Source organism: Pinus tabuliformis, chromosome 2_2 (assembly GCF_031772625.1).
Source record: "Pinus tabuliformis cultivar Carrire ecotype Pingquan chromosome 2_2, CPIR1, whole genome shotgun sequence".
Taxonomy (NCBI): Eukaryota; Viridiplantae; Streptophyta; class Pinopsida; order Pinales; family Pinaceae; genus Pinus; species Pinus tabuliformis.
This window is the reverse complement of record NC_142300.1, coordinates 1,162,992,996-1,163,137,174: the sequence shown is the minus strand read 5'-3', so window position 1 is coordinate 1,163,137,174 and position 144,179 is coordinate 1,162,992,996. Positions and strand designations below refer to the sequence as shown.

General features: G+C 39.6%; 1 protein-coding gene across 2 annotated transcripts; it reads left to right on the top strand.

The window, feature by feature from the left end:
* The first annotated feature begins 39,132 nt into the window (after positions 1-39,132).
* On the top strand, positions 39,133-112,576 carry LOC149197561 (methylthioribose kinase-like). 2 transcript variants are annotated; one of them, XM_089405894.1, is made up of 7 exons: positions 39,133-39,464; positions 39,625-39,906; positions 46,383-46,692; positions 46,884-47,058; positions 47,219-47,420; positions 110,576-110,790; positions 112,080-112,576. In XM_089405894.1, exons 2-7 carry the CDS (start codon positions 39,718-39,720, stop codon positions 112,246-112,248), a joined length of 1,260 nt encoding a protein of 419 aa, XP_089262020.1. In that variant the 5' UTR covers positions 39,133-39,464; positions 39,625-39,717; the 3' UTR covers positions 112,249-112,576. The 2 variants fall into 2 exon arrangements, with proteins under 2 accessions (XP_089262020.1, XP_089262019.1); XM_089405893.1 differs by having other exon boundaries at positions 39,605-39,906.
* Positions 112,577-144,179: the final 31,603 nt, after the last annotated feature.

Here is a 144,179-nt window from a genome sequence, read left to right as displayed (position 1 = left end):
GAAGTTTTGCCCTAGTTTCCAATTTTAACACTCCCGCTCAACTAGGGAGAACTTCATCTGCAATCTGTCTATCGGTCGTTACTATTCATCCATCAAATGCACTGCCCTGTACAGCCTGACCCTTGCCCTGCTCTGCTCTATTCTACCTGTTTTGCTTTGTCTTGTTCTGCCCTGTACTGTTTTGTTCTGTTCTGCTATGCTTTTGTTCGAATTATGAAGAAGAAGAAATGATCGAGGATGTATCATACTAACTCAAAGTCAGTCTCAGAGTATGTACCACTGGTCGCAGACCAGTCTCAACCAACCTGAAGTCAGCGTCAGAGTGAGTACAACTCCATTAGTCCCAAACCAGTATCATCCTCCACTAACTCAAAGTCAGTCTCAGAGTGTGTACCACTGGTCCCAAACCAGTCTCAACCGACCTGAAGTCAGCTTCATAGTAAGTACCACTCCTACCACTGGTCCCAGACCAGTATCGCAGTCTTAGAGAGTGTACCACTGGTCCCAGACCAGTTTCAACCGACCCGAAGTCAGCGTCATAGTATGTACCACTCTCACTGGTCCCAGACCAGTACTGCACTGACACCAAGTCAGTCTCAGAGTATGTACCACTGATCCCAGACCAGTATCGCAGTCTCAGAGAGTGTACCACTAGTCCCAGACCAGTCTCAACCGACCCGAAGTCAGCGTCATAGTATGTACCACTCTCACTGGTCCCAGACCAGTATTGCACTGACACGAAGTCAGCCTCAGAGTATGTACCACTGGTCCCAGACCAGTCTCAACCGACCCGAAGTCAATGTCATAGTATGGTACAACTCCTACCACTGGTCCCAGACCAGTATCATTGATCCCAGATCAATGGAGGTCATCCTAGCATAGGGAGTACGGTAGATACAACGATGCATCCATCGGTACTACTATGGTCCCTAACTTCATTTCCCTACTCATTGATCAGATGAGAGGTACTTCCCATGAGTCCCAGACTGCATGGGTAGGATGCCTCGACAGGAGAACTAATCAATCCTGTCCTCACAGGAGAACACATCAATCCTGCTACAATATCCATGGAGAACACATCAATCCAGGCCGTCATGGAGAACACATCAATCCAGGCCTCACAAAAGAACACATCAATCCTGCTACAATCGCCATGGAGAACACATCAATCCTGCTACAATTGCCATGGAGAGCACATCAATCCAGGCCTCACAGGGGAACACATCAATCCTGCTACAATCGCCATGGAGAACACATCAATCCAGGCCTCACAGGAGAACACATCATCCTGCTACACAGGAGAGCGAATCATCCTGTTTCACAAGAGAGCGAATCATCTTGTCCCATAAGAGAGCGAATCATCTTGTTCCAGTGCGCACCACCAGGAGAGGGTGAGTCACCCTGTGGTCGTATGTTGCTCCAGTAAGAACCGCAAGCCCTTAGAGCTCCCAAAGCTCAATGTATGCAACATGCAAGACCCTTGTACAAGGGTTTCTTGACGACTCTAAGTCGTTTGGGAAAATCACAGATTAGATCTTTCCTCGAGGCTTTGACAAGGTGTATCAGCCTGTACATCATCTTAATGCGATGGAGCCTCATTGCTCATCAACTTACGATATCCCAAATGATGTCTATCTGCTGGAGCAATCGACGAATACGGGATTCCTCAATAATCGAATCCCACCTCTAGTTGTTACAGAGAATCACAGTGGTATGTGTTCAAACAGCTCACTGAAGAGCTTCCCCAACCAGGCAACTTCATATGAGTTCATACTCGTATATATGTATTCGGTCTCGGTGGTGCTTATGGCAACCGACTTCTGCTTCCTACTCATCCATTATATCGAAGCAGAATCCAAAGAGAAACAAAACTAGAAGTGCTCCAGTGATCCTCCATACTACCTGCCTAATCAGCATTTGAATAATCATGCAATTTCATTTTTTGGTAGTGTATCTCAAACCATGAGAGATTGTGTCCTGAAGACATCTCAGAAGATTCTTGGCACCAATCTAGTGAGGCTCAACCAAATATGAGCTCACAATGCTAACTGCAAAACATATGTTCGGACGGAGGTTCACCAAGAACATCAACGCAAATGAGTTTTTGAAACTTAGAGGCATTTCCCAAATTTGGTCCGACATCACTACCATATAACTTCTGAAAGTTAAGATCCTCGAGGTAGTCACAGGCTTGCAATCCACCATACCAAATCTTTTCAGAATCCTCACCACATATTTGCCTTGAGATAGGAAAATTTCCCTTGGCTTCTGCCACATTTCAAGTCCTTGGTTTTTCATTTCAAATTCAGAAGCCAACTCCCTCTTACATTTGTGAATGAGAGGGTATACACTTGTTAGAAAGAGGTCATCCACATACAACACTAGTATGAGAGGCTTGTCATCTTCAACCTTAATGTAAAGGTTAGGATCGGCTTCACTCCTAGTGAATCCCAACTTCATCAAGTAGCTATCGATCCTCTCATACCATGCTCGGGGTGCTTGCTTCAGTCCATAGAGAGCCTTCTTCAACCTGCATACATGATATTTTCAATCATAAATCTCAAATCCTTCAGGTTGCTCCACACAGACCTCTTCTTTGTTCGAACTGTGCAAGAACGCGATCTTGACATCCATTTGATGTAGGTTCCATCCTTGTCAAGCCACAAGGGCTATGATCAAGCGGATGGTCGTATATCTGGAAACAGGTGCAAATATTACATCATAGCCTATACCTTCCTTTTGGGAGAAACCACGAGCCACAAAACGAGCCTTATACTTTTCCGTATTTCCATCTGCTGCATGCTTTATCTTGTAAAGCCATTTAGAAGTGACAATTGTCTTGTCTTGGGTTCTGGGAACTACTTCCCAAACATCATTCTCCATAATATACTCATATTCTTCGGTCATAGCATCCTTCCAGACTTGATGCTTGACGACATCTGAGAATGATGAAGGCTCATTTTGTATGATTGTGCTCATACTGGTCCATGATACCTGTTAGGTTTCTTACTTTGACGGAAGGTTCCTCAGGGTGCAGCATGTCCTTCAGCATCATCAAGTATGCCCCTAAGCCATGAAAGCCTCTTTGTAGAAGAGGAAGGCTCATGTGGATGAGGATCAATCAGATCAATGGGTTCTTCTACATCAGGCATTGATTCATCATCCTTTTCTTTCGGTTCCCTAGTGTCGGCTTCTTGAGAGCTCCTCAAAGTCAGAAGATTGTCCACCTTGCTGAGAGCCATATCTTCAAAAGTGACATCATGACTAATCATGACTTCCCTTTGACCGGCGGTGAACATTTCTTCAGGACTCTTGGAACCCAATGCTTGATGAGGGCATCGATTTTGTACATATACAGTGACGTTTGTAGTTTCAGCCCATAGAAACTTTGGAAGTCTTTGATCATGTAGCATGGCCCGAACAGCTTCCACAATCGTACAGTTCTTCCTTCCTGCCACACCATTCTACTCAGGAGTATGTGGTGAACAGTCTCCCTCTTAATGCCAGCCTCAGATGTGCCTGAGTGAACCAACTGTAATATATAGGAGGTCTTGATTTGGCCTGAGGGGAATGGTCCCCTTTTGAGCTTTCCTTCGGCACATCCTGGACATACACCTTCTTTTTCTACTCGAAATTCGGGCATCCCTGTCACCAGTTGTCTTACACCAAGTATAGCTTTATAATGAAGGGGGGCAAACCTCCGATGCCAAAGTTTGGACTGAAGAGATGTGTCATAAGACATGACACCTAGTGGACTTCCATCGACCTGATATAATGAATCAACATTAAACCCAAGAGTAAAGGCATCTTTAACATTATTTTTCCATATACGTACCTTGCCATCGCTGAAGATTACCTTGTAGCCTTTGTCTTCCATTGCCGAGATGGACACTAGGTTCTTTTTGAGGTCAGGTGCATTTAATACATCCTGGAATTTCTAGCCTTCTTGAATGGTTGTCCTCTTCCTTGATTCCCAGCTCTTATCTTACCTTTGCTATTGAATTTGTCATTCCTTGATTGCCATCAAAGGGATTTTGATCATCATCCTGGTGTGAGTCCTTTCTATCAGGGCACTCCCTTACATAGTGACCTGCTTTATCGCAGATGTAACATCGTCATTTTCTTCCACTCTTAGGTCTAGCCTTTCCTTTTGATTTAGTCCCAGAATTATTTCATGAGAAGAAAAGGCAACAGGAGGACCTTTAGGCATGGGCATTTCTTGCCCTTCTTTCCTTGTTTCTTCTTGAATGCATCTAGCCATTGATTCCTCGAAAACAGGAATTACATTATTGTTAAGAAGAGTAGTCCTGAACATGTACCATTCAGATGGTAATCCTCCAAGAGTCGTGAGTGCCATTTCCCTGTCAGTAATAACCTCCCCAATAGATAGGAGATCGTTCTTGATCTCGTTATTCTTAAGAAGTATGCTTGCATACTCTCATCTTTACCCTTCTTGATTTCCCTCAGCTTATTTCTAAGGCATCATTAACTTTAAATAAACTCACCAATCTATCATAGATTTCCTTGGAGGTGTTCAGGTCAGAGATGTAGACCACCAAGTGCTTGTCGATAAAGTCCCGGATGATCTTCTGTTTTGACTTCTCCGGTTTTCCATTTGTTCCATGCAGCAGCAGATGCATTTGATGGAGGCTCAACAATATTGCCTCTTACATAGTCCAACACTCCTTGATCTTCTTGATTTAGATCGATAGACATCTTCCATCCGTGATAGTCAGCTTTCTCACGAAGCTTGCCTTTGGCAGAGTGTTGAGAACCCCATAGTTCTTTTAGGATAGCCTCGCCAATCTTCTCTTCGGTGATTGCTCTTGCTCTTGCTCGGGCTTTGTCTTCACCTTAGCTCTGACACCATGTTAATTTATGGTATGTTCTATGCTTATAATAGTTTCCTTCTTTTTCTTATTATATTCCATAGATTAGCAATCACATGTACATAAAGTAAAGTGCAGATAGAACATTAAACGATCGACAGAAAACAAGCCAAGACAAGAGACACAAGATGTGGCGGCTAGCCAGGGACAAACCCCACAATGTGTGGGGAAACCCTTTGATCAAATCTTCTTTCATATTCAATAATTCAACAGAGAGAAATAGTTCAATAAATCTGATTTATATCAGCAGTAGCAAATCCTAGATCAACAACATCAGTATTAGCGGCTTCATCATCAAACTAGGGCAGACGTTATCTCACAAATCAACCGTCAGATCGGCTTGATTCCACCACTAAAAGTTGCGGCTTCCAGAGGAGGTTCAGATGAACCTACAATGCAGTTCAGATGAGGAGATCTTCTAGTCCACGCAGGTCAAACTTTACTTCTGCAGTTGCAGTTTCAGTTTCGGCAGCTTCCGGCTTCAAACTAGGGTAGTCGATATCTTGCAAACCATTCGTCGGATTGACTTGATTCCACCACCAAAAGTTGCAGCTTTCAGAGGAGATCCAGATGGACCTACAACATAGTTCTAAGGAGGAGATCTAATGGTCAACACTGGTCAAACTTTGGATCTGCAGTTGCAGCTTCGGGTCCAACAGCTTCCGGCTTTACATGTGTGAGAGAGAGACCCTTTTCTGCGCAGTAGATAAGAGACTCTTTTTCTGCGCAGTAGAGAGAGAGAGATGTGATGAGATGAGTGAGTCCAAATGAGGAAAAGTCCTCTTGTATTTATACACAACGTTGGTGTTTGAATAGATGCGGTTGTTGGGCTTCTGATCCTATATGAGTTGTAGGTCGACTTAATAATAATTCCATAATCAAAATAAATTTATATCTCCATGTATACTTATCGGAATCGGATGATCTTTATATCAATCCTACACCTCTCGATGAGAGGAATCTATTAAAATATTATCAGCCATGAATAAGATGACCCACATGAAGTTTTGCCATGGTTGCCAATTTTAACAAGAGTACTCCTTAGTTTGCTAAAATATCTGCTAACCTGTTGGTTGTTCGACGCACATGAACAAAACTGAGGGTTCTCATGGTTCACAGGTGGGATTGAATACGTTGATAGACCTGTAGTAACCTCTAGTGTTTCGACACTTTCTCTAGTGCAAAGACATTGCATATTTTCTTGACCGAATTAATTATCAATTCAGAATCAGCTTCTATGATGGTATTATGTAAATTTGATTCCATCAAGATTTCTAGGCATTGCTCAAGGGCCATGAGCTCTGCCATATTATTAGTGGCCTTCCCCAAATGACTATGAAAGATGACTTTTATGAAACCCTTTTCATCTCTTATTACTCCGCCATATCTAACCATACCAGGGTTGCCTTTAGAGGTGCCATCTATATTGCATTTCATAAAACCAAGAGGGGGAGGTTGCCAGAAGTCCTTTTCAGCTGTTATATAACTTACAGTCTTGTTTGTGCCCTGGGGGAAAAGCCCCTGTAGGCCCAAATGAAGAAGAATCTGCTCATCCTGGTGTTGAGGTTGGTTCTCAGGGGGTTTCTTTAGATAGGTTCCTACAGTCTCTTTGAGCTGTCTTATGATCTGAGCCATGATGCTCTGGGATGAACCCATTCTATTCTTGAAGATCCTATTGTTGCATTCTTTCCAGACATTCCAGATTAGAAAGTCTAGAACCATAGCCCAAGCTTTGTTGATTATTTCATTTTCAGAGAAATTTCTCCTCCAATTCCTCAAAGTGTTGGTGATGCTACAAATGTCCCTGTCTGTTTATCTGAAGATTGAAGCCACCCAATTCCACAAGGTGGAGGTGAATGGGCAGAGGTGTTCCATTGTTTCTTCTTGTAATTAACATAGTTGGCATCTAGATGGACCAGCTACACCTCTTTTCTGAAGGTTTTCCCAAGTCATAATTTTTTATGTTGTACCAACCACATGAACAGTTTGATTTTCATCCAGTTTCGGTTCTGCCATAGGTTCTTCCATACCTTATCAGAGTTTCGAAATTCAAGCCCTAGGGCTATTCTTTTGGCTTCTCTGAGGTTAAAGTTGCCTTCATTGTTTTTTCCCCATCTCAGCTGGTCTGAAGATGTTGATGTCAGAATCTTTCTCTGTTCCAAGAAAACTACTAGAGCTGTTGCCTGGGGCTTCAAGGGGGAGTCATCACTGTACACCAGGTTCTTCCATATTCTCCATTTTCCATCACTTCTATCCTGATCCCAGAAGTCCTTTACCCTGAGTAAACCTTTGTTGTCAGTATCATTCTTGAGATTGGCAAATTCTTCTCTTAATAGGTTAGGTTCCTATTGCCAATTGTCCTCCCAAAACTGAGCTAGGTTTCCATCTCTAATTTCCCAAAAACTGTGTTTCTGTACAATGGCTCTATTCTCCCAAGCTTTGTTCCAAATGTGGGAGCCTTTGATGAGCCCAGACATTCGAATGTGCTCCCTTTCTTGCCAATTATTTGCATATTTCTGTTTCCATACCGTGGCCTAAGGGGTAAACGATTCCTTTAGCCATCTCCACCATAGTTTTGCCCCTAAAACCTTGCTTAGGGTTTCAGGGTCATCAAGTCCCAAACCTCCATGTGTCTTAGGTTTACAGATATTTTCCCAAGCAACCAAAGCCCATTTCTTTTTCTCTTCCCCTTTGCCCCAAAGAAAATCTCTTTGGATATTCATGATGTGTTGCACAACTCCTTTAGGGGCTGGAAGGGCTAAAAACATGAAGATGGGGACAATTTGTAGGACAACTTTTGTAAGCACTAGCCGTCTTGCTAAATTCAAAGACTTGTTTGTCCATTTCCGGATTTTTTCCTAGAGTTTATTAATAACAGGCTCCCAAACTACCTTTCTTAGAGGTTTATCTGTTAGAGGTATTCCCAAATATTTGGAGGGTACTTGAACTCTTTGAAAACCTAGAATTCTGGTGAGGTTTCTCTAAATAGCAATGTTAGTATTAAAAAAGAAAATCTTTGATTTGGAAAGGCTTACCTCTGTACCCGCAGCCATAGCAAAGTCATTCAGGATTTGCTTGAAGGCAAGAGCTTCCTTGACCGTGGGCGTACCCTGCAGCATGGTGTCGTCCACAAATTGTTGATAAGTCAAGGCATCCCCATTCAGGGTGAGTTTTAGACCCTAGATTTTGCCTTCTGCTTTGGCAGAATTGATCGCCTTCCCTAAACCTTCCATCATGAGAATAAAGAGGAAGGGTGAGAGCGGATCTCCTTGTCTGAGTCCTCTCAAAGGCTTAAAGGTTTTGGATGGAGAGACATTTAGGAGGATTGAGAAACTTGAGGTGGTAACAAGGGCCATTACCCATCTTATCCAGTTATGGTCAAAGCCATATGTTATTAGTACTTCCCTGATGTATGGCTAGCTTAGCTTATCATAAGCCTTCTCTAGGTCAAGTTGTATGATCATACATGCCTGCTTATTTCTCTTGAGTGAGTGAACCACCTCGTGAGCTTGAATGAGGTTATTTAGAATTTGTCTTCCTTCCACATATCCAGTTTGCTCCTCAGACACAAGAGTTGGAACAAGGGGCTTGAGCCTGTTTGCAATTATTTTGGAAATAATTTTGTATACCACATTGCATAATGCTATGGGTCTAAATCTATCTGGTGTCATAGCATTTTCTTGCTTTGGAATCAAAGATATGAAAGAGGTATTGAGTGCCTTCAAAACAATTTTGTTTTTCCTCGAGTCCTCCACCACATCGAGGATATCTTGCTTGACTATTTCCCAACATGGTTTGAACAAGTCGACATTGAAACCATTCAGACCTGGAGCTTTCCCATTTTGCATCTCTTTGATGACTTCGTTGACCTCCTCTTTTGTCACTGATATGTTAAGATTATAATTGTCTTCTCTTGTCACAAGCTTAGGAATGTGCTTTGTGAAGTCATTGATGAATTGTGATCTGTCTATGAGAGGCTCCTTTGCTATTCTTTGGAAATGTTGAACCAGAGCAGATTATATTTCTTTGTGGGTGTTGAGCTAATTTCCTTGAGTATCTTTGAGTTTTGAAATCTCGTTATGAGACCTATGATCCATGGTAGACTTATGAAAAAACCTTGTATTTCTTTCTCCTTCTTTTATCCATTGTACCCTCAATTTTTGTCTCCAGAAGATCTCCTCTTGCTTGCATAAGCCTTCCCATTCCTGTTGAAGAGAGTCAGCCTGTATTTTACTTTCCTCGGTGAAGCCATCTGAGATGTGGACCTGGTTAATTCCCTGTAGTTTATGTTCAACTACTTTTTTGGCTTCGAATATATTTCCAACCTCATTCTTATTCCAATCTTTCAGCCTAAGTTTGATGTGTTTCAATCTCTGATGCAGAAGGAACATGTTAGTTCCCTAAACGTGCATATCTTCTATCCACAATTTTTCAATATTGTTGATGAAGTCAAGATGAGTAAGCCTGAACGGTCTATTTCTCAGAGTGCCTATAAAGGAAGCTTCTAGTTGAATAGGCCAGTGCTCCGAGCCTCCAAAAGGGAGGATAATAGCGGACATGTCAAGCTTGTGAGGATGAGGTCCTCAGAGATAATGAATCTATCTAGTTTAGAGGCAACTTGAGTAGCCCCTCCCCTCTTATTATTCCAGGTGAAGGTTCCATTTCTAGTCTCTGTATCCACTAGCCTCATGTTGTTTATGAGGTCTGAAATGCTATGGAATCTCTGCCTAGTGATTTGGTCCCACCTTTTTTTTTTATAGAGATATGATCATATTAAAGTCCCCTCCCAGAATCCAGGGGATAACCGGATATCTTTATCTTAGCTCCTCCAGTGAGGTCAGAAGCCTGAGTTTGTCTTCAAGTTTTTGTGGACCATAGACATTTGTGATCAAATAAACTTCCTTATCACCCAAAGGTTGGATAACCATTGAAAGGTAGTTCCTAGATGCTTCAGCACGTAGGATTCCAAGTTTATGGGGGTTCCAAAGTGTGAGAATTCCTCTTGCTGTGTTATCTGCTTTCACTTCTAGATATTCATACTTAATAAGCCATTTGTTATGTATCTCTCTTATTTTATCTATTGAACATTTTGTTTCCTAGATAAACACCATATCTGGTTTTTCTTATTTCATTCTATTGCTGAGATTTCTTTGTTTCCTTTTACTTCCTAGACCCCTAATATTCCATGTTGTAAGCTTCATTAAGAAAGATTTGTAAATGAGTAACTGGTAAGGTCTTTCATCTTACCTGAGTTAATCATGAGTTTTCCACACTTATCAAAAGCTCATTCTCTCTTTTTCGTCCTCTTTTTCTACATGGGTTCTTGGGAGCTTGTCCCCTTGTTGCCTCCATCGTTTTTACCCCTCCGTTGTTCTGACTATCATGGTTTCTTTTGACCCCAGAACCCTTAGCCTGAGATCTCTAGAGGAAGAGCTGTTGTACTCTGTTAAACTCCTCTTGAGGTAGCGAATCCACCCCTTTGGCAGTTCCTTGCTCCAGGAACTTTTCTAGATCGAGATGCTCCCTTTCAAGAATTTCCTGTAGCTCATGATCCTCTGTTCCCACTTCGCTTGGGGTCATCTCATGGTCCCTGTCAAGTTCCATAGTGCTTGGCAGATCCTCCTTTTGTTGGCTGTTTTCCAGTCTATCCTCCATGCTGTCATCCTTTTCCTTCTCTGTAGGACTGTCCTCCAGTATCTGGTTTGCTCCCTTGTTCCCCTCTTCCTCTTCTAATATCTTGAATCTATTCTGACTAGGCTACTTTTCCTCGTTGCTTTTCTTCTGGTTCTTTCTCCCTCCTTTCCCTCTACCTCCCACTTTTGTAAAACCTTCAGTATCTTTCCCTGAGGTGGCTTTAATACTGCTCTCCATTTTGTTTAAAGGGCAGTCTCTGAAGAGGTGCCCGTGTTCATGGCATTTGCGACATCTGAAAGGGACACGCTCGTAATCCATCGCCTGTACCTATTCTTCATCATAAACTTCTAGAATGATTTCATTCGGAAGAGCTCTAGAAAGGTTCATTTCTATGCATATTCGAGCAAAGGAGGTGTATTTTCCGCGCATTGTGTCTTCTGATATCTTTAAGAAATGCTCTAGTTTATTGCCTATGGCTTTTAAGGATTCCGACAGCCAGTAATCTAAAGGTAGGGAGTAGATTCTTATCCATACCGGCACTGATGTGAATGTCTCTCGCTCCGGGACAAAATTCATCACCCATGGCCGCATATAGAGGCTTGCAGCAGCATAGAAGTAAGGTCCTCCTTTGAACACTCTGTCTTTATCTTCTAAGTTTGCGAACACTACAGTGAAAAACCCTTGGATCCAAGGTGCAGAGTTATTTATCCCTTAGGTTTCCAATGGTTATTTATCCATGCATGCAAGGCCTTATTCGTTGGCCATAACCCCATAAATTTACATATTACAGCATAAGCTGCCATGTGATCCCTAAGTCTTCCCCCTGCTTATCTGCTTGCCCCTGTGATCTATTGTTTCCCTGTTTTTCTCTGTCTATACTCTCGGTTTCTGCTTCCATTGGTTTCTTAAAGCGGTTTGAGACTGCATGACTGTAGGAGGGAGTGGAACTCCCCCCCTCTCACCCTTCCATGGTGCCCAACACTGATACCCTGCTTCAAACCCTAGTCCTGCGCATTTCCCAGTCTTCGTCACCCCGACCGCACACACACACACACATATAATCCATAAGAAAAGTTAACATTACAAATTCATAAATGATTAAAATTAATGAAAAATCAATGTTGCATATTTATCAATAATTAGAAGAATTAGAAGAATTACAAAATAATTGGAAGAAGCTTGGACATGATGTCAAATTATTGTGTAAAGTGAATTGGAAAGATGAAAGTTGATGTTGCAAGGTGACAAGGACACTAACTTGTCACATGATAAGTTTAAAATAGGTCAAGTCATTAGTTCATTTTTTCAAAATAAATTTGAATAATTTTATCATTGATCTTTTAAATTATACTTTCGGATTACAATTAGCCCTTAAAATAAAATTAAAATATTATAAACAATGATTAATCGATGATTAAAATAATAGTAGTAGGTAAATCAATTTTCTCATGTTGTGGATGATTGAGACTTTAAATTTATGTAATAATTTAAGAAAAACTAGATGCAAATGCAATGTCAAGTGTTTTTATTTTTAATTTATAGTTATTTTTAGAAAAAAATTAATTTAGTTGTATATTTCATTTAGCCATTTTGTTTTATTTTATTTTATGTTCAATTTATTTAAAAAATATATATAAATTTTATTATTTTTATCTTTTCAATATAATAATATAAATAAATATGCAATAAAATTATTTCTCTTATAAATGTTCTACTTGGAAGCATAGAGAAATGTGTAGGGGTGTACTAAATCTTAGACATTTTGAAATGCGTACTCAATATGTTGAATTCTTTTAATTTTTTCAAACATTTTAAACCAAAATAATCACTAACCATACTTTTTGTATTATTAGATTATTTTTTTATTTTTATTTTGATAGAAACGGTTATGCTGTATATATATTCATCCTGGCTTGAAAGCCGTAAATCTGGTTACATTGAAGACTTCTATGTCTTGATACATCTCTCTGGTAACCATGAGAGTGTTGTTGAATCTTGAAGTTTTTCCTTTTGATAGGGATTCTAGTTTATCAATTTCAGAGATATTCCCCAACTTGAAGATACAAACAAATTTATTTAGAAGCAGACAGAAAAACATGGCAAAAGCTAGCTTATGGAATGGGTTCCCATGTTTCTTCTTCGTCTTTTATCTTGACCCCGGCAGAAAGAAGGACTGCTTTGTTGGCTTCCTTGTCCGCCTGTTTGTTGTGCGTTCTCAGTACATGGAAATAATTCAGCTTCTGGAAAGCTTTTCCCAGGCCTTTGATTCTAGAAACCAGTCTAGCTAGATTAAGATCCAGCGCTGGAGAGTTGGAGATCATTGCATTTATGAGGACCTGCGAGTCGCCTATCACAGTAGCTTCCCTTATGTTTAGCTCTTTGAGTATCTTTAGGCCTTGGAAGAGGGCCAATGCCTCAGCTTGTATGCTGGAAGCTTGGCCAAGTCCCCAGGAGAAGGAATGAATTTTTTCCCCCAGAGGATTTACAACAACACCTCCTGCTCCTGCTATGCCCGGATTACCCTTTGCTGCTCCATCAAAGAAGAGTGAGTGTCTTGAGTGCGATTTAAGCCAGTCATGGAATTCAGATTCAGGTCTCCTTATTTGCCAGTCTTTAAGGATGGGGGCAGTTCTGACTGCTGGTTGAAATTGCAGGCCTAGGGATGAGCCCCAGTCAATGTCTTGTTGGCTGAGATTGGAGTCATCGTTTATATCTGTCAAGCACTCCTTTATGAGGCATTTGATTTTGATTTCTAAAACCTTATGGTTCAGGCTGGCATTTCTGAAGATTCTTCTGTTCCTTTCAAGCCATATTTGCCAACAAATGATCTTTGGAAGAATGGCCCATGCAGTTTTGATAACTTGATTTTTGGGTGGCTGTCCGGGGTACCTGTTTGTCCAATTTGAGAAGAGGTCTACCATAGATCTAGGCAGAGGGAAGTTGGGATCAAAATTGCTGGTAAAGGAGGCCCAGATCTGTATGGAAAAATTGCACTCAAGCATTAAGTGTAATGTTGTTTCTGCGTTTTCTGTGCACAACGGGCATCTGGAGGGGCCATGAAATCCTTTCCTCTGCAGAGTGTCATAAGTTAGAATTCTTCCATGGCAGAGAGTCCAAGCGAAGAAGTCGATCTTGGGCCAAGAAGGGACGTGCCAGACTCCCTGCCAAGGTGCTGGGTCAGGGGGGACGTGTGGCTTCTCGATCAGCTTGGAGTAGCCTTTAGAAACAGCGTATCCGCCTTCCTTCAGCCCCCATCCTTTCGTGTCTTTTTTCTTCATATGCGTGGGAGCCAGGCCGTGTAGAAGATCCAGCAGAGCGATCCATTCATTTATCAACTGATCCGGAATTTCAATTCTTTTCCAGCCTGCCCATATGAAGTCGCTCCATTGGGAAATGTCCCACAACGAGTTCAATCCTTCTCTGTTCATCCAGCAGCGCAAATCGTTTAGGGAGGCTCTGTCTGTAACTGGATCCTTGTTCATAATTCTATCAGTCCATATGTTGATTTTTTTCCCATTTCCTGGGATCCAAAAGGAGTGCTCTTTAATCAAGGAAGCCGCTTTAGCATACAATTTAAGGAAGGATGAATTTGGAAGCTGAATCGCGTTTTCTAAGCAGCAAGTGCGTGGGCCTCTGAAATACTTTTTCCAGAGAGCCAGTTGGGCCCAACCTGGCTTGGGCGCGATGATTCGCCAGATCACCTTGGCTGCCATAGCCACATTTTGCTGACTGAGATTCTTGAAGTTTAGCCCACCCTCTCGCAAAGGCTTGGAAATGGTTTCCCAACTGATGAGGGGAATTTTTTTTCCATTCTGTTTTCCTCCCTTCCAGAAGAATCTGCGCATGAATTCTTCCATCTTTTTTAATATGGATGCCGGAGCGAGAAGCCCTGTGAATTGAAACAGTGGAAGACTGAAGAGCACGGATTTTATTAAGACCGCTTTGCCAGCAGCGTTGAGCCAGGTAAAGCCCCAGGCTTGAATTTTGGATTTGAATTTCTCAAGCTGGGGAAGCCAATCTTTGGTTGAGTGTTTCTTATGGAAAACAGGAAGGCCCAAATATTTAAATGAAGTCCATGAAGAGGAGGCTGCGAAGCCCAAGCATCTTGAGATGGCGGATAGAGTTCTGGGCGTAGTGTTCCAACTGAAAATATGACATTTATTCTTATTTACCATGCTGCCTGAGGCCTCACTGAATTTGTCCAGCACATCTTTAAATTTGGAGGCAGAGGAAAGAGAGGCAGTGTCTAATAGGAGGGTATCATCCGCGAATAAGGCGTGGTTTAAGTTCTTAACCCTTCTAGCTATACACAGCCCATTAATTTCTTGGTCTTGCATCTTTTTATCTAGCAGGAAGCTGAGTACTGAGGCTTGGATGACGAAAAGCAGGGGGGAGAGGGGACACCCCTGCCTAAGTCCTCTCGAGGCTTTGAAAAATTCAGTGGCTCTTCCATTAACCAGTGGGGCAATCCATGGCTCTGAGATGCATGCCCGGATCCATTTTATGAAGTTTGCTCCAAAACCAAATTTGCACATGACTTTTAACAGAAAACTATGATTTACTCGATCAAAGGCATTTGCTAAATCGAGTTTGATCACCATACCTTGTTCCTTTCGGAGAAGACTTGAATGTATTGCCTCTTGAACGAGCGTGTAGTTGTCCACGATCTGCCTACCCTAGATGAAGCCTCCTTGATTTTCCGGGATTATTCTGGGCAGAATGGGCTTCAGTCTATTAGCAATGACTTTGGTGATTAATTTGTACCCTGTGTTGCATAATGAAATCGGACGGAATCTGCTGAAGTTATTGGCGCCTTTTTCCTTTGGAATGAGGGCTAAGAAGGCGGAATTTGTGCTGCCTCCTATTTTCTGAGTATTTTGTGACTTTTGTATCATTTTGAGAAGGTCCTTTTCGATAATCGGCCAGCAGATTTGGAGAAACCGGGCAGAGAAGCCATCTGGCCCCGGGGCCTTATCCGGGTCCATATCAAAGAGAGCCTTTTTAACTTCCTCTTTAGTAATTTTGGCCTCTAGAATCCCGTTCATGCGAGGAGAGATAACCTGAGGGATGATGTCAAGCAGCTCTTGATGATGAAATGGCCCCTGATCATCACTGTACAAGTTTTGGAAATGAGAGAAGGCTGCTTTCTTAATGTCTGCGAATTCCTTGTGCGTGTCATTATCTTCCTTGATCTCAGAAATGGTGTTGAAGCATTTCCTGGCCTGGGCCTGCTTATGAAAGAATCCCGTGTTCCTGTCCCCTGCTTTAAGCCATAGGTTTCGTGACTTTAATCTCCAATATTCTTCTTCAGCTAAGCAGGCCTTATGGTATCTCTGTTGCAGCTGAGTTTCTTGATCTATCATATCCTCTGTAACAATAGCACTCTCCATATGGGTTTGATGAGAGACAAGAGAGTCTTTGATGGCTTTCCTTTCCGTTGAGGGATTGGACAAGGTTTTGGCCCAGCTTTTCAGAGCTCTTTTTACCCTTCTGAGCTTTTCCTCCCAGATGAAAAAGGGCGAGCCTTTGACAGGCTGGCTCCAACAATCTTTGACTGTTTGCATGAAGAGAGGCTCCTTAACCCAAAGGGGACTAAACCGGAAGGGAATAGGTCCCAGATCTAGATGGGCAAGGAGCTCTAATTTTACAGGCTTATGGTCCGAGACGCTGCTAGCGAGGATATGCATTCTGGGTTCTAATCCAAGTAACAGGAAAGAGCTTTGAATGAAAAATCTATCAAGCCTGGCAGCAATATGACCAGGACCTACTCTTTTATTAGACCAAGAAAACTTACCGGATGAGGGCTTGATGTCCAGTAAGTCCCAGTCTTGCAAAAGATCCTCCGCCCATTCTCTTGCCGGGTCTCGGACTGCACTTCCTCCCCTTTTTTCAGTCGAATGAAGAGTGAGGTTGAGATCTCCAGCAATGATTGTGTTTTCCAGGTTTGTCAAGTCTGCCTGTCGTCTTATAGAGTCCCAACAATCCTTTTTCTCCCGGATGTTGACTGGAGAATAAACATTAAAAAGGCTGAAGGTTTCCTTTGTGTCCAGATTCTGCAGTTTTAGCAACAACCAGTGAGTGTTGCTCGCTTCAAAGATGACTGCATATTTATTGGAGTTCCATAGTGTACCAATCCCTCCCGAGGCACCCCTGGCAGAGATTGCTCTTGCTTCACTTTTGAACCATAGATTTTTGCTTGCTTGCAGGAAGGTTTTGTCTTCCAGCTTGGTCTCCTAAACTTCTTATTGCTTCTTCCTTAACTTTACTCCCCATACCTCTGCAATTCCAGGAGATAACCTTCATTATTTATGTTTCTGATGGGCTCCCTTGGAGCCTTGGGGCTGATTTTTCAGCATCTTGGGCTTTGAGGCTAGCAATTTTTCCAGAGTTGGCTGGCTGCCCTGAAGCTTGTCTTTGTAGGTCTGCTGCTCTCTTTTTTCTTTGTCTATTTTACGGCCTCTTGTAGATCTTCTTACCGAAGTTTGGGACTCTCCTATTTCTCCTTCTTCTTCTGACTCTTCAGTTTCCTGCTCATCTTCCTCATCCTCTAAGGCCATGCCTTTGGGGTTTTCAGCTTCTTTGGGGGAAGCTGATGGAGTACCTTTATTTGGAGAGACTGATTTTTGGGTTTCTTCCTCCAGAATGTCTTCTTCCGGCTGACTTAGAGGAACGAATTTATTTTCTTGCATCTTTTTGGGAGGGGGACGCTGGACATTAACCTGGGGATTGCCTTTGCCAGAGTATCCACCCTGCTTCTGCCCCTTGTGATTGGCTCTTGCTCGCTTGACCTGGTTCCAACCCTCTTCGTTCCCTTTCTCTGGCTCTGCATTTGTCGGACAGTTTCTGGCAAAATGCCCATAAACGTGACATTTCCTGCATTTGAATGGCAGCTGTTCATAATCCAGGATCTGCACATGAGACCAGCTGCCGACTTTGATTTTGATTGCCTCTGGTAGACCCACCTCTAGATCTACCTCTACACAGATCCTGGCGCAGTCGTACTGATCCTTGTTGCTTGCCCGATCTATGAATTTTCCGAGGGAATTGCCAATGTGCTTCAAGGAATCCCAGTTCCAGCAATGGACTGGCAGATTTGGGAGACGAACCCATACTGGAACAGCTTTGGGAACATCGACCGCCGGATCGAAGTCTGGGGTCCATTTGTTCAGATAGAGACCCTGAGGGCCCATGAAGTATGGCCCATTTCGGAAGATCAGGTCTTTGTCCTCTTTGGAGGTAAATTCAAAGAGAAAATACCCTCGCCCTAGGAAGTATGAGGTTACACTTTGATTAATCAGGGGCGCCCAGTTCCTATTAACCCATTGCTCAGTGGTTTTCGGCGAGGGCCAAAGTCCCGTGAATTGGCCAATGAGCCCACGTTCCGCCAGAGACAGTGCTACTTGAATGGGGGTCTCCGGAGGCAAAGAGATCTCAGGAATTTCATCGAGTTTCTTTACGAATTTTGCTGCATCACTTCTTTTCTTCGGAGGTAAGCCAGCCAGGAGCTGATTGAAAGCATCCAAGGACGGATCAGGGGGCGGATCCGTATGATGGCCCAGAGACTCCATGGGATCTGGTTAGATGCCGGCCGCCACAGGGGCAGCCCCGCAGCAAAGACCAAACCCTAGCCAGAGAGATGCTGGCTGTCTCGAATCTGGAACTGATCTTCTGCAGACAGGCCCGCAGTGGAGAGGAGCCGCAAAGCGCGGGCAGGGCCGCAGGCTTCAGAGCCCGCAGGATGCGGATCGCGTGGAAGGAGCCGAGGCTCTCAGGTTGCAGAGCAGCGCTTGCTTCTCAGGAGAATACTCCTGTATTATTAGATTATTAATAAGTACTTATCATTTAAAAAATATGTCAGCTTAAGAGGTATAGCGTGGAGCTTATTATAACTTCAATATAGTTACAAAGTTTTTATGTTTGTGTGAAACTTATGATAACTTGATAAATTGCAAACTTAGGCTTTCACAAATATGAATTTATCGTTAATGTCCGTTTTAATATTATATTGAAAAAGTTTTGCATCATGTGCTCATCTAAATCATTTTTTGATTATGGGGGATTTGTCCTTCTTAATATTGAAATATTGAACTTTTGTGTATATATATATATATATATATATATATATATCATAATAATTGAATTAACAATGAGGATAATTATCATCTATTTAACTTGCCCATCTTTGAGAAAAATGTTTCAAAAAAACGTTCTTGCGTAGTGGTTATAAAGTTCAATAAATTTGGATTTTTAAGTTGCATTATTTTATTTAGTTTAATATTCAAGTATATAGAAAGCAAGTAAAGATGAAAATGGATTGTTTTCCTAATCCATTTTCAAATTAAAATAATCAATGAATGTAGTTCCTATTGTCATTTAACGTTTTTCTTCTTTTCTTTGAGTTACAGAAGGCAACTTTCCTTTGTTGCCAGCAAAGGCTGTTGCTTTTGGTATGGATACTGCTATTTAGAAATTTCTCCCCTTTGACATTATTGAGCTTCTCTTTCATTGACTTCCTTTGTCACTATTAATGAAATTTAAGTTGGTTTGTAGACAATGGTGTCTTGTTTTGGAAAACCCGCTTTTTCTTGCGGCTTGTGATTGATGTCTTGAGAAAGAGTTAGGATTTATTTCTTTATCCACTCGTTTTCGCAATGATTGCTTCCTAGCATCGTACCTTAACAGAAGTGGTCGGTTGTCGACTATGGCGTTTATTTTTCTTCATTCTGCATACAGAATTGAATGTACAGTGGGATCAATGATTCTATTCAGCACGCCTGCAAGTTATTTGCATACAAAAAACTATTTCATTGTCAACCCTTTTACGAAGACGTTTAGAAATGTTGGAGTTCTTAGTGTTGGGGAGCAAGGATTCTTCTCTTTATTTCAAAAATGCAGTCCAGGAAATTATGAATGGGTGTTTTTGAAACATGTTCGTGAAAACATGGACTCACATTTTCTCATTTGCAGTAGTGTTGACAATGTTTGGAAGAGGATGAAGCTTCCATATGGTGGTGTAACTCCACCAAAGGAGGCTATCTTCTTTAAAGAAAAGTTTTATTGGGTATATCTAGACAAAGATTATGAAGATTACCCTACTTATGGTTACACTATCTACTAGTTATAATTGAACAAAAATAATTGGGGTTATTCGTTTATTCCTATCATTGACATACAATGTATGTTATTAGGGTTATATAAGAATCAACTTGTTTGTGTTGTTAATAATGGTGGATTTTGAATTTTGTCGACTATCGAAAGAGCAAAGTTTGGAATATTTTGCAGATGATTGGGGACACAAATGGTCATTGCTTCAATCTTTAGATATAAATACTAAATGTGCAGGTTACGTACCTTTGCACATAGTTGGATAAAAAATTGTTATGCTTGATTGGTTTAGAGTGCAATTAAAGTTGTATGATTTATTGAGTGGAATATGCAAGACAACAATTCTTGATGGATTGTCTGTGCTGGAAGCATCATGCTTCTATCTAGAAATAGTTGAATAATTTGATGATGTCATTGAAAATGGGAATACTTTTTTATTGATTCCTAATGCAGATTCTATTGTTGACATACCTCCACTACTTGTGGATGTATTCAATTAGCGTTTGAGGCATGAATATGTTCTTTTTTTGTGTATCACTGAACACCATATCTATGTTTAATGTTCTTAAATATCTTTTTGAACATCATTGTAATTCACATTTTGAAGTTATATTAAGGAGATAGCCTCATGGTTCTATCTACAAATGGTAGATGGTTTTGATGATGTCATTGAAAATGGAAATGTATTTTCAGTTATTCATAATGGAGATTGTATTCTTGACATATGTGCAGTATGTGTGGATGTATTGATTTAGTGTTTGAGGCTTCAACATGTTTGTTTTTTGATAATGCAGAAGACCTTTTGTATGTTTTGATTTTATTTTTAAATCATTGTAATTCAGATTTTAAAGTTATATTGACAACATACGTATGGAAAATTTTGAATGTGGTTCGTATTTCTTAGTTTTTTATTTCTTCAACTTGTTGTTCTATCGATTATGTGTAAGGGGAACATTTTTGTATGTGTTTCAACTTTGTCGCGGGAAACATAATTTCTCAAATATTTATTCTCTGCACTTTTCTTAGTTTTTAGTTTTTTCAAGATTGTAGAGTATGTATTAGCATGAAACGGAATTGCGAAACGACTTATCAACTAACTTTAACTTTATCATAGATATCTCGAGTGAAATAAGAAGCAAGAGTGGTGCAAAAAAGCCTCCCTATGCTGCTACACGACAACGATTAAATGAATACCAACGACAGTGGTATCAACAGAATAAGGAAGTCATTAAAGCACATAGAAGAGTTACGTATGAACAAAAGAAAAGAGCTTTAGTGAATGATGAAAAAGGAGGACCTGTAAACCATAAGTATGAAAAGAGTGATGAAAATTTTGTTTTGATTGTCTTTTCATTGCATGTTTATCATCTGAAAGAACTTATATTTTTTGAAGGTTTACTAACTTTTCTCTTTTTTTCGGAATATTGGGTTTCGAAAAAGAGTCTTCAAATGAAAAACTATAGTATTTCCTGTGAAAACAATGAAAGAAATGCAGTTTTTGGAGTTGATGACAACTGTAGGAATCAGGAATTTCCGGAAATGGTTGAAAATTTGGGAGACTGTGTTGGTGAAGAGGGTAAGGCGTTTCTTGGTAGCAACTATATTGTTAATATAGCTACCCCTCCTGAATCTATATGTAATGTGTTTGTTGGAACAATGTAGGGAGTTCAATCTCTTCTTTTTTTTTCGTTTTCTTTTCTTTTGGATCTGAACTTTTTACTATTCTTTTTTTGCTCGTATTTTTTTTAGAACAATGTCAAAATCATTAGTAACCGGCAAATAGATTCGGAAGTAGTGAAACCTTTATTTCTTCCTGAATGCGAGGGTCGATGACCAACTTGTCAAACTTCAAGAAATGATGAAATGTACAATAACAATAATTGTAAGTTAAGAAACTTTCATTTGTACATAGCAAAACATTTTGTTTGCATTTTTGTTTGCTTTGTTATTGATTCTCTCGAAATTTTGGTCTTCTTCCATATATCTTCTCAAATGTTCTATGTTTTTGAATATTGTGTTTACACAGGGACCCTTCATAGAGATGAGAACCTTGGGGGTGGTGGAAACGGTGCAACATATGTTATAATGGAAGATAAGGAATCTAATTCCAGAGAATAAGTTGTTGTGTATGATGTTTTTGGTGATAGTAATATGCTTGCTAGAATGGATGATGATTTGGGAAATTTTGGAACCAATATTTGTCGATGTAGCTCCATAGAGAATATTGTTAAAGCTCAACAATGTGAGAATAAGTTTCCTCTTCATGGAGCACATGTGCTTAATGCATAGTTATTTTCAAAGGTTTAATGGTTGTCAATGTTAAATTTATATCGTTTTACGAATGTCTTTGTTCATGTTTTTTCACAGAATTCAGTTTAGTTGAATAGTGGCTCACAAAGAAATTTGCAAGCAACACAAGCAATATCAGTTCGACCACTTACACAAGGACGATACAACAATGAAGAAAATGTAATTTTTTGTTGTTATTGTTATATTAGTATAAATTTGATTTGTTTTGTAGATATTTCGTTCTTACAAACACTATTTTCTTTGTTCGAACTAGAATTTGGTCAATTGTAATGAATATAAAAGAATGATTTCCCATTCTGTTATAAAAAGAAATGATATAACTTATACTCCAGTTCCGCGAGTTGTTTCGCATGATCGCCGAAGAATGATTTCTCATTCTGTTATAGAAAGAAATGATATAACCAATACTCCAGTTCCACAAGTTGTTTCACATGATTGCCAAGCTAGGATGGTGTTTCGTAGAGAAAATGAAAGTGTTTGGTATCATTTTAGTGAACAAATGGTTGATGTGCATAAAAAATTTCGATCGAGGATTGATAGTTTGGCTTCTGTGCATATGTGCCATGTATGTAATGAATGTTATCCTGGTATACAAGTTGTTAGATTGCATGAGGGGCCGATTTGTAAAAGATGTAAGTTTGAGAAAGGTGCTCATCGCTTTTCTCACTTTAACAACATGGATCCAGGTGAGTAGCCTGAGGTTCTAACAATTTTGACACAAGTTGAAGAGATGCTAATAGCGCGGGTAAATCCAATATTGAAAGTAACGCATGCTCGTGGTGGTCAATATAAATATAGCGGCCACACGATATGTTTTCCACAAGATATTTCTTCGATTGCAAAGAAGCTTCCACGACGTGTTGAAGAACTAGATTTTTTTATTGTAAGAAGGCGAGGTGTACAATCTGAATACTATGAATGCTATGTGAAGAGACAATGTGTGATGGATGTGTTGCGTTATAAAATTGAAATGGACAAGTACTACAGGGATGTCGAAATTGACATGGATTCAGTTGCTTCTCTCCTGGAAAGACCTACTGATGTTTCTAGCAGGTTACAATATGTTGATAGTCATGTTGATGATATACCTAGGATGGATGCAGAGATTGAAACAAATGGGGCTAAATGTTTGTAGTGTCACCTGTCATCCTTTATTTCTTGCTTGCCTAATGAATCTCGGGAAGTTGATCGGATCAACGTATTTATTGAAAATGGGAATAACATATCCGTTGAACCAATAGATTGATCAAATATTGGTACATCTCCCATTAATGAATATATTACTAAAGGACTGCTAGATATGGCATTCCCACTTTATTCCCTAAAGGTGATGTTGATTGGTTGCATCCTCGAATTTGGAATGTTGAAATGCATGAATATGGTTTGCATCTATTGAGATTTTATGATCAGAGATTTGGAAGCCATCCTCGCTTTCAATATTTTTTGTTGAATATGATTATGCAACATTGTAGTTAGGGAACGACTTCATTTTTTTAAGAAAAATATTCATGGAAATGTGCCTGCAGCTGTTTACGAGTTGCGTCAACAACTTTATGATTTGCCAAATAATAAGTTGGCTGAGAAATTAATACATTTTGGATCTTGTCTTAGGGGTACAAGAGCTTATTGGACAAAGTGTCATTATGAATTAACTGATATGATCAACCAGTTAGGTTTCCTTACTTTGTTTTTTACATTGAGTGTCGGTGACACAAAATGGCCTGATTTGCATAGTGTTATGTCTTCAAGCAAAGATTCTGATCGACGAAGTGAGCTTGCCAGAAAGATTCAAAATGTTATTTGGTACCCGCATATAGTTGCTATGTACATGCACCGAAAATTCAATATCTTTCGTGACATAGTCTTGCAGAGATATCTTGGTGCTACAAACTTTTAGTATAGGTTTGTTGTTCTTCCTTTTCGAAAATTTTATAACAATTTGAAGGAAAATGTATGTTGTTGTGTTTGCTTATTATATTTTAACTGCATGTTTTCAATCCTTTCAGGTACGAGTGGCAACATAGAGGTTCCGCTCATATCCATGGTTTTTTTTGTGTTTGCCTGAAGCACCAGATATGGAAACATTGGATTAGTCTAATGTGACTGTTGTTGGTGTAGTAAAACGATATTTTGACAAATATGTTACAACATGGAATTTGCGTGACATACATCGTTGAAATGTCATGATCCCTTGAACATTAAATGATGATCCATGTGTTTTGAACACATAACAAAATTTTTCTTGTAATGCCAAAGAAGATTATGAGCATTTAGTTAATTGTGTGTAAAGGCATACAAAATGCAGTGTTGATTCTTATTTACGTAAAAAATGGTTTGTTCTTTCATGTCGCTATCATGCTCCATGGGAGGTTTGTTCGGAGTCAACATTGTCGATAGATGAAAAAGGGAGAAAGAACTATGAACCAACACAAAATGATGACCGTTTAAATGTTCACAATGTTAATGTTTGAACAATGTGCCGAGCAAATGTTGATTGTTAGCCAGTTCTTTCTCGACATCAGATTTTAAAGTATATTGTAAAATATGCTTCAAAGGCAGAGAGAAGATATAAAAGTCATCACGAAATGTTGACCAAAGTTGCTGGTGGGAGTGCGTCTGAGCCTCCTGTATTATCTGTGTATAGAATGTTCCTTGCTGAGACACTTGTTGAGCGTGACATTGGAGCTCAAGAGACATGCCATTTGTTGCTAAAGCTGCCTCTTGTTGTCTGTGGTCGGAAATTCTTCTCCTTGAATTTTGGGAAGAAAGTGTACCAAAGGGCTTCGTAGCATTCTAATGAATTTTTGTGTGGGAACAATTTCATTTAGATTTATCAAAGTTGACCTGTTTTTTTGGAACATTTATGCTTGATAGAAACAACAAGATCATGGAGTTTTGAGGAGAAGCGTAGGCAGGACAAATGGAGGCCACGTGATAAGCAGGCTATCATTCGTGTTTGGCCACAATTTTATGTTGTTCCTGATGAGGGGTCAGAAGAGTTTGAAACGTTTTGTTGGAGTGAGTTGCTTTTATACAAGCCATTTCGTGATGTTGATTTAGATATTGGGTTGTCTACTGAAAGTATTGTTGAGAGTTGGAGAAATTGGAGATATCATGCGTGACATGTTGATCGAGGCCCTTTGCCAAATGAAGGTGATGAAGAGGATGTGGAGCCACTTTTACATGAAGAAAATGTTGATCGAGATTTTGAAGAGTGGCAAGTTTTTTCGCGATTAGTTCCTCCGAGCTGTGTAAACATTTCAAACCTTGATAATCTTGGTAGAAGGGACTTTGATGTCGATTATAATTGTCAGGAAATGATGGTGTCAAATGATTTCTTGGAAGAAGTGGTCAATTTTTTAAAACATGTGCAATCTGTAGGTGTTTTGAATTATCGGGTGTTATAGACACATATTTGTCACCTTCGTCTCTATCAGAAAAATAACTAGCTGCTCTTGAAATTATTTTTCGACACTTTGCTAATGGTGAAAATGATGGTGCTTTAAAAATGATTATTCCAGGTACTGTTGGAACAAGGAAGTCTTCTCTCATTAGGTGTATTTCCCATGCTATTTCTAGTGCAACAACGAATAGAAAAAATTCCATTGTTATTGCTTGCTCCAACTGGTATTGCTGCTTTTAACATACGTGGGAAAACAATACATTCTGCTTTAAAATTCCTATAAAAGATATGAAGCCACTGTGTGGGCAGGGTTTGGCAGTGTTCCAAGAGGAGATGAGACATGTTCGATATATATTGATTGATGAGATGAGATTTATAGGTCCAAGGCTATTCATACAAATAGATTATCATTTGTGAGAAGCCTTTCCTGAAAATAAGGACTGTCCTTTTGGTGGTAGGTCCATCATTCTTGTGGGTGACCTTGTTCAGTTTCCTCCTCTTAAGGATAAATCGTTGTATGCAGGTAGAGCAATTGGGAAAGTTTTGTGGGAAAGTTTCAACATTGTAGTCACTTTTGACAAAATTTATAGGCAACAAGGAGATGATCCCATACGAGCATCTTTTCACAATCTTTTAACCAATATTAGAAATGCAAAGCCTTCTCTTGCTAATTGGGATTTTCTTATGACTTGTCTTCATACTTTCTTGGATCGATAAAAAAGGATTTTGTTTGATTCTTCTATTCACTTATTTGCGGCGAATAATCTCGTCAATTTGCACAATCGAAAAATGCTTAAAGGTTTAAATTCTCCTATTGCGAGATGTGTTTGCAGAAAGTAGTAGAAGAACATAAATAAGTGATAATGATGATGATATATTGGAGCACGAAGCACTGCTATGTCATGGACAACGCGTGATGTTAACGTATAATTTGTGGGTTGAAGTTGGTCTCGTTAATGGTGCACTTGGATATATTGAAAATATTTTCTTTGCGCGTGGTTCAAAGCTGCCACAAATTCCCTCAATTTGTTACAGTTATGTTTTAAAAGTATTGTGGTGTTCCATTTGATAAGGATTTTCCAATTCTTGTATTGATTTCGCCTGTTCTTAGGGGGAATATGAGGCAAATTCCTTTGAAAATGGCATGGGCGTTGACAATACACAAATTGCAGGGAATGAATTTGCAACGAGCCACTATAGATACTGGAGACAGAGAAAGGCATGGTCTAACATTTACAACTATATCGAGAGTGAAATTAATAGATGGTTTGCGGATTTCACTACCTTTCTCTTTTCAACGTTATACAAAAATGAAAGATAGTGCATATGTTACACTTAGAAAGAAAGAGGAGGAGCGATTAAAGTCAATATCATTTTTGGGGTATTTATCTTCAATACAATTTAGTGTTTATGAATTATTTTTTAAGTAAATAGACTGTTTTACAACAATTGTTGTTTGATTTCTTGAATTGTAGTTGTTTGCGTTTTTTTCTCCTTTTTTTGAATCCTTTTATATTTATGTTTCAATATGAAACAAGCAAAATCCTAAATGTATAGTTTTGTTTCTGTTAATTTGTTTTCTTCAAATATACTGATTTTAATTGTATGTTTTTGTCAATAATTCATACATATGGAGAACATTGATGGTAATTATTACATCAGAGCGATTAGTTCAATTACAAAAACTATTAGTTTTGTTACTTTTATTCGTGCAATGTTTGATAGAAGACATGGATTCCATCCTAATTTTGTCGATGAGTTTTGGGTGGAATGAAATCAGATGTTCAAACTTTATATCATTTGCACCAAAGAGAATCAAGGAGGAAGACGAGAAGAGACTGGCTTGAAAGCGTGACGTATCGTGATCATTATCATGTTGATTTGAATTGGTGTTGTTTTTGCCACCGCTTTGGGTTTGTTCTAGAAGAGGCTACTATGAAATAATTGTGTTGTGGTCGAGTGTTGAGAGTTCAATTTTGTTGTCGAATGTGGCGCTATTGTTATTATCATTTCTTTCAATGTTACTAAACGTTGGATTGTTGTCATTGGTCCTGTAATGTTTAAAATCTCTTCTCATTTCTTTGTTGCATTGTGAGTAACATCGTCATAATCGTCCTTTCTTAACTATCATGAATGTTTGTTAGGGATTGACAACAATTGTTGTTGATGTTGAAATTTATGTTCTCTTCAATGTATTTAGTTTTTCCTATACTTATACTTAATTAGTAACATTATTTTATATTTTTAATTACCAACATTGTTTTATTAATATGTTTTATTTCATTTCATCCTTTGTTTTATTAAATTGTGTTCAATTATTTTTTATAGTATTTGCTTATATGTACTATTATTAATTTCTAAAGTTATTTTAACTTTTTTATTATTATTAATATAATGTTAATATTATTAATAATGTTAATATTAATAGTAATATAAATGAAACAAAATCTTTCAGTAGAAATCACATGGGAGAATTTTTTGGCCTACGCATTCCGAAACACGTCGGCCAAAAAAATTCTCTCATGTGATTTCTACCGAAATTTTTTGTTTAATTCATTATGGATCACAGAAGCTTGAATGCAGAAAGTGATATAAATTATTATATTATATGCCTATGGGTGTTTATCAACCACATTTATATTAATATAAATGTAGTTGTGATAGATTATTTATAAAGTGAATAGATTTATCTTTATAGGTTTTTGTTTATTCTATTTTTTTAAATATTAAATTAATGAATATATGTTATTATGGTTAAATTAAATTTTATATTTTTAAATTTTAACAATTTTCAAGAAGAATGAAATATTTAAATATTAATAAAAAATTCTATAATATTAATAATAAATAAGAGAATAAATGTAATTATTATTATTTTAAAATTATAAATTTTTTTTGTTATATATTTTGATGGTAATGTTATACATATATATATATATATATTTGATCAAATTTGCTTAAAATTTAGTAAAAATTGGTTGAATTGTATATTTGAGTTGAATGAAATGTTTAAATATCAATAAAAAAGAGAATACATGTAATAATAATTATCATTATTATTATTTTAAAATTGTAATAAAATATTTTATTTTTTGTTATATATAAATATATTTTTTGTTAAGCTTGGTAGATCTTTCTTTTTCATTAATATAAAGCAAATTAACACCACATAGAACCGACTAGGTGCCTCAACTTGCCCAGTGGGAAACTAAGTATGTTGGCCACCTATCCGCATTATATGCCATCTAGTAGCAAAAAATCTTAAGTCTCTTTATCCAAGCAATATAAGTTTCAGTTTCCTGTCCACTTCCGTACTCTAAAGTTCTACATACATATGTAAATGCATATACAAATTTAAAAGCTAGTCGCATATATAAACAAAATTATCAGTAAGTAGGCATGCTAATCATGCCATTCAACTGATGCTGATTCAACTGGTGATAGATAATTGGCATTCAATCTGGGCAGCTCTATCTAAACTAGAATGCATGGCAGGTGTTGCTCAATTCAACCAAGGCATATGTCTTCTTTGTGCAGTTGGAATTGCACTTTCTGAAATTCCTGCTTGTAGTTTGGCATTCCCTGGACCGTGACTGCGATGCCTACCGAGATCTACTCCATCGCCTTTCCCAACAAACTTTTCATCAACCAGTATAAGTAGAGGGTCTGTTTGAACAGGGTGATTCTCCCTCTTATGTTCCCAGGATCCGAGATGAGGACTCTCCAGTCCTCCAGCTTCATATCCGTCTCACTCTCCTACTTCACTTCTGCCTCCCATTCTTCTAACAATTTTCTAATTTCTTCATTGTTTCCCTCCCGGTAGGTAGTTGTCGCTTCATTGATTAAATGCTCAACAGACTTCTGACCGGGTCGGCCACCCGAGGAGCCAGGTTCCGTGTTGTGCTTGGCCTCCCATGGCCTCTTATGTCGGTCTCAAGTCTTTGCTGGTCGAGCCACAATCTCACCGACCCAACCTGTCACGCCCCCAATTCTTTTTTCGTTAAATTGGCCGGGTGCGGCACCGCCTAAGTTATTAAGATGTTCCATCGTTAATAAACTTTACGAACTACGCCTTAACAATTCATAATCAACATGAATTCATATTATTAATGTGCGGAAACCATTAACAATATACAATAATAAAATCAACTCGACAATATAATAATAATCAATCTTTTATTATATATGCGAAGTTACATGACCGGGAGCCGCGCTCAACCGACGTTCCATAAACGGGAGGGCGCCCGCCCGTGCAAGAGCGCACGGCGGTCTGCCAAGACTCCACCAAAATACAACTTACAACATATACATTCACCTCTCGTGTCGTTGGGCGGGTGGGTGCACCCGTGCACGAACCCACCGCCAACACACAACAAGATATAACACAAGACCACACAACTCGGCGTTGGGCGGGCGGGCGCACCCGTGCACGACCTTCGCCCACGCCACAACCCAAACCAAGTGCGATACAAGAGTGGGCGCCCGTGCGCACCACCGAAACTTCAACTCGACTCTCAACTCGTCCTTCGCCCGGCTCGGCGGGCTCATCCACCGAACTGCGGTAAACCTGCGCCTCTCTCCAAGTGTGCACTACCCTTTGTGCGATGTGAGAGCGATGTGAGATGATGCTCCAAATGAACCGCAGGTCACCCATGTTTATACGCACACTAGCTTGTGCGTTGTCTCCTGGCCGACGCTACAAACATAACGATGAACGCCCCTTACTTAGTTTCTCCACCGTCAGCTCGCTCTAAGTTTGGTTACGCTCATTGCTCACCCATCCATCGCATATAAACATGGCTCGCTCGCCCATAACTCGCGCGCCTCTATGCGATGGTGACCAACACTTAGTCAATTTCGTGAATCGGAGGAGCGCGCGCCCGGTATGAACCGCAGGGCGTTACACAACCCTTTGTAATGTGAGGTGAATAATCTGGATTACGAAGTGTAACCGGGTCAGTCTTGGAATTTCCTTGTGCTGGGGTGGGTTTGCCATGCGACGAACCTGATTTCCTTCACTTGCAGACAATGGGTTCTTTGCTATTCGTGGAGCCGTTGCACCAGCCCGCCGCTCCAGTCTCCTTGCACTCGGTCGTTCTAGTGCTCACTACACTTCTCACCAGGGTGATTACAGACCAAAATTCTTCCCCTCCTCTCGTTGCCACCTTTCCTTGATACTCTGTCCATCATCATGCAAAGGGCCACTGCACCCATTGCCTCGAGCATGTGGGGGGCAGTGGTTCTGTACCTCACAGTACCTTCCATTAACATTGCCTTAATGAGGTGATCTGCCGACTTGCACCCCGATGAGGGGTTTATTTTTTTGTTATATATTTTGATAGTAATGTTTAATTATTTTAATTTTATATTTTTGTTTTTTTTTTTGTATTTTAAATTAAATTTGCTTAAAATTTAGTAAAAAATTGTTGAATTGTACGTTTGAGTTGCATAGTTTATACAATTTTAATGTTTTATAGTTTTTTTAGGTTGCTAGACTTATTTATAAATTTAAAAATACAATTTAAATAACAAGAAATTATAATTTTATGAAAATAAATTTTATTGGAAAACCATAAAATAAAACAATTAAACTAAATATTTTTTTAATTAATTTTCTTAAAAGTTAATTCAAAAATTAAAATAATCATTAGCAATTATAAATATTAACCAAAATTATAAATATCAATTATTGAAATTGTTTCGGGGATAATAGATGGAGTAACTATTAGAAACATTGGACAGATTAAATCATTACATAATTGTCTTCCAAAAACTTCCAACAATATAAATAACTATAAAAACCTCGCAGAAAATTGAGAGCGCTCTGCAACCTGCGAGATCTGCATTCTGCGCGATCTGAGCCTGCGAGCGCGCCCGCTCTACGCGCGTTTTGAGCCTGCGAGCACCCCGCACTTCGCGCATTCTGAGCCTGCGAGGGAGTCCGCGGAGGGACCTGCTGTAGACTGCGGCCGCCCTGGCTGGATCTGTAGGCTCCCCATGGAGGAGTTGACTCCCTCTCCTCCTTCATCTTCCGCTGCTGAGGCCTTCAAAACCCTTCTGGCCTCTTTGCCCAAGAAGAAATGCATGGAAGCAGCAAAATTTGTGAAAAAGCTTGAAGATATCCCTGAGATCGCCCTTCCGCCAGAAGGACCGATCCAAGTAGCTTTGTCATTGGCAGATCGGGCTCTGGTTGGTCAGTTTACAGGACTTTGGCCTTCCCCGAAATCAACCGAGAACTAGTTCGCCAGGAACTAGGCACCTTTGATAAAAAACAAGGTAACCTCTTACTTCCTCGGGAGAGGATATTTTTTGTTTGAATTTACTGCAAAAGAGGACAAAGGTCTCATTTTCAGGAATGGCCCCTACTTCATGGGCCCCCAAGGGTTGTACTTAAATAAATGGACGCCAGACTTCGATCCGGCGGTGGATGTGCCTACAGTGGTCCCCGTGTGGGTGAGACTCCCCAACCTTCCAGTTCATTGCTGGAACTGGGATTCTTTGAAGCACATAGGAAACACCCTTGGAAAATTTATAGACAAGGCTAACAGCAAGGACCAGTATCATTGTGCCAGAATCTATGTGGAGGTAGATCTGGAGGTTGGACTACCGGAAGCCGTCAAAATAGTTGTAGGTCCCTGGACCCATGTACAGAAGCTGGATTATGAGCAACTGCCGTTCAAAGGCCGGAAGTGCCATGTCTACGGATACTTTGCCAGAGACTGCCCGTCCGAAGGGGTGGAAGAAAAAGGGAAGGAAGAAGGATGGAATCAGGCAAAGCGCTCCAAAACCTTTCATAAGAAGAATGCAACGGAAATGCCAAAACCCTTCAAGCGGGTCCTGCTCATAAACCATCCATGGAAAGCCAAGGGAATAAATTCGAAATCCTTGGATCTGAAATCATGAACACCAGGAGACAGAAACCCCAAAGGAGGCCTCTCCCGCTAAAGTCTCCCCCTCCATCAAAAGTATTCCAGAGAGATCCAAAGGAAAGATATCAGAAGAAGAGGAGGAAACCCAAGAGTCCGAGGAATCGGAGGAAGAAGGGGAAATCGGTGAATCCCAGTCCTCTCCTAGAAGATCTACAAGAGGACGCAAGTCTGCAAAGGAAAAAAGAGAACAAGAAACCTATAAGGACAAGCTCCAGGGCAGCTAGCCAACGTTAGAGAAGCTTCTAGCAAAAACCCCGAAGATGACAAGGATCCAATCCTAGGGCTCTAAGGGAGCTCATCAAGGCAAAAATAAATGATGAAGATAGTCTCCTGGAATTGTAGGGGAATGGGCACCACAGCTAAGGAAGAAGCAATGCATAGTTTAATAAGATTGGAAGCCCCGGATATCCTCCTCATCTAGGAGACCAAATTGGAGGACACAACTTTCCTCCAAGCAAGCAAAAAATTTTGGAATAAAAGTGGAGCGCATGCAATCTCTGCCCATGGAGCATCGGGAGGAATTAGGTCGCTCTGGAACACAAATAAGTTTTCATTAATCTCTGAGTCCCTGAATACCCATTGGATTTTTTTAAAAATGCAGCATTTAGAATCTAAGGAGATTATTTGTCTGTTCAACGTGTATGCTCCTAACAATGCAGGTGAAAAAAAAAACTATTGGGACTCCATCAAAAGTCTGGCAGATCTAGAAAATCTGGAAAACATAATCATAGCCAGAGATCTAAATCTCACCCTCCTTGCAACAGAAAAAAGAGGAGGGAGCATAGTCAGAGATCCGACAAGAGAATGGGCGGAAGACCTCAGGCAAGACTGGGATCTGCTAGATATAAAGCCGGTCACAGGCACGTTCACATGGTCAAATAAGAGAGTTGGACCGGGGCATATAGCGGCAAGGCTTGATAGATTTTTTGTTCAAAGCTCTTTCCTGCTCCTTGGTTTAGAGACTAGAATGTGTATTCTCCATAGTAGTGTTTCAAATCACAAGCCCATCAGCCTAGAACTGTTGACTACTAAGGATCTGGGGCCTATCCCTTTCAGATTTAGCTCTCTATGGACTAAAGAGACAGATTTCATGTAAAAGGTCAGCGATTGCTGGAAAGAGCCAGTCAAGGGATCTCCTTTCTTTGTCTAGGAGGAAAAACTTCGCAGAGTAAAAGCGATGCTGAAAGGATGGGTTAAGACCTTGCCCAATCCCGCTGTGGATAGAAAAAAATTCAAAGCGAACTGGAAAAACAGCACCTCCACCTAGAAGTTGCCGAAATCACCAAAGAAGAGCTAGACAAGGAATCTCAGCTGCAACAAAAATTCCATAAGGCTTGTCTGGCAGAAGAAGAATTCTGGAGGCTCAAGTCAAGGAGTCTATGGCTCAAAGCTGGTGACCGAAATTCTTCCTTTTTCCACAAGCAGGCTCAAGCCAGGAAATGCCGCAATTCTATATCAGAAATTAAAAAAGATAACTGCACTTTAAAAGATTTTGCCAGCATTAAGAGGGCAGCTTCAGATCACTTTGAGAAGATGTATAGTGAAGGCGTGGAGACTAGCCAAAACGACAATCTGCTAGATGTTGTCCCCAACCTCATCACTGCTAAAATGAACTAGGCTCTTGAAGACAAAATCACCAAAAACGAAGTTAGGGAAGCCCTCTTTGCAATGGAACCCGACAAAGCCCCGGGTCCCCGGGTCCAGATGGTTTTACGCCTAGATTTCTCTAGACATGTTGGCAGATAGTTGAGACGGAGCTCTTTAAAATGATCCAGAAGTCCCAAGAGTGCCAGAAAATCGGAGGTTGCACAAACTCGGCATTCCTCGCCCTTATCCCTAAAGAAAAAGGTGCTAACTCATTGAATAGATTTCGTCCTATATCCTTATGTAACATTGGATATAAAGTGATTACCAAGGTTATAACAAACAGATTGAAGAAAATCCTCCGCAAAATCATCCAGGAGAATCAAGGGGGATTTATACAGGGCAGGCAGCTAGTAGACAATTTCATCTTGGTCCAAGAGGCGATTCATTCCAGTCTTCGTCGAAAAGAAAAAGGTATGGTCATTAAACTCGATCTAGCTAATGCATTTGATCGTGTAAGACATAGATTTCTATTTGATGTTTTGCACAAACTGGGCTTTGGTCAAAATTTTATCAAGTGGATCAGAGCATGTATTTCCGAACCTTGGATTGCATCTTTAGTGAATGGCAGGGCTGCTGACTTCTTCAAAGCATCTAGAGGGCTGAGGCAGGGGTGCCCCCTCTCACCCCTCCTCTTTGTGCTGCAGGCTTCTGTCCTCAGTTTCTATTTAAACAAGAAGCAACAAGAACAAGATATAGTTGGCCTGTGCATAGCAAGAGGGGTTAAGAGCATCAACCAAACCCTCTTCGCAGATGATACCTTGCTACTAGGGGCTGCAACTCAACTGTCTGCAAGCAACTTCAAAGAAGTGCTGGAAGATTACTGTCAAGCATCGGGCAGTGAACTAAACAGGGGTAAGTGTCATGTTTACTGCTGGAATATCTCAGCTGCTGCTGCAAGTTCCATAGCCAAATGTCTAGAATTTGCAGCCTCAGCTTCCTGGACCTCCTTTAAATACCTTGGGTTGCCCCTTTTTCATAAGAGGGCTATGAGCAAGGATTGGCATCCCCAGATAGAAAAAGTCACAGCAAAAATGCAGGCCTGGGGATCCTCCTGGCTCAACATTGCCGGAAAATCAGTGTTCATAAAATCTGTGCTAAGCAGCCTGCCGCTATTTCAATTCGTTGTTCTTTTGGCGCCGGTGGAAATCATTAAGAGGATGGAGGAGCTAATCAGGAAATTTCTTTGGAAAGGAGGCAAACATAATGAGAAGAGAATTTCTCTGGTTAATTGGGAAATAGTCTCCAGACCGCTACAGGAGGGAGGATTAAACTATAAAAATCTAAGCACACAGAATTTAGCAATGGGAGCCAAACTGATTTGGAAGATCATAGCTCCAAAGCCAGGATGGGTTCAACTGGTGCTGTGGAGGAAATATTTCAGAGGTCAGAGACTTCGGTGCCTGGAGCAGCCCAAAGACCAAATCAGATCCCCCCTCAGCAATCTAATTATTAAAATTGGCCCGCTAATAAGAGACAATGCCTATTGGATACTAGGAAATGGCAAACACATCAGGATATGGGATGACAGCATAATGGATAGGCCTCCATTGGTGAGCTCGAATCTTAGGGACAAGCTGAAGATATGGATGGACGTAGCCAATTTAAAAACGCTCTGGGACATATCGAATTCTGCGTGGAAACAACTGGTCTGGCTGGAAAATGTTCAAAGTGCCATCTGCGTGGCAGTGAGAGTATGATACGCTGTTGAAGATGCTACATGGGGTAGCTCCACTGCACGCAAGAAGAAAAGACTCGAGAGGCTGGGGACCGAAGCAGATTGGGTATTCGGTGGCACAGGGCTACGCCAAAATCATGGAGAGACCTCACGTGCCTCCTAAACCGACGTCCTAGACTGGTATTTGGAATTTCCCTACCATTCCAAAGATCGATTTTTTCTGCTGGCTGCTATGCCACCAAAAAATCTTGACAGATGATAGGCTTCAGAAAAGGGGATTTCTAGGGCCATCAAGATGCACACTATGCAAAGAAAGTCCGGAATCTGCTCTTCACCTTTCACTGGAGTGTAATTTCACAGGCCTAATCTGGCATGAACTCCTTGGATCATCGAAATTTATGCCCATCCTCCCTCACTCTATCCCGGACTTGTTTGCTGGGTGGCTGGCCAGGTATCCAGGCCCAAGTCCAAAAAACAAGATAGTCAAAGCAGCATGGACTGCTCTGCCCAAATTCATCAGCTGGCAAATCTGGTTGGAGAGGAACAGAAGGATCTTCAGAGATAAGGAACAGAACTACAAACTAGTAGCAAATACAGTGAAAGGTCAGTTAAATGAGTGGCTAAGAGACAAAAGCGATGACACAAATCTAAGCCAGCAGGATATTGAGTTTGGAGCAGCCCTCAACCTCAATTTCCAAAAATCGAAAATCTCACCTATATGTCTCAAAGATTGGCAAATCAGGAAAAATGAAGAAGAATTTCAATCTTGGCTGTCCAAGCAAACACTCCCCTCTCTTTTCTTTGACGGGGCAGCCAAGGGAAATCCAAGAATGGCTGGAGCAGGAGGACTAATTATAAATCTAGAAGAAGCATCTATACACAGGTTTGCATGGGGACTGGGCCACTCCTCAAGCATACAAGCTGAAGTCATGGCTCTGTTTCAAGGGATCAAAATGCTTAAAGAACTGGGGCACACAGAAGCAATTGTTTTCGGTGATTCCCAAGTCATCATCAATGCAATGGTGACCAACACAAATTTAGCAGATCTTTGACTTGCAAGGACAATTACAAGAATTAAAGGCATGACAAAGCTCCTAAAACTGGAATTCTTTCATATCCTGAGAAACAACAACAAAGAAGCAGATGTAGAGGCAAATAAGGCAGCCCAGCTAGGTGCTGGAACTATTCTCAGAGATAATGAAATCTCTTGGGAACCAATTCCCTAATTTTCTATGTTTTTCTGTCTTTTGTTAAATCAGTTTGTATGCATCCATAAGCTTGGGAAATCAGCAACAAGAGCTCATGTAAAAGACTGTAAAAAGAGGAGATTCACAAGCATATGGGTCATGTTCAGCTGGTTGGAGAGATGCCAAGAAACCAGTTTCACCTTTTGTAACTGAAAATATGGCATTTTGCCAGATACTTAATGATATCCCATAACCGTTTCTGTAAAAAAAAAAAAAAAAACTATAAAAAACTAACTGATTGAAATTGTTTTAAGTCATTGATAAAATTTTATATAGGAAGAAAGAAAGAAAGAAAGAAAGAAAGAAAGAAATAAATAAATTATTTTAACATCCACGAGGCTAAATGTAGCCTATGGGACAAATTGCTTCTTCATCTACTTGATGTATTCAACCCTTTTTCTGTGAAGCTTCACAATAAATGCTCCCAACTTCTCAACAAACCCCTCACTAAATAGATTATCCTAAGAGCTAGCCGCCAGCATATCTGCATAACTTTCCTTGTTGTCTTTGAAGGCCTCACATGCTAAAATGAAATGCTTTTCTGTTTCCACTTTTCCGGAAGAATAAAAAGTGCATACTCTTTCCTCCCACACTTCTTTTCGCCTTTTCCAGCGCTCTGTTTCACAATGGAGTTGATGAGAATTAATCCTTAACTAGCAATAAGAATTTTGGCTCTCCAAGAGATATTGGCCTCTATGTATGCTTTTGGTTGATGACTATGAGTGGGATTAAACACTTCAACATGGTATTTTTTCTTTCTTCCTAGCTCCTTATCTCAAGTACGCTTGTGGAACTTATCCATAACAAAAGCTTTTATCTCTTTGCTGTTTATGGGACACGTGTTCAAGCAAATACCCCATTTATTATACCATTTGTTATTTCGCTACATCCAAGGTTTTTTGTTTATTTTGTTGTTGTTGCACAATTTGTCATTAAAGACAACCTTAGGCCATCTACCCTCTTCCATTTGTTCATTTTTTTAAAAATACCTTATGACTCGCACCATATCAATTGCTTCAATAGGAGTAACGCTTGTTTCACTTAACAAGATAGCATAAGGAACTACACTTTTAATCTTGAATTTGTTTATAATCAAACGCTTCTGAATTTTCTCAATTTGTCTCCACTCCATGTCGGATGTACTGCTAGCCCATAGTTCACAACCATAGAGAATCACCAGAATCACTAGAAGCCCAAAAAGAGTTTGAGTGGTTTTCGAGTCCCATAACTTTGCCTCTCTACACTTATTTTGAAAAGCATAAAATGCTTTCCAACCCTCCAAAGTTCTTTTCTTTCTACAACCATCCATAGATTTTTGTTGAAGTCAATTCCAAGGTATTTGTAATCCGCAACTTCTTCCAGAATGTTGCCTTGAAAGTAGAACTTATGCTAGTTATGTTTTTTTTTTCAGAGAAAATCACTACTTTCGTTTCACTGATATTGACTTGCATCCCCACACTTCTACAAAAATGCTCAAGGGATAGTAAGTACTCTTACAAACCAAGAGTCGATTTAGCAATCCGAATAAGGTCATCCACATACAAAAGAAGCCTTATAACAAACTTGCCCAAATAAATACCATCACCCCTTTCTCAATTTAACCACTCCTCAAGCTTGTCGATATATAAACAAAAAAGGGTAGGAGACAGTGGGCAACCTTGCTTGACCCCGATATCGCTTCTAAAACTTTCAGAAATGCCTACTAAAGTTCTAAGTTTGACTTTCACTTCTTCATACAGTCTATGCACCACTGCTCTCAAATGTTTACGAACACCAAGTTCCTCCATTCAGTGCCAAAACTCACTTTTCTGAAATCAACAAAGCAACAAAATACTTCTTCCTTTTTCTCCTAAACTTTTTTCAATGATGTGCCTTAAAGTTATACCATGATCAACTGTGGAATGTTTAGGTCTAAAACCTGCTTGCCCTTTAGCACGCTTATCTTTCTGCCCACTTGCTAATTTTATTTTCTAGCATGCTTCCAAATAACTTTGCAAACAAAGGGTTTATCATGATGGTCCTATAATTGGAGGGATTATTGACGTCACCGCCCTTGAAAAGAGGTATTGCCAGACTAGTTGTCCAAAGATTTTTGAGCCCACTTTAAATATTCTGCTTAAAATTCAGCTAAATCTTTTACATACATAACTAAACATTACATAACCAAATAAAACATACCAGATTAAACTTATCTATTTGGAATTTTTATTTTCAACATTTTTCATGACATTGACTGATTTTTTGTGTTTCTGTAATTTTTGCGAAATATTGACTGTAGCACCCGACGAAAGTGACAACGCGTGACAGGGATACATAGCGAGCCGTGTTAAACCGATGGCACCTTCGCCCTTGCGAAGTTGCGATCTGTAATCTCTAACACCGAGGGAAGGAACTAAGTGCATCCATCTCCATTAGAATTTAGTAACACCACCCGGTACTAAAGGTTCGCAAAACCAACAATGAATGCTATTATCGGGGTTTAAAAGGCTTATTCTGGACAGTAAACGAGGCCAGTCATGAATCATGGCTTGATTTCTTTTGTATTTTCACGGGAATAATTGCAAAAGGACAGTCAGCTTGGAATGGAATCACGTCCGTAGCACGACCCCACAAAATGGGAAATGAGTAAGACCTGAATAGTATTATTTTTCAACTATTAAATCCATTGAATGTGTTCAATATTTTACTTTTCAATCATTGGACCCCTTATCACTTTTCAATTCATTGAATGTGCCCATCTTTTGCTTTGCATTCTTCACATTAAGATGGGATATTGTGTACCCAGCTTCTAAGCTACAAAGGAATCTGCTGCTTTGGGCCATCTTAACAGACTGAACTGTGGATTGAAAAATCAATTGGGTTTATCGCCAATCGGGTTATGGCTTCAGATAAGTTCAGCTCTCTGGACGAAACAACCCTTGTGGACTATATTAAGAGCGTTCCAGCTCTGGCAGAGAAGGTGGGAAATTATACAGCAGAAGATATCACAGTGAGGGAAGTTGGAGATGGTAACCTCAACTTCGTTTACATTGTGACTTGGCCTCAAGGATCCTTCGTTATCAAGCGGGTATGCATAGTCTCCATCTTTTTCTGCCGTGAGTGATTTTAATTTAGGATTAATCACAAAGAAAGTATTTATGTTCTGCTTTGTCTGAATCCATTTCAAATACGGTTTCAGTAAATTAGTCAGACTAAAGTAGTTTAGTTTTTATGATATCTACACGTGTATGTGTATAGTTCTTATGATATATATGTCTGTGTCACTTGAAAGTCGAAATTAGTTGGGTATATTGAAATCCAATAGAATGTAAAAAAACAACAGGCATTTTATGTTTTAGGGTTGAGGTCTGAAGAGGTTTGGAGACCATGCCATGGAAACCCTGTTCGGTTATTATGTTTGATGCCCATGGCCCAGCACTTTATTCCCCTCTAGCTAAGCTCAATCATGTCAGGTTATCACAACCATGCATTGGAAGGGCTATCCAGAAACTGTATGTAGAAGTGCATAGTGCATATAAATATTAGGGTCTAGCGTCCAGTGATCAGGTGTCAAAGAGTTATAGATGTCAGGAGTACGCTGGGTTGTTGTGAAATTTGATTGTAAGCCAATAGAGCTTGTAGTTTCGATCTTGATTGATTCCTTATCAGCCAAATAACATTTTTTTTTGAAAATTGAATCAATTATTGGGAATTTGGGCAACCAGGAATGAATCCCATGCCTTAACCATTACAACGGTGCTGTTTTACCACTGAGCTACATTCAACTTCATAATGGGCACCCTCAGCAGTTCGAGATAGAAACGTGAATTGCCATCTCTAACATCCCCGGCCCCCGCTCAAGCCACACTTTGGCTAAGGCCTCCTACCCAATCTTTGGCTATTTGAAAGGGTGTCAGGCTAACAATCAAATCCAGTACCTTCCTCCGGCCGAAGGGCTGTTCTATCATTGCTCGACACACCATGATGGGCACCCTAAAGGGTTCAACCTTGAAATGCAGCTGCTCTTTCCAAGATTTCGTATGCATATGCGGTTTTATAAATTGATGGATTGTTTATACTCTAATTTAACTACAATTATGAACCTGCATTTGAATGTGGTGGCTGCAATGGTTGAGAACACCTGCAACTTGATTGCGATATAGGTTTTTACAACTGATAAACCAAAAGTGGAGTGAAGCTGCAAGCTGCTGGTCTATTTTGGATGGTAGTTGCCAGTTTTGAGGACCTAAACGAAGTATCCACATATTTTAGCTGACAAATTTTGAGTCCAATGTAACCAAAAGGGTGGCTTAGTTGCAAAGATTTTGATCTGTATTTCGAGAGGTAGTTCCATCTTCATGCAGTCTTTTTTAATTGAATCATGTATCTGAGATGATCATGTTTTGATATTCGGACCCTAAATTTCGGAAACAATAATATTTCCTTTTTTGCTCAATGCTGTTGACGAAAAACATATTAGTAAAATTTGAATTGTACCCACGATGCAGTCACTCTGACTGTTCACTACAGAAATCTGGAATTGAGAAATAAGGGTGCTAATCCTCTGGCGGCTACAGCCACAGATCTGCACATATCCAAGATCTAATTCTTCAAACACATGTATGAAATAAAAAAAGACGTTGGTTCCACACCTTACAATCCTGCAAACAAACTCATCCAATAAATTACAGCTGGGAAACGGATATAGGGTACCCTGTTCATGAGTTAGTCATCTCTAAGAATCAGAGAAATTATCATTAATGACAGCCTCTCAAAGAATGCTTTTTTTCTCTTTTTAACTCTTATAAAAACACTAATAAATAGAAGTCTCTCCCAGTGCTCTCTCTCACTAATCTAAATTGGCACACAGGCCCAGATCCATGGCTTCCAGACAATGATTAATGCCCACAGGCATGTCTCGCTCCTCTGGTCCCACCCTCTTTCTCTCCCTATTACATAGAGACACTCTAACCCTGAGCGGTTGTGTTCAGTTAAATTCCAAATATCTTAACAGAAATGTATCTAAAGACCAAAATTTACTGCTAGTTGGAGTGACAATGCTAACACCCAATCTACTACACTTTGGATATTTACGACCCACTACACAGCATTTTGGATTCCTGCTTCACGGTCTTCTTGTCATTTCTCTTCATGCTACTTGGCATCAAAGTTCTCCCCTTGTTCCTTACTATGAATAGACCCAACGATCCCTAAATTTCTCAATAGATGTGGATGGGTGTCATGCACTACAGCCCCTGCATCACACTCCCCTTGAAAAAATTTCTGAACCTCCAGGTTCAAAGTCATTAGGCATATCACTTGCTTCTTCATTTGTCAAACTATTTCTCAACAATAGTCCACTTCATTCCGAACATCTCGCTGTGAAATGTAATCAAAGCCATTCTTGACATTGTTTCAATCTTCTCCTTATCTGCTAATGCTTCATTTTGGTTACCAGCTTTGTCATCTTCTCTGTTTTCACCTGCATTATTATTTGCTTCTTCAAAGTTCAAACATCTTCCCAATTTCTATACGGTCCTTTTCTTCTCTTATCATCTCTACTTCTTGACACTGACGCAGCTCCATAACCTGAATGGTAGGGTAACACCCATTCTGCACTGTCCAATGCTTCTGCATCTTCATTGCCTTCACTGATCTGATTTTCTACTTCTTGGTGAAGTTGCTGCATACGATGTGGAGTTTTTTCAAGGGTACATTCCTTAACCTTATCTTTCTCAATTCCCATATTTCTGCCTTGCTCAATGTGCTCCCCACCTGCCTATGGTTTTGTGGCACTGGCCCTTGCAACAAACTGAATCTCACTACTATTCATTTTCTTTCCGACTACAATTCTTTTCTATCCAACATGAGCTCCAACAACTTTTTTTTTAGTTTTAATTGCATATACATTGTTTGCCTCTTTGGAAACAGCAGTTAATTCCTCTTTTTAAGGTTTTAAAAGATTTTTCTTCCCCACTTACTGTATTTCATAGGTGTTCTCTTGACCATGATGAACCACTTTCCGGTCATATCACCAGGGCTTTCCTAACAGCAAATGACATGCATCAATTGTAATGATGTTACATAACACGTTGTCTTCGTAAGGAATGATTTTAAAAGCAAACAAACATGATTGATTCACTAGCATGGTATGATCCTTTGTCAACCAGGAAATTTTATAGGTATTTGATTTTGGCATGCAAGCAAGCCATAATTTTTGAACCTTTTCTGTACTTACCAGATTGTTGTTAGATCCTCCAGCAACAATCACCTTGCATACTACTTTTTCTTTGCACTTGCATCTCGTTCAGAAGACACTCTTTTTCTTCCAGTCAGTTTCTGGGCTTGCTTTGTTTCTCGATATTAGGCTCCTTTGCAGTAGCAACTTATCTCCATTCTCTGTTTCACCTTCTCGTGTCACAGGCTCCTCTTGAGCTACCAATGTCCTTTTGGGATTCTGGGGACAGTCTTGGGCTTTATGGGCTTCAATCCATGAAGCATTTCAATGGCTTTCAGTAACCCTCATCACCTGGTCCCTTAAAATATCTGCTCCCCAATTTCTTCCCTCTGAAAAAGCCCACCTGTTAAAAGCTTTCATATCTAATGGCTATACCTTTTCTCAGATTAATAAAGTGTTTAAGTCCGTTTCTAATCCCATTTCTTGTCTCCCTGTCTCCTCTCCTCCTCAAGGCCAAGTCTCTCTCCCTTACATAAAAGGTATCACCAACCTCATTACTAAAATCTTATTAGAAAAGAATATTAAGACCATTTTTAAACTCCATAAAACTTTGAAACAGATGTTTAGGTCAACCAAAGATAAGTCTGACCCCATGCTAAGAGCTTAAGTTCAGGTGTTTACCAGATTCCTTGTTTGTGTGGAAAGTCACACATTGGCCAAACTGGTCGTCCCTTCACTGCTCGCCTTAAAGAGCATATTGCTGATACCAATCATCTCCGCCTCTCGAAGTTTGCCATTGTTGAGCACTCTTTTAATTCTAAACATTTGATCTGCTTTAATCAATTCGGAATCCTTGCCTCTGTCCTGTTTTACAACTCCAAAATCATTAGAGAAGCTCTCGAAATAGAAAAACACCCCAACAACTTTAACAGAGAAGATGATTTTAAATTAAGTCATTCTTGGAAAGCCTTTATCCACTACCTCACTTAGTAGTCTGCCCCTTCCCCCCGTTCTCTCCTTTTCCTCTTTCCTGGTCCCCCCTCCCTTTTTTTCCCTATGCTCCTTGCTTATGCTCTATCTCCCTTTCCTATTACCCTTCCTTTTTCTACCCTTAAATTCTTTAATTCTTAAATTAAATCTATAATAGTTAAATTAAATTAATAATATTTAAATTAAATTTATTTGTATTCTTTACTCCATTCTTTGTATAAAAATTTCTATGCCTATTTTCTCTCTCCTTCTCAAAATATATTCTTATTCTTATTTATTTTCTCATTAATATATCCTGATATATATTAATCAATTAAAGTGTAACTCCCTTAATCCCTCTAATTTTTCATCTTTTCCCCTAATTCTCTTCTCATTATATATTTTACTTTTAATATTTTTATGTTTAATTAATTTAATTCAATTTTTAATATTTAATTCATTTAATTCCTTTTTTGTTCTCTTTTCTTTTATTATTTAATCACTTTTATTAATTCCTTTCCTTTGACCATATTCTCTAAACAACAATGTTACTTAATCACTTTGACTAATTCTTTTCCTTTGACCATATTCTCTTAATGGCTATGTTATTAATTTAATATTATTTCTTTAATGGCTAATTGGTAATCTTCCCTCTATTTAAGGCATCAAAGTGCTCGTTTGTAATTATTCAATTCTCTTGTCCTTAATGATGGGTGGAGTGTCCACCCGAAACCTTGGATAGGATCTAAAATCCGACACACAGTGCTATCCAGAAACTTATCTCAATATGAACAACTGTGGAAATCTACACTCTTTCAACCAAATGTTTGTTCTGTTCCTCTATAAGCTCCTCAAGAACTTGTGGATTCAGGTTCCAGTGAAACTAGCATCAAGAATATATACAAATAGCAGTTTATTCCCTTTAAATCTCTTGTATTTTTTGAGTTTTGATGATTTGAAAGATGAGAGCCATAATTTTCTTTAGTATCTAAATATGTCCATGTTATTTCAGGAGTAGGGAAATCTAATAAATTGAAAAGAAACCTGATTCATGGAATGTGTAAAGTTATTCAAGGAAAAAATTCTTAGAAATTTGCTCTTTTAATTGTTTTGCTTGCAAGATAGTTGCTGCAATATCAAAGTTGACTTGTGCTCTCGCATGATTCCATAAAAGATACAAACCTATATCCAAAGCAACAACATTCTCAAAGTTCTGGATTCTGTATAAATATTCTTTTTTACATATTCCTATACGTAGTAATGGCTATCCGCAATTTCTAGTGAACGGACAAAACTCAGTGTCCACAGTAAGTGCATATCTAAATTACTGTCTCACTCAAGTAATTTCAATAAAACATATCCTAGAATCTAAGACTAATGGTAGATCAATTTCGCAAATTCGAGAGAGCAAGATGTGAGTCATTGTCTATGCAGTACCCACAGAGACTGCACCCCACTACTTCACAAGGCAAAACGAACAGCTGCATAATGTATAAGAGTATAGCATAAATGTTTTGGAGATGAATGCTTCAAAAATAAAGGGATGGATCTTGATGTGAGGTGCTGTTACAGATAGTATTTTCAAGCGTTCATATCTTTCAGTAAATTTAAATGCCTTTTAGGATTCCAGCTGCTGAAGACTGATGGCTTATTAAGCTTTTTAGTGTAATCATGAATCACATGGAGAGAATGCATGCCACAAGTCACATTTGAACCTGGGTGGTGAGGATAACAAGTTCTCCTCTTAACTACCCAAGCTAGATCCGATTGACATATAAAATTGCTCATTTCACTTTGCAAAGGTTATGTTTTTGTTCAGGAAATTAGGGCCTATAATCTATTCAATGGTCTGTCTCAAAATGAACAAAATAAAACAACACGAATTTTGTCAAGAAAAGACAGGATGTCCAAAAGTTGAAATTTGAGTGTAATAAAAACGTGCATAAAAAGAAAGAATGCTTTAATATTGTTGAAGCACATGTGTATATTTCAGTCCCATTGGTCATTTTAAGCAATTCTACTTGTTATTTATCACTCATATTTGACAGGAGAATGTTTTGGACATTTTTGTTCTTTTGTATATAAGGGAAGACTAATTGTAGGAGGCTATTGGTATACTGGTCACGCTTCATCTTTGAGAACTCATCCCAATCTGATGCAAACTTATAATAGTTACTGAATTTTATTCTGTATTTATTGTTTTTGGCTCTAGTAGCTTTTTTTGTTGATTTATACTGCTCAGGATGCAGACGTAATATATAGCAGTAATTTTACCATAACAGTAAACAGGCCTGCTGTCAGTATCAATTCCCTGATGTATTTTGCCACTTGGTAATAGCTTCAAAAAATGTATGTCTACAAGTATATGAAGAGTGAAAATATGATTTATGAGTTGATTTTCTTTATTGGGTGTGAAGGCTGTCCCATATATTCGCTGTATAGGGGAGTCATGGTCGATGACAAAGGAACGTGCATATTTTGAGGTTACAGCTTTGAAAGAGCATGGCAAATTTTGCCCAGAACATGTTCCAGAAGTTTATTACTTTGATCGTGCCATGGCTCTATTTGTTATGCGTTACTTGGAACCCCCACACATCATTCTGCGCAAAGGTCTAATAGCTGGTGTTGAGTACCCACTTTTGGCAGAGCATATTTCAGATTATATGGCCAAAACTCTTTTTCACACATCCCTTTTATATCTTTCTACAACAGAGCACAAGGCTGAAAGTATGCTATATTCCCCCTTTCAAATGTTGTGATTAAATATTTCACTTTTACATCATAGAAAGCAAAGCTACATCTTCTAAATAAATAATGGAATGGATTATTTAGAATCTATGTTGGTGTTGGAATGGACATTCACAAGTTTCAGTGTTTAATGTGTAAATAACAGCTTATATGTTGCCTGTTGTTTTCAGTTGCTCGATTCTGTAGCAATGTGGAGATGTGTAGGCTCACTGAACAGGTCATATTTTCAGACCCATATATGTTAGCATCAAACAACCGTTGGACTTCTCCTTATCTTGATGAAGATGCTAAGGCGGTACGGGAGGATAATCAGTTGAAGGTGGAAGTTGCTGAATTGAAATCGAAGTAATGTTTGCTATTTTAGTTTGAACTCAAATATGAATTTGCCTGTGATTTTATGCCTTTGAAAAGCCAACTTCTCTGTCTAGAATGCTTTAAATTTACTTGGGAGATTTTGAAACTTTAGATGCATCATTAAGAGTTTCTTTCACTTTTTGTCCCATAGGTTTTGTGAGAAGACACAAGCACTTATTCATGGAGACTTACATACTGGATCGGTTATGGTAACAAGCAGCTCAACTCAAGTTATAGATCCAGAATTTGCCTTTTATGGCCCAATGGGTTTTGATATAGGTGCTTTTATTGGCAATTTAATTCTTGCGTTCTTCTCACAAGATGGCCATGGAAACTATGAGAACCAACGCCAGGCAAGTGCAGGGCATTATCGTCTTTATATATATTTGCATTAGCTTGTTTGTTGTGAGCATCTTCATCTGTGCGTCTCTTAATGAAATCAATAAAGCTTTTATTTTGTTTTCTAATCAACTAATTAACAGCTGAAGATAGGGGAGAGACAGGGAACTCACTATACTATTCTAAATTCCATTAGTTTCAAACATTTTTTGGTTGAAACTGTCAAGTAATTCGTTGATCTAATTTTTTATTTTATTTTTTATATCTTTGTAATTAATCACAGTTTTATGCTTAATATAGCTCAGATCCTACTTCATATTCATCTAACAGTAAATAACTAAGTGCTACTAATACTCTGAACACAAGAGGTTGATAGTAACATGCTCTCACACTAGATTTGCAGTATCTTGCAAAATATATTTAGATGAATCATTTCAGTAATCAGAGATAGAATAAAGAGGAAACAGAATGCCAAGGAAACCTTTCTTGATTTGGTAACCAAAGAGATAATAAAGAGAAAACATAACTCCATAGCAGATATTCAACTGGGTTCTTTCAAGGAATGACTCGTATCACGTTGATAGCATACAGATGAGTGTAAAGATAATTCAATCCATTAGGTTGAAAATGCTGTGGTAGTACTAAACTTGAGTGATTTTGTTTGATGAAAGCATTTGCTTACATTAGGGAACCCGTGTCTGATTACCCAAATGGAAATGCCAATAGACGCAATCAACAACATAGAGCCATTTCTTTTTCTTTCTTTCCTGCTTTCTTGAGGAACTCAGAAGTACTACAACTAAGGTTAATTTTGTGTGGTTCTGAATAAGAAGGTTCAACCATCTTAACTTATGAAGTTTTTCAGTAGATTTGGGAGCAAGCACTGGGATGCTTTTAGACTAGTCATAGTTTGAGAGTTTTTGATATTTCAGAGTTCTTAGATGACCATTTATTTTTGGCAAAAGGTTTATGTCTGTTGATTTCATCTCATAGGAAAGCTCTATGGTTTTCACATGTGGTTGCAAGAACATTTTTTTCTAGTTCAACTCATCCCCACCCTAAGGATATGCTTATATGGTTCATTAAATATTTTTCCTGTTGAAAATTATATAATATTTTCTTTTTTCCAGTTCAACTCATCCCCACCCTAAGGATATGCTCACATGGCTCATTAAATATTTTCATGTTGATTTTTTTTTTCTAATTTTGGTTTGATTGGTTGTTGATCATGTTACTAGAAGTGAGAAGTGGGAAACGACAACTAAACAAGAATCAGGGGCCAGAGGGCCAGAAGGTTTCATGGTATAAGGAATGGTCTCTCCCTGGAGTATGCATGCTTTGCTTTAAGAAATGATTTAAAATTTAGTGAATGTTAGACACACATGGAGAAGACATATGATATGAAGGATAAAACATTGACTACATCATATTATTCACATGATATACATTTATAATACATTGGAGTGACTCTTGGATTCATCTTCCAAGGTCTCTTGGACTTCCTTTGACTGTTCAACTTCCACACCATAACCCTTAGCAGATTAGGTGTCCAACATTCCCCCCCCTAATCCGAAGGGGTATGTGTGAGTCCAAGAAGAGAGCTGTAATACAAAAATGCGCAAAAATGCATGGCAGCACTAGGCTGAATGTGCTCTTTGAAATGTTGGTATAAGGGGGTGGTTTAAGGATGATCACCAACACTGGAATGCTTAGGCCCAAAACTCTTCCAAATCTGGCAAAAAACTGAAATCTTCTGCTAGAGGAAGTGTCCCTAATGCTTTTGAGAGGGAGACCTTCAACCTGGAAATGAGAGGTTTACAACCTGCAATGGTTTAAGGATGACCACCAACTCTGGAATGCTTAATGCAATTCTTGGAACTCTTCCAGAACTGGCAAGAAGCTGAAGTCTTTTGCTAGAGGAAGTGTCCCCAATTCTTTGAAGAAGTAGAAGCTCAACCTGAAAAGGGAGGTCTCAACCCCGCATAGATGGTTTAAGGTTGACCACCAACCAAAGGCATGCTTAGGGGCATCTCTGTCTCTGGCTACAACTCTGAATCTGGTATGGCAGGTTGTGGCTCAGGCTCGCTTGATGTGGCTTTGAAGCTTGTAGATGACCATCAGTTGCCCCCCTGTCAGATACAAGGTGAGATGATGGAGAAAACCTAACTGCAAGACTTTTCAATACTCTGGAATAAATTCTGATATATGATTGAAATATCTTCTTGGATGTTGAAGCCCATTGCCAAGAAGCGATCCATCCAAGGTGAATCTTTGTTCTTGCAGGAGGCTTGTTTTTGAAGCATCTGTTTGAAGAATGAGTGGTTTTATGACAATGCTCACATGGATGAAGATCAAAACAGTGATCTTTCATATGGCCAACTCTATCACAATGTTGGCATTTAACAATTTGTTGTGGTTGCTGTGGAAAAGGAGCAAAATCTGGAACAACAGAAGGTGAACTGTCATGAAGAAACTCAACACTATGGAACTGGATGGGTTTTGAGTAATTTGGAATATGAAAGGACACATCCTTGTCATATCCAAGATTAGTTCTGTTTTGGTTGCTAACAAGCTCTTCCCAAGGTCTGATGATGGGCTTCGGAAGTGAAACCTGAATTCCTGCATCTTTATACAAAACTTCTCCTGAAATGGGTACTGCATCTGCAATTTCTTGTTGTTGGCGGGAGTCTGTCTCAACCTAAAATAAAGGATTGTTATGAACAAAAACAAGTTCAGAATGATGCTTATGTTGTTGTAATTCATGTTGCTGAAGTTGTGATTCAAGCTGCAAGAAATCAATCTTTTCCTGTGCATTTTGTAGACATATTCTAATGTCAGAAAGAGTGTCCTTGCCAATTTTTACCATCCCATCGACAGTGGACTGTATCAAGGTATTTAATAAATCCAATACATCACAAATTAGAGCCATTTTCTCCAGTTCAAATAAAATCATCAAAACTACTCTTGCACCCAAAAATGAAGAAATCTTCTCAACTGTGAATCAATGCCTTCATCCTAATTAGAGAACTGAGGACTTGTATCCTTGCAGTGAACACAAGAGAAGTTTAAGAAATTTGCTTCTCTTTGCTTCTCTTTGTTGACTGTAGCTTGAGTGTAATGAAGCAATGGTTAATGCTCCCAAAACCAATCTGCAGCAGGTTGCTGCCTAGAGTAGCAAATATTGAAACAACTTCCCAACTCTTACATCGACTAACACTGTCGTTGTTGGTAACTTATAATAGGCAGAGACCAAAGAGCAGACCAAAGTAAAAGATAAACATGAATTTGGGTTGACAATAGGTCGACAATGAAATACGACCGCCACATAATGTCAAAAATAATTAAACAATTTGTATCCATGAAACGACCACATTTCTATTCAAAAAAATCATGCAGGGTGGAGAAAGGCCACTAGGCCAAAAGGTGGTTTCTTTTTTGAACTTGGGATTGTAGAGATCATTGTTGTCATGCAAACACATATCCGATGTGTAATGTTACATGGGAGGACAAGCCAGGGGCTTTTCAACTTCAATTCTCATGGATGGATTGTGTATGAGGATTTGTCTTGCGCAAACTCGGGCTTGTAGCCTGACGAGAGTCTACATGCATTGTAACAATATCCTTGCTCGGTGCCTTACGTAGTAGCCACAAACCACTGCTTGCAATTTCACTACACCTTTTAGAGCACATAATTCTTTCCTTGCCAGGTGGCTTCTAACAATTGCTTGAATCTTGATAGCTACACGCTCCTCCCTGCTCAATTCAATTTCTGTCAACTTGTCTAAATACAAGAGGGCTTCCTGCAACTGGTCGACCTTACAGAAACTCTCCTTTGCTAACCAACACTACTCGTAAACTATAGAGTCAAAATTTACTAGTGCCGTTGCAATTTGTGATGTTGATAAGGGAAAATATCAATATGGTAAAACATGAATGAGAACAATCTCTCTCGGGCTGTGACTCGTGGGCAAAGCGAATGGTGGAGTCAAGCATTTGAATTCACGACTCCTAGCCAAAATACACATAAACCGTTGAATGTAAAGCACCACGAACCTACAATTCGACAACACATGAACAACACCAGAATTTGGGCCAGCTTCGGTTCATAGCAGTTTGACGAGGCAGTCAACTTCCCTTTCTCTAGTCAGATCCAATTGGTCCATAATGATGAGGAGGTGAACTTTCTGCATGCCATTTTTATGAAGAAAGAAGAAAATGGTTTTTACAGACGAAGTTGCGTATTCAAATTCTCAAAAAACTACAAAGCAACTTCTCTTTCGTTATATCAACATCGATGTCCTTTGCTTTAAGAGATTTGATGATAATAACAAAGCCCAAAGAATATGCTGTTATGCAGACTGTAACCAAACCACTGGATGAGGCAACGCAGAGGGCGACATGTCAGGCATAGACATTAGGGAGAGCTTACATATTTGAAATCAATTGGGCTTTGTAGCAAGTGGCAGACTTAATGCAACAGAGGAGCTACAGGGCAGAGAAATGCCGCAAAATCTCACATACCAAACCAACACGGTGTTCAATGTGTAAAGAATGCCTCCAAATTTAATCAATGTTGTGTTGTGGGTTTCATAGTAATTTAGGTAAAACTTTGAATTTGGCTAAGCAATCAACGAGTGTGCAATTGCAACAAAGAGTTCTGGTGATGCGACTCAAATAACTGTCGCTTTGCTCACTAACAGGTTATGATGAGGTGTGGAGACAGGTGACAGATCCGAATACGAGGGAGAACACCCATTTTTTTGTTATTTAGGGAGAATGGGCAGAGTTGCAGGACTGACATGCACAAAAAGACCACAAAAACCAATGGCTCAAATTTGGGCAGGGCAAGAGTACACCTGCTCTGATACCATGTTAGACACACATGGAGAAGACAGAAGATATGAAGTATAAAACATTGAATACATTATATTATTCACATGATATACATTTATAATACATTGGAGTGACTCTTGGATTCATCTTCCAAGGTCTCTTGGACTTCCTTTCACTGTTCAACTTCCACACCATAATGCTTAGCAAATTAGGTGTCCAACAGTGAATTTATTCAAGGCCCAAAAGTAATCCATCATATGCAACTTATCAATTTTATAAATAAAATTATAATATGACCCTAATATTTGGGGGTGTATTTTTGCTTTTTTGTTTTAAAAATATTTATGGGTGTTTTTTTTTTCAAAATGCTGCCATGGGTAGGGAAACACCCAAGGATTGGCATTTCCATCACGTTTCCCTTTCTTTATTGTTTATTGTAGAATTTTACTTGATGTACCTTTTCTCATAATTTAAGTTGTTATGTCACACTATATCTCGCACTCCATTGACAAGGTAATCAAATCAGGATTTGGTAATCAAACCTTGTTCATGATTAAGGTGTAGTTTCTTTCTTGTTAAAGCTGGATCACAAAAGGTTTCTTGACCCTCATACAAGTTGGAGTCCTAGCACCTCAATGACATGGTCTACGTCTACTACAATCTCCGATTATAGATGAGGAAACTTTAGAAGACACATGACGTGGAGGCCATCTCATTGGATGGGATTGACACCACTGCTACATGGAGGGTTGAGGCCGAGAGGCCTGTCATGGAATCAACCCCTGATTGGTTAGAGGAGGTAGAGGCTGCAGAGGAGAGAGTGGAGGAGGAGCAATAGGAGAAGGAGGTAACACCTCTTAGCATGGTGGTCTACATCCTGTAGCACCTAGTTCTTCTATGGGGCTTCAGAGTCTAATGCCAACCCCAGGGCCTTCTTCATCTGTAGGGAAAGCTATTACATTTTCTCGCAAAAGGGATAGAGGAAATCATTAGTTACTTAGTGGTTCATTTCACTGTATAGGACTCATGATATGAGATACACTATTATATCTTTTGTTGATATTTTGAGGCCGAGTCAAGACTCAAGATTCAGGACATGATTCACTGTTATGTGCGATGTAGCACTAGACATATTACACATCTTATAAAATAGTTTTCTTTTCATATTTATGTGTCAATGCATTTATTTTATGTTGTGCATGCTTAGATACTAAAAAAATGGAAAAAATGAATATTTTTGTATTTTTAATTTTGCCAATTTTAACTGATTTTTTCCCAATATTTATGATTTTTTCTTTTTATGGACCCTTCCCGATTTTATCCTGATTGCGATGTTCGCAATGTTGGTCATGACCATTGATCTTGAGATGGTTAGATTAAATCTCAACCATTGAGATCTAGGTTTAGGGGTTTTAGTCATTGATGAGAAATGAAAGGAGAGAGGGAGAGTGAAGAGGCACACCATTGTCATTCATGAGTTTTGGATGAGGAGAAGAGGGCAACAAGGAGAGAATTCGTACAACAGAGAGGAGCATGATTTTCAAAGCAAAGGAGTGCTCGAAAATCAAGGAGTTTCCAGCAGCCAAGTGCAGCGTACAATACCAAGGAGAAGGCACAATTTTTGAGGCAGGGTTCAACACAAAAATCAAGTAGTTTCTCTAGTAGTATGAGCACTATCCAACATGAATTTTGAGGTAGAGATTGGCTTGAAATTCGAGGAGGTTGCATAATATTCAAGGGGTTTCCTGAGAAATTCGTACAGCGTAGATTTCAAGGAGGTACAGTAGCATGAAAATCAAGGCATTCGCACAACAGTATGGCACGATTTTTTGAGTTGAGTTTGGTACAAATTTTGAGGTCTGTATAGCACAAATTTCAAGCAGAGGACAACACAAATCTGAAGGGGAATTTTGGCACGAATTCCAAGGAGTTTTTGGGCACTATCTTCAAGAGATAAGTCTCTGTGTTTGCTGGAAATTTACTGTTGTAAAAATTATTATTTGAAGAAATAAAATTCCTCTTCTCATTGGTTTTCCCTTCAGGTTTTTTCCTAGGGCTTTGCCCAAAATGCTTTCTGTCAAATGTGTGTTGTCTATAGTTCGTTTTCAGCTATGAAAAGTCAGATTTGGTCATGTGTATTTCAACTCATAATTATATTGGATGTGTTTTAGTTTAATGCATTAATTGTGAAGCCTTATTGGAGACTGAAATGAGAGTTTGACAAAAATCCTACAAGAGAAAACTAACTTGTAGGTGAAATTTCAACATGGTATCAGAGCTGGGACTTTGAGGTTCAGTGGGCAAATTTTGACATAGTGGTATTGCTAAGATTGCAAGAGGCTTGTGTAAGGAAAAAGAGAAGGGAAAGTTACTGTTGGTCAGTTGAGTAGGTCAAATGGCAACAGGTTTGAGGGTTGAGGACAAGTTGAATGGGTCTGATAATTTTAGTCCATGGAAGGAGAGGATGGTCTTGATGCTTGAAGAATTTGAATTGTGGGACATTGTTGAGAAGGTAGTGACACCACCCACTCCTCAAGATCTGTTGGTTGAGTTCAACAAGAAGAATGTGAAGGCAAAGAGACTTCTCCTAGATGCCATTAGAGATCACCGCATTCTCCATGTTTCAAGGAAGAAGTATGCTTATGAAATATGGGAGTCCTTAACAAAGCTTTACCAAAGTACCAATGAGAACTTGAAAATGGTATTGCGGGAGAAATTGAGTACCAAGATGACCAAGATTGACACAATTTCATCATATCTCACTAAAATCACTCAAGTGAGAGATGAGTTGGCAGCAATGGGTGAGGCCATTTTGGACGAGTAGTTGGTTAGGACAGCCTTGAGTGGCTTTCCCAAGTAGTGGGATGCCTTTATTGGTGAGATTGTAGCCCGTGAAAATCTTCCAGACTGGAGGAGATTATGGGACAATTTCAATCAGGAGGAGATAAATGAAATGCCAAGAGTGGAGCCCAACATGGTGGGGATGATGAAGAGAATGTTGCTCTTGCGACAAAGGGCAAAGGTAAGGTAAAGGGAAGAGGGAGATTTTCTTTTGTGAAGGACATGAACAAGGTGAAATGCTTTGCTTGTCACAAGATTGGCTACTATGCGAGCCAATGTCTATATAGGAAGAAGAAGAAGAAAGAGGAACAATTAGCAGCAATAACTTCATCCGAGACTAATGACTTTGTTGAGAAATTTGAGAAAGAGTTTTTGGTTATCACCTGTATTTCATACAATAGTACTGTTGTGTATGAGGACAATGGGTTATGGCTAGTGGACAGTGGAGCATCCAGTCACATGACGAGGATGAGGTCAGTGTTCTGCAGTATTTCAGAGACGGGCTTAGATCGCCATGTGAGTTGTGGAGCTAGCACCACACATGCATTGAAGGGGTTGGATGTGTTAGATTCCAGCTAGAGTCAGGAGAGTCTTTGGAGGTGGTAGGGATGTTATTTGTTCCTAGGTTGATGGTACACTTGCTCTTAGTATCAACCTTAGAGGATGATGGATATAGAGTTTTGTTCCAGGATGGACAGGTGCTTCTATGTTTAGTGGGAGCAACCTTGGATGCAACAATTGTGCTTGACATTAAATAGGGGCAATCATATAGGTTGCTTGGACAACTTATGGATGGATCCGAGGGGATCTTGGATTCAAGATCAATGTTAGTGACAAAGAGGGGATAGGTGGCTAGGAAGAGGGATTCTTTTGGTACTGTTAGGAGACTCAGTTTATATGACATGGCATTGATAGATGGTGAGGAGTGTGATGGAACTCCATGGAGCATGGTTAGTTCTGGTAGGCTCTCAACTTAGGTTTCAGAATAGGCTTCAAGATTAGAGGGAGTAGCGACATATGATGAGATGAGCTTGGAGACAAATCTAGGTGGTGGAGGTGCTAGAAGCACCTCCCTCGCTAAGAGGGAGTGTTAGTTTTTGGTAGCTAGCAAGTACTTCTGCATTGGTGGTGATTAGCATGTAGCAGTGACCGAGCACATTTCACTCCCAAAACGCTTTATAAAGTGATTTTATAAAGTTGAGAAGTGTACCTTTTTTATTAATGACTAAAAAGTGACTTTGTATAAAGTGAGTGTGACTTTATAAAGTTTGGTCACTTAGGTAGAAGTTTGATAGAAATTGTAATTGCTCAAGATTTCAAACTGAAGACAAGAGACACAATTTCTACTCCACTAATCTGCGGAATGGAAATCACAATTTAAAACAACATGCATAGACATGCAACAAGCAAAACCACAAGTACAAAATGATTTATAGGGGAACCCAATTGGGAAAAACCCCTCAAGCCTCTTTGCATTAATCAGTTGAACATAGAAACTATCACAATTTCTTACTTCAGCTCTGAGCACAATCTGCAAAAGCAAATATGTTCTCTCTGTTGAATGAGAACCTCTGGCCAACACTTAGCCATTTTTTGCCTCCTCCAGCCTCCTATTTCCTTGCACAAATCTGAGCTAATTCAAGCTCCTAAACAACAGGGAAGTCCCTATTTCCTTGTGCAATTCCCAAAGAATTTATCTCTCGACTTCATGCAACAACTGTACACTCAACTAGTATACAACTCATGTTACGCTAGCCTTTGTCTCCTCCACTTTAGCTGATCAATTTGAATTCCATGAATGCATGAACTATTTTGGGCTGATTGATCAGTTAACTGATAGATCTTTGAGTTAAACTGCTGTCCCACTGCACAACTGACCTTCAATTGACTTTATTAATTGTTAGAGGTCAGTTTAATGAGTACATCTGAAAATAACTGAACTAGATTGCTAAAATTTAGCAATCAACACATGCATGACTGAACTCCAAGCCCACTAACTTGAATTTGCTGATCTAACCGAGTGATAAGAGACATGTCACACTAGTTAACTACCTCCAAGTTGTCCTGTTGATGTGGAAATTTGATTTACTCAATTTGACTAAGGCTAAAGTCAATTTGAGCCTTTCTTGCTACATTTTCTACCACTCCCTCTTAGTAATAAAGGGATTTTTCACCAACCCTATCCTAAACCTGTTGAATTCGAATTTACCTCTTGACAATGCCTTTGTCAAGATGTCAACATCTTGCTCCTTAGTTGGAATGTACTGTAGCAACATAACTCTCCTCTGCAAACAGTCCCACAAATGATGATAGCATAATTCTCCTTTGCACACAGTCCCGTAAATGATGATACCAGATATCAATGAGCTTGGACCTGTCATGAAAGATTCTCAAAGAGCTTAATGCAACTCTGATTATCACAATATATCATTGTCGGTTCCATCTCTAGACTGAAAAAACCCACAAGTATTTTCCTCATCCATATGGCCTCACATGCTGCTTGACTTGCAGCCATGTATTCAGCCTCTGCTGAGCTGAGTGCCACAAACCTCTGCTTCCTGTTGTACTAGGAAATAGCTGCAGACCCAACATTGAAGATAACACTTGAAGTACTTTTCTTGTCTGATGGACTCCCTGCCCAATTTGCATCGATGAAGCCTTGAAGCTTCACTCCCTCTATCCTCTTGTACCATAATCCATACTCGGTAGTGCCTATGAGGTACTGTAACACATGCTTTGCTGCCTTCCAATACAACTTGGTAGGCCTCACCATAGCTTGACTAAGTTGGTTTACTGCATAGCACATGTTGGGCCTTGTGTTCATAAGATACATCAAAGACCCCACAAGCTGCCTGTAAATGGTAGCATCAACCTCTTCACTTGAAGTGGCATTCTCCTTCCTCCAGTTTATAGCTAGAGGTGTGTCCATAGGCTTACAATTCTCCATGTGAAATCTCTGAAGTATTTCAGAGGCATACTTCCCCTGAGACACAAACAATTCACCAATTCAAGGAAAATTTTAAGGATGGAAAATTTTCTTGAAGTTTAAAAACCTTGGCGAATCTCACTAATGCCTATTACGCAAACTATAAAATGTTTATTGATATATCTGTAAAATTATTCAAATTTTTAATGATTTTATATATAGTCTCTATATAATGTTAGCGATTTTTAAGGTAAAATAATTTTATATTCTAAAATTTGGGCGAATCATCTTTTATAAAAATTGGAAATTGGCGAATCTTTTTTGTGGAAAATCATGGAAAATTAGCCCACTTGGTGAATATTAGCCCCTAAAATTTTCCATGTTCACCATGACCTTGCCATAATTCCAACTTGAGGAAGTAGTGCATTAATCCAATGTCTTTCATCTCAAATTCCCTTGCAAGATCCTCCTTTCAAGAGTGGATCAACTACTCATCACATGTCAATATTAAATCATCAACATACAAAACAAGAATAAGCAACTTACCATCTACCACAATGTGATAGAGGTTCGCATTTGCTTCACTTTTGGTGAAGCCCAATCCACTGAGATAACTGTCGATCCGAGTGTACCATGCTTGGGGCACCTGTTTGAGACCATACGATGCTCCCCTGAGTCTGCACACATGTGACTTCCAATCATATGTCTCAAATCCTTCTGGATGCTCCATGTAAATTTCCTCCTCAAACACACCATTGAGAAAGGCAGTCTTCACATCCATCTAGTGGATCTTCCACCCCATCTGCACAACCAATGCAATAATTGATCTGATGGAGGAATACCTTGCCAAAGGGGCAAATGTTTCCTAATAGTCAACTCCTTTTACCTGAGAAAATCCTTTGGCCACAAATCTGGCCTTGTATTTCGTGATGCTCCCATCAGCGGCATGCTTCACTTTGTAGATCCATTTGGAACCGATTACTAATTTACCTTCTGGTCTCGACACCACTTCTCATACACTATTCTTCATGATGGATTCATATTCTTCCACCATGGCATAAACCCAAACAAGTTGAGAAATTGCTTCCTCAAATGAAGAAGGCTCTGACTCAATGAGCTCTGTCATGAGAGCCATATAACCAGTGTACCTCTTAGGTGACTTCCTCTGCCTGCGTACTAATGTAGGGGCTCCCACATTCTCTCTAGCATCTTGCAACAATCTATCAACTTCTCTGGTTCTCTTTCTCCCTTCTCTGCATGTTTATGGTTGAGTGGGTGTCTCCACTCAACCTCCTCTCTACTCCTTCATTTGTGGCTTCTCCACAACTTTCTGAAGCTCATCCTGAGGCTTCTCCTTTGGAGATAGAAGCTCTTGCTTCGGTGGGATACTCAACTCTCGTTCCAGAGAGCATCTCATAGCCTTCTCCTCATCAAACTTGACATCTCTCCTCACAACTATCATCCTTAGTGAAGGTAAATACACCTGGTAATTGTGTGGAGTTTCGGTATATCCTACAAAAACTCCCAACTCTGCACTAGGCTCAAGTTTCTTCCTCAAATCCTTGGAGACATGACAATAAACTGATGCATCCTTTTCAGGTTCATATTTGCAATATGAAGTTGCCTCTCCATTTCCTACAATTTGTCAAAAAGCATCTGCTTCTCTTCCTCCACGGAATTCAACTGCTCTCTAAGTATGCTGCTCTTCCTTCCATCCTCATACATTTCTCTCACCATATCCATCATGGTGGCCAAGTCTTGCTTCATGTCTTCATCAAAGACTCTTGTAAAGAAAGAAAAATTTGAGGACTCACTTGTAGAAGTTGTCATTATCAGAATGAACAAAAGAACTTCAAACAAGATTAATAAAGAGCTTATTCAGCAACCTTTTGCAACAAACCTCTTGTGCTTCAAGGATTGCCTTGAGGTCCTTTGGGATAAGAAGAATGCCTTCAACCCTTCTTCCTTTTTGTCCTCTCCTGGACTGAGCTATCAATAGCTTTCCCTTCACCTCTGCAAACTCACACATTAATTAGTCTGCAAACAAGCATACAATCAACCTCTGACTATTTAAACACCTTTTAGACAAGCAATCTTTGCTCTGTCAATCAAGCATTCTGGTCTAATACCACTTGCTCTGGTATAACCAGCTTTGATATCACCTTCCTGAAGGTGAGGTTAATCAATCTCAGGCTCCGATACCACCTGATTTGAAAATGGGGCACTAAAGGCTTCTTGTCAAGCTTACAAGAACCTCTCCCACTTCCAAAGCTTAAATATTCCCAAGATATTATGATTAACCAATTGCGGAATTAATAATGCTTGAAATAGGTGTATGCTTGTGTTTATTTTTAACTGACCAAATGCCTTTAGTTTATTTACTTAAACTGATATGCAGCATATATAGTGAGATAGTGCAGCAAACAACATCATACACATAGTAATAGATGCAGCAAGTAAACAAACCATAAGATAGCAAGCTTAATATGGAGTTCACCCAAAACTCTCAGGCTACGTCTCCTTGAGCTCTAGTCAACTCGACTAGGCTCTCTGGGATTATGGCATAACTCATTTTATAAGCTCCATGCTCAACTCCACTGGTTTACACTGAACACAATGGGCTTAGAACACCATCTTATCCCTGGCTCTGAAGCTCTCCGGCTTTCTGGCTCTATCTCTGGCTCTGGCTCTGGCTCTTGGCTCTGGCTCTGGCTCTGGCTCTCGGCTCTTGGCTCTCTGAGCTCTCTCTCGGCCTTTGCGTGCCTCTGTAATTCGCTTGACCTCCAAGCGACTGTCTCAGCAACTTTCAGCTCTCTAGTTTTTCACTCGACCTCCAAGCGACTGTCTCAGCAACTTTCAGCTCTCTAGTTTTTCACTCGACCTCCAAGCGACTCCCTCAGCCGCCTGTGCTTCCCGCTCTACCTTCCTCCTGCTTAATCGTGCTCTCTGGCTTCTTTGAGGCATTCTTCCAGCTCTGCGGCTTCCTGTCTGTTTCTCTGCACGTAATCATTCCTCTGTCTCTTCATCTGGCCCTGTGGCTCTGCGCGTTACAAACGCATTATTGTTTACAAAACGCCCGCTTGTCACGTGGCACAATGATCAAGGGTTGTTACAAAGGAATCGGGCCCTTTCTTCAGGCGAAAACCCGAAAATGGAACAAAATTCCAATATAGTGATTTACAGAAAATACACTATCAGGCGCGAAATCCGGACTTCAAACATTATGAAATCACCCCTATAAACCCTTTCAGGTCCACCTTTTATGGCTGTCGCAAGCCCACCGTTGATCTGCATGATCTCCGATCCAACGGCTGACAGCCATTTCGGGTGGCTTATGTGCACGGAGATTACCCGCCCGAAAAGGCAGTTTTCTCTCTCCTACGCCATGCCACGTGTTGGCCAGTGTATGGGTTCGGGCAGAGCCCGTCCAATACCACTTACCGCCTGAGGCCCGCTCGAAATCCCGCTTACCACGAAACTCCTTTGTAGTTCGGTTTTATAACGGAAATGCGCTAATACACAGAAAATCCAAAAAACCCGAATTTCAAATTTTATGCAATCGAGTCTATAATTCCCATCGGGTTCGGCCCTTATCGGCTTATCGCAAGTCCCGTGCCCAACAACCCTTTGTATCAGGGATCACCGATCACCTAATCGTCGATCGCCGATATCGGCATATCACAAGTGCAACGGCCCCGAGGATTCCTTCCTTTGGCCGTGTCGATCGCCAATCGGTCGATCGCTCCGATCGTCGATTATCGTAATTGCATATCGCCCAGTGGCATGTCGCTATGCCTGGGGTCCCAATATCAGGCGAAGGCCTACCTCCGATGCGACAAGTCGGAGGTCGCAGTTGGGGTTTCCTTCCGCCCTTGCCTTAAGTCCTCCACTTAACCCTTCCGATGCGATTTTCCTTTATAAGGCCTTTTATGCCATTTTTAGAAGAAATGCCTCATTTTTAAGGGAACAAAGGCAAACTTCTTTTTGTGATAACTTCCTCATCCAAAGTCCATTTTAGCCCATTCAAATTGTTGTAGATTCAGAATGAAAATATCTACTCAATGGGACTATTTCCAAGAACATCCTTGGACTTTCATTTTCCTCTGTGAGGAACACTTTAGACTTAGAAGTCTATCCAAGATCCATTTTGGATCATGCGTGGAGCTTTATGAGGCTTTACGTCAGCTCAACTGGGAAACGTCTTGCCTTCTGGAGCAGTTTCCAACCCTCCCACTTAGAAATGTCAGCTCATCTACAAAACTCGGACTTCTACGTGGGTGACTAAGTTGCCTCTGCGTGAGCCCTTCTAGCTCAGCGTCAAGCTCTGCATGGGCCCTTCTGGCTCAGCGTTAACCCCTCTGGTGTCTCTCTGCCTCTCTCTGTTGTGTATCCTGGGCTCTAGAGAAAGATACTCCAACCCAACTATCCCTGCCCCTCAACTACAAGAAATCTACTCAATCAGAATTTTCTCCTAAGAACTTCTCACTTCAAAAATTCGATCTCTTGATCTCTCGATGTGTTTTCCAAATGACCCTCAAGCTCCCTTGAATAATCTTTTCGTTGACATTCCGAGATTAAAAGTTAATCAATGGCTAAGATCATTTCATCTTGATCCTCATCTTCTTCTAGAAGTTCCACTCACAATTAGATTAATACCCATTAATATTTTATGCATTCAAGCTTCTCTCATGTGATTTCTACCGAAAGACTTTATTTAACCCATTAATATTTTTAATTTCCTAAGTTTAGACTTAGGGTCCCATTAAAAAATATTAATTATTTTAATAAAATCGTTTCTGGGTGGAATTTCCCATAACGCTTTCTAGATTCTTTGGAATACATGTGCTCAAGCCTCCCTGCAAAATTTGAGGCCTAGAGCACATCCGATGCTACCCAAAATCAACATGACTTTCGTAAAACTTAGAGGCTTGGATTGGCTCAGTAGCTCAAATTAATAAATAAAGGCTCGCATTTGACATTGGAGCTTGATTATCACTGTGATTCAGTTTCTTCGAAGACTCGCATCTGTAGTAGGCTCTCATACTCTTTGAGATAGATCTTGTTATAATGAATTCATTTCACTCCTTGACCATATTACAGTGGGCTTGACTACATCACAGTGTCATTACAAATTCTCTAAGGTTTGACTATATCATATGTGGCACCTTACAACCATGATTTTCATTAAAAAAATTGTGGTTCGATTATAATCTTGTGGATCGCAATTTTGGACTCGTATTCTCTAGTTCCTTCTGTGACATGATTTCATATGTTGTGGCACTTATTATTCGCAAACATAATTTAATATGTGACAATTGTAGCATATTCTCCCAAGTGATTCGCTTCATGTATTGATGTTGATGGAGACAACTTGCTACAGGATGGCTTCAAAAGACACCAAATTGTGTGACATCAAATTACTACGATGTTATCGCTACAATCCTTGTCGTAGCATCATCACAGGGGCCTCGTTTGATAGCATCGCATCAACAGATCTATGCAATGGCTTTACACATCATTCAATGACTCATATCATACCCTGATTATGTATCATAGCTCTTGCAGCTCCAACTATGCTCCTGTTCTTCCTCTCAACTATCGATTCTGCTGTGGGTTATGGGGTGTAATTAGTTGTCTTTGAATACCTTCTTTGGCACATAAATCCTTGAAGACATTTGAAACAAATTCACCTCCATTATCGCTTCTGAGAGCATTCACCTCCATTATCGGTCCTGAGAGCCTTCACCTTCTTTCCAGTCTCCTTCTCAACTAATGCCTTAAATTCTAGAAATTTGGAAAACACTTCATCCTTTTTCCTCGTGAAGAAAATCCAACATTTTCTATAGAAATCATCAATAAAAATTACATAGTACTTATGTTTTGCTGTGGAGGCCGTAGAAAAAGGGTCCACAAACATCAAAGTGGACTCGCGCCAAGATTGCATTTGCTCTGCTATCTCGGCCATGGAAGGTAGATTTAACATATTTCCCTAATGTGCAACCCTTGTAGACATCCTGCTGGTCAAGGGAGCCTTTAGGGAGACCGGTGGTAATTTGCTGCATGATTTTTAAGGCACCATGGTGTAGATGACCCAATCTTCTGTTCCAGAGTTCTCCAACATCTCGACTCTGCACTTTTTTAGCCTTGCTGCTCAATGTAGCGCAATCTCACACTTCGAGTTTGTATAGGTTCTTCACTCGAACTCCAATCTGCTTCACTTGCCTGGTAGCTATGTGTCTCAGAAAGGCTTTCCCTTTATTGAAAATAACATCATAACCTTTATCCTCCAATACTGCTTCAAAGATCAAGTTCTTCTTCAGCCCAGGTACAAACATAACATCTTTGAGGCGAAGAGGGGAGGCTTTCTCCATCCCAAAGGTGACAATATCAATTCCTGTAGCACTGTACCTCTCGTCATCCCCCAATTCAATATGCATCTAGAGATCCTTATCCTCCAGGATATTGAAAAAATCCTTGCACGCTGTCATATGGAATGAGGCACCGAATTCAAGGTACCACACACTTCCCATAATAGTGTTGGCCATGCATGCGATTAGGGTGAAGTCTAATTTGAATTGTGAAGCCAGTGCTTCACCTCCCGCTCCCCTTGAAGGCTTCTTGTTAGACTTCTTGTGGAGACATTTTGTTTAATAGTGCCTGTATTCGTGGTAGTGGAAACATTTTATCTTGCTCAAGTCTTTCTTCTTTCTATTATTTTGGCTAGATTTAGGTTTGAGTTGGGTCTTCTTTCCTTTGCCCTTCTTCCCCTTCCCACCGAAGCAAAATTCTCTTCATACTCTGCTCTGGATGATACTCCACCTCTGGTATTTCTCTTTAACTCTTCTTGAACCAAATCAGACCATAACCTTTCCCAATATAGTAATTTTTCCCTTCCATTCACAGAGTCTTAGTAACTGTGCCAAGGTTTTGGAAGGCCTAGAAGAGCTAGGCTCACCAGATCATCTTTTGCAACATACACCCCAACCCGTCCAAGCTCATTTCAAACTTGAGTGAATTTGGAGAGATATTGTGGAATGGTATCATTTTTCTGCATCCTAATGTTTTGAAGTTTGTCTTTCAGGGCCAATTTTTTATGGTCATTGCTATTTTTGAATAGCTTAGTCAATGTCTTCCACATAGCAAATGGTGTTTCTTTGCCATGGAGATTTGAGACCACATGGTCTCTCACACCTTCTAGAAGAATTCTCCTGGCCTTTGCAACATCCTTCTTCCATTGGGCTAATTATTGTGCATCAAATTGCTGGGGTTTCACAATGTCAGTTTTAACATATTCTAACACACCATTATCATCAAGCACTGCTTCCATTTGATCCTTCCAGGCTATGAAATTCGAGCTACCCTCTAGGGCATACCCCAATCACAGTCTATTAAAAGACATTCTCCCGCATCTAAAGAAAAAACTACTACACTGAAGTTGCAAATTCAAAATTCTTGAAGGACAAATTTTAAATACTGGTACTAATGTGATTTAGGGCTCTGATACCATGTAGAAGTTTGATAGAAATTGCAATTGCTCAAGATTTCAAACTGAAAACAAGAGACACAAATTCTACTCTACTAATTTGTGGAATGGAAATCACAATTTAAAACAACATGCATAGATATGCAACAAGCAAACCACAAGTACACAGTGATTTTTAGGGGAACCCAACTGGGAAAAACTCCTCAAGCCTCTTTGCATTAATCAGTTGAATAGAGAAACTAGTACAATTTCTTGCTCCAACTCCAAGCACAACCTGCAAAAGAAAAATTGTTCTCTTTGCTGAATGAGAACCTATGACTGACACTTAGCCAATTTTTGCCTCCTCCAGCCTCCTATTTCCTTGCACAAATTTGAGCTAATTCAAGCTCCTAAACAATAGGGAAGTCCCTATTTCCTTGCGCAATTCCCAAGGAATTTATCTCTTGACTGCATGCAACAATTGTACACTCGACTAGTATACAACTCATGTTACACTAGCCTTTATCTCCTCCACTCCAATTGAGCAATTCGAATTCCATGCATGCATGAGCTATTTTTTTGCTGATTGATCAGTTAATTGACAGATCTCTGAGTTAGACTGCTGCCCCACTACACAACTGACCTTCAATTGACTTTATTAATTGTTAGAGGTCAGTTAACTGAGTACAACTGAAAATAACTGAACTAGATTGCTAAAATTTAGCAATCAACACATGCATGACTGAACTCCAAGCCCACTAACTCGAATTTGTTGATCTAACTGAGTGACAAGAGCCATGTCACACTAGTTAACTGCCTCCAAGTTGTTTTGCTGATGTGAAAATTCGATTTACTCAGTTTGACCTAGGCGAAAGTTAAATTGAGCCTTTCTTGAGTGGGCCCAATGTGAGATTAAGTCATGACCATTGATCTTGACATGGTTAGATTAAATCTCAACCATCGAGATCTAGGGTTAGGGGTTTTAGTCATTGATGAGAAATAAAAGGAGAGAGGGAGAGTGAAGAGGCACACCCTTGTCATTCATGAGTTTTGGATGAGGTGAAGAGGGCAACAAGGAGGGAATTTGTAGCAGAGAGGAGCACGATTTTCAAGGCAAAGGAGGGCTTGAAAATCAAGGAGTTTTTAGTAGCCAAGTGTAGTGTACAACCGCATGGAGAGGGCATGAATTTTGAGGCATGGTACAACAACACAAAAATCAAGGAGTTTCTCTTGTAGTCTAAACATTGTCCAACACGAATTTTGAGGTAGAGATTGGCTTGAAATTCAAGGAGGCATGATTTTTGAAGGGTTTTGCTGTTGAGAAATTCGTATAATAGAACAAATTTCAAGGAGGTACAAAAACACGAAAATGAAGGCATTCGTACAACAATTTGGCATGATTTACTGCGCTGAGTTTGGTATAGATTTTGAGGTTTGTACAACACAAATTTCAAGTGTAGGACAATACAAATCTCAAGGGGAATTTTGGCACAAATTTCAAGGAGTTTTTGGGCATGATCTTTTGGTTAGAAGAACGAATTCGATCCTGTAAGTTGGTGTCTTTCCCTTCCTCCAAAGTTCTTTTCTATAATGTATGGATCTCTTATTTTCCCACCTCCTGCCCTTATGATCATGCATATAATTCTTCCTATTTTTTTTTTTTTAACAAGATCGGTTAGATGATATATTACCAAAAAAGGACATGGAGCAAGCTCCTATTACATTAAGCTATATTGAGATAGTAGACTAAGCAACGAGAAGAGAGCGCAGTGCCTTCTCTTGTGCTTAATTTCCAAACTTCATAGATTCTTTTAACTATTCTAGTATACTGCCGGACGTATTGACCTACTAAGAAAGCAAATTTACATAACATAAATTCTCATTGGGTTTATGGCTTGTAGACTGAGTGTTCTTGGGCTGCTTCGGTCATGTTGTTGTTGTTGACTGAATTCTCTCCTTCACTGCTCATAGTTTTGCTCTTGTAGTATTCCACTGCTTCTTCCAGATGCTTACACTTGGTTTTCAGTTCCATTATCTCTTCTTTTTGCACTGCCATATTTCGCTTCTGAAAGCTATACTCCATTCTCATTTCACTTCTTAGATCTTTGAGAGACTGCTGCAGCCAATGTATCATGACCTTGTTTCCTTTGCATGCTGGGCATGAGTCGTTCCTAGCTGCCTTCTCAATGGGGCTAAACTCCATCTGATTGTTGTTTTCTCTTGCTTTGCTGTAGCTGCCTGCGTTCCCTTGATCCTTCGTTGCTCTGATTTGATGGCCTCTGTTCTAAACTTTTTGTGTAGCTGTGGAAATTACCTCTGAGGGTATTGAGGTGATAGAGGGCCTGCGAATTTGGAGGGGAAGGTAATAGGCAGCAGAAGTTGAACCACTCTATGTTGGGAGCTGAATGGTGATAGGCAAGGGCTAATCAAAGAGAAACAAGGAGCGAATAAACCAAGAACTTATAGACATAGATTGGTCTAACAGAAATAGAGAGCTAAGAGATAAATAGGCTGCAAGCTGATGTGCATATGCAAGTGGACGAGGCACAGAGGGCAGAGAGCCTGTTAGGCAGGTTAATGGGAGAACTGAGAGCTGAGCACGCCTTATAGTCTGCGTGGGTGCCTGCGAGAGGAAGGAAATAGGTAATGCGTAGAGAGCAGTTGCTCCTGCTGTCCAAAGAGTGACTGAGCTGCGAGAGTGTTGGGCTGGGAGAGTTATGGAGAGCCGAGGGCCAGTCACGGGGCTCAGGCAAATTAAAGCTTCGATGTAGATCACAAATCGCTCACCTATCCGCTCTCTTATAAAACTATGATGCTTATACACTGCTGGCTTACCTCCATACTTATAGTTGAGATGATCAACCCATGCATTGAACTTGAGAGCTGTCACTTGAGTGCGCTTGTTCTCTCTTGGTCGATATTCTTCTGAGCAGTGATTTGCTCGCTCATGAACCTTGTGATTTGGATTGCTTTCTCTGACAGTGATCATTTGCATATCTTTTTTTCCTTGCTTTTTCCTCTACCTGCCCATGATTTTCTGAGATTTCTTTGGGCTGTGTGCTTTTTGATTTGCTGTGTTTTTTGTTTTTTTATTTTCTCCCTGATTTAACTTGCTTTGTCCCTTTATTTTCTAGAACTTTAATCTTATCATATTTTGATCTTATGGCACAAAGTGGTGGTATTCTTCTTTGTTCTCTTGGACTCTTCCTTCATTCATCTCCACTGCTTGATTTGCATGGTGATCTGCCTGCTGATTGTGAAGCCTCAGTATATGTTTGAAGACATTACTAGAGTCTTCTAAATTCCTTCTGATTCTTTTGATAATTCTACTCATAAACTCGATGCTTAGACTTTTGGTTCGGATCATTACCGCAATTATGATGGCTGAATCTCCCAAGATTATTGGATTTTGGATTCCTCTTTTTTTAATTATTTTTGTCCCCATGAGTAGGCTATAAGCTTCGGCCTTATTATTTGAGATTTGTCCCAATCCCCATTCATATGTGACAATTTTTTTCCCACTTGAATAAAAAATTAACCCCCCTACTCCTGCCTTTCTAGGATTATTCTTGGAGGCTCCGTCAAATTGCAAACAATATCTATTTTGAAGTCTTTTCCAACTTTCAATTTCCTCTTCAGTCATTCTCAGTTTCCAATTTTTTCCTGAGCTTTCTTTTCTCTGTCCTTTTTTACCATTGTTGTTTATTATGGCTTTGGTGAGCCAGTCTCTTTCTTCTTGTTGAAGGATACTATAATCCGTTGGAGGAGTTCCTTTTTCATTGAAGATTTCTGAAGTTAGTCCCCATGTTTTTGATAATGTTTTTCCAATTCTAGGATTTTGGTTTTTAAAGATGCACTTATTCCGAGTCAGCCAAATTTGCCAGCATAGGACTGTTGGGATGCATTTCCATATTCTTATAATTGTGACTTTCTCCTTTGTTGCATATGGGTAGGCTTTCTCTAGAGTTTTGAAGAATTACGACAATGGTTTACCATGGTCTATGTTCACTTCCAGTGGGTTCAAGAGCTGTTCCCAACATTTTCTTCAGAAATAAGTGTTGAATGTTTTCTTCTGCCTGCTGGCATAATGGGCATCTTGATGGCCCTTGAAATCCTCTTTTTCTAAGATTTTCGCTAGTCAGGATCTTTTCTTTTAATAGAGTCCAAATGAAATTTTTTATCTTAGGCAAACTTTCAGATTTCCATGCTATTTTCCATGATTCCCAATCTTGCTGATTGGTTTGATATTGGAGAATTTAATATCCAGTTTTGACTGTATATTGCCCATTACTTGGGTCCCAAAGGTAATTATCTTCCTCATCTTGGTGAATTGGTGTTGCCCCCTTTAAATGCTGCTTGATTTTGTTCCATTGCCCTTCTAGGTTTGCTGGGATTGCTGGCCTTTTCCATTCTTGCCATTCCTTCTGATTCCATAGGGAGATTGAATGTAAAGTATTAAAGCCTTTCCCTCTCATCCACTCTTGAATGCCATCCATTTCCGGGGGATCCTGTAATGGGTATTTTCCCATGATTCTGTCCTCCCCAATCGATATTTTTTGTCCATTCTCTGGAGTTTTGGAAATGTGACTGCTCATTATTGGAATGACTCTTTTGACTAGCTTCCATACTTGGGTGCTTTGTCTTATTGGAATGTTTCCATTCAGCAGTTTCTCCTTGGAACCATTCATATATTTATTTATGAGGGCTTTTTTCCACTAGCTCTCTTTACCTGTTATGAGTCTCCAAACTATTTTCATTCCCAGGGCTGCATTCATGAGCCCAGGTAACCGAATGGACAGGCCTCCTTGTTCATATGGTAGCACTACTTGTTCCCACCTCACCAAACTGAACTTTTTGTTTCCCTGCTTCCCACCCTGCCATAGAAAACTTCTTAGAATTAATTCCATCTGTTTGTGGGCACTTGCTGGTGCCATGATTAGAGCATATTGATAGATTGGTAATGCAGCAAGGAAAGCCTTAATTAATGTCACCCTTCCAGCCATATTTAACCACATCATTCCCCAATTCTTTATCCTGTCTTGCATTTTCCCAATTTGTTTTGTCCATATTTCTGCCTTCATGCTCTCTTTTGATATTGGTAATCCCAGATAGAGGAAGTGATTCCAGTTTTCTTGTGCTGGGATTTCCATGATTTGTGAAATTCTTTGCATAGTTCTAGGCGGAATGTTCCACCCATAGATCCTGCATTTTGTATTATTCAATAGCCCACTTGACACCTGCAGAAATGCGTCCATTGTTTTTTTGAATCTTCTTGCTATTATTGTTGATGCTCCTCCCAACAACAATGTATCATTTGCAAACAAGGAATGATTTATGGTTTTTATTCCTTTTGCTATTCTCAGTCCTGTGATAGTTCTTTCTTTCCTCCGAGTTTCCAATGCTCTACTAAGAGTTTCTGCCATTATTATATAGAGAAATGGGGATAGAGGGCAGCCTTGCCTGAGGCCTCTTGTGCTTTGAAAAAATTCACTGGGTCTTCCATTGATGAGGGGGGCGATCCAGGGAGTGGAGATGCATTCCTATATCACTTCTATTATTTCTTTTGAGAAGCCCAGTTTCTGGAGTACAACCATTAGATATGGTTGGCTGACTCTATCGAAAGCATTTGCCATATCTAATTTGATTATCATACCTTTTTCTTGCTTTAAGATACTGGAGTGGACAACTTCCTGAACTATTATGACATTGTCAATGATTTGCCTATTTGGGACACCTTGATTTTCTGAGACAATTAGGTGCAACACTTTCTTTATTCTATTTGCCACTATTTTTGCTATTATCTTGTAGGAGGAATTGCACAAAGAAATGGGCCGGAACCTATTGAAGGTGGAGGGGTTTGCTTCCTTTGGGACCAAAGCAAGATAGGAAGATCTTGTGTGGCTTCCCATTTTTTTTTTAAATACATTCTTTTCCATTCTTAAAAAATCATTTCTGATTGTATGCCAATGATTTCTATAGAAAGCTATTGTGAATCCGTCTGGCATGGGCGCTCTATCCGGATGCAGACTCCAAATGGCCTCCACAATTTCTTCTTTTGTGAGATCCTTGCACATATCTTTATTTTGTTCTTTTTGATTTTCTTTTTTGTATGTTGCAAAATTTCTTCATATTCAGCCGTTTCCTCTGTTGCTGACAGTAAGTTTTTGAAGTGCTTGTAAGCTGCTTTTTTTATTTCTTCTGCTCCTTTGATTTCTTGATTTTCCACTTGTATTTTTTCTATCTGGTTTCTAGCTCTTCTGATTTTCATGTTGTGAAAAAAAGACGTATTCTTGTCCCCTGCCTTGTGCCAGAGGCTTCTAGATTTCAGTCTGGCCTCTTCCTCTTCTTTCCTGTTTTTCCTGTATATCTCCCAGAATATTTATCTCTTTTAGGTAGTCTTGCTTGCTTTCTTCTTTACATTCTTTTTCAGCCTGCATGTTGTCCATTTTCTGTTGTAGCTCCTTTTTTTTTGTTTATTTTTATTTCATTTAATCTTGCCCATTCCTTTAGCTTGGTTCTTACATTTTATAATTTTGTCTCCCATATGTATTGTGGTGAGCCTGATATTCTTGGTGCCATGTTGCTTTAACTAATTCGCTGATTTCTGTGCTGCTGTCCCAGATTGAGCTGTACCTGAACGGGAGTGGGCCTTGGTTTTCCATTTTTCCCAATGCTATTACAACCGGTTTATGATCAGAAGCTGTGGTGTGAATGATTTTTGATTTGATAGAGCTGTACATCGCTGCTATGTTTTCTTGGATCAGAATTCTATCAAGGCTTTCTTTTATGTTACTTTTACCCACTCTCTTGTTATTCCAGGTATATTTTCCATTATTTGGAGGAATATCCAGAAGGCTGTGCCGTTCCATTATTTCTTCTAAAGAATTCCTGGATGGATCCGCTTGATAGTTTCCTCCAAACTTTTCCTTTATGCTTCTAACCAGATTTAAATCTCCTCCTAATATTTTTTTCTAGCTTGTGTTTCTTGTAATACTTCCTTAATTGTTGCCCAACATTGTTCTTTCTCCTTATAGTGATTGGGGGCATATATATTTATCACCCTGTATTTCTCTTCTGTGTTGGTCCTCCTTAGATCTGTTAAAATGTAGTGCTGCCCTGTTTTGTCCCCCATTAATTCCCATATTTCTTTTTTCCAGATTGTGCATAGACCTCCTGATGCTCCTGTTCCCTGGATTGCTTTCCCTTCATATTGCCTGAACTTTTTTTTAAGATTTTCCGATTCCTGGTTGTTTACCTTTGTCTCCTGGATCATAAGGATATCTGGGTTTTCTTTTGTCAAAATGTCTCTTGTTGCATTTTCCTTAAAAGGTGTCCCCATTCCTCTGCAATTCCAGGAGACTATTATCATTATTTACTTGTTGGGTGGTGCATGGTTCCTTTCCCCTTATGCTGGCTTTTCTCCATATTTCCTGTACTTTTCCCTAGGTAAGTATTCATAGGTTGTTGTGTTCCTAAGGCCATTTTTTTTGCTGCTGCTTTGTCCCTTATTTCTTTATTTGTCTTTCTTCCAACTTTTTTTTGGGTTTCTGCATTTGTGAATGCTTCTTTTGCTTGTTTTCTGGTTAATATCTTGTCTACTGAGGGAGGAGGAGAGAGGTGAGTTGAACCTCTGGGGGAGAGGGGGAACTGCAGCAGGTGGTTAGGGGAGCGCGGGGATCTAGATCTAGATCTAGATTTGGGTCCAGGGGATGGGGGGGCTGAAGGGAGCAGTGGATCAAAGGGGTTGTGGCTAGCTAAGTTTACTTTTGGCGAGAGGGGGTGAGCTTCAGCAGATGGTGTGGGCTGAGAGGAGGGCTGGACTGGTTGTTTGTTGGCTATCTTCTTTCGTTTGACCTGTTCCCATTTATTTTCCAGATCCTCAATCTTTTCACTTTCATTTTTCTTATTTTTTGTACATCTATTTGCAAAATGACCGTATTCATGACATACCTTGCATTTGAAGGGAATTTGCTCATAGTCCAGCTGTTGTATGTGCGTCCACTGATCCACTTTTATTTTGATAGCTTCTGAGAGACCTTTCCCTAGATCCACTTCCACACAGATTCGGGCACATGCATGCATGCTTTCTTTAGGCTCGCATTTGTTTATGTATTTCCCGACCGCGTTTTCATAGCTTTAACTAAATCATCTCCCTAGCAGTGGAGGGGAAGATGCGGCAATCTTACCCATACTGAAACAACATTTGAGACATCCATTTCTGGGTCAAAGTCTGGTGTCCCTCTGTTCAGATACAATCCCCTTGTATCCATAAAATATGGACCATTCCTGAATATCAGATTGCGGTCCTCTTTGGTTTCGAAATGGAAGGTTTAGTAACCTCTACCACAAAATCTGATTGAGATCTTCCCATATAAGTAATAGCGCTAGGGCATATCACCCAAGCTAGCGAGACGAGAGAAAGGGATCTATCGCAAGAACTATCACGAGGTCCGTGAAAAGGGCATCATCCGCTGCGGGATCACTGCCCGAAGGTATCATCTCTGCCCCAAGGTGGGTTAGGGGCAACGCTGCTCAGCCAAGCACCAACCGTAGGATAAGGGTTGGAAGCCTGCCAAGGTCAGAGAAGGCGTACATAGAGAAAGCTTCAAAAGGCCATACAATTAGAGAATCTAAATGCCCGATAAGGTCCTTGAAAGTCTAATCGACCTACCTCTGATCTATTTTACTTAAATAAGAGATGAAGTATACCCAATTCAAGTCTCTATTTCCCTCTAGCTTGATAAGGTCGGTATCTCCTGCCCTTCCGAGCGAAGGGCCCTTACTTCTTAGGGGTCACTCACTATTCATATGGTGAGGTATTCTCGGCCAAAAGAATCCTATCGTAAAGGAGGTAGGCTTCTCAGCCCATTTATTGATGCAATCCAGTTTCTTTCTACCCACTTTTGCACAGTCTTGGGTGATGGCCACAACCCAGTAAACTGCCCTACTAATCCTCGTTCTACCAGGGAGAGTGCTGCTTTTCTTGGGAGTGCTGGAGGGAGAGATATTTATGGTATTTCTTCCATTCTTTTAACAAACTTTGAAACTGACGGACGGTTCTTTGCCGGACCCATTGCAGAGATAAGGGAGGCAAAAGCTTTTTCTGTTACTTCTGTTTCTTGCTGGTGATCTGTGTGATGATGATCTTCATCTTCTGTTGGATCCATAATGCTCAAACCTTAGCAGCAGAAGGCTGCTGAGGGCCAATATGATTTGGGGCAGTAGCTGCTTGCCGAATGCTGAAGCTGCGATCTCGCCTTCCTATGCCCATCGATCTATCCTCAGCAGCAAGGCCGCTGAGGCACAACAAATGCTGCTTCGCGCTAGGAGCTGCAGCAGCAGCTAGGGCTGCACGTGAGCCTCCTCAGCTGCTCTCTGTGCCATCGCTATATGTTCACATATGATTCTTCCTATCTTTACTTTTGGATTTATTGCATAAATAATTGTATGGATCTCTTATTTTCCCACCTCCCACCCTTATGATCATGCATATAATTCTTCCTATCTTTACTTTTGGATTTATTGCATAAATAATTGTAGAGGCTGGTGTTCTTAGACTAATCTACTGATATGTTGGTTGCATTCGCTATATGATTACACTTAGTACTTACATGATGTAATATGCATGTTAGAGTAAGATGCATTGCATATTGACTTTGCATTAGAAATTAACATCATATTATATTTATCATGCTAGATTAGGTGCAATTAGAATTATATTTGCATAGGTTTTATTTCCTGTTGATTTTACGGACTAACAAAAGCATGAGCGATCAAAGGACACCATGAAAACATGCTGCCCCGTTTGCTTCATCTTTGATGTGCAGGTAACATGTTTGAGTCCCAGAGATTGCTAGTGTTCTCATGACCTCCCCGTTCGAGTACGTGGCTCATGCACTCTACTGAGAGCTCATGTCCAAGTTGGAGCCAGATGTTACCCACCACTAGTGGGTGACACCTATAAGAGAAAATTTCTCCTAGATTTGTCTTCAACCGACAGCCAGTAGCCCCTTGCAGCGACTAGATAGCTTGATGTGCCACCATTCTCTGCCACCCGAGCCAAGCATTGTGTGCCCTTGCCCATCTATTATGATCGGATGTTTGAAGATGGGCCTTCCAACCCCGAAGGTATGACTTTTCATTAATGTAATTGTGTGTTTATGCTTGCTTTTCTTGGGCACATTTGGACATGGATTAGTGGGGGGATTTGGCGGAAATAATGGGCTTGGATTGTACTCTTGTTCCCTTGTCCCAACTTGGTGGTTAATCTTGTATCCTAGTGCCATGGGATCTCCTTTATTGGCTACTAGCTTTAGAAGTGGCATTACATGGGAAACCCTAGTTTTGGTTGCGTGGTCCCGTTTTCTGAAACCATATATCTCACTCCCCTCCGCTCATTACAAACTCCTTTCACATTTTCCTCATCTGGGTCCACGCTTGTCCATTGGGTCCACAAAGTGTTAGCCTCCCCCTCCCCTTGTCTACACTTTGGGTCGGGCCTGGAATGATGCCCCGAAGGTTGATGTAGCTAAAAAGAAAGTTAAAAGCATAATTTGTCCACTTATAACAGGAAATGCACCACAAAATGCAAAGATGGTCGGGACATAAGAATTTAGTGCATGGGCAAAAGCCAAACATGTGCTCTATCCCCTATCATTATGGCCATCACCCTGGTTCCTAGGGCCCCTATGAGTGCCCCCTGCATCAGTAAGGAACCCATGATTGTCCCAACCCTTGGTAGGCGATGAACCGCCCAACCTTAGGGGGGTAATCATTGCTTCATCATACACATCATGCTCTCATTCCTTGGAGCCCTGAGCAGTAAAATGAAGAAAAATCAATAAAAGGGAAAATGCATATGAAGAAGGGTGGAAAAGCAAAAGCTGGGTTAACTCATGTGCCACGATTGCTCCCTCTTACATTCATATACCCAAGGTGTGGGCTTCCCTCATCATAACTACCCCTGTACCACAGAATGTGGCTTGGAGCCTTCCCTGTTGCTCCACTCTGCCCCATCATCACTTCACATGACATTTTCCATTTGATGGGTGTACCATGGACCTATCACTCCCCTAGAGGTTGAAACCACCTAATAGGGTCCTTTATTAGCCTCTCTTGTTGAGCAAGGTAACACTTGTACATTCTGAAGCCCATTTGGAAGGGCATGCTACTATGAAGTGTCCTCTTTTTCCCCTTATTAGCAAGCTTATTTACTCATTGCACTAATGATTGGTTGTACTAGAAGGTGAGGAGACGCATTGGATCTTATACAGGATTGCAGGTGGGTCTTCATCTTGGATTGAGCGTCCCTATACAGATCCAAGCCCTCTAGAGGGTCATAATGGCACTTGTAGGGTGAGCATTGAGAGCCATAGGCCTCCACCACAGCAAAGCATTGATTGCCAGATCACGGGCTTCTTTAGAGCCATGCATTGCTTGTTCATACTCCAGACATATAGAGATGATAATGCACTTCGACCATGTTGCCCAATCGACCACACTTTTGCATCCAACACTTGGCAGTTGATCTAGGGCCTAGATGGGCTTTTGTCTCATCCAAAGAGACCCAAGAGGGCATGCATCATGTTCTAACCCTCACTGATGGAGCATCAACTGGAGACCCATGAGACCATTGAGCCACTGGAGACCCATGATACCATTGATTGTGCCCCACAACCACCTGAGACCAAGGGACCACTCCCTTGATCATTATTTTTTAAGCCTCCCTCTTCATCATGGCATTATGAGTACTCATTCATGCCTTCCAACGACCCTCTTTGTTGATGAGGTAAATCCCCTCTACGGATAGAGGCGATCCCTACTAGCCCAGCAAGGGTCTAGCAACAATCGAACAATGCTGCTATGCATGTTCCTAATTACAATTAAACAAGAGGTAAAGAGCACCTACTTGGATTCCAGCGCTGTCGTTTGACGAAGAGATGTTGCCTTCGCTCCTTCGCTTTGGCTGGTCACAATCCTCCGCGATCTCCGCGAATAGATACCTGCACACACGAAGAGGAAACAAACGCAAGCGTGAAATCTAGTAAAAGCAACCATACATCAGTCAGAAAAGATGTAATTCACATTTAACCATTGCAAGTACAAATGAGAATGGAACAATAATAGCAGTCATCTATTATTAATCAGAATAGAGAAGAGTACAACCAAATGTTCTGACGTCGGTAACCTTCTCAGGAGGGGCCAGTCAGCATGTATCTCAAGCATTCACCTTTGAGGATGATTCTCCCAAGACAAACAACTCTCTCAAGCAACACAAAACAACCTTCCCTAAGCAATCAATCACTTCCACACCTAGCACACCAAATACCTATAGTAGCAGCAATCTGAGCACTATAAGCTCTATACAATCCAAGCTATGTCTAACTATCCAAAAACTCCCTGCTCATGGTAATGGTGGAAGTATATGTAGGAGAGGGAGCCTCCTAAAAGGGTGGAAGGATGAGCTTATCCTTGAGGGAAATAGTTGCAAAGGGTCGAATAGACATGCCATAGAAGGGAGTCGACATTCACAAAGCTAACAACCAAGCGTGGAGTTATCTGGAAGGCTGGTTGTTTGAACAAATTCGCCCAAACTGGATCAGCGCGGATTATGAGGCAACTGACGCGATGTCGCCGCGTCCACATAACTAGGACAGTCATGTCAGCGCGGAAGAACACGGGAAAGGCGCGCTGGCGACCAGCGCGGAAAAGTGATGTCCTTCCGAGCTGGCAGCGCGCGGGATACACTATGGAGCGCCAGTCATCGCGGGTATTTTGCAAACAGACGCGCTGGTGAATAAAACTTTAGGAAAATGGGTTTTTTGGGCCAGTTCAGAAGGCATGAAGCTTAGTGATTGGCACAGCAGGGTGACTGACAGGAAGGCAGTGACAAATTACTGTGTAACACTCTTGACTGTTATTCTATCATTTCGGGTAGCTTTGGATGGATTATTGTTCACTTATTCAACTATTTGGATGCTTGTGACCAAAGGGGTGTTATTTGCACGTTAAAATATTTTTAGGGGCTTAATTAGGCTAATTTGAACTTCTAAAGGCTCATACAAATAAAGGAGAGTCTCATTTGTTTAGATCATCATCACTTGACTTGGATTAACTCTCTTCAAGAGAATTTTTCACTTTTTCTTGGTTGTCTATTGGAGATCTCTTGATGCATTGGATATCTTTGGAGTTGAAATTCTCGTTCTCTTGGAGCCGTCTTCTTGATCTTGGATTTGAATATATCTCTTGTTGTCTTGTAAGTATCTTATGAAAGATTTTTGCATGAAAAATGCCTAATGTGTGGAAATTATGTAACTAGCTCTTTTCTTTTGTGCCCTAATTATTGAATATCTTTGTAAAGAATCGTTAGATTGCAAATTTGTGCATGTTACTCATTGATAAAATTGTTGGAAATACTGAGAGGTGGTGAATCAATGTTTCTTTTCAATTGTTATTATTACCAGTTTAGATTCTTTACAATTTAATCAAAGAAATGATTTTATTAAGTATAGAAAAGGATTGAATAAAAGATCTGATAATTTTGCGAAGCACCAACTTGGACTTTGATGAGGCTCCAACCTCTAGGGCTTCGACCCCATCTTATCAAGGCACCAACCTTGAATTTAGGAGCACCAACTCCAAGGACACCAATCCTTTGAGTTCTGAGGCACCAACCCCAAGGGTTCCGACCCTATAGTTTTACTTTGTTAAGAAATGTTTGATTGTATTACACTGCACCCAAGGTCTTCTTCACTAAGCCTTGTCCTTTGTAGTCTTTGTAACAGGTCACGGTCTGCACTACAAATTCATTTCAAATCCGAGCCTTCCAAGATTAACCCAGTCAAAAGATTTTGTTTTCCCGCTTGGTCTTCGACTTCCTTCTTCGCTCGACCTTCGTCTTCGGCTGGACCTTCGACTTCCTTCTTCGCTCGACCTTCGTCTTCTGCTGGACCTTCAACTTCTTTCTTTCCTGCTGGACCTTCAGCTTCTTGCTCGACCTTCGGCTTCCTCTATTTCTTCAAGTTCACGAGTTGTGAACTGTCTCACCTTCTCTATGATAGAAGCCCGTGATCAGTCCTTGAGGTGAGGCGTTTAGCTTGTATTTATATGGGTTTCATCAGTACCCAAAAGACACGTTCATTTGGAAGGAGAAGTCGACTTATTGCATATTACAAAATATATCGTAAACTTGTTTATTTTTGGAAATCTCATAGGAGAAGGCCGTACCCATATGAGGTCCCACATCCACGTCATCACCTTAATCGCAATCGCAACTTCATGGAAATCGGAGGTTTCACAAGGTGCACATGTTCTGTCTTGAAATATAGCCGATGCCCCTACTACCGACGGAGCGGATGTGATATGATATTAAATCATGTTATAATGGTGCAGCGGGTCCATGACAATATCGCGGTCGAATGTTTTACCGTGACAACCCTATAAGACTTGCGATATGGAAGATGTGATGTTATATTAGCGCTGTTACCATAAACTGTTCGGGTTTGCATGTATTATCGCAATCACAGTTTTAGTGTGACATTCCTTTAAGACTGGTGATATGAATTCTGACGAGGCAGGCATGATATTACGTTAGGGTGTGTTCTATTGGAGTAGTCGGGTCTACAGCTCAAATCACAATCGCAGATTTTAATGTGACACATGGTAAAGCCGCTGATATATTAACTCCGATGCACAGTGGTCTTTTGTTAAAAAGGTTTTATTACATGCATTTTAAAGGGTTTCCATGGTTTAATACTCGGATGTTCCTTAGCTTCTTCAATATCTTAACTCCTCTGATATGTTGACTGTTCTTCCCTTTTGTCTTTTTCTCTTGGGCATATGCGATAGGTCAATAAAAAAATGAATTGTAACAGAATCCGTAGTGCTCCTCCGCCACAATGCTCCTCTGCTGTTTTCTTCGACTCTTACTCTTGGCTTGGTTTTTCTGTGGCTTCTCTTGCTCCGATAGCTCTTGTTCTTGATTTCCAATGGCTTCCCTGATGGCTTTCCTCAGCTTCTTGCTCCTGTTACTTCACTGATTTGCTCTATTTCTCCTTGGCTTCACATCATCATTTAGTATTCTAGAATATTGCGATATTGACATCACTGACAATCTAGATCAACAAACAAGTAGATGAATGTTCCTAGTGGAGTAGAACTTGTTTTCTTTCCATGAAAGTCCATAAATCGTGGGTGGGTAAATGGTTAGAGAGTGCTTGCTAGGGCATCATTTTCTAGCCTCCTTGAAGACGATTTTGGCTAGATTTCAAATCACATAGACTCCATTGCCCAAGGACAAGGTACTGATTCGAGAAATCTTGGTGATCACCCTCCTTTTCTTTTTCTTTTTCTCCTCTTTTTAAATTTTGGCCCTAACGCTATACTGCAAGCTAGGGCTTGATGCGAGTTGTTTTGGAAGAGTGACTTTTGGAAACCATTTGAATAGGCTATTATGTTGTTGTTTCCCCCAGCAATCCTCCAAATTTGAGCTTGTTCCCACGGTTGGATTGGGAGTAAAGTGAAGCCCAAGTCATATCTCTGAAAATCATCTTGAACGTCTTGGTCAATGGTCTCCTTGAGGGTTTTCGCACATAGTATTTTGATGGAATAAATCATTCTAAACCCTTTCTCCACCCACCTTGACCTAGTGAGCTCCTTGGAGGGCCTCCTCCCGTGATTATCCATAAACCCTAGGTCTTGTGTGGATTCAACCTAGGTCTCTCAATTTAGGCAACACGTTTCCCAAAGCAATTCCTTATTTCAAAGAGATTTTTTGAGAGGTACTCTATCATTTACCTAACCTTACTGTAGCATTATAAATCCCTAGATATTATTTCCTACCTTTAGGTCTTTCTTGGAGAGCCATTAAGCTTCATTGAAGCAAGAAAGCCTTATATTGAGCCTCTCCTTTGAATGGGCCTTGGAAATCACTGCAAATCTCATCATTGATCCATCATCCTAGGTGATTTCCTCCATATTGGGACTCCTCTTGTCAGTGAAAATCGGAGAAGTGAAGGGGACATATGTTGTGGTGATAGTGGGCCTTTGTCGCATATTGTTGTTGTACCTTCTAGCTTTAGCCTACAAACGCCTAGCAACAACTTCTTCCACAATATGCTTAAGAGTTGGTTAGTTTAGCCGAAAATGTCCCCTCACGCTTGAGATCTGATTCAAAAGATTTCTACAAAACTTCAAGATAAATTGTTAGATCCATAGGTGTTAGATAATATAATGAAGAGGAAGTCCTAGGGATTTAACTGAAAATCCATTAAATACGTCCAAATCTAGAAAGAAAATGGAAATAACAATTAAAATTATAACCAGTAGAATATTAAGCATGTAATCATAAAATCACACCATATCCGTGGAAGAAGAACACCACAAAATTAACCCCAAATATTTTGTTATATTACTAAAAAAATGTGGAGCTTTCAGAGCTAAGAACTCATTTACAGTGATTAAAGACTTACCAAAGATGGTTTACAATGAGGAGCATGGGCTCAATTTATAGAAAAAATGAGAGCTCTAGATCCCTATCCAAGTGAAAACGGCTAGGTCCCATGAGTTGCACAAATTTGACTTGATCCTAGAATAAAACGACTAGTTGAATGCTTGATCCATGTCAAAATAATCTCCTCCATTGATCTGGAAGAATAAATTTGAATTCCTTGAAGATGGAGCTTGATCCCATACCAAAAATATTTTTCTTCAAAATTTTCTCCTTCAATTTAACTACCTTAACCCAAAAATTCGACTTTCCTTGAATAAATTCCCTTTTTCTAGCCTGACAAAATTTCTGGGATTTCTCCTTGCTCAATTTGTGGAGATTCTTTTCTTGGAAAGTGCACATCCCTTTTTTAATATTTTCACTTGGAGAGAAATATATTTCTCTCATTTTATTTTTTTGACCATTTCCCGGCTAATTATTTTGCCATTTTGTTGCTGGAAAATAAAAATAATGACCCTAGACAGTTATACACATATTTTTCCACCCTCAAAGTGTGTCTAGATAGAAAGTTTAGGGGTTAAAGTGTAAATTTAAGTACTCATACCCCCTATAACTGTTGAAAAAATGTAACTAGGTTTGGCCTTCATAAAAGGTATTTGTCAAAAGAATTGTTATTATTATTACAATGACTTATTAAGCATGGGTTTCATGCTTGGGTCATCATTTTATTAGTCATCAAAGTCCCCATTGTGAACTCCTAGGATTAATAAAGAGTCATTAGAGTCATCGTATATTTTATGAGACCCTTCTTGGGCTTTCAAACGATGTAAAAAGAATTATTTTTGAGTCAAAATGAATTATGTAACCTCCACACCAAGTTGGCCTCAAGGAAGGCAATTCGACCTCATTGGAAGGCTATATATATGAGGCAATTCAACTTCATTTGGAGCATCTCACTCTCTCTCACATAGTTCGATATCTGAAGTTGGAAGCTGGGAAAAGTGCGAAGGTGAGGGAGGCTAAAAGGAGTGAGAGTTTGGTCAAGAAGGGAAGGACAAAATCGAAGTTTTGGTATCTCTCTCTCTCTGTCTTGTGAGCTAGTTTAGGAGATTGAAGTCTCCTTGCCAAAGTCGAAGTTGCTACTAATGTCGGAAGCTGTCAAGTCGAAGCTGCTGATGATGCTGGAAGTTGCTAAAGTCGAAGTTGCTACTGATGCCGGAAGCCGCCAAGTCAAAGCTACTGCTGATGTTGGACGCTGCCAAAGTTGACGCTGCTACTGATGCCAGAAGCTGCCAAGTCGAAGCTGCTGCTGATGCCAGAAGCTACCAAGTCAAAGCTACTGTTGCTACTAAGTCGAAGGTTGGATCGAAGAAGGAGAGGCTGGCTTGGTGTGGAGGAGGTCTTTGTCTAGGTTGAAGAGTCTCAAGGAAAACTATTTAAGGAAGATATTTTCAATGGGTTTTCCCTTAGATATGGGTTTTGCCCTGGCATAGTGCCTACATCTTGTGTCTTGTGTTTTTGTGTTCTTCATGCACACATAATTTGGTAATTGCTTGATGAAAGATAATATAACAAATAAGTAAAAGAATCCAACATAATTCACAAGTAATTATCAAGAAAGAAAAATCTAACCCTAATCCTACTAGCATTGATTTCTGAACAATAACTTCTATAGACATCACTTTTTACATCTTTACATCAAATATTACATAAAAATCCCATTTAGAAGGGGAATTTTGACAATTGAAAATTGACCTCCAGACAACCAAATTCTGCAAGACTTTAGACATGATCTAGTATGACATTATACATCGACTCTATATACTAGGAGTTACTTAAGACTTCTTCATCAAGCCCTACTCTAGCTTTGGGGTATATTTGGGAGAAAAACTTAACCAATTATTTGCTGTTGAAAAACACAAATAATTAGCTACGAAAAAACTCACTAGAGAAACTCTCTAGCAAAAATCATAAGCTTACCTAGATTTGTTACATTGCTTTATAAACATACTAGAACCATTTTTACATCATGACCCCGTAGGGCCGCAGAATTTGGATTACATAACTTTGACAACTTGCTGAAAGATGTTGACGATTTTATGGATTTTTGATTGCTCTGACCATGAAAAAATGTACTATGCTATAGGGTAGTTGACACATGAGTGGTCAACATAAATCATTAGCTGAAGGCTTCAATATCATTAGGGTCCTTACAGCTTCCTCTTTCCATCATGCTCATTATTATCAAGGAGTCATCATCAAGCACAAGTCTTGCTTTTTCCATCTTTGTCATCTTGCTTTCAAAATTTTAACAGCCTTCATTTTGTGCCTACAATTTTCACCAGCGAGTACAACCAAGCAAGATATACAAAGACAAGAGCATAATGTAAATTCGGTTAATCTAGGGTTTCCATGATTTCTCAAGAGTGTATTTCTAGGGTTTTAGATGTAGACCCTAGAAACTTCTTGACCTAACCCTATTAGGGTTTTTACTTTTAATGAAAACACCCATTCCCAGGGTTTTGTCTTCAAGCCCTAGGCTTTATCTGAATCCAACATTTGCTAGGGTTTAACACATACCCTAGTCTTTTTCTCAGAACTCTTTTATGCAAGGGTTTCGAGATATCAAAGAATACTCAACTGACAAACCCTAGATACCATAGGCTTGGTTAAACATGCACAAGGTATTGTTGAGCCAATAATAGTTGAGGAAAGGCCTAAGTATTTGGGTCTTGGCTTTGAACAGTCTTATGGAGAAAGTTCCAAAGCTGCCATGAAGGCCATTGAAACAGCTCCAAGAAGGAGTTGCATTGCAGGGCTTCTACGTCAAGAGTGTGAAGATTGTATTTAGGAGGAATGCAATAGCTTGAAACATCATTTGTAGGATGCAGGTGTTCAGAAGCACACACTTGATCCAGAGAGTTGTGGAAACTCTAACAGCCTTGAAGAGATTGGTGGTGTTCCAAAGGGAGCCACTTCTTCATTTGATTCACCTCCTCATGAAGGCAATAAAGGTGAAAGAGAAAGGTATAAATCTGGTTCTAATCATATTCCTTTTGATTTTGTCCAGCATGGTAAATTTCCATATAAGCATTGGAAAATAATTGCTTGTTCCTTTTGTGGTTTGGATAACCATCATGTTTCTAGATGTTGGAAGAGAATGGCCACATACAGGAGACTTTTGAAGGAAAGGAAGAAAGAAGCCAAAGGTCCATTGGATAAGGCAAATCATGCTGTCAAGAGGATGCACATGTGTTGCACTTACTGCCATAAGCAAGGGCATCTTGCTGAAAGATGTTGGACTCTGAATCCAAGAATGCTTCCACAAAAGCTGAAGAAGGTGGAAAGAGAAGATTTTAGAAATGGAAAGGAAGTTTCCATGAATGATGTGTTTCAGGATGATTCACATGTTGATGTTGGTGTGCAGACAAAGGTAGTACCTTTGAAATGGATTGGTAAGAAATGGTTAGAGTTCTTATCCAATTAAGATTGCATGTCTATTGATATAAGGCATCTATTTGCATTTCTTTGTTAATGGAATGCAAGTTGCAGGATTTTACCAAGAAGGTGAATGGAAAAAGTTGAGTAGGAGACTCACTTTATTGCTGCAACATTATATTTCATTTCAGCGTTAAAAGTACAGTGTGCTTAAGCGAAAGTTGAAGGATGAAATGCATGCATAAGCTTGATGTGCATGAACACAGGGATGCTGATGATTTCCTTGTATTTGAACATGTATGTGTAATTAACTTGCAGGGTTGATTGCTTTGGCATGCATGTGATGCAATATTGACTTGAGAAAAGTTGATTTGGTCTCCAAGATGGAGATACTGATGAAGTGTTTCATCTTTTGAAAAAGAGTCCCAGAGGTCTTTTTCTACATGCTTGACTTGAAGGGTCATTTGTTTTAAAGGCATGTTTTGTGGGCTTGTTATCTAGTCCATCATTTGTATGCAGATGTAAGACATGGAGGTGTTCACAAGATGTGAAATCTGTTTCTTTTGTTGAAGCAGGAGTTTAGGCCATCCAGTTGTTGTCTATATTTCAGTGGTTGTTAACAGTTGTTGTTGACAGCTTGTCAAATAGGTACAAGTGAAAATTTTGTGAAGCAGATGTAACTTCACATTTGTTTGAGCCACCTTGGATCAATGATCAAGGCAGAGAAGTTCAAACTATCTTCTGTGACCATCTAAGCAGGAGTTCTGCATGAAGTCAAAGAGGAAAACAATTCTTCCCAGGAGGACCAGCAAATCTAGGAAGGAAAGTGGTCAAAAGCTTTGGTTCAGAGACACTATGCAAGGCAAGTGTATGGAGGCTGAAAGAAGAGGGTGTTGTTACTCTCATTTACTGTTCAGATCAGTATATCAGTCTTTTGGAGACCAAAAGTTCTTTTAGTGGGAAGGCGTGATCCAAAATGGATCTTGGATAGACTTCTAAGTCTAAAGTGTTCCTCACAGAGGAAAATGAAAGTCCAAGGATGCTCTTGGAAATAGTCCCATTGTGTAGATCTTTTCATTCTGAATCTACTGCAATTTGAATGGGCTAAAATGGACTTTGGATGAAGAAGTTATCGCAAAAAGAAGTTTGCCTTTGTTCCCTTGAAAAGGAGGCATTTCTTCTAAAAATGGCATAAAAGGCCTTATAAAGGAAAATCGCATCGGAAGGGTTAAGCGGAGGACTTAAGGCAAGGGCATAAGGAACTCTCGATTGTGACCTCCGACTTATCGCATCGGAGGTAGGCCTTTGCCCGATATCGGGACCCCAGGCATAGCGACATGCGACTGGGCGATATGCGATTGCGATAATCGGCGATCAGAGCGATTGACACGACCAAAGGAAGGAACCCCCGGGGCCGTTGCACTTGCGATATGCCGATAGCGATACGCCGATATCGGCGATCGGTGATCGGTGATCCCCGATACAAAGGGCCGTTGGGCACGCGACTTGCGATAAGCTAATAAGGGCCGGACCCGATGGGAATTATAGACCCGATTGCATAAAATTTGAAATCCGGGTTTTTCGGATTTTCTGTGTATTAGCGCATTTCCGTTATAAAACCGAAATACAAAGGAGTTCCGTGGTAAGCGGGATTTCGGGCGGGCCTCAGGCGGTAAGTGGTATTGGACGGGCTTCGCCCGAACCCATACACTAGCCGACACGTGGCATGGCGCAGGAGAGAGAAAACCACCTTTTTGGGTGGGTAATCTCCGTGCACATAAGCCACCCGAAATGGCTGTTAGTGGTTGGATCGGAGATCACGTAGATCAACGGTGGGCTTGCAACAACCATAAAGGGTGGCTCTGAAAGGGTTTATAGTGGTGATTTCATAATGTTTGAAGTCCAGATTTCGCGCCCGATAGTGTATTTTCGGTAAATCTCTGTGTATTGGAATTTTGTTCCATTTTCGGGTTTTCGCCCGAAGAAAGGGATCGATTCCTTTGTAACAGCCCCTGATCATTATGCCACGTGGCAAGCGGGCGTTTTGTAAACAATGATGCATTTGTAATGCGCAGAGCCATATGGCCAGAGGCCAGAGGGCCAGATGAAGAGACAGAGGAATGATTACGCGCAGAGAAACGGACAGGAAGCCGCAGAGCCGGAAGAATGCCTCAAAAAAGCCAGAGAACACGATTGAGCAGGAGGAAGGCAAAGCGGGAAGCGTAGGTGGCTGAGGGAGTTGCTTGGAGGTCGAGCGAAAAACCAAAGAGCTGAAAGTTGCTGAGACAGTCGCTTGGAGGTCAAGCGAATTACAGAGGCACGCAGAGGCCGAGAGAGAGCTCAGAGATCCAAGAGCTGAGAGCCAGATCCAGAGCCGAGAGCCAGAGCCAGAGCCAGAGCCACGAGCCAGAGCCAGAGCGAGAGATAGAGCCAGAAAGCCGGAGAGCTTCAGAGCCAGGGATAAGATGGTGTTCTAAGCCCATTGTGTTCAGTGTAAACCAGTGGAGTTGAGCGTGAAGCTCGTAAAAGGACTTATGCCATAATCCCAGAGAGCCTAGTCGAGTTGACTAGAGCTCAAGGAGACATAGCTAGAGAGTTTTGGGTGAACTCCATATTAAGCTTGCTGTCTTATGGTTTGTTTACTTGCTGCATCTATTACTATGTGTATGATGTTGTTTGCTGCACTATCTCACTATATATGCTGCATATCAGTTTAAGTAAATAAACTAAAGGCATTTGGTCAGTTAAAAATAAACAAAAGCATACACCTATTTCAAGCATTATTAATTCCGCAATTGGTTAATTATAATATCTTGGGAATATTTAAGCTTTGGAAGTGGTAGAGCTTCTTGTAAGCTTGACAAGAAGCCTTTAGTGCCCCATTTTTAGATCAACGCAGGCCCACACAGTTACTGCGCAGGGGCAGCGTAGTTGTAGCTGGGGATAGTTGATTTAGCTCTTAGAACATCCGAGATTTGCCGGGTAGAGTGAGGTAATCTCACTAAGTTTCTCTACCAGTTGTATTTATCTGTAACTGGATTGCCGGGAGGGCATCCAAAGTTGTATTTAGAAACTACTGCTTAATAATATAAAATCCTTGGAGCTGCTACACCGGTTTTCCCATAGTGGGTTTTTCCGGGGACATTTGTCCAAAAAGTACTGTGTCACTTGTTTGAATTTTTCTCTATTGTTCTATTCTTGCTTTGGGCAAATTAATTAATTAAGTGAAAGCTGCAGTTGTATTAGCTTCGATATTTGCTACAGGAAGCAATAGATAATTTGTTTCAGTAATTAACATATAAGAGAAGTTTAATCAGTTGTTGCTGTAGTAGATTCAGGTGGGATTCTCGAATTTTCACATGGTATTGGAGTTGCGGGTGAAGTAAGAAGAATAGTGCCAGAGATCACAACGCTAAGCAGAAGAGGGAGATCGAAAAGCTACAGGAGGCAGCAGTTCGAAAGCCCAGAGGGTTTGCGCAGTTCTCGCCAGAGGGCTGAAATTTCGAGGCAGTCTCTCTCCTAGTGAGTGGACAGAGAGAAGGGCTTCCAAATCGAATTTTTGCTGGGGCAAAGGGAGCAGGGCTGAAGCCTCAGCGTAAGGAGAGCTGGTGGGACGCAGATTTTTCTGCAAGCAGTTTGCTGGGCAAAAGATCGCAAGAAGAGAGAAGAGAAGCACAATGAGGGAATTTTTCCTCAGTAAGACTTCCTGTCAAGAAGTCTGTTTTCTTATTGGCTGAGAAGCAGTAGTAAGAAGTAGAGGAGATTTTCGACATTTGTGGCAGAAATGGCAGCCAGTGGCTTGAGGGATCAGGTCAGGTTGGGCAGAGCATCCAGCTATGTCATCTGGAAGGCTAGAATGTCATTCCTTCTAGATGAGCATGCCCTCAAGACATATGTTGACAGCGTGGTGGCTGTGCCTGCAGATCCAGATCTGTTGAAGAAGTACCAAACAGAAATGGCGAAGGCCAAGAGGATGATCCTAGATGGAGTAAAGGATCACGTGGCTTGTCATGTCGCTAGCAGAGGGTCTGCTAAGGAGATGTGGGATGCCTTGGGCACGTTATATCAGGGATCTTCCGAGCAGCGAAAGATGTACTTGGAGCAGAAGCTGAGATCTACTCAGATGCAGAAGGGAGAGCATGTGGATCCTTTCCTCACGAAGCTGAAGGAAACTCGTGATGAGTTGTTTGCTGCGGGGCATACACCTCAGGATTCAGAGTTGGTTAGACTGGCCCTCAATTTTGTCTCAAATGAGTGGCAAGTCTTTGTCCAGAGTATCCTGGGCAGAGCAACATTGCTGAATTGGGATGAGATGTGGGCAACTCTAAAACAAGAGGAGTTGAGGAGAGACTTAGTCAAGGTCAAACTTGATGGAAGCAACAACAGTGGGTTGAAGCCCAAGTAGGGGGATAATGCAGCCCTTGCATCAAAGGGACAACAGGAGCAACGAAGACGTAAGAAGGACGTCTCGAAGATCAAGTGTTTCAGGTGCGGTGAGACGGGTCACTACGCTACACAGTGTCCTCTCAGGAGGAAGGACAAGGATGAGAAACATGATTCGAAGGTTGCGCTCGCGAAGATCGAAGAAGAGGAGTTCGCCATGACAGTCGAGATACCTCCAGGAGGGAGGTGGGCTGATCTGGAGTTGTAGTTCAAAAGAGCTACAGATGGGTAGGATATTTGAGGAGTCCACCTCTAGGATCATTTCCTTGATACGGGAGCCCAGATCAGAAGTAGCAGGATGGACTAGTGTCGGATGGTGCCAAGGAGTGTCAGAGAGACAATTGCAGTGGCTAGGAGTGCGAAAGACTAAACAACGCAGAGCAGAGTTGGAAGCAGTGCAAATGGCACAGAGCAGAGGTCAACAACAACGCAGTAGATTCAGAGGGTCAGTGCAGAGACTAGCTATCATACCCGAACACAGTTAGTTCAGTAATTTTTGATGTTTTCCTGTTGTTGATAGACTAGCAGCAACAGTTTGTAGTGCAGTAGCAGTTGGCAGTGGCAGTGCTAGCAGCAGCACAGATGCAACACTTGAGAGGGAGCTATAGTACAGATGCAGTGTTGACAATGGTAGTGTCAACAACAGTACAGTTGCAGCAACAACGTCGTAGTTGGTGGACAGCATGTCAGACATCAGCAGCGCAGAGGATGATGCTTCAGAGTCAAAGCAGTATGCAGCAACGTATATTGCTAGAGCACATTCCTCGCTAAGAGGGAGTGTTGATTTGGGGTAGCATCAGATGTGCTCTAGGTGTCAAATTTTGCAGGGAGGCTTGAGCACATGTATTCCAAAAGAATCCAGAAAGCGTTTTGGGAAACTCCACCCAAAAACGATTTTATTAAAATAATTAATATTTTCTAATGGGACCCTAAATCTAAACTTAGGAAATTAAAAATATTAATGGGTGTTAATCTAATTGTGAGTGTAACTTCTAGAAGAAGACGAGGATCAAGCTAAAATGATCTTAGCCATTGATTAGCTTTTAATTTGGGCCATTGAATGTTAACGAGAAGGTTATTTAAGGGAGCTTGAGGGTCATTTGGAAAACAAACCGAGAGATCAAGAGATCGAATTTTTAAAGTGAGAATTTCTCAGGAGGAAATTCTAATCTAGTAGATTTCTTGCAGTTGAGGGGCATGGATAGTTGGGTTGGAGTATCTTCTCTAGAGCCCAGGATACACAACAAAGAGAGGCATAGAGACACCAGAGGGGTTGACGTTGAACGAAAACGGCCCACGCAGAGCTTGATGCTGATCCAGAAGGGCTCACGCAGAGGCAGCTTAGTCACCCACGTAGAAGTTCGAGTTTTACAGAGGAGCTGACATTTATGAGCCGAGAGGGCTGGAAACTACTCCAGAAGGCAAGACATTTCCCAGTTGAGTTGACGCAGAGCCTCAGAGAGCTCCACGCAGGCCCATGTAGTTACTATGCAGGGGCAGTGTAGTTGTAGCCGAGGACAGTTGATTCAACAGCCGGAACAACCGGGATTTGTCGGGTAGAGTGAGGTAATCTCACTAAGTTTCTCTGCCAGTTGTATTTCTTTGTAATTGGATTGCCGGGAGGGCATCCAAAGTTGTATTCAGAAACTACTGCTTAATAATATAAAACCCTCAGTGTTCTCTGGTTCTAAAGAGGACAACATAACAAGTATTGCATAAACAACGCGGGAATTCATGTTAATAAATTTGATAATTAATAAATGAGTTATATTCTCTTTGGTTTCAGGGGTGATTTAGTGAGGTGTTAACATGTAAATACCCTAGGATCACACCTTGGTACACATAGTGCCTATAAAACTTGGAGGGTGTGGAATTGAGAATGTATAGGAAATGTATGTAATTGAATATTGATTGTTCAATTGGTTTTGGACATACACTGAATTATTCATGACCAACAAGGTGTTGGAAGAGGTGTCAAAAGAGCAACAGTAAAGTATATGACATGATTAATTTATATGTGGAGTACTTTAAGTACCAAACAATTATGTTCCTGGCTAAAGATAAAGTTAAGGTTGTCATTAGACCTCAAACATCTATAATAGACTAACTATCATAGTCAATAGTCTGTTTTATGATTAAGTAGAAGTCATATTATGTTGTTGTTAAAACCTTGTCTATTGGAAAAATTCAATCTCAAAACTAAAAGTTATTGGTCTTGCAAAGTTGTATTATGGTCCTTTCCTTAGGCTTGCTTACTGGTCATTCAATAGGCTGGCTTATGAGCTTGCTATCGAGTCTTGTATGCCCGAAGCAAGGAACTGACTGAACCTAAACTACCACATGCTCATATATAACTAACTACCATCATTCCTTGCCCTCCTAATGTCAAGCAAGCAGGTTCCTTGCCCCCGGAGGGACAAGCGGCTTCGCACCTTTATTTATCTGCTATTGCATCGGTTTTCCCACAGTGGGTTTTTTCCGAGGACATTTGTCCAAAAAAACTGTCACTTGTGTGAATTTTTCTCTATTGTTCTGTTCTTGTTTTGGGGCAAATTAATTAATTAAGTGAAGGCTGCAGTTGTATTAAATTTGATATTTGCTGCAGGAAGCAGTAGATAATTTGTTTCAGTTATTAACAAATAGGAGAAGTTTAATCAGTTGCTGCAGTAGTAGATTCGGGTGGGATTCTTGAATTTTCACAAGTCAAACGAACTTCAGAGATTGAGATTGAGTTGATTACAGAGATAAGGAGATTATTTACATCCTAGAGTCTTGTTCAATCCACAACAATTTGTCAATACTAGCTAGGATGCACCAAACTTCGATCCAAAAGCCAACTGAGTGATCTTCAGGCCTCCTTTTCCAAACCTTCGCTCTGATTCTATGTTGGAGAAATGGGAGGTTTGTAAATTAAATTAAATTTCTCCTTTTCTTGATAATTACTTGTGAATTTGTTGGTATTATCTTATTATGTTTTTCTTCTTTCATCAAACAATTAGCAAATGTAAAAACATGAAGATCATAAAAACACAGAGAACACAAGATATAGGCTCCAAGCCAGGGCAAAACCCCTCCAAGGGGAAAACCTGGAAAATTATCTTCTTATAGAATCAAATCAAATGAGATATCTAAGACCCATGACCATAAAAAAACTTCACCTCTAGATGCCAAGCCAAACCCTCCTTTAGCACACAAATCCATCATCAAGAGACCAGCAACAAGAAATGTACCAAGCCAAAACTTCCACAAATTTTAGCTTAAGAATAACTTCTTTCTTTTAGACTTCGGTCCTCCACTTATTCTGTGTCTTTTTTTTTTGCGATATTTCAGACCACAATCATCCAAGTGTGTGTGTCCAAATGAACTCCATTTTCCCTCTATTTATATTGTCCAAAGGGGTGCGAATAGACATGACCTTTGGGATAGGGCTGACTTGGCATCTAGAGGTGTTTTTGACCCAAAAATACATATTTCAAAATTCTTTTTCTTTTTCTTTTTACAATAGGTCCAAATAGGACTTTGACTCTGACTCAAACACCTGGAAGCATGAAGAACATGCTTATCTACAAACTAATAATAATAATAATTTCTATTTTTTCTTTTCTTTTGCTTTTTACATGAAATACATAATGGTACAAATTATGAAGACCGAAACTAGTTGCATTTTCCAACAAGACCTTGGTACTTGATAGGAGCTCGTCTTGATTATTTAAATGCCTTTTGGTGGAACGGGAAAGAGATGAGAAATTATACATAAAATTCCTTTCTAGATGGCACTAAATTGCTATCTGGACAGTGCACTATGTCCAGTAGAGTCAGATCGCATGTCCTCCAGAGATTTTTCTACATTCAGGTTGAGAAACCTACACACCAGGCATCCTTTGCATTCATATTGCTGGTGAAGAGGCCATGTATTTTGTCTTTGGCAGCTCAATTCCAACGTTAACTGGTGTCTACCTTTCTTTTTGATGCGGGGCTTTCTTTTTTGCCACAAAACCTTCTATCTTCTGACAAGAGCAAGAGTGGTTCTCTTCTGTTCTACAACAACTGTATGTACTCTTCTCACAGTGCCAACTCCTCGCTGCCTTTCTAACAAATCTCTGTAAAGATCACACAACCTTGCTCTGAGACCATATAAGAAATATCAAATATGATGCGCAAGTGATAATCAATAAAGAATGTGTGAGAGGAACAATGATAAACAATAACGAAGAGTGAGAGGAACTTGAAGAAGATATTCATTATTAGCTGCATTTCATCATTACAATAGGATGTCTTTTAATAAAGATTGCAAATAGTTATAAGATCTAACTACTTATTTGAGATGCGGTGGTTGAGTGATTATCGCAACCATCATACAACAATAATTCAATGCCTAACAACTTGATATTATTACATATGTAAGCCTTATTATCTAAGAAAAGATAAACTATCAAACAAGCAGTAATGGTAAATCCATAGACTAACACCAACCCTAAAAGAAGGAAATGAGATAAACAAAAGAGCAATAAGGAGATAATGAGTATGAATTTCACATCAATAAATGCCTTTTTTTCTTTTTCCAAAGAAGAAAAGCACGTATTCTATTTATAGCAAAAAGAAAATACATTGAGCATAGATGCCGTAGCATTCCACTGGCACAAAGGCCCAAAAAATAGATCATAAGAGTCCATTTATCACAACTACATAAGCATTGTTTGTATAACATCTGCTGATGCTCCATAGGTGTCCTAATATATCTGCATTCTTCTTCAAAAATGTAAGTTCATAATAAAACTTTAAACTATCATGCAATGCCCTGCAAGTATCCTGCTGTCAGAGTATAGCATGGTATCTGACCTCAACTGAAGTTAAAACAAGGGGAAGGCTGAAACATGCCGTGCCATGCCTTCCATGAGAAAAAAAAACATGTTCCTGTGAGCTTCCAAAAAAGAACTGTTATATGATGTTCAAAAAGAAACTGAGTCTGCTGCCGAGCAAGATACATGTAAACCAGAGTATATATACTTTCGAAAGAAATCCTGTGAGATTAATCATGCACAGGGGCATAGTGGTGGTGGCTGACAGTGCGTTCATAGCTTTCTTTGATTTGCCACTGTCCTTGATCCAATGCCAATCCTCCCTTCAAAAGTTGATCAACCTTTTTGTTTTGTTCCCTATAGATATGTGTGAAAGTGATGTGAGAGAAGGTTCTTATTCTTTGTATAACATTTTTGATGTAATGGAAGGATGTTGGAAATATTGAGAGGAGGGCGAATCAGTGTTTTGCTTCAATTAGTTAATTTTTAATCTTCAAAGCATTAAATAACATTAGCATCGGATCAAAACATAAATCAGCAACACCATTCAACAATGCACAACATCAATGATAGTACACGAGATTTTTAGGTGGAAATCTTTCCTGGAGAAAAACCACTGAACGCTTTAATATAGGTCTTTTAATGATTATATCAACAAGAAGCTCCAATTTCCAGGATTCTCTAGCAACCACTAGAAGAAGGCTCCAACCCCTTGATTTACCAACTCCAATTGAAAGGATGCTTCAACACCCCGGTTTACCAACTCCAACTGGAATGACGCTCCAATGCCCTGGAATCTGGATTTATCAACTCCAATTGAAAAGATGCTCCAACACCCTGATTTACCAACTCCAACTGGAAGGACACTCCAACGCCCTGCATATGCTCCAATTTTCCCTAACACCACCTTGCCACCCTGAAGTGTTCTGAGGCTCCAACCTGAAGAAGACTCCACTCTTCGCCTTGCACCACCTTGCCACCCTACTCAACAAACCACCACTTGCCCTGAAGGCTCCAACCTTCAATACACCACAACGGACCACATCTCATCTATTTTCAGATTGGATCCACTTGTGATCAATATCAATATAAAAATATCAACCAACTCTCTCTGCTCACCAGAAAGATCAAACCCTAGCAACAAATCCCACTCTGACCAACAACAAGATGATCAATCCTGCTCAATACCTTTGTTTGTTCAGCACACACATTCAACAGCAATTCTGCATATGATAATGGCAGTAGTAGAATTACACTATATAGCCAACACAATCTCTGATCAGTGGCATGTCAAAAGGACAACGTCATTACACTTGTGTTCAATAAATCATCATGTAAATGCAAGACAATTTTATAAGGTAAACTCTCTGGAATGCTTTAGCAACAAGTGGTCATTAGCTCTGCTATAGAACGATAAAAAACACTTTGGTTCTGTCCCTGCTTATATATACAGTCTGCTCCTTGTATACTTCTCCTAACAAATTCTTGCCTCAACTATTTGAACATAACATGTCTCACACCTCAAGATTCTTGATATGAAGAGTGCCACTGATTGCCAAGTGTTGTGCGTGACGATGCCTTTGAGAGATCTCAAGTCTGCCCGTTCCTTTGTCTGAAAAGATCATACCACAGGAAATGAAGAACCTTGACTCACAGTCAATTCTCTTTCAATTACTTGCCTTAGTCTAGATATTTAGTCCACTCAAGTCTGCTTCTTTATAGACTTCTGTCAGCCCTTTGAATAGACCCTTGATCAGACCTCAGAAAGGTCTAGATAGACTTCATATTTCCTTCTTCATGGATCATTTTGTCACTGATTTGGAGATGTCTCTTTTCTGCCCTTTCCTTCTGTCACTGATATATCTTTGATTGCAATCTTTGAGGATGTCACAGATGTCTTCAGTGTTTGTTGTATAGGGCAAGGCTCAGATTGTACTCTCCTTGAGATGATTCAAACAAGCTTCTTAAGTTAACACACTGCTATTCAATGACTGAAGTGGTTCAGCAAAACTCTTTTGAACACTGACTCAAAAATCCTTAGATCAAGCCCTGACCAGGGTGCTTCTTGCCCTTAAAAGACTTTGTCGGATGCCAACAAAATAAGCCTTTTGAAAACAATGAAAATGCCTCAGAGTCCTTGGATTAGGGTTCAAAAATGTAGTAAAAATTTCCTCAGAAAAATTGCTTCAAAACTTCTGACAAACCTGTGAAGAACCCTCCCCAAGATAACATGAAAATTAACTTCAAGTTCACAGAAGTGTTACCTTGTCCGTGTGGATATTTTTGTGCTTCAGTGGCTGAAATTTGATCTTAGAGCCACCTCAGGAAGAGGGCCAAACTTACCTCATTAACAGAGAGAAATGGCCTCAGATAAAAGTCTGTTGAGCAGGCCGAATAGATGCTACAGGTAGCCGCAGAGATCCTTGTCAAGGGAGACCGAAAATAATCACAAAACCATGCCTCAGATGGTGCATTCAGGCAGGTTGAAATGGGTCTCAGGGAACCAGATCCGAGCCTCAGAAAAGACCAACGAAAAGTGCCTCAGACAATTCGGACATAGCCTCAAAAAAAGCGAAAATTCTGCCTCAGAACGAATCAGAACAAGCCTTCTAAATGCCAACGAATAGTCACAAAAGAAAGATTTCAACACAGACCTAAAAGGGGCCGAAGTAAGCCTTATCTGCCACAGAGAAGGGGGCCCGAAATACTTTAGAGCACTGCCAAAAAAGTCCAGTGAACTACCACAGATAAGCCTCAGGGATAGACTGAAATCAGGCCTCAGGAAAATTTACTGCCCAACGAAACCTTCAGATTTGGTCACGAATAACCACCACAAAATATCAAAGTAATAAACCCAATAGAACCTCAGACTTTGGCCTTCTGATCTCACGTTTTTCCCTGGCCTCCGAAATTTCAAAGTGAATAAACGCAGGAAGATAAGCTTGTATTATTGTCTTTATGAAAGGAGTTGAGCCTCATATTTATAGAAGATGAAGGGGCTCAATAGGGGGTCTGACATGCCCGTAAAAACAAGAGCTGACCATACAATTTTTGAACTTTAAATATTCAAATTTGAAATATTTTGGAGCCAATTTTAACACCCTTGAAGGCCAACTTAACCTCCTTTGCAAGCCGAATTAACCTACAAAAAAATTAATTTATTTCTTCAATAATAAACCTTCTTAACCAGCTGATTAATTCTTAATTTAAGAGTTGATAGGACCTTCATGATTTAATCAATATATATATATATATATATATATTTTAATATTTAGCCAACCATTTAGCTGCCTTCATCATCTTATTGTGTGAACCTTGACCATGCTTTCGGGGCACAAACTTTGATCAAGCATATCTTCTCAACCGTGAGGAGTTATGTGGTGTGCCTCCTACCGTTGGAATCGGGTACGATGAGGAGAATCAAATGAAGATGGTCTTGAACCCAAAAACACTGATCCTTACATCCAAATTCCTCATAAAACACAGGGTATTGTGACCACATTGCAGGGGCTTACTTTCTTCTCTTCCTTCTAGGGTTTTGTGATCGTTGGAGCTTCCAATCAATGCAATCTATAGACGAATATTAAGAGCGTTCAAAGACCGATGTTGACATCAATGACAACACCATTCAACAAAGGAGACTATAGTTTCTCAGTTTAGTTATTCCCTGCATCCATTTTATAACAACCAAGGAATCTCCAAAGATATTGCGATCTGAGATATGAAGAAAATCAACCAATTGTAATAGTAATTTTAGTGTAAATAATTCAGCATAATTGTTTGAAGCCTTCCCAATGTTGTAAAAGAAAGAGAAAAAATGAGTATTTGTTAGATAGATAATGCTTCCTAAGCTACCCAAAGAATAATTTTGTTGTGATGCTCCGTCAAAGGAAGGCCCATGGTTTTTCTTTTGCAATTTCAACTTCAACACGGTTCCAGATTCTCATAGCGGGCTGATGTATTGGAAGAGAAGTCTGAAGGGCTAGACTGTTTATTGCAACTGTGATGTAAAATTGTCCTTGATTTGCAAAGATTGTGCTATTTCTCTCTAGCTAGATGCCCCAACAAACAATCATAGGGAGAGCTTTTATATTGTGAGGGGGCTTCTTGTCCAGCCAAGTTCTAAGGCAAAGCTTCCTTTAAAACTTCCACAAAGCTTCCTTGCCAAGTGTAGTTTGCTCTAATGGATGTATGAATCTCTCTCCAAACGCTTACTGTGAAGGGACATTATATGAAGAGATGGGGATGTTTTCTGCATCCTCTAAACAGAGTGAGCATCTACTAAGCCCACAAAAGGATCTTTTCTGAAGTATATCCTAGGTGGGGATCTTATTTTTAAGCATCAACCACATTAAGAGTTTTGTTTTTGGCGAGCAGATTTGTTTCCATAGCTTTTTGACCAACCAGGGAGGTGGGTGAGCATTTCGCTGTTGTGTAATGGGGAGTTACCCATATTTTGGACTGTAGAAGCCTAAGGGTGCATATGACCAAACTATAATATATTTAAAAGGCGAGAGAGAGACGAGATTGTGATGGAGAGAATTGGTATACTGATTCTATTCAAGAGCTAGGTCCCCATCAATATGTAAATCCTCAGCCCTCTGCCAAGACTGATGCGCCTCCCAAATAGGTACAATTCAAGGCCCATCTGACTATCCTTCAACACATTTTGACCTCTATTTTCGCATTTGATGACATCTTTTTGATCTATAATGTGTTAACTTTGAAGGTTAAGGAATAGTTGTTATATATTGTAGCCTTGTAGCCCACCAAAAGTGGGGTACCCCTTTGGAGAGCTTTTTCCCGATGTATCTTCTTTCAGAGGGCAACAACAGCCCTTGACAACCACCTGATAGCTTTGATGTGCTATTTTGTCTCCGCCCCCTGAGCCAACCATTGTGTAGCCTCGCTCATTTGTCATGATCGTATGTTTGATGGGGGGCCATCCAATCGTGAAGGTATGATTTTTCATTATGTAATTGGGTCTTTATGCTCTATTTTTTTGGGCACACTTGGGTATGGATTACTGGGTGACTTGGAAGGAGGAATGGTTTTGACTGTGCTTTTGTTCCCTTACCTTAATTGGGGGGTTAATCCTGAATCCTAGACCCATGGGATCCCCTCTATTGGCTATTAGCTTTAGGAACGACACTACATGGGAAACCTTGATCTTCGTTGTGTGGTCCCGCCTCTTGATACCATATATCTCACTCCCCTTCGCTCATTACAAGCCCTTCTCACATTTTCCAATTTGTGTCCACATTTATCCGTTGGGTCCACAAGGTGTTAGCATCCCCTTCCCCTTTGTCCACAACCTTGGGTTGGACCTGGAACAATGCCCCAGAGGTTGATGTAGCTAAAAAAAGGTAAAAGCATAAATATGGCCACATACAAAAGGAAATAATACCACAAAATGCAAAAGATGGCCGAGACAATAACGTTTAGCGTGTGGGCAAAAGCCAAGCATGAGCTCTACCCCTTATCATTATGGCCATCACCCTGGTTCCTAGGGCCCCTATGAGTAACCCTTGCATCGCTAAGGAACTCATGCATGTCCCAACCCGTGGTGGGCGATGAACTACCCCACCTTAAGAGGGTAATCATTGCTATATCATACTCTCATTCCTTGGAGCCTCGAGCAGTAAAATAAAAGAAAATCAATAGAAGGAAAAAGGCAAATGAAGAAGGGTGGGAAAACAAAGGTCGGGGTAACTCATGCGTCCACGTATGCTCCTTCATTACATTCATATACCCAAGGTGTGGGCTCTTCTTGTCATAGCTATCATTTATCATGGCATGTGGTTTGGAGCCTTCCCTTTGCTCCCACTCTGTTCCATCATTATTTCACATGACACCTGCCATTTGAAGGATGTACCTTGGACATGTCATTCTCTTAGAGGTTGAAACCACCTAATAGGGTTCTTCATTAACCACTCCTACCAGGAAGGTAACAATATGACATGTTCAAAGCCCCAAATTTGGAAGGGAAACCCACTATGAAGCCTCACTTATGCCCTTGATTAACAAGCTTATTCACTCCATTGTACTAATGAATTATTGTATTTGAAGGTGAGGAGATGCATTCGAGATGCATTCGATCTTATGCAGGATTGCAAGTGGGTTTTCATCTTGGACTTGACCTCCCTATATGGGATCCAAGCGCTCCAAAGGATCATGATAACATTCGTAGGGTGAGCATTGAGAGCCATGGGCCTCCATTTATGCAGATCATTAATTGCCACACCATGGGCTTCTTCAACACCATTATTTGCTTGTTCATTGCCCTAGTTATTCGAGATGATGATGCACTTGGACTAGGATGCCCCAGCTGGCTTCACGTTGCACTCGACACTTGGCATTTGATCCAAGGCCCAGAGGAGGTTGTGTCTTTCCTAGGGAGACATGGGAGGGCATGTGTCATCCATTGAGCCCTCATTGATGGAGCATCGACTTGATTTTGAGCCACTTGGAGACCCATGAGACCCATTTGGGAGCCCAAACCCAAAAAAGGGGTCCCAGAGATGTTTTGTAGCATAATGAGGGTGTCACCCTGTTCATCATGATTTTTGAGGTCCTCTACCACATTTCTAACACAAGAGGCCTCAACATTGCCTCTCTAGGCATCCACGCATGCATGACATCAACCTTGTGTGGGCTTAGGAGAGAGATAAATTAGAGGGGCTTGTTCACTTCTTATTCGAACTACCTAGTCATTTATATATTTGTGAGACCTCATTTGAGATCTCACCATCACTCTAGATTTTCGGCCTCATTGGCAAATTCAGACCTGCAATTGTGGAGGATTTTTGGTGATTATGGATGACTTTTGATGCGTGGATAATTTTCTCTCATTTTTGGAGCTTCTAATTGGCATTGTTGTGGATGGATATACTCTTTGCTATCTTGTAAGTGCTCTTTCATGATGAATTTCTGGATTTCACTAATGTCTAATGCATGGAATAATGTCTCATGGTTATTAATGTGCCCTAATTGTTTAATATTGTTTACTAATTGTAACTATTGCGAATTTTGCATGTGTTACTCATTTTGATAGTGAATGAATGAATGTTCCTAAGGGTTTATTGCATTTTATCCTTGAAACTCCATTAACAAGTGTCTTGGAAGTATAAATATCTAGAGGGGGGAGCGAAAGCCTTTCCTTAAGGTCTCCTTGAAGAGCGAGTTACCCATATCAAGATCATTCATGACACCAAACCTCCCAAGGGTCTAGGCATTGGTCATATTTCTTTGGTGGTCACTAAAACCTCAAAATTATCTCTCTTTTAACCTTTATTTTTTGCCCCCTTAAGGATAAGGAGGCTCATCTAGGGCTTGGTACGAAATCTATTAGAGGAATTTTTGAATTTCATTTGGATAGAAATCTTCCTTTGTGTTTCATTTAGAGGACCTCAAGTTTTGGTGGAAATCCCATGGTGGATTCTCCATAAATTTTGATGTTGCTCTTGTCACATCAAGAGGGAACCCTAGAAATTAATCCTTCAACTTGGGGATTCTTTGAAGGCAAAATTCTTCAGTACTTGGTGAAGTAAATCATACGTTGCCTTTTCTCTCACCTACTTTGACCTTGGATGCACGTATATCTCGTGTTAAGACTCAACCCTAGGTTTTGTGTAGTCTATCTTCAAAGGGGTTTTTTGTGGAAAGTCTTACTAGTTTCTCCTAAAGCTTGCACCTTTGTTGAATCTTTTCATTGAATGAGCTGCCTTGCCTCACTTTAAACCTATCATAGAAACGTCTATCACAAGTGAGTAATATTGGGACTCTTCCTGTCAGTGAAAATTCGAGAAGAGCAGGGGACTTAGGCTGTGGTGACAGTGGGCTTTTGTCCCAAGTGCTGTTGTGCCCTCTAACTTGGGGATTCTTTGAAGGCAAAATTCTTTAGTACTTGGTGAAGTAAATCATACGTTGCCTTTTCTCTCACCTACCTTGACCTTGGTTGCACGTATATCTCGTGTTAAGACTCTCAACCCCAGGTTTTGTGTAGTCTATCTTCAAAGGGGTTTTCTGTGGAAAGTCTTACTAGTTTCCTCTAAAGCTTGCACCTTTGTTGAATCTTTCATTGAATGAGTTGCCTTGCCTCACTTTAAACCTATCATAGAAATATCTATCACAAGGAGTAATACTGGGACTCTTCCCGTCAGTGAAAATCCGAGAAGAGTAGGGGACTTAGGCTGTGGTGACAGTGGGCTTCTGCCCCAAGTGCTATTGTGCCCTCTAACTTGGGGATTTTTTGAAGGCAAAATTCTTTAGTACTTGGTGAAGTAAATCATATGTTGCCTTTTCTCCTCCTACCTTACTTGTTAATCTCTTACTCAATTGTTTTAGTCATCTTCAAAGGGGTTTTTTGTGGAAAGTCTTACTAGTTTCTCCTAAAGCTTGCACCTTTGTTGAATCTTTTCATTGAATGAGCTACCTTGCCTCACTTTAAACCTATCGTAAAAACATCTATCACAAGTGAGTAATACTGGGACTCTTCCTGTCAGTGAAAATCCAAGAAGAGCAGGGGACTTAGGTTGTGGTGATAGTGAGCTTGTGTTCCAAGTGCTGTTGTGCCCTCTAACTTGGGGATTCTTTGAAGGCAAAATTCTTTAGTACTTGGTGAAGTAAATCATACGTTGCCTTTTCTCCCACCTACTTTGACCTTGGATGCACGTATATCTCGTGTTAAGATTCAACTCTAGGTTTTGTGTAGTCTATCTTTAAAGGATTTTTTTGTGGAAAGTCTTACTATTTTCTCCTAAAGCTTGCACCTTTGTTGAATCTTTTCATTGAATGAGCTGCCTTGCCTCACTTTAAACCTATCATAGAAACATCTATCACAAGTGAGTAATACTGAGACTCTTCCCATCAGTGAAAATTTGAGAAGAGCAGGGGACTTAGGCTGTGGTGACAGTGGGCTTCTGTCCTAAGTGCTGTTGTGCCCTCTAACTTGGGGATTTTTTGAAGGCAAAATTCTTTAGTACTTGGTGAAGTAAATCATACGTTGCCTTTTCGCTCACCTACCTTGACCTTGGATGCACGTATACTCGTGTTAAGACTCAACCCTAGGTTTTGTGTAGTCTATCTTCAAAGGGGTTTTTTGCAGTGTTGTTAAAAGCGCGATTAAATCGCGCTTTTTTCAAAAAAGCGCGCTTTTTTCCCTAAGCCGATTTAATCGCGCTTTTTATGGGAAAAAAGCGCCTAAAAATTTTTTTGCCGCTTTTTTCGAAAAAAGCGCGCTTTTTTCGTAAAAAAGCTCGGGGGTCCGTGGCAGCACGATTTATAATGAAAATTTGGATTTATTAATTATTATTTCATGATCTTTGTACAGGTTGGAGTCCCAGCGACTTAATGACATGGTCTACGTCTACTACAATCTTCGATTGTGGGTGAGGCAACTTGAGAGGACACCTGATGTGGATGCCATCTCATTGGATGGGATTGACACCACTGCTGCATGGAGGGTTGAGGCCGAGAGGCCTCTCATGGATTCTACTGATGATTGGTTAGTGCAGGATGAGGGGGAGGAGGAGGAGCAGGAGGAGGAGCAGGTGGAGGAGGAGGAGCAGGAGCAGGAGCAGGAGCAGGAGGTGACACCGCCTACCCGGGCTACCACTAGGACCAGTAGAGGACGTGGTCTACCTCCTGTAGCTCATACTTCTAGTTCTTCAGCTTCTAGAGCACATCAGACTCCATTGCCATTTCCACCAGCACAGGCACCAGCATCTACATCTAGAGGGAAAGAGAAAGCTGTGACATTTTCTCGCAAGAGGGGCAGAGGAAATCAATAGGATTAGACTTTCATTTTATTGTATATGAGTCTATGACATTATCATATTTTTTGTTGATATTTTGAGGCTGAGCTGGGACTCAGGAGTCAGGACTTACTATTCAGGACATGATTCAATGTTATGTGTGATTTTAGCGCTAGAAATGATATTAAACATCTTATATATTAGTTTTCTTATCATATTTATGTGTCAATGTATTTATTTTATGTTGTAGATGGTTTAGATATTAAAAAAATTGAAAAAAATGAATATTTTTGTACCAAACGCTTTTTTCCCGCTTTTTTCGCTTTTTTCCTGCTTTTTCCGATTTTTTCCGCTTCATTCCGGCGCCGATTTAATCCCGCTCGCGCTTTTAACAACATTGGTTTTTTGTGGAAAGTCTTTACTAGTTTCTCCTAAAGCTTGCACCTTTGTTGAATCTTTTCATTGAATGAGCTGCCTTGTCTCACTTTAAACCTATCATAGAAACATCTATCACAAGTGAGTAATACTGGGACTCTTCCCGTCAGTGAAAATCCGAGAAGAGCAGGGGGCTTAGGTTGTGGTGACAGTGGGCTTCTGTCCCAAGTGCTGTTGTGCCCTCTAACTTTTGCCTCTTTACAAGGCCTGCCAGTTTATGCAATAACAAGCCTAATGCATTGAATGTGTAGGACAAAGAGCATTTGTTGTGGAGAACACATTGGAGACCAACAAGAGAAGATTTTAGAAGCTTGTTCCTTGCATCATCCCATCAACAACTCGGTTGGCTTATGGGTAGTTACTACCCCTCAGTGACTGCAAGAACCCTAGGAGACTAGATCCATTTTTGTAGGAATTTTGGAGGGAAGTAGCCCTCCCTTCAAGGAGGCTGCCCCTTGCTCATTTTGTATAAATAAAGGAGCTTAGTTGCTTAGTAGGATTCGACTTTTAGAGGAAGATAGTGACTATTAGAGCAAGAGCTTGCTACTTGTTATTTCCATTGTCATGTTATGTATTTGAACAGTTTTTGAGATTAATGAAAAGCATAATTTTGCCTCCAGTCTGAGTTTGTTTTAAGGGAGCCGAGTTTCCTTGTGTTAGGGCCCAACCCAAGCACTCAAGCCCCTCTTTTGTATATTTCAATTATGCATTTCTTTTTCTGCACTTAGCCTAGTTGTGTTTCCTTCTGCAAATCTGTTTATGAGTAAAAGCTTTGTCTCTGTAGGTTTATGAGCAAGCTCTCTTGAGAAGCTTGGCTATGTACCCTGTGTGGACAAGTACAAAAAATAGTCTTTCTTTTATGCAGTAGTTAGGTTCTAGTTCAAATTCAACTCATCCTTTTCCATGCATTGTGGCTTTTTGCAATTAGTATTTTAGCTGTCCTTTAATCACGCTGTCTTTGGTAGTTGAATGGTCATTTTGTGTGCAGGTGAGATCTATCGATCCATAGGGCAGAGTAGCTTCACTTTCCATGCATAAACACCATCTACTTCAACACTCTTCCTCCCATTTTCATTTGTTTCTCCAAACTGTCTGCGCACAGAAAATTACATTATACTGTTATAGGAGATTGCTAGTTTGCTTTTCCCCTTGTGCAAGATTGGCTACTGAGTAGATCTAAGCTTGGCAAGGTTCCTTACGCTCTTCCGCAACTTCCTACCACCCTATTCCTCCTTCATAGCACTTCTAGAACCCTTAGATCGATCTCAGATGCAATTCTGTTGCAATATATGGCATCCTGTAGCAATCCTATAACACTTAACAAAATTCATCATAACACGGCCATAATTGCCTCTTAAGCTGTTTTTTTGCTTCTCATCACTCCACAATGTCCCCTAAGCCTTCGAATCAAGCTTGAGAAGACCAAAGACCCTTTTGTATATCTTCCTTTCATCGCTGTAGCTTTAATTCTACAATTAGGGTTTACTGTTTTGGTTATGAGTTAGGTAGCATAAAAATAGTTTACATTGATTACTTTTGAGCATTTGATGTTTTCTACAAATAGAGTAGAGTTTATCTTGATTGCAATAGTATAGATTTGATTTCTTGCAAGATAGATTAGAGTCATTGCTTTCATGCAATTAGCTAGGGTTTACTTTTCTGTTATTTATCTTCTGCAAAACAGATTACGATTTCTTTTCCAGCCTTTCTTTCCATGCAAATAGATTAGTGTTTCCTTGATGCAGTAGGATAAGTAATGCTTCAATTGTCCTTTTTTTTTTGCAAAGTTAAGTTCAGTAGTTTGTCTTCTTTAAAATTTTGCAAAATGGTCTCTGCACATTTCAGTTCAATCATTTGCTTCAGAGCAACTTAGGTAGATCTTGCTTACTGTTCATATAACACTATCATCTCTTAAGTTTGTACGAACTCTAGATTGATAAATTAAAGTTGGTAGCCCTGGGAGTCACAGCATCCTTGTTGTAATACTAGGACTCATCAAAGATTATTGACCCAGGAAACCCATCCTAGTGGAGGCCTGATGCAAGTAGAAGATGCCTTGAGTATGTAGAACATGACACATGTATAAGTTGTTCCGAGAAGATATGTGATTCCCTGATTCCGATCCAAGGAGCTTTCCCAACACAAAATTTTGAGCCGTCACCAACTTTCCACTTGAGGCCTTGAGTGATGATATTAACAGAGTTTAATATGGCTTTCTAGACTAAGGGGCCGTTTTGCGATGGTCTTCTAGGGGCTCTGAGCCATTTTAGAGTAGTAGTTGGGAGAATGTATTTTTTTACCATGGTCTAAGCCTAGAGCCTAGTGCCTTGAATTGGCCTCCATACACCTTTTGCGGCTAATGCTTTTGAGAACCAGATGAGGTTTTTTAATCCCCATCCTCCTAAAGGCTTGGGAAGGGCTATGGAGGACCAAACTATGAGATTAAAGGGTCTATGATCGTGTTTCCCAACCCAAAGGTATCATAAGGAGATCTACTTTATTTTATTTAGGATACCTAGGGGAACCCATGCTAAAGAAGCCCATTAGACAGGAGTAACTTCAATCACTGTGTTGCAAAGTATTAGCCCGTCTGCATTAGAAAGGCATCAGTTGCACTAGTTTTGAATTTTGAGCTCAATTTTGGCAATGAGCCAACTCCAATCCTCCTTTTCATAGTTGTTTGGCGTTAAGCGAAATCCCAAATATTTTAGGGTGTCTCCAAGAGGTGAAGGGATAGATGTAGGGATTTTGGAAACAAGGATAGATTCATCCCGATCAAGTGCATTGCCAATTAGAGTAGACTTTGCATGATTTATCGACATACCCATTGCCATAGAGAATGATTCCAAGATGCAATTAATGGTTTGCAATATGCCAACATCCATTGCAAGGAAGAGGATATCATCCACAAATAAGAGATGTGTGAGAGAACATGCAGGGCAGATCTCAATATCTCTAATAAGATGTCGTCTGTTTACATCGAGGATGGCCTTGCTGAGAGCTTTGGCCACAAGCAGAAAGAGGAGAGGGGACATGGGACAACCTTGCCTAAGACCTCTCCGAGGATTAAAGAAGGTTGATGACGATCCATTGATCAAAAGAACCATCAAAGAAGTCCTTATACAACTGTAAATCTAGTTAACAAATGAAGGGTTAAAGCCAAGATGAAGAAGAATCAATATGATGTAGAGCCAATCCTCTCTATCGAAGGCCTTTGATAGATCCACTTTGTATATAACTATTTTTTTCTTGTGAGTATGGATAGAGTGAAGACCCACTTGAGCTGGGCCAATCGCTTCGTGGATTTGTCGATTCTTCAAAAAACCGAACTGTTCTATTGAAATGTGCTCACAGAGGATTGGCTTTAATCGAATGGCTATGACCTTGGAGATGATTTTATAAATCTAGTTGCAGAGAGAAATGGGCCGAAACTGATCAAAATAGACATGCATATCCGATTTTGGTATGACGGTGATGAAAGTAGTGTTGAATGGGGCTAAGATTCTCCCATTTTGTCTGGAGTATTCCAACACTCTCTATAAGTCAACACTGATAAATGTGAAGTTTCCACTAATGTAATAAACTGGAGTTTAATCTTCTATCTACTGTGGATTATTTGTGTTTTGAATTATTATTTGACAAATAATGATTAAATCACTATTGCATTCTTCACAATTAAAAAGGTTGTGGAATATAAAATTGGAACTGAGAAAATATGCGCACACACATAAAAATTTGACATAGTTATTTTTGGACAAATGTCCTTGGAAAAACCCCAAAGGGAAAACCAGTGCTGCAGATGAGGGTTTTATTATTATCTTCAACAAGTTAGGAAATTAAGACTGGATGCCTTTCACTAGCAATCCTCCGGAAAATACTAACCTCAATTGGAAAAATAATCTCGAGATTAATTATCTCCCTCTACAACTGGATCTGCCTCTTGCCTGACAACTCGCACTTCTTGGCTATTCGTACTGCTTGGCTAGAAATGCGCATTGCTGCTTTCTGGAGATTCGTACAACCTTGGAATCATCTTCTTGCAAGTCGTCCTGCCTCCCTCTACCTCTGAAGCCCACTTGCTCTGCCTCTGGACTATAGATCCGACCTCTAGCAACTGAAATGTGGTCTCCTACAACAACTCACACAAGGAATTCTGGCTACTCGCACTAGCTGTAGCGACCTCATTTGCAGATGAATTCGACCTCCTCTTCCTGTCTCTCGGACATTGGAAAATACTGAGGAAAATTCCTTCGGACACCACCTCCCAAATCTTTGCTGATCCCTCTATCTTTGATGCTTCCTTAGCTTCAACTGTGCCCTTCCTGAATACCTGCAACTGCATAGTTGAACTGCTCACAAAATGCTTGATGCCTTCTCCAATCCCTTTGACTTGTTCTTATAATCTCTCGTTAGAGTCTCAACGACCACCATCACATCTCAACCAATGGCTAAGATCATTTTGACTCCACAAATTAGCTTTTCCAGAATTCTCTAGAGCAAAATTGAACTCCCTCAATTAATTCACTTTAATTAACCAATTTTCCTAAGTTAGACTTGGGAACTTTTTAATTATTGGCTAATTAATTTAATTAAGGTGTCTCCAAGTCTATTCTCGCAAAAACTTTTCTGTGTTTTGGAGATCTTGTGTTACTTAGCCTCTTAGACATCATAGAGACTAGAATACCTGTCTGCTGCTACCCCAAATAAAAACTAACAATAAATTCGAAACAAGTCTTATAGAATTCTATGGAAAGGCCATCTGGACCGAGGCTTTTATCCTTTTGGAAGCTATGCAATACAGCTTCCAGCTCTGGTTTGGTGATTTCTTTCATAAGCTCTTCATTATCATGCTCATTAATAAAGTGGGGGAAAAACCGCCAATTGGAGGATCTTGTTTATGTTTGCTCTTCTAGGCTTTTTGAAAATGTCCTTAAAATATGATATCCTTTCTCTGCAATGTCCTTGATGGAAGAGGCTTTTGATCTGTTGGCCTTATTGATTCCCCATATAGTATTTATGGCTTTTCGATGGTTTGCTATTTGGTGGAAATATTTTGTATTCTCATCCCTTGCCTGAAGCCTAAGAGCTTTGCTCTTTAAATGTCATTCTTTCTCCTTTTCCAGAAGAAGGACCCTTTTTTTCCCTTCTAGGCCTTTTTGAGCAGCTAATTGCTCATCTGAGAGAGAGGAATGGTTACCATTTTCCAGGAGATCCTGTACATCAAGAAATACCTATATGCTATATTTCTAATTTTAGTTTTTCATTAAGTTTTTATGTATCCCCCAAACTTTGTATCTGCTGGTGACTCTTTTAATTTTATTCTTGCTATCATGTATGATATTGTAGTTTATTTGATATATTTTCTTTTCATTGTCACTTGTACACTGAAATTTAACTGCATTTTCTGACACCCCCATTACCAGCGATTTGAAGATGCTGAGCCAGATGTGCACCCTAACATGACACTGCACCTGTATCCATAACCTTGCATTAATGCCACTTGTTTGATAGTTCTTTCTTGTGCTTCATGGTTTAGTCATTTCTTATGTTGTAGTGTTTGGTAGTATTTTATTCACGGATAAAGGTTGTGCTTTTAAATGGTAAAAAGTTGAATAATGTTCATTAATTGTTTAAGCAAATGTTAAAATATGCATTTTGATTTAGTCTAAGAATTGCAATTTATCTTCTGATGTTATTCTGTATATCTGGAAATTGCACGTTTTTTTGTTTTGTTTTTGTTTTTTCTTTATTGTTTTCTTAATGTGATTTTCTTTATTTATAATTTTGCAGGACTATAAACAATGGATTGTTAAACTCATAGAAGATACATGGAACCTTTTTGAAGCAAAGTTTATTTCTTTATGGAATGCAAACACAGAACACTGTGGAGATGCTTATCTAGAAGCTATATATAATAATCCCGAGGTTAGATTGCTCATTCAGCAAAAGTATATAAAAGATCTATTTCATGACAGCCTTGGATTTGGTGCTGCAAAAATGATCAGGTAATGATTTCAACTATGTACAGTTCGCTCTGGCAAATTTTTTACTTTTGATTGGAATTATGGTTTCAGTTTGTAGGTCCCACAGATTTCTCCTTTTTTTGACAATAGGTAAAAGTTAAAACAAATGGAAAATCTTACCTATTTTAGGAAGAAATCTGAAGGTTAAACTTTTTCCTCCTCTTAAATTTAATTAAATATACAATAATATAAAGAGCATATTGCAAAAAGGACTGAAGATAGGCTGCCACCATAAAGCAAGATACGGGAAGAATCTAAAATCCCCCAAGTGAAGATCCTCACTAATTATCAAATAAGCAATCACAGTTAGCCATGGGCCTCTAAACCGATACATTACATAAATATAAAAAAACCTAAAGTTAACAGCCCCAAATGGTGAAGCATCATGCAACCCATCATCATTAGATAAAAGGCCAGCGTGGACTTGCCTTCTTCTCCGGTGAGTCGTGATAACTCATACCTGGTTGATCCTGCCAGTGGTCATATGCTTGTCTCAAAGATTAAGCCATGCATGTCTAAGTATGAACTAATTGAGATTCTGAAACTGCAGATGGATCATTAAATCAGTTATAGTTATAAATATTTAATCATCAAAGAAATAAATCCCCACCAACTTACATGTACAGAGCCATCAGATAGGCTGCCACTGTAATGCAAGATATGTGGAGATTCTAAAATTCCGTAAGTGAAGATCCTCACTAACTATCAAGCAATCAATCACAATTAGCTGTGGGCCTCTAAACCGATACATTACATAAATAGCACAAAGCCTAAAGTTAACAGCCCCAAATGGTGAAACATCATGTAATCCATCACATAAATCATATAATCATCAAACGATAAATCCCTGCCAACTTACAGGTATAGAGGCATCATTACTGTAGGAGGGGCCTCGATTTTTTCCCATTTATTTTGTGTTATGCCTGAACTTGTTTTCATCTCTCCATTGATATCCGCAGTCTTGTGCCTGTGCATAATTTACTTACCAACACCTTTATCTCTTACCCTCCACTAAATATCATAGTTGCTGTGCATTATCTTTTTCCTTATTTTCCTGTTATTTAGGTTATTTTTAAGCTTTTTATGCATTGCGTGCTTGATTTAATTGGCAGAGATTGCAAAACTGGGAAAGGAATTGCCAATTTTAATTTGGTTCACTAATTTTCTTTTGCTGTTTGATCCCCTATTTATGTTACTACTGTTAATGATTTCTAACATTCATATTCATGGGGAGCCTATGAATTTCATAAGTCTGTATTTTGGAAATGCAGGAGAATTGTTGGGGTAGCTCATGTAGAAGATTTTGAATCAATAAAAGATGCAAGCAAGCGATCTGAGTGTGAGCGCCGAGCTCTTAATTTTGCAAAGATGCTTATGAAGGAGAGGCGCAACTTCCATTCAATTAGTCAAGTTGTACAAGCTGTTCAGGGAAAATCTTAAAGACTCTTGCTTTCGGCATTCTTCACTGTTTGGAGAGACTTGTTTGGTGGAAAAAGTTATTGCTGTGTATTCTTAAAATACATAGAGTAACTTGAAATGCTTGAACCAGTAGCAAGTTTGTTTCTGTTAATTTTTATCCTTAGTGAGGTGAAGTGCACTTGAAGGTACTTGGTGAATCTAGGGTACACTTACCTGGAAATATGAAGAAAGATAGTCTAGAATATTTCCTTCAGAACATGGGTTCATTTGATTAATGGATTGTAAAAGCTATATGTCAGATAATTTTCATCCAAGTTAATGCCTAAGTTCAAAGAGTCTTCAGTCTTCAGCCATTGGAATCTAAGAATTATGATAGTTCCTCAAATAGGCATGGTGCAAAAAGGAGATGCAATTTCAAAATTAACCATTGTTAGCACCACTTTAACTTCTTAGAGCATGATCTCTGTTGAATTTTTTACAAGGTACACAATAGAAAACAATTTTCTGATCTGATAATAACTAACTAATGATCTTCAGTCAATTTATCTCATGCCACTGATATCATTGAGCAATTATGCACAGAAAATATCAACAGTGGATGCAACAAAAACAATAAATATCATTAAAAAACAACCATGCACAATAGAGGCATAATTTTTACCCTAGGAAACCCTACATTGGGAGAAAACCCAACAATTTTTCTTTAGGAAAAATTATTCTTTAGCAAGGTTTACAAATCCAATTTGTCTAGAAATCTGTGCCAAAATCCAAGTAAAAAATACCAGGTCAAACTTGGTCAAACTCCAACAAATCAACGCCGGTCAAACAGTTAATTTTTCGGCCCTGCCGCCCTCGTCCTACGGCTACCTAATACCTTTGGGCAGCCCTCCAAACAGCTGTCTCGATCCTTCTTTCAACCTCAGAAACTTGGCCTTCTTTGCTTGTTGGCTGCGGCTCCTTGTTGCTCTTCCTTGGCTCTCAACAGACTTTACCCTTTGTTGCGGCTTCTTGCTTGCCAACTCTCCACACAAGAATAGTTCTTAGTGCTTGTCCTTGTGAAGAAAATGAAATGTCACATCATCTCTATATATTGGTCGAATGGTGGTAAAATTACCCAAGGGACACACCCTTCATGTGCTGGGCCGACTTGTCTACCTACGCTGACTTGCTGCCCCAAAAATTAAAATTTTATATTAATTTTCTTGGGCGAACTTGGAGACCTCTTTGGTATGCTAGAATACTCCCCTCCAATGCTCCACAAAAATCTACATTCTCTCGTAGTGAGCGAGATATTCTCTTGAGCTGCAACATATTTCCCCTTAGCTGAAATTTCTCTTCCATAAGAAAAGTTCATGAGCTTGTTATGTTGATGTAGGTCAGGTCTATAGATCACTCAATGTGTTGCAAAATGTAACTAGTTTTCGTCTCCATAATTGTCATTTGGCTCATGTCATGATGTAATTATTATGTATCTATCAAAAGAAGAAAGAAAATGATGTAAAAAACAAAAGAAAATCATTTTTGTAAAGCGTGGGTTTTATGCTTAAGTTATTTGTCACTAGGTCAAGCATTCATTTAATGCTCTTAGGGTTTACATGAGTTAGAGAGTCATTGTCACATTGTAATAGACCCTTTCAGGCACTTGTATCAAGAAAAGAAAAATTATTTTGAATTTAGAAGTGTCTAGAAGGATCCCAAGACCAAGTCGGCGAGCCAAGGAGAAGTCGACCTAGAGAAGGCTAATGGATCCTCTTGGAAGGCTATAAAAATGAGTAACTTCGACCTATTTGAGACACACATCAATCATACATCTCTTGGATTCGATTTGTGGCTAGAAGGAATGCAAAGCTATCAAGAGGCTAGAAGAGCCTAGAGAAGAAGGAGAAATATCCTTAGATAACTCAGAGTTTTGAAATTCTGCTTGGATAGCTCACACATGTGAGGGTTTCCTGGGCATGGAATAGGTCTGAAACTGCAAGAAAGTGTTGCAAACTTGATTTGTGAGATATGAAGACTAGAAGAGTCTTACTGTGAAGAAATTTACTTCGTTGCCCTTGGAGACTTTGTCTTGCATTGAAGAAGGAAGATTGGCTGGTTGGCTTGGTTCTTGGTGGTAGGCCTGGTCTAGGTTTTGGTCTTGGAAGTCTCCTTTGAATTGATTATATAAGAAGATAAGTTCTTTCTGGGTTTTCCCTATGGAGAGGTTTTGCTCTGGCTTGAAGTCTATATCTTGTTCATCTTTGCATCATTGTGATCTTCATTGTTTTGACATTTATTTGATGATGAGAGCATAAACATAATCAAGAAAGAAGAACATGTTAGAAATTCAGAAAGGCAGAAAGATTTTCTTATTCTTGATAATTACTTGTGATGTTTCTTATTATTAAGATTTTTTACTTGTGATGTTCATCAAGCAATTACCAAAGCAACAACACACAAAACAATAGACACCAGATGTAGGCACTATGCCTGGGTAAAACCCCCTTCAAGGGGAAAACTCAGTCAAGAAATTCTTCCTTTCAATAATATTCTTTGAGACTCTTCACCCTAGACCAAGACACGACCTTCCCTCCACACCAAGTCAGCCTTCCAAACTTTCGACCCCTTTCCAACAACTTTGACTAGGCAGCAACTTCTGACAACTGGTAGCTTCCGACAACAAAGAAACTTGGAAGACTTCGATTTCCCAATCTAGGACATGAAACAGAGAGAGAGAGGCACCAAAATTTCGATTTTTCCTTTCTCCTTAGACTTCCCCAAACTCACATTCACTTCGACTTTCCGACAACAAGCTTCACATTTTTCCCAGCTATAAGAGATATCGAACTTCTTGTGGGTGGTGCTCCAAATGAATTCGACGTGCTTGTATTTATAGGCTCCATGTGAGGTCGAATAGGATCCTTAGGCCGACTTGATCTTCTTCTAGGCCAACATGGTGTGGAGGATACATAAATCATATTTGACTCAATACTGAACTTTTTTACATGATTCAAAATTGTTAAAACTGGCAACTAGGGCCAAACTCCATGTGGATTATCTTATTTATGGCAGCGGATATTTGTCTTGGACTCCTCTCATCGAGAGGTGTAGGATTGATCTAAAGGTCATCCGATTTCGATAAGTATTCATAAAGATATGAATTTATTTGTGTATGGGACAATTCGTCAAGGTCGGCCAATGACCAACTAACCCCCACGGATGCTCAATGTTTTAGTATAAAATGAAGTGGCATGAGAGTCATTTGTACACACACTTCACTCTTGATTTCTCTCCACTTATTTTGGGTTTTAGTGGAAGAGAAATCTAGGAGGATGAAGCCCTAGCCGTAGTCCTAAAGAGAATGATCTACCCGCAGTCCAAGAGAAGAGATCCCTGCTTCTATACGCTGCCCCAGCCTGCCCTATACGCTGCCCCAGCCTGCCCTATACGCTGCCTAGCCGCAGTCCTATTATTATCACAATGAAGGAGGCCTATACTCACTGCCCTAGCCGCAACAAAGAGGGACATAACAACGTGGTGTTTTAGGGCTGTTTCTAGGGTATGTTTGAGGGCCGAATTGCTATGAAGGGACGTTGAGGTAACTCCCTAGAGGGCCGAGATAAGGGCAAACTGTTTCAGCCAACGTGGAGATGTTCTTGTGTGCCGAACGTTTGGTGAAAGGCAGTGTAGGCTGTTGTGGGTAAGCCGCAAGCCCTATGAGCAGTTTGGAGGGCAACATAAGGTGTATTGAGTGGGTTGTAGGAGGTAGCAGAGGTCTGTGGTAGGCTGTAGGCCTAGCCACTCCAAACAGGCCAGCGTGGAGGAGTTAGGGGCTACAAAAGCCCATAACAACAGGTCATGTAAGGAGGAACCTTCCTTGCCTTGGCCGCAGAAAAAGGGGGACTGTTTGTGTAGTATTTGAGAGTTGTTGCAACATGCATATGCCCTAACCAGGGACAACAGTACAATAGACTTGGAGCAACAATTGTGATGTGTGTTGGATCCGTTCTTTGGGTCAGTTTGGATCAGATTGTTGGGTAGTCCGTGGGAGCCAAATTGGTGGCTTGACATAGCAGCAATGGTACTTGGTGCAGCAAGTACATGGTGCATCAATGGTACATGGTGCAACATTGGTACAACAATGGGCGCTGCAAGTACAATACATCGTAGTGCAATGAAGAGCTCAACAATACAATGATGGGTACAGTCATGATTAGTGAAGCATGATGAGATGCATCGTGGTGTAGTACAGTGAGGTGGAACATGATGATGAGGAGCAACACAATGTTAGGTGCAGCATGGTGATGGAGTCACCTTGGAGAATTAGTTGAAGCAACATGTCTTCAACTGAGTTCAACTACCTCATGTATCATCTTCTTAGAGATGATCTATGCTTTTATTTAGATAAGTCAAAGTGTTGACTTCTGTTGTAAATGTATTATCTCTCTCTCTCTCTGCTGAACTATTGAAGAACATATAAGAAGAATTGATCAAGGGTTTCCCCACATTGGGGTTTGTCCCTGGCTAACGCCACATCTTGTGTCCTCTTGTCTTGGCTTGTCTTCTATGATTTATGTTTATGTTCTATCTGCAATTTACTATTATGCTAATGTGATTGCTAACCTAGAAAAGATATTGAGCTAACTGTGAAAATTGAAATAAATTGCTCTAAGCATAGAATACCTAAAATTAACATGGTATCAGAGCTGAGGTGAAGACAAAGCCCAAGCGAGAGTGAAAGAGCAATGACCGAAGACAGCTGGGAAAGGAAAAAAGGCTCAATGGATTCCTCATCCCTCTTCAAATTCACCAAGGGTGAAGTCGAAGCAGAGAATATTATCAGAATGGCGTAGCGGAATCTTCTAATGGCCTACCTAAAGATCACTTCAATGGGAAGTCTGGATCTAAGGGTGGAAGGAAAGGCAGATGCCTTGTTTGTAATAAGTTCGGCCATTATGCGAAGGAGTGTCTGAATGGTAGGGACATATCACTTGTTGATGATAACAATCATTCCGGGGACATCTTCAATGGTCTAAGGAATGACAAGTAATGCAGGTCATCAAGGCAATAACTGACTTTTCAAGAAAGCAAGGAACCCCAGGTATGAAGAATCAAATGTTGTTTCTGATAAGATAAAGAAGCATTATCTTATATTGGCCCTCTCTTCCAGACTCTTTGGGAATCTGGCTTATTGATTGTAGTGCTTGAAGGCACTTCATCAGATAGAAGGGTGCACTCTCTAATTTGGTAGAGATGGAAACAATCGTGGGATTATACTTGGAGTCAATCCCGGAAAGGGTGTAGGGAATGTTACCCTTTAATTGAATGAGGGTAACTCGATTCATTTACAAGAATCTCTTTATGTATCTGATCGCAAGAAGAACCTGGTGTCCATTTCGGCACTGGAAGTCAAAGGCTTCAAGGTGGCATTCATCAATGGAAAGGTACATGTTTGAAAATAGAATTTTCAAAGATGCTTTTACTCATGGGTTTAGGGTTGGCAATTTGTATAAAGTTGCAGGAAGTCCATTGGGGACCATGTCAGTTGACACATCTTATCTATAGCACCAGAGGTCTTGTTATTATGGGGCCCTACCCGATGTGAGTCAGATGGTGACAGGGATGCCTGAATTCAAGAAGAGCATGAAGGTACATGTCTGAGATGTGCCAAAGGAAATCTTACAAGGGGACCATTCCCATCATGTAGCAGGTCCACAGGTTTGGAACAACCTGAGGGGTTTGAGATTCATGATCGGGAATCTTATGTATGCAGGTGGAAGAAAGCCCTCCATGGCTTGAAGCAAAACACCCCGGGCTTAATATGAGAGGATTGATCGCTGTATGATGAAGCTGAGATTCACTAGGAGTGAAGCCGATCCAAACCATTGCTTGAAGGTTGTGGACGATAGACCTCTCATACTGGCACCTTATGAGGACGACCTCTTTCTAACAGGTGCAGACCCTCTCATTTGCAAAAGTAAGAGGGAGTTAGATTCCGGTTTTGGAATGGTGAACTGCAAGCCTGCGACTACCTCGATGGAGCTTAGCTTTCAGAAGTTATGTGGTAGTGATGTTGGACTAGATCTGGGGAATGCCTCTGAGTTTCATAAACTCATTCGCATTGATGTTCTTGGTGAACTTCCTTCCGAATATATGTTTTGCAGTTAGCATGTTGAGCTCATATATGGTTGAGCCTCACTGGATTGGTGTCAAGAATCTTTTGAGATATCTTCAGGGCACAATGGACTGAGATACATTGCCGGAAATGTGAAGCTGCATGATCATTCAAATGTTGACTGGGCAGGCAGTGTGGAGGATCATAAGAGCACTTCTGAGTGCTGGTTCTCTTTGGGTTCTGCTTCGATATCCTAGATGAGTAGGAAGCATAAGTTGGTTGCTTTAAGCACCGTTGAGACCATATACATAGCTACAAGTATGACCTTGTGTGACGCTGCTTGGTTGAGGAAGCTCTTCAGTGAGCTGTTTGACACATGATGGATACCACCGGGATCTTCTGTGACAACCAGAGGGGGATTTGACTATTGAGGAATCCCGTTTGTTATGATCGCTCCAAGCTTATAGATTTCAGGTACCACTTTATCTGAGATATGGTACATCGGTGAGCAAGAAGGCTCCATCGCATTGGGACTGATGTGCAGGTCACAAACATTTTGTCGAAGCCCCGTGGAAAGGTCAAATTTGTTACTTTCCAGAACGACTTGGAGTCATTGAGAGACCCTTTTATGAGGGTCCTGTATGATGCATGCATTGAGCTATGGGATCTCCGGGGGGCTTGGGGAACTTTTTGGAGCAACAAGCGACCATAAGGTGACTCACTTTCCCTTAGTGATGCGCTATGTACAGGGTGAATGGTTCAACCTTCCCCTGTGATACCCCGTGGCGACTTATGGACAGGATGAGTGGTTCTCCTGTCAAGGCATGCTACCCATGCAGTCTCAAACTCATGGGAAGTACCTCTCATTTGGCCAATGAGTAGGGAAATGGGGTTAGGGACCATAGTAGTACCGATGGATGCATCGTATATCTACCGTACTACCTATGCTAGGATGACCGACATTGATTTGGGATCAATTGGAATTGACTTAGGGTCAGTAAGAGTGATATAGCTCACTCTCTTTTGGCACTGATCTGGGATTAGTAAGAGTGATATAGCTCACTCTCTTTTGGCACTGATCTGGGATCAGTAAGAGTGATATATCTCTCTCTATTGGAACTGATCTGGGATCGGTAAGAGTGATATAGCTCACTCTCTCTTGGAACTGATCTGGGATTAGTAAGAGTGGTATGACACACTATTTGGAACTGACTTCGGGTCAGTAAGAGCGCTATTGAGCACTCTCTTTATATGGGACTGACTTCGGGTCAGTAGAGAATGGTATGAGACATTCTCGATCAATTCTTCTTCTTCATGGTTCAGCAGAGCAGTGCAGGGCACTGATGGCAGAGATAGTACAGTTTGGCAGATGGAGTTCTCCCTAGTTGAGAGAGAGTGTTAAAATTGGCAACTAGGGCCAAACTCCATGTGGGTCATCTTGTTTATGGCAGTTGATATTTTTCTTGGACTCCTCTCATCGAGAGGTGTAGAATTGATCTAAAGATCATCCAATTCCGATAAGTATTCCTAAAGATATGAATTTATTTGTGTTACAGGACAATTCGTCAAGGTCGGCCAACAACTAAATAACCCCCACGGATGCTCAACGTTTTAGTATAAAAGGAAGTGGCATGAGAGTCATTTGTACACACACATCACTCTTGATTTTGTTGACACCTAATCCGAAACGGATGGGTGAACTGGACAGTCATCTAGAAGATGAACTGATCCGTTTTATTTTTGTATATAAACATGAGTTAGTTAATGAATAAAATCATCAGTTCTTTTCTCCCGCTCATCCTGGAGTTACCCTGGCCTGACATGGTATCAGAGCACAGGTCCCAGAAATAGCTGTAACTCCTACCTCTGCCAGGTTTCTGCTGCCTCATGAAACCTCTGTCCTGAGAGACTGCGCATCTGTTTTCTCTGCGCATCTGTGCCTCTGCCCTTGAACGTTAGTGCATTGATTAACTTCTGCGATTGTCCTCTGTCCTCTGCCTCTCCCTGGCCTTGTGCGTTTTCAGTATGACTTCGGTCCTATGACAGATTAAACAAATCTTCCAAATGGCTATAGGATAGTGCGAAGCGAGTTTCAGTGGAGACATCCAATTTCAGAGTGTATTGCTGCGTTGGGTTTATTACTCTACCCCCATCTCATTTGAAATATGACTGTGTATTGCTGCGTTGAAATATGACTGTGGTTTATTACTGCGTATGGTAGAACAGTGTATTGCTGCGTTGAAATATGACTGTGGTTTATTACTGCGTATGGTAGAACAGTGTATTGCTACGTTGGGTTTATTACTCTACCCCCATCTCACCTGAAATATGACTGTGTATTGCTGCGTTTTTATTGTATCGCTCAGTTTTTAAGAAGAGACCTCAGTTTTATTATTCGCTCAGTGGTATTGCTCAGAGCTCTGATACCAAACTGTGGTATCGCTCAGTTTTTAAGAAGAGACCTCAGTTTTATTATTCGCTCAGTTTTTATTGTAAGAACTGTGGTATCGTTTTTATTGTAAGAACTGTGGTATCGCTGCGTTTTTATTGTAAGAACTGTGGTATCGCTCAGTTTTTAAGAAGAGACCTCAGTTTTATTATTCGCTCGGTTTTATTGTAAGAACTGCTCCTATTGTTGCACGCTCTAACCGCTGCGCCTCTATCCGGTGTAGTAATAAGGAGCCTCAAATTATGGTTTCCGATTATGGTTTGAGATTATTGTAAGTCAAAGTGATATTATTGCAACAGCAAATGGGAATGAAGTTCCAGATTTTTATTATTTGGAATGTTTGAAGTCAAAGTGATGTTATTGCAGCAGTAAATGAAGTTCGATTTTTTTCATAAGTCAGCATTATGATATTTAGGGACAAGAAAGAGGATTGCTTGAGATTTTATAAGGCAGAATGATGAAATTTCTGGTTTGTGATTCATATCACGATATCATTTCATCGACAAATAACAACTGTACATTTTGGTTTTACCTCCACTAACCTAGAAGTCTTTTATCAACAGAAGTTTTTTAGCAGAGATATTTTTTTTACAGAATGCATTCAATCATTTCTATGGTAGGAATAGTTCTCACTGGCAAGGAGAACTATTCAGAATGGTCTCGGATGGTAAAACACACCCTCATCTACAATGAGTTGTGGAAAGGAGTGTGTGTCGGAGAAGAAGACAAAGACCCTGTGCAGCCTACATCAGATAAAGAACTTGTCATCTGGGAAAACAAGAACAGCAAAGCCTATGCATTGATCGCAGCATCTGTAAATGAGGAAGTAAGTCGTCATATTTCATCCTATTCCACTGCCTTTGAAGCCTTACAAAAGCTGAAAGAACTCTATGATACACATTCTACACTTGAAGTTGTTCAGCTCATGATTAAACTTTTCACTCTTGAACTGAAAAATAATGATCCTCTTGCTCTTGCATCTGAAATAAAGTCTATAATGCATGATATTAAATCCACTAAGGTTGAGCTGGATATCTCTCTTATTGCCTTTCTCAAAGCACTCTATCCTACCTACTCCAATTATCTTGAGTCTTTACAAGCAAATGGAAATCTTAAAGATATAACCTTTGACTCTCTTGTGAAAAGGTTTGCTGAAAGAGAGAAAGCCTTTGGAAAGAAAACAGTCCTTGAATCTTCTGAAGAGACTGTTTGCCTTGCTCATAAAGAAAAGCATCCTGCTCAAGATTCTACAAGAGGAAGAGGTGGACGAAGAGGAAGAGGAAGATACTTCAGAGGCAGGGGGGGCAGACAGTCTCAAGCAGAAAAGGCAGATCTGCATTGCATTCGCTGCAAACGAAATGGATCACATGATGCTTCTACATGCAAGCTACCATGGGACAAAGTTGAGCAGAGAAGAAATCAGCAGAAAGGTAAAACTGATGACACAGACAAAGGTAAAGCACCTGAATCCGCTCACTATATTGAGGCACAATGTAACATTGGAGTAAATGAAGATTTGTTTAATGCTTCACTTGCTTCTTCGAAAAATGACTGGTTGCTTGATTCAGGAGCAACCTGTCATATGACTCATAGGAAAGATTTCTTTGAAGATTTCACTGACAATGTTGATGGAGCAGTATACTTTGCAGATCAGTCAAAAATCAAGCCATCAGGGCTTGGCACAATCAGGCTTAAACTGCCTGGTCTTCCAGACTTTCTTCTGGATCATGTTCTATATCTCCCACAGCTCAAGAGAAACTTGCTGTCCCTGGTCCACATCCGCCAGCGAGGTCACTCCATTCACATGTTTGATGGCAAGCTTGAGGTAAGAAAGGCATCTGACCACTCACTTGTCATGAGGGGTATAGAAGAAGAAAGACTTCTTAAACTGCAAGGAACCTCTGCTCATGCACAACATTTCTCATATATTTCTCATCATGAAGAAGGTGCACTTCCATCAAGTTTATTATGGCATGCTAGATTTGGACATTTAAACTATGATAGTCTCCGCTTGTTGAAGAAAAATGGTGTTGCTGGTTTGCCTACAATTCCTAGAAAACATAAGCAATGTGATGCTTGCATTCTAGGAAAGCATAGCAAACAGTCTTTTCATGATTCACATTCAAGAGCACATAGGAAGCTTGAACTCATTCATTCAGATTTATGTGGTCCAATGCCTGTTTCTTCTGCAAATGGAAATAAATATATCATGACATTTATTGATGATTACACCAGAATGTGTTGGGTTTATTTTTTGAAGAACAAATCTGATGCTTTTCAAACATTCAAGAATTTTCATAAATGGATTGAAAATGATGCACAATCTCATATTGGGTCTATTCGCACTGATAATGGAAAAGAATATACATCAAATGAATTTGAACACTATCTTCGCCAACATGGGATTAAACATCAAACAACTGTGCCTTATAATCCTCAACAGAATGGTGTAGCTGAAAGAATGAACAGAACAATTTTGAATATGGTACGATCCATGCTTTTCTTCAAAAATGTAAAGACAATGTTTTGGGTTGATGCTGTTCTATGTGCTGCATATATAAAGAATAGATGTCCATCTAGTGTTATAAGAAACAAGACTCCTTATGAATTGTGGTATGGACATGTTCCTTCGGTAAAACATCTCAGGATTTTTGGTTCCACCTGTTATGCTTTAATACCAAAGGTACATAGAAACAAACTTGGTGCTAGAAGTCGTAAGTGTATCTTCCTGGGGTATTCAAACACATCTAAAGCATACCGCCTCTATGATGAAGTAAATAAAAAGTTTGTTTTATCTAGAGATGTCATTTTTCTTGAATCATCCAAATCTGACAGTGTTGTTGAGCGGCAACTTGATCGCTTGGATAGATTCACAAAACCGAAATCATTCCAAGAGTTTGATAATCAGATTCCACATCTTGAAGGGGGGATTCCTATACTAGATCAACATGTGGAATCTCCTTCTGAAGAACAATCTCCCCTGCATGACACTCCAACAACGGATGATGCTTTAAGTGATGTAATTGATAGAATTGGGAGACTTAATCTTGATTCAGTCCCAACTCAATCAACAGAACAGCCTGGACCATCTCAGAAAGGTCCCCCAAAGTGGCTGACAAAGACACTTGAAAGTGTTCATCCTGATGAAATTGGAAAAACAGGAACCAGAAATACAAACCGACAAGATGGAGGTGATGTAGATAACTCTAATTCACCTGTTGATATGGATGTTACTTATGATTGTGAATTGAACTTGTCTACAGATTTTGAACCAACTTCCTTCAAAGAAGCTGCTTCTCATGATGAATGGAAAGAAGCGATGCAGAAGGAGTATGATGCCCTCATAAAGAATGGCACTTGGAAGCTGGTTGATCTTCCATTTGGAACCAAACTAATTGGCTGCAAGTGGGTCTACAAGAACAAGTACAAAGCTGATGGCTCACTTGACAAGCACAAAGCTAGGCTTGTGGCAAAAGGTTTTGCACAGAAGGAAGGGGTCGATTATGAGGAAACTTTTGCTCCCACAGCAAAATGGGCCACCATCCGGACACTCTTTGCACTAGCTGCTCAGAACGGTTGGAAAGTCCATCAAATGGATGTAAAAACTGCATTCTTGAATGGAGACCTAAAAGAGAATGTTTTTATGTCCCAGCCTGAAGGATTTGCTGTGAAAGAACATGAACACAAAGTATGCAAACTTGTGAAGTCCTTGTATGGCCTCAAACAAGCACCACGAGCCTGGTATGAAAAACTAACTGAGCATCTTCTGAAACTCAACTTCAAACATTTTGATCTTGATGATGCAACTTTATTTGTCAAGAAAGTTGGCAAAACAGTTGTATATCTTGTGGTATATGTAGATGATCTTTTAATGACAGGGAACAATGAAAGCTATATTGCATCCATAAAGAAAGAATTAGGAAATTTTTTTGAAATGACTGATTTGGGCTATGTTCATTACTATCTTGGCATTGAAGTAACCCAACATCCAAAGTCCATATTTCTTTCTCAAAAGAAATACATTGGAGATTTGTTAAACAGATTTGGCATGACAGAGTGCAATCCCCTTTGTACTCCAATGGAACAAAACTTGAAGCTCACATCTATTGAAGGAAAGGAATTTGAGGATGCAACAAAGTATAGACAGCTTGTAGGAAGTCTCATCTACCTCACTACTACCAGACCAGACATTTCATTTGCTGTTGGAATCCTCTCCAGGTTCATGCAAAAGCCTTGTGAGGGACATTGGTCTGCTGCAAAAAGAGTTCTAAGGTACTTGAAGGGAACTCAAGACCTTGGAATCAAGTATACACAGGTGGACGACTTCAACTTGATTGGATACTCTGATTCAGACTTCGATGGAGACAAAGAAACTGGAGTATCTACTTCAGGATATGCTATGAGTCTTGGATCAGGAGCTGTCTCCTGGAGATCACGCAAAAAATCAGTACCGGCAGATTCCACAACAGAAGCAGAATATGTGGCAGCAGCTGAAGCAACGAAAGAAATTGTGTGGCTCAGGAAAATTCTTGAAGATTTGCAAGTAAAACAAATACAATCAACTTCACTCATGATTGATAACACATCTGCAATAAAGTTGGCCAAGAACCCAAAGTTCCATGATCGTACTAAGCACATCAATACTAAATATCATCTGATCCGACATCATGTTGAGGCCAAAACAATCCATCTCCGTCATTGTTCCACAAACGAGCAAATTGCAGACATCTTCACCAAAGCGCTTGGAAGAGAAAAGCTTGAAAGATTCAGAACGATGCTTGGACTCACCAACATCCCTTCAGATTAAGGGGGGGAATGTTGACACCTAATCCGAAACGGATGGGTGAACTGGACAGTCATCTAGAAGATGAACTGATCCGTTTTATTTTTGTATATAAACATGAGTTAGTTAATGAATAAAATCATCAGTTCTTTTCTCCCGCTCATCCTGGAGTTACCCTGGCCTGACAGATTTCTCTCCACTTGTTTTGGGTTTTAATGGAAGAGAAATCTAGGAGGATGAAACCCTAGCCGCAGTCCTAAAGAGAATGATCTATCCGCAGTCCAAGAGAAGAGATCCCTGCTTTTATACGTTGCCCCCAGCTTGCCTAAAGGATGCCTAGTCGCAGTCCTAGCATTAACACAATGAAAGAGGCTTATACTCGCTGCCCTAGTTGCAGGTCTATCATGCCCTAACCGCAGTAAAGAGGGACATAGCAACGTGGTGTTTTAGGGCTAATTCTAGGGTATGTTTGAAGGCCGAATTGTTGTGAAGGGAGGCCGAGGTAACTCCCTAGAGGGCCGAGATAAGGGTAGACTATTTCAGCCAGCGTGGAGGTGTTCTTGAGTGCCAAACTTTTGGTGAAAGGCAGTGTAGGCTGCTGTGGGTAAGCTGCAAGCCCTATGAGCAGTTTGGAGGGCAACATAAGGTGTATTGAGTGCATTGTAGGAGGCAACAGAGGTCTGTGGTAGGCCGCAGGCCTAGCCACTCCAAAACAGGCCAACATGGAGGAGTTAGGGGCTACAAAAGCCCAGAACAATAGCTCACGTAAGGAGGAAGCTTCCTTGCCTTGGTTGCAGAAAAAGGGGGACTGTTTGTGTAGTATTTAAGACTTGTTGTAGCATGCATATGCCCTAACCAGGGACAACAGTACAACAGACTTGGAGCAGTGGTTGTGATGTGTGTTGGATCCGTTCTTTGGGTCAGTTTGGATCAAATTGTTGGGCAGTCTGGGGGAGCCAAATTGGTGGCTTGACATAGCAACAATGGTACATAACAACAATGGTACTTGGTGCAACAAGTACATGGTGCATCAATGGTACATGGCGCAACATTGGTACAACAATGGGAGCTGCAAGTACAATACATCATATTGCAATGAAGAGATCCACAGTACAATGATGGGTACAATCATGATTAGTGAAGCATGAGGAGATGTAGCATGGTGCAACACAATGAGGTGCAACATGATGATGAGGAACACAATGATAGGTGCAGCATGGTGATGGAGTCATCTTGGAGAATCAGTTGAAGCAACATGTCTTCAACTGAGTTCAGATACCTCATGCATCATCTTCTTAGAGATGATCTATGCTCTTATTTAGATAAGTCAAAGTCTTGACTTTTGTTGTTAATGTACTACCTCTCTCTCTCTCTCCGCTGAACTTTTGAAGAACATATAAGAAGAATTGATCAAGGGTTTCCCCACATTGGGGTTTGTCCCTGGCTAACGCCACATCTTGTGTCCTCTTGTCTTGGCTTGTCTTCTATGATTTATGTTTATGTTCTATCTGCATTTTACTATTACGCTGATGTGATTGCTAACCTGTAAAAGATATTGAGCTAACTGTGAAAATTGAAATAAATTGCTCTAAGCATAGAACATACCTAAAATTAACAAAAATCCTAAGAAGGGTCTCTCTAAAAGTACAATACTCTATTAACTCAGAATAAATCCTAGAAGTCCTCAATGGGGACTTTGACCTAAAACATGGCGACCCAAGCATGAAACCCATGCTTTAATAAGTCACAATAATAATAATAATAAATCTTTTCTTTATTCTTTTGACAAGTAGATTACATGATGACTCAAATACATTAAATGAAGATCGAACCTAGTTACATTTTCCAACAGAACACAATGTCACAAATAATTGTCAAGGAAGGAAAAGTCAAATTAAAAATGTTGCTCTAATCAATTTTCCAACATGGTATCAGAGCTACGGTCAAGAGTCTAAGCAGCTAGAAGATCCCTAGAATGGTTTTGCATTGTTTGGAAAAGTTGAAGAGAATGGACAATCTACATAAATCTTGAAAGGCCGAAGTGACTAGAAGTGAAGCCGATCTAAGGGAGGCCATTTTCTGAGCATACTTGTATTAGAACAAACCTCTGAAATCAGATCGAAGTTCTATGCATAAGACCAAAAGTGTTGAAAGAAGTAGGGACTATTTGTAATCTCCTTAAGGGCCAAAGAAACGCTGAGTTGGAAAATAAATTTTATGGGCTACTTCTATGCAAACTACAATAAGATCAAAGCCGCAATCCTAGGATTGGGGTCCGAAGTTTTTGAGGTGTCTAGAAGGGCTGAATAAGCACACTTCAAGAAGACACACCATCTTCAAAAAGTCTGCAGTGCACATAAAGATATCAATTCTAGACCGAGATTCATGTGCATATGTACAAGGAAGAACGAATCTTGTAAGCATGAGTTTTGTGGATTGGTAGCAGCCATTCTAGCCAATAAAGGAAATCAACTTGTAGAGGGATCTAGACTGCAATAATTAGAGGCACTTTAGGCCTGTTATAAAAGCATTTTAGTGACTGCTAAGACTCCTAAACAAGAAAGCCTAAAGTGCTGTATAAACGTTAGAAGTTCTAAAGAATTGATAGAAGTACCAAACCTCTTAAAAGATAGCAAAGTAAGAACTGTGTACGTTCATTTGAAGCTAGCTGTAATAAAAGTCTAGATTGAAGATCTCTAGCAGCATTTACAACATACCCTAACCAAAATTCAAGAGGAGCAACATAACATCTTGTCTTGATGTCCTTGGAAGCTTCTCTTGAAGGCAATTATGAAGTACAACTTCAACTATGAGATCAAGACTTTATCGTTAGGAATCAATCTCTTTCAAATGAAGTCCTTTGTAAGAAAAGGTAAGGTAAGGTTGCAGGGAGATATGGATGATCTGTAGGTATTATATGTTCATTTGCAAGGTTTTGCTAAAGGTTTTGCATGGAATGCTTTAGGGTTTTGTTGCATGTTTTGAATTTAGGGTTTGTAGACTTCTCATCGTTCTTGGTATCTAGGGATTCTAAACCTTGTTACTGCTCAATCTAGTAGGGGTCCCAGGAGGGGTTCCAAAGGGGCAACTACTAAACCAAGTGGAAACAATGGGACAAAGACCCATTGTTACCTCAGTCAATGTCCCCTATTCTTTACAGACTTTCACTAATGGGAGGAGTCTTGGTACGAGGGAAACACTATGAATGGTATGTTAATGATGGAAAGATAGAGATTTCAAGAGCCGATTCATAAGAGAGACTCAGATGATAGAGCTTACTTGCTCAAGAAGCAAGGTGCAGGGTTCTCCAAGAAAGGCTTAGAAGGAAACCTAGGCCTAGGGATTGGGGATATTACTTGATAAGGAGTGCCCTAGACCTAAGATTCCTAGGAGAAGAGGGTTTCAAGGTAGTCTTTGTGAAATAAAGAGTGAAAAGGTGTGGGGCCACAAAGAATCCCTAAGAGGACCCAAATAAGGCTTAGGGTTTTGGGTGGAACTTCAAACAAAAGATCTAGACCAACTAGGGGAGGAGAAGAGAGTCAAAAAAATTGAATTTTACTTGAGTTTTAAATGCAATGACCCTTGATGAAGCCACTAACCAAGGAAATCTAGGGTCAAGAATGAAGTTGGAGCTAGGGCTTGAGATATTTCCAAATCTGGCTGTGGAAAATTCTTCTAAATTTCTGATGGCCTAGGGAACACTCCAACACAATTGTGGCCTAACTCGCTTAGAATGGATGGCTCAATTGGATTTCACTTGATGCCCTAGGAGACCTCTAGGGATAAGGCTTAGATAAAATGAGAAGAGGCGAGAAAATATTTTCTTTAAGGTGATCACCAAGGATATGATCAATGCCTAGCCTATTGGGAGAATGGAGTAAACATGCTTTCAATTGTTGGAGTTCTTTTACACGATGAAGAAGTCCTATGGTAACTTCGCATAGTCTTAAGAGGTAACAACTAGGTATCACCAATGAATTTATACTTCTTATTGCAACAATTTGACGACTTATCAAGGCAATTATGAAGATAATTTATGCCTAGGAACATTCATTCACCATATCCAAACATGTAACATATGCAATACCTCACAAAATCAAAATTTCCACAATTTCACATTCAATTAAGGCAAAATTTTAGATTTCATGAGCGAAAATTCCATACATCAATCATGTATACAAGAGAGAGAAATAAACCATGAAAGAGCACTTACAAGTATAGTGAATATATCCAATCATCAAAGAGTGACACAAATAAGAGCTCCAATACTAAGAAAAGATATCCAAATATCAAAATGCATCAATATTTCTTCAATTTGTCCATTAATAGCTATAGCGAAATTCTCAAGATAAGAAAGATACAAATCCAAGTGATGATGAGGAATAAAGTGATCCTTTCATCAATACATATGATCCTTAAGGGTTCAATTCCTAATGATGCCCTTACTAATAAAATAATGTGCAAAATAACATTCCTTGGTGACAAACCCACCAAGATAGCTCCATAACATGAATAAGCCTCCCAAATGGGCCAAAGTGATAAATGAGTAGGAGGACCATTGAAAGGCCTAATGGATTCCAATATGTGCCCAAATGAGAAGAAGGGCTCTAAATATAGTGATAAATAGGATAGCCCCTTGATCTCCTAGCAAATGACTTGTGGTGCTCCCAAGTGGTTGTGGGGGCACAAAAACATCCTCATGGGTCTCCAAGTGAATCAAACAAGCTTGTATCCCACTTGTAAGGGTTGGAACAATGATGTAAGCCCTCCCTTTGTCTCCCATGGCGAGACACAACCCCTTATGGGCCCTGGATCAATTGCCCAGTGTATGGTGCAAGAGTGTAGTCGACTGGGCAAGGTGGTCCAGGTGCATCATCATCATCAAATAGGTGGAACACGACCGAGCAATGGATGGTATTGAAGGATCCCATGGCATGGATATTTTCTCTCTACTATAGTGGAGGCCCATGGCTCTTAACGCACACCCTGCAAATGCCAATATGACCCTTTGGAGGGCTTGGACCCTGTATAGGGAGACTAAACCGCAAGGTGAAGGCCCACTTGCAATCCTCTATAAGATATAATGTGTCTAGTATAACAAATCATTAGTGTAATTGAGAAAATGAGCTTACAAATCATGGAACCAAGTGGACATTTCATAGTGGCATGCCCTTCCATAATGGGCTTTAAAGTGTATAGGTGTCTCCAAGTTCAAGAGGGAGGTTAATCAATGACCCTATTAGGTGGTTTCAACCTCTAAGGAAGTGACAGGTCCATGGTACATTGGTCCTAAGGTTGGTGGCATGTGATATAATGATATAATAGAGTGGGGCATCAGGGGAAGGCTCCAAGCCACATGCCATGGTGCAAGGGTAGCTACGATGAGGAAATCCCACACATGGGTGTATAGATGTAGGAGGGAGAAATCATGGTACTTTATTTTCTTTTTAGTTGCATCAACCTCTAGGGCATCGTTCCAAGCCCAAAGAAAAGTGTGGACAAGGGGAGGGGGAGGCTAAGTCCTTGTGAACCCAATGGGCAAATGTGGACCCGAATGGGTGTTGAAAAATGTAACTAGTGTTGGTCTTCGTAATTGTACTTGAGTCATGATATAATATATTTGTCAAAAGAAAGAAAAATGAAATTTATTTGTAAAAGAAAAATCATTTATTAGCATGGGATTCATGCTCTTATTATTTTTTTTTAGGTCAAAGCCTCCATTGTAGGCTACTAGGGTTTATGTCTCAAGTCCTAGGCCTTGTCATCATGTAATAGACCTTTCTTGCGCTTTACTTATCAAGAAAGAAAATTATTTTGATATAAAATAGGTCAATTAGGCCTCCTCCACCAATTCGACCTCAAGGAAGACAAGTCGAACTAATTGGAAGCCATAAACCACTATATATAGGCAACAAATCGACTTCATTTGGAGCACACACAAGCTAGTTCGATTTGCAACTTAAAGAAAAGAAAAAAGTGTGAAAAAAGGCAAGAGAAGAAGGAGAGAGAAGAAGGTGAGAGTGCATTAGCTATGACATTCTCCTTTCCCTTTTTGTGTAATATTTCTAAATCGAATGTTGACAACTTCTCCATCCACTTCTGTTGTTCTGTTGATAATGTCTTTTGCTGAATCCCTTCAGAAAAGATGATGTCCTACAAGATTTTTTAAATAACAACTCAAGGTATGTCCTAGACTACAAGATTTGTTGCAAGATTTTCTTCATACAAAAAGTTATGATCATTCTTCATTTAAAATTGCTTTATATTACTAACTCTCTTATGTCTAGAGTTTTGAATCATAAAAAATCTTGTTAGGGTGATTAATCACTAGAGTGAATATACTCCTATTATACTATCCCTTGTCATTTTTGGTGAAGCCCTAACCTTTAGGGTTCACTATAAACCATAACCTTTCGATGCTTAGGGTATGCTAATGGTAAAACCCTAATCTTCTTAGGGCTTATCGATAAATGTTAGATCTCTTGTCGAAATCCTACTCTCTTGATGTTTAGGGTTTTGGTAATGTTATGGAAAAACCCTATCCTTTTTAAAGTTTGTTGTTGATGCTTTTTTAAGGGAGGTTCACGGACACTAATTGGCTGCTACATGCACGACAAAATCCAGGTAGATCAACTCGAAGGGATCTACTCGCCGACCAAACTCACAAGGCCTAATCCAAAAGGCGTTGAGGAGATTTGACCTAGTGACCTCCTGATAGGCGAGATACTTAGCAACAGGAATTCGACCAACTGAGCTATCCCTTGGGGCAATTTGTTGTTGATATTGTATGATGAAACCCTAGATTTTTAGGGTTTGCTTAATTAGGGTTTATGGAAAAACCTTCGTAGTAGTTATTATAAGCTTATAGAAATGAAAACCTAGGTTCATGTGCTTTCATATGATTGTAATTCAACCTTGGTCAAAATTGTTGAATATCTAACATCGAAGTTTTGTTTGTATATAAGGTTTACAACAAAAACCCTAGTAGAGATTGATATGAGATTCCGGGGCATAATAATGAAAATCCTAGAAGTAAAATACTTTCACTATGATTAGAATGCTAACTTGATTATTAATGTCTATAATTTAGTCTTAATGATGAAATCTAGGGTTTGTAATAAAACCCTAGTGGTATTTGTCATGAAATTCTAGTGCATAATGTTAAATTCTATGATTGGATTGATTTAGTTACTGATATCCAAGACTTAAAGTCTTGATGATGGAATCTAGGGTTTGTAACAAAAACCATAACAAGTTGTTGACTATGAACCTAACTAGGTTTAGGTACTTGATGTTTAAAGCTTGAATATTTTGATGCTTCCATTATAATGGCATGATTCTGATATAATTGACTTCATGCATTTGTATATTTGTACTTGGTTGTATTTGCTGTTGAAGATTTGTAGGTACATAATCTTCAAGATGTTTTAATTGAATTGATAATAAAGATAAGCATGATGAATAAAGGGAATGATGATGACATAAAAGATGAATAAATGACCTTGTTGCCATGAGAAAGAACGATGTTCCTGAAAGAATGAAGTTTCTCCAATGTTATGAAGCTGTTGATCTGCGTAAGTTGAGAGATAGCTTGGATAAAAAAAAGTGTATATCTCCCTAGTTGAGAGGGAGGGCATAATGTGACAACTAAGACCTTGAAGAAAGAATAAAGAATAAAGATCACGATTGAAACATTACAAATATAGATACTCATGAGTAGCAAAGTTGAACAAGACTTGAACTCTGAGGCTGAGTTTGGTTTGGTTGACGAAGTCAAAGAAGAAAGCCTCCGAAGAGATGTGTTTGGATAATATGATGATGATCTAAGCAACATCAGAATGATTGAAGACCTCGTAGGTTTGTGATATATATATATATATATATATATATATATATATATATATATATATATATATATAAAGTTGATTACTAATTGGGGTTGTGATTATGCAAGATCTTTCCATAAGAAGATTAAAGGTGTTTGAAGCATGCTTGCACTGGAGGATATATTTGATTTAGTTGATAGGGAGAGATGAAGCATTTTGGGGAGACAAGATGCTTGGGAGGACATTTGGCCGACCTATGATGATGTAGGGACGGTATCATTGGTCTTTTGGAGCTCCGACCTTAGATACGATACCTAGATCCCTGGGTTGGTGTTAGAGCTAAAGCCCGATGGTACCTAGAGTGGCTAAAGCTTGGAACACATCTTAGTCCCACCTGGTTAGACACCTTGGTCAAGTATCTAATCTATAGCACTGAGTGTGCTGTAACTCTTCATAGAACATCTCATTTTTGAGATTTTCCATGTATCTCTGTATATATGTAATTATGAATACCTCCCTCGTTAAGAGGGAGTTTTGAAGAATGTAACTAGTGTTGGTCTTCATAATTGTACTTGAGTCACGATGTAATATATTTGTCAAAATAAAGAAAAAGGAAATTTAGTTGTAAAAGGAAAATCATTTATTAGCATGGGTTTCATTGTCTTATTATTTATTTTTAGGTCAAAGCCTCCATTGGCGGCTTCTAGGGTTTATGTTTTAAGTCTCAGTCCTTGTCATCATGTAATAGACCCTTCTTGGGCTTTATCTATCAAGAAAGAAAACCATTTTGATGTAAAATAGGTCAATTAGGCCTCCTCCACCAAGTCGCCCTCAAGGAAGACAAATCCGCCTAATTGGGAACCAAAAACCACTATATATAGGCAACAACTCAACCTCAATTGGAGCACACACAAGCAAGTTCGATCTGGAACTCAAATAAGAGAAGAAGGTGAAAAAAATTCAAGAGAAGAAGGAGAAACCCTAATAAGGAGGAACCCTAGCGAAGAAGGAAGACCTAATTTACCTTGTTTTTGTCTCACACATGTGAAGAAGTTGGAGCTGCAGGAAGGTCGAAGTTGTAGGATTGCAGTAGGGTCGAAATTATGAAGTTGGAGGATCGATATTCTGAGTTGACGCTGGGTTGAAGCAGTTTGACTAAAGTTGACTTTTGGTATTTGGTTGATCATCTTGGAGGGATGACTTGGTGGAGTGAGGAAGGTCTTTTGTTCAGGTCTAAGGTCTTGGTTTGTCTCAATTTGATATGAATCTACTTGTGGAAGAGTTTGACTGAGTTTTCCCCTTCTTAGGGGATTTAGCTCTGGTTGAGTCCCTATATCGGTGTCATTGATATTTATGCTTTTGATATGATGATTGCTTGATGATGAGAAGATAAAATAAGTACATAAATAAATTTAATAAGAATATAAGAATATCATAAGTAATTGTCAACATAAGAAAATATTTTTGCCTTTCTGATTTTCTTACAGTGGGAAATATGTGAAAATGGGTCATAATGTGCACAAGGGAGTGATGTATGCGATGTCGGGAAGCAGGACAACGAAACCAAAATTGAGATTTCCCATGTAGTGGCACTCCTAAAGCTAGTAGCCAATGAAGGAGATCCCATGGGACTAGGATACAAGGCTAACCACCAAATTGGACAAGGGGAAAAGAGTACAAAACAAGCCCATTCTTTCTGCTAAATCCCCCCACTAATCTATGCCCAAAAGTGTCCATGATAAGTAACTAAAAATACCCAACCACATAATGAAAGCCGTACCTTTGGGGTTGGAAGCCCCACCTTGAAACATATGATCATAACAAATGGGCGAGGAAGCTTAATGACTAGCTTAGGTTGCAAAGATGGTGGCACATCAAGCTATCTGGTGGCTGTAAGGAGCTGTTGGCTGCCGACTGAGGACCATCTAGGAGGAAAAATTCTCCTGTGAGTGTCACCCATAGGTGCTGGGTAACATCTGGCTCCAACTTGGACATGATCTCTCAATATATTGCATGAATGTACTCAAACAGGGGGGTCATGAGAACACCAACAATCTCTTGGGACTACAGACCTGTTACCTGCACATCAAAGACTAAGCACACGAGGCAACATGTTTTGCGACGTCTTATGATCACTCATGCTTGCTTTAGGCCATAAAAATCAACAGGGAATAAAATTTTATGATAGATGCAATTATAGTCTAAATGCACATAATCTAGAATGATAAAAGAATATGATGTTAGTTCTAATGCAAAAATCAACATGCAATGCATCCTACTCTAACATGCATATTACATTAAACCAATGCTAAGTGTAATCAGAAATCCAATGCAACCAACATATCATTAGATCAACATGAGAATACATGCCTATACGATTACTCATGCGATAAACCCAAAAACCGACATAGAAACAACCATATGGAGGATGATGTGAGAGGTAGGTGCGAAAATGTGATATCTACATAATGTAAAAAGGAGTAATGGATGAGAGGAATGACACTATCTTGGAGGTTCAAAGCCTTTCTTATAAGTATAGGATGGAAGAATGAATGATCAAATTTAAAAACTCCCTATCACAATCATTGTTATGCTTTGTGGATGCCACAAGGTCATGATGGGAAGGGAAAGGGGACTTAAGAGATGGAGGGGCACAACAAATAGGTTACTCGAAGTAATGGTCATGTTGGATAGGGGAAACGATTTGTGTGCTTGTAATCATGAGGATACGTTTGGGAAGAGGGGGTACGTCTAAAGAGTGGTTCTTCCCCAACATCATACTCAGGAGGGGGAAATGGTTCACCAATATTAGTGATGGTATGGGAAAGGGAAAAGAAAGGGCTCATAGATAATTCAACTACGTTGTTGGGATCTTGGAGAAGATAAGGGAAAGTAGGGCTCTTTTTAGGGTCATCATCGGTATCATAAATGGGGCTACCCATTTCCCACAAACTCTCTTCATGTATGGGAAAACAATGATCCTACCTTTCACTTGTATGAATAGGTATATTATTGTAAGTAATGCCCTGAAGAAAGGGAAAACCATCCTCAACCTCATTTTCCTTGTCGGTATCATAGATAGGGTCGTTGTCAAAATGATGGTTTCCCACATCCCATTTTCCTTCATTAATTCAGAAGAAATCAGAAATATCATCTTCACAGGGAGCTACAATATCCATATCTTCAAGCACCCTTTCTTGAATGAGAGGCCCCACTTCATCATGCTCATCCTTGTGGACTTTTAGAGGGCTTCCATTTATACCATCTTCGTACACAATTCCCAAATATGTAGTCCAAAGGTAATCCATAGGTTCCTCTTTTGCTTGCTTATCCTTAGAATCATCCTCATTGTTAGGCAGGGAAAACCCCTCCTCTTTCGTCATTTCTCGAAGAATACTATCAAAGGCCTCCATTACATGAGTTTGGTAGCATACTACAAGGAAGAGACCTTTTGAGGATTTTTTGTTATATTCACATTTCATAATATAGAGCCTCTATGCTTGCTCATATAAATAAGAGAAAATACCCTTGGTGTTATATCCGGCTATAAACCACTCGCAAGACTCTTCATACTCCACCATTCTTTATTGCAAACCCGAAGGCTTTTAGGATCAAGGTCCTCATCTTCTTCTTTAGGGGAGATGCTTTCAAGTTCATCATTGCTAATTTCCAAATTTGCAATTGACAACTCCTCTGCATCTTCCTCACTCTCTTTGTCGTCTTGGTCATCCAAATCCTCATCAGGTAATGAACCACATTTTTCTTTAATTTCATATCACAAGGAATTGAATGCACCCGTGTAATAGAAAAGATTAGAGAAGAGTTCATTTGTAGGGCTTTCTTCATATTCTTGTTGTATACTTTGGAGGTCTAGCCCACCCTTATCATAGAATTTGAGTAAGAAGTCCTCATCTTCATGATCTAGTATCCACTCACAAAGCTCATTCTGCACATCCAATCCTTCCCATAGGATTTGAATCCTTCCGGGGCTAAGGTTATGGATATTTATTTTTCATAATCAACCATTCAAAGGGAAAATGTGGAGTTGTCATGGTGAATTTTCAATGCCTTGAGAGATGCTTGCTTCACCCTACAAGTATTAACTTTGGGATTCAATGAAAAACTAGGGATCGTTCTTCCAATGGAGTCACCAAAATGATATGTCAATTTTTTCGTATGGGAATAAGAAACACGCCTCGTGTCCTTGACAACGACACCAAAAATGTTACTGCTCAATCTAACAGGGGTCCTAGGAGGGGTTTCAAAGGGGCAACTACTGGACCAAGTGACAACAATGGGACAAAGACCCACTGCCACCTCAGTCAATGTCCCCTGCTCTTTATGGACTTTCATTGATGGGAGGAGTCCCGGTACAAGGGAAATCACTATGAATGGTAGGCCAATTATGGAAAGATAACGATCTCAAGATCCCATTCACAAGTGAGAAGATGATAGAGCTTACTTGCGCAAGAGGCAAGGTGCAAGGCTCTCCAAGAAAGGATTAGAAGGAAGCCTAGACCTAGGGATTGGGGATATTACTTGATAAGGAGTGCCCTAGATCTAAGATTCCTAGGAGAAGAGGTTTCAAGGCAGTCTGAAATAAAGAGTGAAAAGGTGTGGGACCACAAAGAAGCCCTAGGAGGACCCAAATAAGGCTTAGGGTTTTGGGTGGAACTTCAAACAAAAGATCTAGACCAAGTAAGGGAGGAGAAGAGAGTCAAAGAAATTGAATTTTACTTGAGTTTTAAATGCAATGACCCTTGATGAAGCCACTAACCAAGGAAACCTAGGGTCAAGAACGAAGTTGGAGTTTATGGCTTGAGATATTTCCAAATCTAGCTGTGGAAAATTCTTCAATTTTTTTTAGGGCCTAGGGAACGCTATAGTGTAGTTGTAGCCCAACTTGCTCTCAGAATGGATGGCTCAATTGGATTTCACTTGATGCCCTGGGAGACCTTCGGGGTTAGGGCTTATTGAAAAGGAAAAGAGGTGAGAAAATGTTTTCTTTAAGGTGACCATCATGGATAAGATCAGTGGCTAGCCTAATGGGAGAATTGTGTCAATGTGCTTTCAATTTTTGGAGTTCTTTTACCCAACCAAGGAGTCTTATGGAAACTTCGCATAGCCCTAAGAGGCAACAACTAGGTCACCAAGGAATTTATACTTCTTATTGCAACAATTTGATGACTTAACAAGACAATTATGAAAACAATTTACCCCTAGGAACATTCATTCACCATACCCAAACATGTGACATATGCAATACCTCACAAAATAAAAATTTCCACAATTTCACATTCAATTAGGGCAAATTTCAGATTTCCTGAGCAAAAATTCCATACATTAATCATGTACACAAGAGAGAGAAATAAACCATGAAAGAACACTTACAAGTATAACAAATATATCCAATCATCAAAGAGTGACAAAAATCGGAGCTCCAAGACCAAGAAAATATATCTCGACATCGAAATGCATCAATATTTCTCCAATTCGTCCATAACAATATAAACTTTGAAACAAGAATTGTACCGAGAACCCGTTTTTTTGAGGTAGAAAAAAATTATCCGATTTTGAAAAGTGTTGATTCAAATTACACTTTTTTTTGGGAGCATATTTTTGACACTTTTTTTTTTTTTTTTTTTGTATCAAGTATGAACAAAATGTTAGTCATTTTTATGCTGATTTTGAAAAGTGTTGATGCAAAGCCAACCCTTTTTTTAGAAGACTTATTTTTGACACTTTAATTTTTTTGTATTCAAGCTTCTGTGATCCATTATGAATTAAGCAAAGTATTTCGGTAGAAATCACATAAGAAATTTTTTTGGTTGACGCGTTTCAAACCAACAAGAGTGATTCATCATCAGGACCAGATGAAGAGGAAAACCATGGCAAAGGCTTAAATAGAGAGCAATGTAGAGACATAGTTTTCTAATGTATCAAGTGTGGATTTTTTTTAAATGTTGGTGATTTTTATGCGGATTTTGAAAAATATCAACATTGTTTTAAGACATTTTTGACACTTTAAATTTTCTTATGTCTTAAGCATGCACATTTTTTAAAAATGTTTATTATTTAACAAAATTTCAAATTGTCTTATTTCTCTTTTTGTTTTTCGCTCTATGATTTTAGTTTTTTAAAGGTTTTCCAAACATGTGTTTTTTTGTTTTTTTTGCAATGTTTTTTATAATGAAATTTTTATTTTTTTTGCAAAATAAAAACATTAAATTATATATATATATATATATGAGACAAAAAAAAGGTAAGAAAAACAAAATTAACTTGTAAAAGATAATTTAAAAAAAAAATAAAAATAGAAATTTATAAAAATTATAAAAAAATAAATAAAAATACATAAAAAATATTTCAAAACAAACATAATTAAAGAAAAGGGGTTAGAAGATTAACCCAAAAAACAAAAAAATAGAAACAATTTTAGATAATTAAAAAAAAAAAAAAAACAAAAACAAAAAAACAAACAAAATTTTTTATAAGACATTAAAATTAAATGAAAAACGCAAAAAAAACATTATAATAAAAAAAATTTGAAAAAGAAAAAAACATAATTAAAAAAAAATTAAAAACATAAAAAAAAATATTAAAAAAAGAAAAACACAGTTAAAAAAAATAAAAAATAAAAAAAAATTTCACTTGCAATACTTACAATGCAGCAAGTGTAGTAGATTATGCAATTTGCTCGCATGGTTTGTGTGAGAAAATGGAGGAAGTTTTGATTGGAGATCAACTGTGAGACTTAAAATCAAATCACAAGCCAATTTATTTATGTTTCTTTTGGATTGGAAAGAAACAATTAAAGTCAAAAATTCAGCGTGACTAACAAAATCTCCCATAGGGCAGAATTCTTTTGACCCCAAAAAATTGAAATACCTTCAAAATGATGCTAGAGAGGCTCTTTGAGAAGGAGAAAATCAGCCTTCATAGTCATGAATTAACACATTTAATTCAATGTGCACTTGCAAAGTGCAAAAGAGAAAAAAATTAAGAAGTCTGAAACAAATTGCTTTCCGGTTAATGCTTGGTTTGATGAGGAATGAAAAAAGGTGAGTAGAATGTTGAGTCAAATAAGGATAACATAAAGCTCAAAGCTTACAAGAAGTCATTGAGCAAGAAAAATGCCGATTTCATGGTTTCAAGGAGGGAAGAACTAATCTTCCTTAGGTAAAATAATCCCAAATTATTTGGGAAGGAGCTCCAACCGAAAAAGATACAAACTGGAAATAGTATTACAACTTTTAAATGGTTTGACTATGCAAGACAACTCTATGAGCAGGATCCCAAGGTTGACCCTCCCACCTTGGTCAACACTGATATTGAACTCTTCACGGTACAAGAGGTAGAGATGGGTATCAAGAAGTTGGGTGTTGGAAAAACAAAAGAGTTAGTTGAACTCCAAATAGAATATCTAAAGTGGGGCTCAAAGATTCTTGGACCTCACATTACAAAAATATTCAACAACATCATACAACAGGGGCACTCCACAGATTGGACAACTAGTTTGACAATATATCTTTTCAAGAGCGGTGATGTCAATAATCCCTCCAATTATAGGACCATCATGATAAACCCTTTGTTTGCAAAACTATTTGGAAGCATGCTAGAAAAAAAATTAGCGAGTGGGCAGAAGAAAGAGATAAGCGTGCTAAAGGGCAAGCAGGTTTTAGACCTAAACATTCCACAGTTGATCATTGTATAACTTTAAGGCACATCATTGAAAAAGTTTGGGAGAAAAAGGAATAAGGCTTTTGTTGTTTTGTTGATTTCTAAAAAGCATTTGACTCGGTTCCTAGGGATAAGCTTTGGTACAGGATGGAGGAACTTGGGGTTCCTAAACATTTGAGAGCAGCTGTGCATAGACTGTATGAAGAGGTGAAAGTCAAAGTTAGAACTTCAGCAGGAAATTCTGAAAGTTTTAGAAGCGATATCGAGGTCAAGCAAGGTTGCACACTATTTCCTACCCTTTTTGGTTTATATATTGACAAGCTTGAGGAGTGGTTAAATTCGCAAGGGGGTGATGGTATCTATTTGGGCAAGTTTGTTATAAGGCTTCTTTTGTATGCAAATGATCTTCTTCTGATTGCTAAATCAGCGCTTAGTTTGCAAGAGCACTTACTATCCCTTGAGAATTTTCGTAGAAGTGCGGGGATGCAAGTCAATATCACCAAAACGAAAGTATTGGTTTTCTCTAAGAAAAGGAAATGTAACCAGCATAAGTTCTACTTTGAAGGCAACATTATGGAAGAAGTTACGGATTACAAATACCTCAGAATTGGCTTCAACAAAAATCTAAGCTGCAATGGTTGTAGAAAGAAAAGAACTTTGGGGTGTTGGAAAACATTTTATGCTTTTCAAAATAGGTGTAGAGAGGCAAAGTTATGGGACTGGAAAAACACTCAAACTCTTTTTGGGCTTCTAGTGATTCTGGTGATTCTCTATGGTTGTGAACTTTGGGCTAGCAGTACATCCGACATGCAGTGGAGACAAATTGAGAAAATTCAGAAGCGTTTGATAACAAAAAAATTCAAGATTAAAAGTGCAGTTCCTCATGCTATCTTGTTAGGTGAAACAGGGATTGCTCCTATTGAAGCAATTGCTGTGGTGTGAGTCATAAGGTATTTAAAAACAATTGAGCAAATGGAGGAGGGTAGATGGCCTAAGGTTGTCTTTAATGATAGATTGTGCAAGAGTAAAAAAAACTTGGATGCAGCAAAATAACAAATGGTTTAGTAAATGGGGTATTTGCTTGAATGCGTGTCCCATAAACAACAAAGTGATAAAATATTTTGTTATGGAAAAGTTCCACAAGCGTACTTGGGATAAAGAGCTAGGAAGAAAGAAAAAATACTATATTGAAGTGTTTAATTCCACTCATAGTCATCAACCAAAAGATACATAGAGGCCAATATCTCTTGGAGAGCCAAAATTCTTATTGCTCAGTTAAGGACTAATTCTCATCAACTCCGTTGTGAAACTGGATGCTAGAAAAGGCCAAAAGAAGTGTGGGAGGAAAGAGTATGCATTTTTTGTTCTTTCGGAAAAGTGGAAACATAAAAACATTTCATTTTAGAATGTGAGGCCTTCAAAGACAACAAAGAAAGTTATGCAGATATGCTAGTAGCGAGCTCTTGGGATAATCTATTTAGCGAGGGGTTTGTCAAGAAGTTGGGAGCATTTATTTTGAAATTTCATAGAAAAAGGGCCGAATACATCAAGCAGATGAAGAAGCAATATGTCCCATAGGCTATCTTTAGCCTCGTGGACGTTAAAATAATTTATTTCTAATTAGAAAAAAATAAAAATATTAAAAAAAACATAATTAAAAAAAATATTTATAAAAAAGAAAAAAACATTTAAAAATTCGAGGCCATGCTCGCCTTGCCAACGACCTAGGGCTTGGCAGTCCGATTCTCAGAATCAACTTGCCAAGCCTAGGGTTGCATGCAACTTCCACAACCGCCCAACCCAGCGTCCTTACGCTTGGCTCGCCAATTCTTAGAATCGACCAGCCAAGCCCTTGGATGACCGATTTCGAGAATCAGCAAACCAAGCCCTTGGCCTCTGGGTTGAGCGACCGTGGAGCTGCACGCACCTGCCACGACCACCCAACGCCACTAGCTGGCTAATTCTCGGAATTGGCCAGCCAAGCCCAGGGCCACTGGGCTGGGCGAGCGGGCCTCGAATTTTTTAATTTTTAGTGTTTGTAAATGTTTTTAATTATGCTTTTCATTTTTTTTATTTTTATTTTTTATGATTTTTAATTATTTAATGTTTTATTTAATTTTTTTGGTTTGTATTTTTTTTATATAAATTATTTATATTTTTTTTTTTTTGGGTTAATCTTCTAATTTTTTATTTTTTGTTTTTAGTTTTCTTGATTTTTTTATCTTAATTTTGCTTTTTTGATACATTTTTTTGTTTTTATGTTTGATTTATTTTTTGTCTTTTTTATTTATGCTTTTATTTTTGTGTTTTTTTTGCCATGTTTATATATATATATATATATATATATATATATAGATATATATTTGCATGTTTTTAATTTTTTAATGTTCTAATATATATTATTATTTACTTGTTATCATTTTTTTAATTTTTTTTGTGTTTTCGTTTTTATTTTTCTTAATGTTTTATTTTTTGGTTTCTTTTTTCGTCATGCTGTTTGTATTTTTTATGATTTAATATATATTTTTATTTACTCATTATTATTTTTTAAACTTTTTTTTTTAATATTTTTCATTTTTATTTATTTATATATTTATTTTATTTTATTTCTTCCTACAGGGTCCATGTCGATCCTCGACTTGCAACCCGATCTCATTATGTGTCAATTTGATTGTTGGTTTTAAAGTTTTCGTTATAAAGGATCGAGTTCGCCCTCACAATGTGTCGATTTCATGGTTGGTATTTAAATTTTCATTACAATGGTCAAGTTTGCCTACAATGTGTGTCAATTTGATGGTTGATTTTTAAATTTTTGTTGCAATGTGTCAAGTTGTCTTAGGCTATTTTAAAGTCGACATATTTTTAGCATTTAAAAAAGAAATTACTATTGGTATAATGACTCTTTCGTTCAGGTGTTCATTTTTAATTTTTTTTTGGTAATACATTTTTTCCATATTGTCATGGTTAGAAAATTGTCAAAATTTCAAGGTTTTCCAGCATTTTAGTATTCCATCATCAACATTTTTTGTTTTTAGGTTGTTTTTTTATGTGTTCTTGGGGTTTTTTGGCTAGAGTTATGGTTTTGAGTTTACAGTTCCCGTTTCAAAGTTTACATTGTTC

What these genes read in the sequence shown, in the direction of transcription:
- LOC149197561 (XM_089405894.1), top strand. Translation starts at nt 39,718, where the DNA reads ATGGCTTCAGATAAGTTCAGCTCTCTGGACGAAACAACCCTTGTGGAC. An exon ending in GATCCTTCGTTATCAAGCGG is followed by an intron (nt 39,907 to 46,382) that starts GTATGCATAGTC and finishes TTGGGTGTGAAG; the next exon opens with GCTGTCCCATATATTCGCTG. An exon ending in AACAGAGCACAAGGCTGAAA is followed by an intron (nt 46,693 to 46,883) that starts GTATGCTATATT and finishes TGTTGTTTTCAG; the next exon opens with TTGCTCGATTCTGTAGCAAT.